This window comes from Rhinopithecus roxellana, chromosome 13 (genome assembly GCF_007565055.1).
Source record: "Rhinopithecus roxellana isolate Shanxi Qingling chromosome 13, ASM756505v1, whole genome shotgun sequence".
Taxonomy (NCBI): domain Eukaryota; kingdom Metazoa; phylum Chordata; class Mammalia; order Primates; family Cercopithecidae; genus Rhinopithecus; species Rhinopithecus roxellana.
This window is the reverse complement of record NC_044561.1, coordinates 67,896,396-68,040,574: the sequence shown is the minus strand read 5'-3', so window position 1 is coordinate 68,040,574 and position 144,179 is coordinate 67,896,396.

The following is a 144,179-nucleotide window of genomic DNA, read 5'->3' as shown; positions in this document are numbered from 1 at the left end:
CTATAATTGACAACTTCAAAGTCTTCATGGTATTTAAAAGGAGAAATTTTCTTTTCACCGGAGGTCTCCACTTCAGTTTGTCTGGGCTGGGCCCATTTAGGTGTCTGTTCTTCAGCTGGTCCTAGCTCTGGGCTAGATATTATGGTTTTCTGCTACACATCTATTTATTCTGGGGGCCAAGCTCAGAACAGAGGCCATCTGAGGCTGGTCTTCACATCTACTACAATTCCATTGACCGAAGCATGTTCTACAGCCAAACCTAGCATCAATGCGGTGGGCACCATGGTAGAATGAACATTTACTGAACACTTTGTCTTTTTTTTTTTTTTTTTTTGAGACAGAGTCTCGCTCTGTCGCCCAGGCTGGAGTGCAGTGGCGTGATATCGGCTCACTGCAAGCTCCGCCTCCCGGGTTTAGGCCATTCTCCTGCCCCAGCCTCCCAAGTAGCTGGGACAACAGGTGCCCGCCACCTCGCCCGGCTAATTTTTTTGTATTTTTTTTTTTTAGTAGAGACGGGGTTTCACCATGTTACCCAGGATGGTCTCGATCTCCTGACCTCGCGATCCGTCCATCTTGGCCTCCCAAAGTGCTGGGATTACAGACAAGAGCAAAGGCGCCTGGCCTGTCTTTTTTTTTTTTAAGAGTGTAGTTCAATGCTTTTATTTTGTATGTGTGTGTCTTTTTTATTTTACATTTGTATTTCTATTTTTTATATATTTAGGGGGTACAAGTAAAGTTTTGTTACACAGATATATAGTGGTGAAGTCTGGACTTTCAGTGGCGCCCTCACTGGAATAGTGTACATTGTACCCATTAAATTAAATTTCTCATCCCTCCTCCCACCACTCTCCCACCCTTCCAAGTCAACAGTGTTTATTATTCCACTTTCTATGTCCATGTGTATACTATCGTACTCTTGCTGACTTGTGTGTGGATATGATGGCTTGAATTCAGGGTGTCACCTTTGCCTATCTAGACTATGAGGTCATTGCTGAGAACAGGATGGCAGAATACCAAGACAGAAGGATGTATCTGCCCTGGAACATCTCCCTTCAGACATCTTTTACATAATACAAAGATGTATTCTATATTTTTTAAGCCACATGACTTAGCCTTTGCCACCTATCCCAGGTAAACCAAATCTTGACTGTCTCAGATCCTTTTAAAATTATGTGTGGAGGCATAAATTAAATATATCATTCTATTTTTTTCTAGTTCTTTTGCCCAGGCTGGAGAGCAGTGGGACAATTATAGCTCATTGCAGCCTTGATCTACTGGGCTCAAGCGATCCTCACATCTCACCCTCCTGAGCAGCTGGGACGACAGGCATGTACTGCTGCTCTATTTTCTTTCTTTCTTTTTTTTTTTTTAGAAATGGGGTCTCACTATGTTGCCCAGGCTGAAAGATGACCCTTTTTTGAAGTGAGGTTTAAGTTACACAATGTGCTATAAGATTTAGGTCACAGAAAGTACTTCTTTTGGAACAGGTATTTATTCCCGTATTTGCCTAGAGCATGGCAGCAGCATCTAGTGTCACAACAGAACTAGAGTGGTACAAAGCAGTGGCACAACAACGTTTAATTGGTCCATTAGGCAACTAATTGCCTAATAGTACTGGTGGAGGAGCAGCTCAACACATCTTCAAAGATGGTGCTGTTACCGTAAGTGGTGATGAGACTAGGCAATGGAATTACACACTGGTGGTAAAGAAAATGGAATACAAAAGACATCCAAAAATAGAATGTGTGTGAGATTCTCATTTGTGAACACAAAGAGATAAGAGGAAACATTGGGAGGTAGGATGGAATTGAGATCCTACAGTTTTGAAGGTGAGGATAGTAAGCTAATTAATTTTTTGTATTAATATTATATAACATAATGGTCATCTGGGCTGGGGAGTCCTGTGCTCTTTCCTATTATGTAGCAACTTTAGAAATTAGCACTAAACCTCTGAGGACACAGCCTGGGGAGAAAACGTGCATGCTACTGCTTTATCAGAGAACACAATCTCTTGGTTATCAGAGAGAGAAAAAGGGGTGAGGTTTTACATAAATAGTTCATTTTTTGAATTTCAATTTTATTAGCCCAACTATAAAAAGCAAATATTATTATAAAAAGAAGAGAGGGCCAGGCGTGGTGGCTCACAACTGTAATCCCAGCACTTTGGGAAGTTGAGGTGGGTGGATCACCAGGTCAAGAGTTCGAGACCAGCCTGGCCAATATAGTGAAACCCCTTCTCTACTAAGAATACAAAAATTAGCCAGGCATGGTGGTGGGGGCCTGTAGTACCAGCTACTCAGGAGGCTGAGGCAGGAGAATTGTCTGAACCTGGGAGGCAGAGGTTGCAGTGAGCCAAGATCACACCACTGCATTCTAGCCTGGGTGACAGAGCAAGGCTCTGTCTCAAAAAAAAAAAAAAAAAAAAAAAAAAAAGAGAAACAACACTAAAAGAACTAAAAGACCTATTTTAAAAGGAAAGCATTGTGTGGTAGATACAAAAGAAAAAAAAAAAAAACCTATGTTCCGTATTGTTTAATTTAGTTAAGTTAAGTTTGAGTTCGTTTGACCCTTGCAGGGAGTATAAAAAGATATTGTCTTTGTAGCAGGAGAAATGTTAGAGACTACTGCTAAATACAGCTAAAACCTTAGTTTACACAAACATAAAAGTAAAAGTAATTGATGTCATCTAAAGCACATAACTTTAAGCAAAATCTACAGAGACACAGAACTACAGATTAAAAATGTTAGATGAAACAAAGACACAGAACTAAGAATTAAAAATTTCAGGTGCTTATAAATTGTCTATATTTGGCATATCAAAATTTTGTAGTAATTTTATTTGACATAAAAACCCATCATGTATGGAAACAGAAGAGCCATTTAAAAAAAATAAACGTGTGAATATAAATAACATTCTTAATTATTTCTAGAAAAGACAGGGACAACGAATTCCAAGTATGACTGAAGTTGAATTTATCATTAGCTTGATAAACCTTGACTTGCTTAAAAGTCAAAAGATTAATTTGGGTTAGAGCTTTTTGTTTTTTTGAGACAGAGTCTTGCTCTGTCACCCAGGCTGGAATGCAGTGGTGTGATCTTGGCTCGCTGCAACCTCCGCTTCCCGGATTCAAGTGATTCTCCTGCTTCAGCCACCACGCCTGGCTAATTTTTGTATTTTTGGTAGAGACAGGGTTTCACCATGTTGGTCAGGTTGGTCTTGAACTCCTGACCTCATGATCCGCCCACCTTGGCCTCCCAAAGTGCTGGGATTACAGGTGTGAGCCACTATGCCTGGCCTGGATTTTTGTTTTAAGTAATATATCTCATAAGTTATAATTCAACTGTTTATCACCTGGATTTGCTAAGAAATTGGTGCAGGAATGAGTTACCTAATGGACCAATTAAATGCTGTGGTGTTGGCTTATTTTATCTTTCTCCATCACTCCTTCTTTCCTTACCTCCTTAATATTTCAAGTCAAAATTCATTAGATAAGGGCAAGAAAGGTAAATTTCTTAATTATCAGGAATTTATGTATATGTCTGTGGGGGGGATGCATCACCAGAATATAATCATGAGAACATATATGATAAGTGCACATTTAAAGACATTCTTTAAAATATATCAAATCAATTAAAAGCATATGCTGCCTGCCTTTAGTTACGAGCAGATGGATTAGCAGGTGTTACACCAAGTATAAAATAAATAACCTTAAGTCCATGCTGACATTAAAATCGTTGAATAAGTAGAGTCAGAATAAACAAATCCCCCATGTAAAAAGTTCTGAATAAGTTATGTAGATATTCTTCCTTGAAGAAAGTAGAGCTAACTCTCTATTTTTTAAATGTGCATCATGTCATGCCTTCTGAAGAGTGTGGTATGGAATAAGATAAAACAATTTGTTTTCAATCTGTTCTGATATTACTGTATCACAAACTACCACAGATCTTAAGATTCTTAAAAACAGAAATTATCATTTAGTTAACTTTTGGTCAATGCATTAGAAAAGTTTCATATATTTAAAGGCTGAAAATACTGATCCTGCACTCAATGGAGTGTGCCAATATCTCAATGGGAAAAGCTTGTGAGATGGAATATACATCAATATGGTTTTTGTTTTACAAATGACTTGATCATTTATATAAGAAATCCTAGACATTCTATTTTAGAAACCTACTAGCATAGTATCAAAATTAATAATCAATGTGCAAACATTGTATATCTACATATATCTACATATAGCAATGAACAATCAGAAATTGAAAAAAATGCATTTATAACTGCACCAACAATATAAAACACATACTGAGAGATTGTACATATGGTGTGAAAGAATCCCACACTACAAATAAAATGTTACAAACAAAAATTAAAGATTTAAGTATTAATAAATATGTTTATGGATAAGAATTCATAATATTATTAAGTGCTCTATTTGTCAAAATGTGATATATATTATAGCTTCAACACAATCCCAAGCAATAGCCCAGCAGACTTTTTTTGTAGAAATCGATGAACTAATTCTAAAATCAATATGAATAGAAAAAAAAATACAAAAACAGAAACAAACTAGTACTGTCAGAGACCTTTGAACCAGAGCAACAAATATCTTGAGTAAGGGTTGGGTAAAATGAGGTTGAAACTTTCTGGGCTGCAGTCTCAGATGATTAGGCATTCTAACTTACAGGATGAGATAGAAGGTCAGCACAAGATACAGGTCACAAAGACCTTGCTGATAAAACAGATTGCAGTAAAGAAGCCGGCTAAAACCCACCAAAATCGAGATGGCAATGAGAGTGTTCTCTGGTTGTCCTCACTGCTACACTTCCACCAGCACCATGACAGTTGCAGATGTCATGGCAATGTCAGGAAGTTACCCTATAAGGTCTAAAAAGGGAAGGCATGAATAATCCACCCCTTGTTTAGCATATAATCAAGAAATAACCACAAAAATGGGCAACCGGCAGCCTTCGGATCTACTCTGTCTATAGAATAGCCATTCTCTTATTCCTCTACTTTCTTAATAAATTTGCATTCACTCTACTCTATGGACTTGCCCTGAATTCTTTCTTGCTCATGATCCAAAAACTGTGGCTTGGGATCTGGATCAGGACCGTTTCCCCCTAACAATACAACCCAAACACACTGATTACAAGGCAGAGAAGAATCATGTTCCCATACTACCTATTTCTGTGTGTGTTTGCCTCTGTTCTTCCTAAAATATCCTGCGTATTCTTAAAGTTTGTCTGAACTGGCTCCTTTACATTCTCTCATTTACATTCAGTAAAGTCCTCCACTCAGAGTGGGTGAGTCATCTTCTCTTTAAGTGACTCCAAATCTACCATAAAATAACAGTGCTCACAAGAGGGATTCCTCCATGAATGTATGAGCTTGTTTATATCTTGAAATAAGTCAGTTATTAGTTTTCAATATTTAAACTTTTATTTATAAAAGAAGCAATTAATTAATTTAGAAAATCCATTGTTGACAAAAAAAGTCAAACTCTGTAAAATATTTAAAGAGATTTATCCTGAGCCACATATGAGTGATTTATGGCCCAGACCTCTCAAGTCCCAAGAGGTCTTGAGAACATGTGTTGGAGGTGGATGGGTTACAACTTGGTTTTACACATTTTTGAGAGAAAGGAGTTACAGGCAAAGACATAAATCAATATGTGTAAGTGATCCACTGGTTCAGCCTGGAATGGGCGGACGTCTCAAACTGAAAGGGGCTACAGGACACAAGCGGCTTTGAAGACTTTTGGATTGGCAATTGGTTCGATGAATTAAGCTTTGCCTCATTGAAGTCAGCAGAAAGAAACGTGATTAGATTAAGATTAGAGAGGTTGTGGAAGCCAAGGTTGTTGTTATGTAGATGAAGCCTCTAAGTAGCCGCTTCAGAGAAAATAAACGGTAAATTTCTCTTATTGGATCTTAAAAGGTGTTAAAGCCTTGGTTAAATCTCTCTTGGATTCAGAAAAGACCAAGAAAGGGAAGTAGAGTCTCTATAGAATGCAATTTCCCACACGAGGGATGCCTTTGAAGGGCAATTTCAACATATTTCAAAGAAATATATTTTGGGGTAAAATACTCTGATTTTGTTCATGGTCTTTTATCTGTCATGGGATGTTATACCAGAGTCAGATTGGAATTTGGTATCTTATTACTATAAATAATCCATTTTATCAGTGTCATCATCTCTCTTTTAATATTAATGCTCGTTAATTGTGCCTAAATTCCAAAAGGCAGGGGTTCCAATGAGGCATGTCTGATCTTCCTTTCTATCATGAACTAAACATGTTTTTCTTTCTTTCTTTTTTTTTTTTTTGAGACGGAGTCTCGCTCTGTTGCCCGGGCTGGAGTGCAGTGGCCGGATCTCAGCTCACTGCAAGCTCCGCCTCCCGGGTTTACGCCATTCTCCTGCCTCAGCCTCCCGAGTAGCTGGGACTACAGGCGCCCGCCACCTCGCCCGGCTAGTTTTTTGTATTTTTTAGTAGAGACGGGGTTTCACCGTGTTAGCCAGGATGGTCTCGATCTCCTGACCTCGTGATCCGCCCGTCTCGGCCTCCCAAAGTGCTGGGATTACAGGCTTGAGCCACCGCGCCCGGCCTAAACATGTTTTTCAAGTTTGAGATCACCTTGGCCAAGAGGCGGATCCACTGAGTCTGTTGGGGGCACAGAATTTTACTTTTGATGTACACCCTTCTTACAAAATGTCTGTCTCTGTGTACCTCAAATGCTTACATCCACTGGAAAATGTATGTCTCTTGAACTAATTTCGAAAGAAAACAATTTCTTTCTTGTATTTCCCCTAAAACACGAAAGGTATACAAATTCTAATTCTTAATTAGCCCTTCTTTCCCCTACATCTGTCATCTTTTCTTTAAAGCCTTGGTTGTTCTAGCATACCTCTGCTCAGCCCCAACCCCAAGCTGTGTGGAATTTGCTATCTGTAATCATCCTGCACTCAGAATGAATTTAGTCTTATAAAAGTAAACTCTTCGTCCCCTAATTGACATTTCTATTCTCTTACACCCAATTTTTATTCTATTGTTATAGTGAGGGAGGAGAGAGACCCTCTCACATTGTTTTATACTCAGAAAAGACAGAGAAAGGAAACTAAAGGCAAGTAGCCAGGTGCACAGGAACCAGACCGGAAACCAAGGAACCAGACCCAAAACCAGGCCTGGGCCTGCCTGACGTAGCCTGGTAGTTAAAATTCGAGCCCTGACCTAGCAACTGTTGTTATCTATAGATTCCAGACATTGTACGGAAGGACGTTGTGAAACCTCCCGTTCTGTTTCACCCTGACCACCGGTGCTCGCAGCCCCTGTCACGTACCCCCTGGCTTGCTCAATCGATCACGACCCTCTCACGCGGACCCCCTCAGAGTTGTGAGCCCTTAAAAGGGACAGAAGTTGAGCACCTGAGGAGCTCGGATTTTAGGATACTAGCCTGCCGATGTTCCCAACTGATTAAAGCCACTCCCTTCACTATCTTGGTGTCTGAGGGGTTTTGTCCGCGGCTCATTCGGCTACAATAGGAGTTGAGAAGAATGCCTCCAGGAGTTGGATTTTGAAGAAGTCAAGATTCTAAATCTTCTTTAGAAGGAAGAAGGCAGGGAAGAACTTGGGATAAATGCATTGCGTAAATGTATTCATACACACGTACTCACTCGGGTTGATAGCCTTAATCTGAAAAAAGTAATTGAAATGAGATTTAAAATGAAATAGAATATGTGCATCATATTATACAAAAGCATTCAAATACTTTATAAATGTGTAAAAAAATTATTATAATTTTGCTTTAAAGGAAATGACATCTAATAGGCCAGCTCTGCAGTCTACTCTTGAAAGAGACATTTTACAGGAAGAAAGTATTCATTTTTAGGTTACATCAAAAAAGAAACTACTGACCAATAAATAGTCACTGAATTCTTGACGGACAGCAGATAGAGCAGATTGTGGTATTACCACAAAAAAAGTTTAAATAGCTTTACAAATTTTAAGAACAATCTTAATGTATTTATCAGAAGGGTTAACTTCTTTCCAGATGGTGATTATGGATTAGATCACACCAGAAGTTTTGTGTTAGATTAGCTTGGGGGCCTTTTTTTTGAAACATTGATTGGATCATGAAATATAGAGTAGCCAAATACTCCAGGTAAAGTTAAAATGCAAAATGAGAATACATGGGGGGAAGACGGGGTTATGGAAAAAGAACAGTGAAAAAGCCAGCTGAATAGTGGAACTGCTCTGGGGTACTTGGTAACTCTTTAACTTTTGCGAAAATGGATTTGATTGTTCAGAACTAGGGATGATTGACAGTTATGTTGTTCCAGTGTCCCCTGATAGGTTAAATTTTTACTCCAAGTGCTGATAGCTAAGATAAAGCAGACTATGTATGGTGTGAATGTCCAGATTTTAGTATTCGATATTAAAATATAAAATAATCTCTTTCTTAAATTTCTTCCTATATTTTCTAAGAGAAGAAAGAAGAAACCCTATCCCTTTCTGATTCATGTAGACAGAACTAAAAAGTCAAACTAAAGCAATCCTCTCAAATGTTAATAGTGAATAAATAGAAAACAATTATCATATTTTAAATTTATTGATCATTGATATAATTTCAATGCAATATAATTTCTCCTGACTCTAAGAATTTTATCAGAACTGTTAACTTCTTTCCAGATGGTGATTATGGATTAGATTACATCAAAAGGTTTTGTGTTAGAGTAGCTTGGGGCAGTTTTCTTAAACATTGATTGAATTAAAAAAATATAGATTAGCCACCGGTCAAGGCTCCAAGCAAAGTTAATATATAAAATAACTATACATGGGGAAAGAAAAGAAATGGAAATATGGTAAGAGAAAAATTGAGGAGCCAACTGAATGTATTAAACAAAAAATATATCTTTGAAACAACTTGAAAGAAATAAAAAATAAAAACATTTTGTAATACACAATATACAGTCAGTAAACTTCCCCAGGAGGCAAATGACTACTTTTTCAGAGTTATAATATGAATATATAGCAATTGTTGAAATGCTGCTTTTTTTTTTTTTTTTGGTCTAAATCTGTTGAGATGTTGCTGCTAGGTGAGCTACCAAAAATAAAGACTAAAACCATGATGGTGAAGAAAACCAAAATGTTTTACCCCCAAATGCATTTTTTTGACATATTTTTAAAAGGCTGCTGAGAGCCACCAGACAGAGTGGCCTTGAAGAGGTATCTTTTGTGGGGAAATTTTGCATTGTAGAGAATCTCCATTAATGCAGCCAGGTCTTCCTTTTCAGGGCCTTTTCCACATCTAGGAGAGATTGACAGTCTGACACTTTCAAAAGTCTGAAAAGAACCATTTATCATCTATTCTCTTTTGGCTAGATTTGCTAGCCAAACCTCTTCTTTTCTCCCTCTTTTAAACTGCCTTACCACTAGAACCCGTTTTGGGTCATGCTCTGAGCCTGCATTCTTTCTATAACCTCCGGATGGTATATAAACTTCTGTACCTTGTTGAGGGTTTGGGTCTTCGTTCTGAAGGCTTCCGTGTGTACATGCCACATAGAATCTGTACGCATTTTCATGTATAAACCTGCCATTTGGGAATTGATTTTTTTTTTTTTTTAAGTAAATCTTCATAGGACTAAGGAGAAAGCTCTCCCTAGGCCCTCACGATGGATTTCCTCATTATGATCACAGAATACTTACTGGTGATTTCTCTCACTCTAAGTGTCAGTCTTCCTGGAAAAGTCAGGAGAGAAGGGTGAGCTAGTGGAAAAGTCATGGAGGACGTGAGATGGGAAGTTGATCTTGGGGATATGTCCAGCACATTATGTTTGCATTATTTGCAAATGTGTTTTATTTTTCTGTAAACAAGTCATGCGTATTGGCTAATTGGCTTTACTCCAGCAAAAAGTAAATTTTCTTCTATCTTTATGACAGAATGTCTTCTAGCCTTGCTCCAAGTTACACTGGAGTGATATGTGCCCACACTCCCGCAGGGACTAAGACTTAGGACTGCTTTTTCCTGATGATTACATTTCAAAGGGACAGGTCCCAGATCTAGACAAAGACATTCCTGGGTTTTAAAACTGGCAAAAGGTTTGTAAAAAGATTTACATCTCAAAAGAGCAAAAAAAAAAAAAAAAAAAAGTATAATTACAAGTTTTTTTTTTTATAAATCATTTAAGGAGTAAGAGGTCAGGGACCTAGGTGCAGGAGGAAGTCTGCCTAGAATTTGGTCTAGCTGGTGGAAATGTTAAAGCCCTCTTTTTCAAGCCCTAGGGTTGATCACCTGCATACTAAGTTTTCCATGCTTGCTTTATCTTTACTCTGCAAATATTAACATGACTATTTGCTCATAGTCTGTGAATAAATTGCAGGTACCATTGTAACCATCCACTGGGTTCACCTTGCCTTCTGCCTAGACAGAGCCGATTTATCAACATATGGAAATTGCATTAGAGAAAGACTAATTCATCCAGAACTGCGCAGGAGACTGGAGTTTTATTATTACTCATATCAGTCTCCCCAGTCATTTGAGGATCAGAGTTGTTAAGGATAATTTGGTGGGTGCGGGGAGCAGCCAGTGAGTCAGGAGTGCTGATTGGTTGAGTCGAAGATGAAATTATAGGGAATTATAGCTGTCTTGCACTTAAGTCAGTTCCTGGGTGGGGGACACAAGACCAGATGAGCCCATTTATCCATCCAAGTGGTGCCAGCTGATTCCTCAAATGCAGGGCCTGCAAAATATCTCAAGCACTGATTTTCACCTTTGCAATAGTGATGTTGCTGGGCGCGGTGGCTCATGCCTGTTAATCCCAGTACTTTGGGAGGCTGAGGCGGGCGGATCACGAGGTCAGGAGATCGAGACCATCCTGGCTAACATGGTGAAACCCTGTCTCTACAAAAAATAAAAATTAGCCGGGCGTGGTGGCAGGCGCCTGTAGTCCCAGCTACTGGGGAGGCTGAGGCGGGAGAATGACGTGAACCCAGGAGGCAGAGGTTGCAGTGAATCTAGACCACGCCACTGCACTCCAGCCTGGGTGACAGAGCGAGACTCCATCTCAAAAAAAAAAAAAAAAAAGTGATGTTATTACCAGGAACAATTTGGGGAGGTTCAGAATCTTGTAGCCTTCAGCTGCACGACTCCTAAATCCTAATTTCTATTTTTTTGGTTAATTTATTAGTCCTACAAAGGCAGTCTAGTCCCCAAACGAGAAGGAAGTTTGTTTTGGGAGAGGGCTGTTATTATCTTTGTTTTAACCTATACACTGTAAACTAAGTTCCTCCTAAAGTTAGTTCAGCTTAGGTCCAGCAATGAACAAGGACAGCTTGGAGGTTATAAGCAAGATGGCGTTGGTTAGGTCAGATCTCTGTCACTGTCTCAGTTCTAATTTTGCAAAGGCAGTTTCACTAAGACCCTTTATGTTTGTGTCAAAAAGTTCTGTAATATTCATATTTTCTTATCTATTCTCAAACCCAGGAAACTTCATTGCATTTATTCATACTTGTCATATATTGTCGTATTCCTTAATTTGGCAACATTGTCTCAGCAGTATTATTGAAGAATAATAGACGGTAGTTGAGTTTGTCTGATTCCTTTCCCATGATTCACTCTAGGCTATATATAACTACCAGGAGTAATTACTAGATGTAATTACTAGATTACCAGGAGTAATACTAGATGATTTTCTGTCACATTCGGTGACACACATTGTCAGTATAATTTATTATTTTATTTTATTTTACTGAGGCAGAGTCTTGCTCCCTGCTCTGTCACCCAGGATGGAGTTCAATGGTGTGATCTCGGCTCACTGCAACCTCAACCTCCCGGGTTCAAGCAATTCAATACCCACCTCAGCTTCCTGAGTAGCTGGGACTACAGCTACTGTGGTGTGTCACTATGCCCATATACTTTTTTTTTGTATTTGTATTTTTAGTAGAGATGGTGTCTCACCATATTGACCAGGCTGATCTCAAACTTCTGACCTCAGGTGATCCACCTGCCTCAGCCTCCCAAAGTGCTGGGATTACAGGAGTGAGCCACCACATGCAGCCAGTATAATTTATTACTGTATTATTATACTCTGGTCACTTGGATGAGATAATTTAAATTTCTCTGATATAATTGCTTTTCTTTTGTATTTAGGAAGTAATTTACATTTGGCACATTGACCTTGTATTCAACAAGTTGTGGGGTGAATATTCAACAAATATTCACCGAACTCTTTTAGCATCCATCTTCTTCCTATGACAGTGAATTTTATGTGATTAATTGGGATGTGTATTTATATGAGATTATCATTTTAGTGAGTAAACTTTGAGTAAAGCAGATTGCACTCCTTAATGTAGTTGGGCCTCATCAGATCAATTAAAGGCCTGACTAGAACAACAAAAAAATTGGTATCTCCCTAGTCATTCAATTTCTCAACACACTACCTTCAGACTTTGTCTGCACCATCTGCTGTTCTGGGTCTCCAAACTGCCAGCCTTTGGAACTGCATATTAGGTCTCCTGGGTTTGCCTGCTCACACTCCCGTGAGCAAGATTTTTTTATATTCTCTTTCTATATATACAGACATCCTATTAGTTCTGTTTCTCTGGAGAATCCTTGTTAATACAGATTTTGATATCATGAGGTATGTTTCTAGCACAGAGAGATGATAAATGTTTGAGATAGATATCCCAATTACCTTTATTTGATTATTACACATTGCATACTTGTATTAAAATATCCTATGCGCCTCATAAAACTATTCGGTATCCATAATTTTTTTTAAAGAAATAGAATTTAAAAAATAAATTCAATAGATTTAGGGGTATGAGTGGTTTTTGGTTACATGAATAAATTGTACAGTGATGAACTCTGGCCTTTTACTATAACCAGGACACAAATAGTGTACATTGTATCTACCTCCTGAGTTCAAGCATGATGGTAGTCCCAACTACTTGGGAGGCTGAGACAAGAAAATTGCTTGAACTCAGGAGGCAGAGGTTGCAGTAAGCTGAGATCATGCCACTTCACTCCAGCCTGGGCTACAGAGCGAGACTCTATCTTGACAAAAAAAAAAAAGAAAGAAAGAAGAAAAGAAATGGGATCTTAAAAGTTGGAATGGGGACATGTGGAAAGACAGTGATAAAGCAGGTGATATTTACCCCCTAAAATTTGTTTGGTCTTCTTTTTCCAATAGAAGCAGTCTCTTAACCTCCATGTCAGGGTATTAACTCTGCAATGCCTGAGAAAATGGTAATGACCTTTGTTGAGGCTATTACCTGGCAAGACATGCTATTCTCCTTGAGACTTAATTCAACATTCCTTTTGCACCTTCACCTACACCTAGACTCAGTTTCCAGCAGTTCCCTAAAGGTGAGGTACAAAGTATGATGTACGAAGAAGTATGTTACACTTCAAAAGAACTACCTGAGTTTTCTAATTGATACAGACAGAAATCTGGGATATAGGTGTGAAAGTGGATATTAAGAGTGTGGGATAATGGTGGGGGAAACCTACAGTTGGATCAGGCTGACCTTATTGCTATGGGCCCACTAACCAGAGATTCTGCATTTAATGTTGCGGCTCAAGAAATTACAAGAGGCTCCACCAGATTTTATTTTTGGGGGGGATGTCGATTAGATAAAACATAGATAAAAATGTAGCCCCCAGTAATTAACTGAGAAATGCCCAGATCTGCCTTGGTTTAACAGACAGGAGAGATTCAAGGACTTAACGAGATTGGAACATTAGAGTGAATTTGTCATTGAAGACCTGCCTTCCCACTTTGGTTATTTAAGACCCATTTGTCCATCATAACATACCTTTCATTACAATTGTAAAAAACAAATATTTGAGGGGTGTTCTAGCTCTACTGTAATGCTCTGTTGTTGTCCTTCTCTGTAGATCAGACCTTACGGTGGGACCTGCATTCACTGATTTGGGAATGTAAATGTAACTGGAGTAATTGGATACCAGTGTCACAAGAGCAAAGCTGTAGCTCTCAACTGCAAATGGCAGTTGTTGTTACCATAATGGAAAGCAGAGTCAAAACAACAATCAGAATAATCCGACTTGAGCAGTCCTAGAGCTTTGGTAAATTAATCATGGTGCCTCTAGAAATGAAAGAAATAGGAGGCTTACTACGATTCTTACTTGATCTGTATAGGCAGAAAATTTTTAGATCAAGTGAAAAATAGTCTAATCTGAATCATAAAATAGAGTCACAACAACCTGTCAATCAATTCCCAGACTTGAGCCAGCTTTCAGACCCAGATCCCTCTGAATGAACGGAAGAGCAAATTGTTTGTATGAATGACCTCAGTATACTGCCAAAAATTTGCACTATTTCTCCTATCTTTATCCAAAGGGATCTAAGACTTTTTGTGGGTTAATTGCACCTTTTGGAAAAGGAACTAATCAGAACTTTCAGGGCCCCCTAGACACTGGCTCTGAACTAACACAAATTTTAAGAGACCCAGAATGTTACTGTGGTCCACTAGTCAGAGATAACGTGTTTAAAGAGCTTGGGTGATCAATGGAGTTTTAGCTAAGGTCTGTCTCACAGTCGGTTTAATTGTCCTTGAGCCCATCTGTGGTTATTTCTCTGGTTCTAGAGCATATAATTGGAACAGATATGCTCAGCAACCGGCAGACTCCACCACTGGTTCCCTGATCTCTAAACTTTGAGTACCCATTTCCCTTCTTAATTTGGGTGGGCCTCATTTAGTTTAAGGTCTAAACAAAACACAAAGACTGGGGCTTCCCCAAGAAAGAGGGAATTTTCCAGCAGACTACCTGTGAACTTCATTTATACCATTGGATGTTCTAGGTCTCTAGCCTATCTGTGTAACACTGAAGATTTGGATTTCGCCTCCATAATTATGTAACTCAGTTTCTTAATACAAACACACAGACAAACACACACATGGACACACATCCTATTGTTTCTCCAGTCTCCACAGAACCCTGACTAATATTTTACAGAAATGAATTCTTATTTTATTTTCTATATTTTGTTATTGCAAATAATGTTGCATTTAATAATAGTGTGTATATTTGATATAAAATCCTATAACTTACATTTTGTGATCAGAGGATGCATGCATGTGTCATTTTGACAGACATTCTTAATTCCCCTGATTAAACAACCAGCCAAATATGAAACAATTTTGTTTTCTTTTAAGAATTTGGATGCTGAGTATGTGCGTGATTGGCTCCAAAACCTTTGGGACTTATTCTTTTTAATTAAATTACATATTATATGAAGATATAATGGATTAAAAATAACAGAAATTCTAATATGATTTAATTTTTTCTTATTCCAAAGGGATATTAATCAAAGAAACTTTCAAAGAAGATGTTGGTTTCTTTATCCCTATCATTCTAATGAAAACTTATAAATGGAGAAAAAATTTATTTATATTAGTATCCCCAAAATAAAATAGTTAAACATGAAGTCATATACATATTATATATTAAGTTATATACATATTAAAAGTTATATACATATTATAAATGTATACATTATATAAGTAACATATATGACACTTGTATATGTTATAGCATATATAACACATACATGTTACTTATATAATGTATAAGTGTTATATATGTTATTTATATAATGTATAAATTACTTTTATAATATGTTACAAAATATACTTTTATGCAGTTATAAAATATACTTTTATAATAAATGTTATATATGTTACTTATGTATAATAAAATACTTGTATAAGTATTTTACATAATTACATAATTAAGTATTATACATAATTACAAGTATTTTATGTATAAGTATTTTATATATATTACAAGTATTTTATGTATAAGTATACATAAGTAATATGTATAAGTATACATGTATAAGTATACTTGTACAATATTTGTACACAATTATTTGTACAATATTTATGTACAATTATACATATATACATATATGTATTTAAAATGTACATGTATACATATATGGTTATTAAGGCTGTTGTTTTAGCAGAAACATTGACAGCTTAAGCTAAAAGGAACAGAGAGAAGAAACAATGAAAAAAGGCTGTTGAACTCTCAAAGTTCTGTAGACAAGAAATAGGTAGGTAAAATTATTTAACTGTGAACACATACTATCTTCCATTAAAAAGGAACTATGACTCACAGGATGGAGTATATATATGTATAAGTATACCTAAGTAATTTGTAAAATGGACATCTTTATAATCATCCATTTTCTGCAACATGGGTAAACAAGACAACCCTTGACTCAATTTCTTTTAGAATAATTTTCACTTAATGGAATTAGTAATTTCAACTTCATAGAAATTTCTTAATAAAATTTATGGTAATTACTACTGATCTTATTAACTTTTGCTCTCTCTCATGGGTAGGTTGTAGGTTGGCCTTATAAATTAAAATGTACGCTGAGTGGGTAAGACCTGTCTTTACACTTGGGGTATAGGTGAGCAAATTTGAACTAATGCTTTAGCTAATATAGTCTTATGATTGACAGGTTTCATCACAACAATGAGGTATAAATAATTATACCTCATGTATTAGCGTAAGTTGTATTAGTGTCCTATTGCAGCTATAGCAAATTATAAACTCTTTATATTGAAACTAAACATATTAATATTTATCATCTTACAGTTCTGAAGTCAGAAGTTTAAAACGAGTAAGCAGTTTTATTCCTTCTACAATATGTAGGGAAGAATTAATGTACTTGCTTTTTCTAGATTTTAAAAGTCACTTGCATTCCTAGCCTCCTGTATTCTTTCTCTCATCATTCTGATCTCTGCTTCCATCTTCACATCTATTGATTGTCATCCTTCTGCCACCCTCTTTTGTTGACACTGGGTTTTCTATCATAGTGTGCAAACCCAGATAATCCAGGATAATCTTCCCATCTCAAGATACTTTCGTATTCATATCTGCAAAGTCCATTTTGCCATGTAAGTTAATGTATTTAAAAATGTCAATAATTACAACGGGGAGATCTTTTGGGGGGAAAAGGGGCACTTTTCTATCACACGTAGCCTTCTGACCCCCAAACAGTCACATTCATCCCACACAGAAACTATATTCACCTCTCCAAACATATTCAAAAGTCTCAACCTATTACAACATAAACTAAAGGTATAAAATTTCATCTAGATCTCACCCACTCAAAAGTTTCAAACTTCGTCATGTAAATTATCTAAATATGAAATATGTGAGACATTGGACATGTTCCATCTTGGAACAAAATTTCTCTTTTCTTGTGGATTTATAAAATTAGAAAACAAGTTGTCTTCCAAAATCCAATGCTTGGTCTAGCACAGGATACAGTTATAGACATTCTCTTTTCAAAAGAGAAGAAAATTGGGGGGAGGGGGAAGGAATCATAATTCTTACGCATTTTCAAAATCCAGCAGGGAAAGCTTCATTAGGTTTCAGGGTCTAGAAATAATCCTCTTTAAGTCTCAGCTTCTTCTCTGAGCCTTTGGGTCTGATGCTCCATCCTGTGAGTCATCCTTCCTTTTAAATGAAAGTTAAGTAATTTTACCTACCTATTTCCTGTCTACAGAACTTTGAGAGTTCAACAGCCTTCTTTCGTTGTTTCTTCTCTCTTTTCCTTCTAGCTTAAGCTGTCAATGTTTCTGCTAATACAACAGCCTTAAGAACCATTTGTTTTTCCAATAAGTGTTTTGGGGATTCACTCCACTGGATAGTAGCCTCCATTACAGATATTTCTGCCTAAGATCATCTCTGTTCTTGGTTTCTGCTTAGGTGGCTGAGGGATCTGTAAGTCACATGTCTAATTTCTTCAGAGAACCCGCTGTGTGATGGAATATTCTGGCCTTTTGATTCTTTCCACACATTAGCAAAAGGTTGTAGAGCCACACCCTGGCTTTCTCTTCACAGCCGACTTTCTTGACAGTGAGTTTTCTAATTACAGTGTCTTTTGCAATGTGAAAATTACCCAAATTATCAAACCTCTGTTTCTTGTTTTTCTTTTCAGTTCTTTCCTCAAACGACCTCTGTCCTTTCACATTCTCACAGAAGCAGCAAGAATAAACCAGTCTACACATTCAGCACTTTGCTTGGAAGTCTCTTTAGCTAAATATACAATTTCACTGTGAAACATTTCTCCTTTCCACATAGCTGTAAGACCCAATTCTCCAAAGTTTCTGCAACCGTATAGCAAAGATTTCCTTTCATCCAATTTCCAATACCATGATCGTCATTTCTTCTAGCCCTCACCAGTGGTTATTTTCATGTTCGTATTTCTACAGTCGTTTTATAAGCTACACACACACACACACACACACACACACACACACACCCTTATTTATTTATTTTCTTATGTATTTACCTTTACTATGCTTCTCACCTTGAGCACTTCAGAAGATTTGTGAACCATTTCTACAAATAATCTGTTTAAGGCAACCTAGGCTTTTACCATCATGTTTCTCAAGATTTTCTAGCCTCTGCCCACTGCCCAAGCCCACAATTATCTCCACATTTTTATTATATTTATTATAATATGCAAATCGTATACTAAGAATATATTTATTGTATCAGCACACCCCTTTCAGTATCAAAACCAGTTTCTTATTGCTAATTACCATAAATGCAGTGACTTAAAACAATAGAAATTCATTATCTCACTTTTTCAGGGATCAGAAGTTCTAAAATCAAGGCGTTGCTTATGCTGTGTTTCTTCTGGAAATGTTTGCCTTTGCAAAATGTTTGCCTTTTGCAGCTTCTATATATCATCATTTTGCCTTTGAGAAATTTTTTCCTTTTGCAGCGACTATATATCATCTGCATTTCTCACCATACTGCTCTTTCCTGGCCTTAATCTGACCTCTGCTTTCATCATCAGATCTCCTCTGACTCTGACACTCCTGCCTTCACTTCTTAATGATGCTTGTGGTTGCAAGGCCTGCTAGTATAATTCAGGATAATTTCCCTTAACTTAATTACACCTGCATACAATTTTTTTTTCCATATGAGGCCACATATTCATAACTTTTGTGAATTGGTATACAGACATCTCTGGGGAAAGCTATTCTATCACAGACATATCTATGTTACTATCATAACAGCCATTTCATATTGATATTTGAGATAGAAACTCCAAAGATAAATTTAAAGCACCTATGGATCATGGATAAAAAATTATCAGTAGATAAGTAGATCATCTAATACGGAGAAAAGAGTTAAACTGGGATATTTATGTAACAGTCTTCCTGAATAATATTTAAAACCATCGGGTCAGATTCTATATGAGAGAAAATGCTTGAAATAGTTAAAGAAACTGAAGAAGATTATAATTTAGAGAAACGAATATCTTGATGCATTTGGACTAAAATATGCATTGACACTGGAGTAAATTAATTTAGAAAATGTAAAATATAAGACAGGACTAATCGAAGTCTTGGACACAGAAAGAAGAAAATTTTAAGAACGTGATGTTTAACTTATAATCAGTGGTAAATGTAAATAAAGAAAGATAACAAATCATTACATTTTGATATTAAGTTTCCATTCATGAACTGAGCAAGACAGTTTCTAGAAAAAATGTATGAAGCAGAATTTATGATACCGTACACTGACAAATGAGAATATAGAGATGGTAGGACTGTATTAATATTTTATCATTTTTGCAATAAAGAGATTGGCTATAGTATAGTGAGGAGATAAATCAATAGAAAATAAGGAAGGATGCTGACCATATTGTAGACTAAGAAGTTTCAAATGGCAAGAGAGAATGAAGAAATTTTTTAAAAGAAAACAAAAATATAATAGAAAGTAACATTTCTTAGAAAGCAGCAATGGATGAAATCAAGAGCACAAAGGGAAGTCTTAAGAGAGAATAAATATAGTTCCTTTCCTCACTTTCTGTAATAAAAAGAAAAGGTAAAGATATATATAGAAATACAAATGGAAGAACAAATAATTTTTAGAACTTTCTGTGCTTGGGTTAAGGGAACAAGGAAATTAAGCCACACATGGTTTAAATAACTTGCCCTAGATCTTATATTACAACACCGAAGATGGGAGTTTTAATACAGGCTCATGTGATCCCAAAGTTTTTTAAGAAGTTTGCAACAATACCTGACATAGAAGACAAGATCATCTGCTGATTGGGAAGGCTTGAGGCACTATGGAGAGATTGTAAAGATTACTTTTAGGATTGTATCACATATTACAAAGAACTGAAAGAAAACACCTAAACAAAAGTAAATCAAATTTGCATACATTTAAACCATAACCAGTTAGATTGAAGCTCTGGTTTGCTTCTTCCCTTTCACCATACTTCATGTTCACAAAATCTGTAACCTCAGATTGAATAGTTAACTAATCTGCAGAATTAGGTATATTCCAAGAAAATGTGTGTTCATTTTCAGATGAAGACACTAGTCTCAATAACCTATTTATCATTTTTCTAATTTGGGTGAACAAACTGATATTTAAAAGATTCCTAGGCACTTTAATCATTGTCCCCCTCCACCCTTTCACCTGGGAGGCAAGATTAGAGCTGGGCAGGGCATTTGTTTCCACGCTTCTGGGATACCTGACAAAGAGTTGATAATTAAAGTTGATTATGCCAGTTCATTCTCATGAGATCTTAAACATACCAACATATCCCCCAAAAGCCAGAGTTAAGAACAGTGATTTCTTACCATAATCCTTCAAGCACACAGGTTTTGATTGCCTCATTCAATCTTATAGTTTGGCCACATGAAAGAAAGAACAACTCGAAAGGAGAAAACAACTTTTGTATAATGAAAATTTTAAAAATTCATATATACGTGTGTGTGTATATAGATAAATAGATAGATAGATAGATAGATAGATAGATAGATAGATAGATAGATATAGATGTATACACATATATGACTTGACCTCACTATATTTGAGGGAAGTATATAGTATTTGATATTCCATTAATTGAAATAATCAAACTAAACATTTTAAATGAGAAAAATACTCCAAACTAAAGAAATCTATCTTTGAATCTCCAGATCTTAGACCAGGGTCTGGACTGATACATAGTAGAAATTCAATATATATTTGCTAAATAAATAAGGCAATTAACTCACCTGAGATAATACTTGCTAGCAAGTGGTGAAATTAAAGTATGACAATAGTTGTACTGACTTCCTCTTTCTTAAAAAAAAAAAAAATCCATGTCTTTTCCTGGGAAATTGAATTATTTTTCCTTTTCTTTTTAAAGAAATAGTCTCACTCTGTCACCAAAGCTGGAGTGCAGTGGTGATCATAACTCACTGTAGCGTCAAACCCAAGCGATTCTCCCACTTCAGTGTCCCCAGTAGCTGGGACTACAAGTGCATGCACATGCCATTACATCCTGCTTATTTGTTTGTTTGTTTGCTTGTTTTTGGTAGAGATTGGGTCTCACTATGTGGTCCAGACTAGTCTTGAATTCCTGATCTCAAGTGATCCTCCCACCTCCACCTCCCAAAGTTCTGGGATTACAGGTGTGAGCCACCATGCCTGGTTTATTTTTCTATTTTACTCCTCTAGGAGGCAACTGTTAGTCTCCACACACACACTCAAAACAATCTCCTCTTTCTAAACTCGCTTTATAATTGGCTTGATCCTCTTTGCAATCAACTCGTTGATTTCAGTGATCTCAATCTTGCCAGGTTGTTAACTGTTATTGTTGTGATGATGATTTTAAATGTCCTTTTTCTCTTCAGATGATAATTTCGCACTTCAGTATGTGTATGTAAATTTGAAAGCATGGAGGAGTACAGAATGGAATTAGGACAAACTTCAGGTTGAAGAATCAATTACAAGCATACCCAGAAGATATTGCAGGTTCTGTTCCACACCACTGCAACAAAGTAAATACCGCAACAGAGTAACACAAATGTTTGGTTTCCCAGTGCATATTAAAGTTGTATTTACACTATACTATAATCTATCATGTGTGCAATAGCATTATGTCTGCAAAAATAATGGATATATCTTAAAGAAAAATAATGTATTACTAAAAAATGCTAACAATCATTTGACCCTTCAGTTAGTCTCAACGATTTGGCTGGTGGAGAGTCTTTCCTCAGTGAGGATGGCTGCTGACTGATAGGGATAATGGTTGCTGAACATTGGGGTAGTTTTAGAAATTTCTTAAAACAAGACAACAATTAAGTTTGCTGCTTTAATTGACACGTTCTTTTATAAAAAAATTCTCTGTAGCATGCAGTGCTTTTTTATAGTATTTTACCCAAAGTAAGAAATAACTCCTCATCTGTACAAGTTTTATCATGAGACTGTAGCAATTCAGTTACATCTTCATGCTCCACTTTGAATTCTCGTTGTTTTGCTGTTTTCACCAAATCTGCAGTTACTTCCTTCTTTGAAGTTGTGAACCCCACAAAGTCACGTGTGAATGTTGCAATCAAACTTGTTCCAACTCCTATTAATGTTGGTATTTTGACCTCTTTCCATGAATCACAAATGTTCTTAAAGGCATTTGGTATGATGAATTCCATTCAAAAGCTTCTTAATGTACTGTGCCAATGTATATCAGAGGAATCACTGCCTATGCCAGTTATAGCCTCATAAATGTATTTCTTAAATAATAAGACTTGAAATTTGAAATTAACCTTTGATCAATGGGCTACAAAATGGATGTTGTATTAGCAGACGTGAAAACAACCTTAAACTCCTGGTATCTCCTTAGTGAATAGGTGCATTGTGAATAAGCAGTAGTATTTTGAAAGCAATTGTTTATTTCTGAACAGCAAGTCTCAACAGTGGACTTAAAATACTCAGTAAACCATTGCTGTAAAGAGGAGTACTGTCACCCAGGCTTTGTTGTCCCATTTGTAGAGCACAGGCAGAGCAGATTTAGCATAACTCTTAAAGGCCCTAGGATTTTCAGAATGATAAATGAACATTGGCTTCAACTTAATTAGCTCCTAACTAGAAAGTTAGCCTGTCCTTTGAAGTTTAGAAGCCAGGCATTGACTTCACTCTAGCTATGACAGTACTAGATGGCATCTTCTTCCAATAGAAGAATGTTTCATTCACATTGAACATCTATTGTTAACTGTAGCCCCCTTCATCAACAGTCTTAGCTAGATCTTTTGGATAATGTGCTGAGCTTCTACATCAGCCCTTGCTACACTAGTTCACCTGGTACTTTTATGTTATGGAGATTGCATAAAGAATTTAGATTCTTTTCTTAAATCTATTAACCAATCTCATATAGCTACAAATTTTTCTGCTGAAGCTCCCTTCCATTTCTCAGCCTTCATCGAATTAAAGAGGGTTTATGGCCTTGCTCTGGGTTAGGCTTTGACATAAGGGAATGTTACGGTGGTTTGATCATCTATCCAGATCACTCAAACTTTCTCCGTATTAGCAACGAGGCTGATATTATTCACGTGTTTACTGCAGTAGTACTTTTAATTTCCTTCAATAACTTTTCCTTTACACTGACAACTTTGCTAACTAGCCAAAGAGGTCTAGCACACGTCGATCTTGACTTTCAATGTGTCGTCCTCATTACACGTAATCATTTGTAGCTTTTAATTTAAAGTGAGGGACATACCAGTCTTTTCTTTCACTTGATCACTTAGTGGCCATTGTAAGGTTGTTAACTGGTCTAGTTTCTTTCTTTTTTTTTTTTTGAGACGGAGTCTCACTCTGTTGCCCAGGCTGGAGTGCAGTGGCGTGATCTCGGCTCACTGCAACCTCCGCCTCCAGGGATCAAGTAATTCTACTGCCTCAGCTTCCTGAGTAGCTGGGACTATAGGCGCCTGCCACCACGCCCGGCTAATTTTTTTTTTATTTTTTATTTTTATTTTTAGTAGAGACAGGGTTTCACCATGTTGGTCAGGCTGGTCTCGAACCCCTGACCTCGTGATCCACCCGCCTTGGCCTCCTAAAGTGCTGGGATCACAGGCGTGAGCCACCGTGCCCGGCCTAATTGGTCTAGTTTCAATATTGTTGTGTCTCAGGGAACAGAGAGGCCCAATGAAAGAGAGAGAGATTGGGGAACGGCTGGTCAGTGGAGCAGTCAGAACGCACATAACATTTATAAATTATGTTTGCTGTTTTTTATAGGCACAGTTCATGGCGCCCCAAAGCAATTACAATTGTAGCATCAAAGATCACTGATCACCTGATCACAGATTACCAGAATAGATGCAATAATAATTAAAAAGGTTAAATTATTGTGAGAATTACCAAAAGTTCACGAGAGCCACCATGTGAACACATGCTATTGAAATAATTGGTACCCATAGACTTGTTTGACACAAAGTTGCCACAAACCTTCATTTTGTAAAAAAAACATGGTGTCTGTGAAGCACATCAAGCAAAGCACAATAAAGTAAGGTATGACTCTATCAGATTACTGAATGATCTAGTTTAAACAATGAGAAATTTAACTAAGGCAGTCACAGTTGATATGGAGAGACATGCAGTAATTTGTGACATATAATGAATCTACTAGAATGAATATTGAATATTAAACAGGAATATGACTGAATATGGGGGTTAAACATGAGAAGGATTTAGTATCGCGCTTAGGATTTAGCTTGGCTGAGTTGCTCTATGGCTTAAGATAATATTAACAAATTCACAGGGCACATATTAACTAAAGACCTTAATAACAATCAAGTAATATAATCTCAAGAAAGAAATGTTTATGTCCAGTACGTACATTAATGACTGGAGAACTTTTATGTAACAAAACAGATATTATGTAAAATACTAAATATTTGAACTACAGAAACAGTTTATCACTAAATGAGCCCATTATCTAAGCTGTTATAACAGTCCTCACTCGCATATAGATTCAGTTTTATAAAACAGCAGTAATTTCAAAAGCAAGATTGTTCATAGCCCATGTGACACGACACCTTAAATTATTTTATCTAAACTGGGATTTACTTTAAAAACAAATAGGCTTTTATTGTTGCTGTTGGTAGGTGATTGTTTTATTTGTATCACTCCTCAAGCTACCCAGGATGACTGTTTATCTAACTTAGAGATTTTTTTACATATGTAAAAAATGACGTATTTTTGGATCTTCTGCAGTATGCGTATAGGACAATAAATAATTAAGGTAGATTGCACCATTTAAGTATTCTCATGTAACACATGTAATAATAGACTTGAAATCATGAGCAAATTGTAATTCCAATATAAGGTAAATACATAGCAGTGTTTCACAATATATCGTGAGAGAAAACAAATTTTAATAATAGATTAGTTAAAATGTAATCTACATTTTTCCTAACAATTTCCAGTCAGTTCATTATGTTTTTTCTCTAACATACTACCATACACTTATAATATAATACTTTTTAATGTTATGATTTGAATGTAATTAAATGCATTTACAGTGATTATGCAGAAGGCAATATTGTACAAATGTGTAAATGCTAAAATTTTGAATCACAATAAATTCTAAAATGAAGTGACTGTAGAATTGAAAACACGTTTCTGAGTTTTATACCTTAATAAGAAATATAACTAAGACTTTATTAGATTGTGTTTTCCTGCTTGGTTTCTGACCTTAAAATAGAATGATTTCCATACCTGAAGAATTCTGTGAAAAATCAACTTAATTTGTTTGCAGTAATGAGAACACTCAGCCATTCATCCAACAATATTTATTGCTTATTCCTATTTGCCTGGCATTGCGTTAGTCATCTGAGTACAATGATGAGAGAAATCGACAGAGCGCTTTTTCATGGAGCCTGGGGTTTCTTCTAGAGAGAGACGGATAATGTCAGTGTGACATTTAGAAAAATTATTGCTATAAACTTAGAATAAAAACAAGAAAACTAGAATAAAAAAGAAGAAACTTTCCATGAATTTAGAACTATAATGCAGGTTTCTGTTATTTTAGTAAATTCTAAAAGGCTTCTTAGGTAAATGAATCCTTGATCACATTCATGAACCACGTCGGAGGATAACAATAACTGTCATTTCAGAAAAGTACAGCTCTCAAAGTGCCACATTTATGAATTATTCATAAAATAACATGATCAGATTAGGCTCTTGTTGGCCTGTATATATTTTTTAATTGTAGTAAAATATTTAGTTATTACTATTGAATTATCTATAAAGATATGAGTATTTTGTATGTTAGATTATCATGGTACATTAAAAGCAGAACAAAAATATAAGCACAAAATAAATGAAAATACAAAATAAATCAAATGGCTTCTAATACCTTCTGATGCCACATAAAATATTTTCTTTTAACTTTACATAGGAGAGCTTTTAAAAACTGTACATTAGTATTTTTAAGACTGTGCACTTAAAATTCTAATTTTAAGTTTTTATTTCAAAATAACTCAACTCACAGGAAATCTCAATTTATAAGATAAATTGTTACTTCTTTTAAAAGTTGACTATTCGTTTTATTGGGATAGAAGTTTCCAGAAAGCGATTAAGGAGAGGGTATTCGTTGCCCTGAAAATTGAGTATAAATGCCCTAAATGCATCTAGGACAAATAGTCCATGTCATGTGCTCTTAAGCAACAAGGTACACTTTAAAATTTTGAGAATTTTAGAGCTATTGTGTTCAAAATAATAATAATAAAATTATAGTCATGCTGTACTAATCACTTTTTGTATCTAACAACCACCCTCTGAAGTCCATAAAGCTAAAACTGCTTATGCTAAAAATTTGGGGCCGGGTGCGGTGACTTAAGCCTGTAATCCTAGCACGTTGGAAGGAGGAGGTGGGCAGATCACGAGGTCAAGAGATCGAGACCATCCTGGTCAAAACATGGCGAAACCCAGTCTCTACTAAAAATACAAAAATTAGCTGGGCGTGGTAGCGTGTGCCTGTAGTCTCAGCTACTCGGGAGGTTGAGGCAGGAGAATCACTTGAACCTGGGAGGCAGAAGTTGCAGTGAGCCGAGATTGCACCACTACACTCCAGTCTGGCTACAGAGAGAGACTCTGTTGAAAAGAAAAGAAAAGAAAAGAAAAGAAAAGAAAAGAAAAGAAAAGAAAAGAAAAGAAAAGAAAAGAAAAGAAAAAAGGAAGGGGAAGGGGAAGGGGAAGGGGAAGGAAAGAAAGAAAGGAATATACGGATGCCAACGAGGTCCTTTTATTACTTTTGACTAAAACGCTTAAGATATTAAGACCTATTGAAAGACAGGATAGGCTGAGTCCAGTGACTCACGCCTGTAATCCCAGCACTTTGGGAGGCTGAGGCGGGCAGATCTCGAGGTCAGAAGATAGAGACCATCCTGGCTAACACGGTGAAACCCCGTCTCTACTAAAAATACAAAAAATTAGCCGGGCGTGGTGGCGGCGCCTGTAGTCCCAGCTACTCGGGAGGCTGAGGCAGGAGAATGGCGTGAACCCGGGAGGCGGAGCTTGCAGTGAGCCGAGATCGCGCCACTGCACTCCAGCCTGGGCAACACAGCGAGACTCCGTCTCAAAAAAAAAAAAAAAGACAAGACATTATCAAGTTACTTTACTAATAAAATACACATGAAATTATCTAGGAATATGTTAAGCCTACTCTTTGCAAATTAGAGAAATGATCTATTTACATTTTTTTTCTAGCCGCCACTGTGGTCAAAGTAGTGAAAGAAACTCATCTTGTATTTAAAATTATACACATAAAATTATTAACAATGCAAAGAAAATTTTGAAATCTATTCCACTTAAGTAGTTAGAATCATAAAAAGGAGTGAACACACCCCTTTTCAAGAAAATTGTCACATTATAAGAAATGTAATGGAAGTTTTCAAGAAAGTATGTTTTGGAAATATATGGACGTCTTCAGATTTGGATTATTTTATTAAATAAGACAGTCTTTCCACAGTTTAAGTAGAAAAACATTATCTTTAAGCACTGTCATAAAAACCTTAATAGTTCATTTTTACAAATTATTAACAAGCACCAGCCACCTCTATAAGTGAGATTATAAAATTTTGTAAAATAAATTCATGTGACTTACATCACAGTTATATTACTTACCTCTATTAAATGTTTAAAAAGTGAATAATACTATTACTTGTGTTAATATTAGGCATGTTGTTTGAGATGACTAATTTTTTCATTATTATCTATGGATGTGCTAGAAAATAATCTAAAAATATATAGAAAAATTATTATAAAAGCAACTCCTGTATAAAGAAACTTTTTTTAACTTATTGTTTCTAATGTATTTCCTTCTTCTGGTGCCTTAGGTTCTTCCTTAGAGAATAAATATGCTATAAATGCTGTAAACACTGAAGAGATTGCACTAATTTAATGTATATCATCATTATAATAAAAAATAAATTTAATAATAAGAAGTTGCACAACATAGAAATTCTTGGGAAGCTTCTAATTAAGGTCTATGTTTTATGGAATTTTACAACATAAATAATTTTTGTATTTCACAAAGCACATGGTTGCCATGGTAACCTTATTTCAATATTGCACACAGTGCATTTTCTCATATTAAATATTAAGTCCAGCAAAATAATTGAATTATATTTTATGTATTTTATACATTATCATAGGAAAAAGAGTGTTTTTTTTTTTTTTTTTGCGTTGGAGAAGGTAATGCAAAATCTTAGGATTGCCATGCTTTTTGTCCCATAAGATTAAATAAAAATACTTAAAATTGTTTGAAGACTGTATTTTTTCTCTGCATATTTAAATTAGTGAATGCGCTTCCTGACAAGAATGCCAAAAAATTTGTTTGTGGATCCAACTGAATTGATTAAACTGAATTGAAATTACCACTATCTAACCAGTTATATGTTTTATTTGTTTATTATGTTTATTGTCTATTTCACTTAGTAGAGTATATCAACTGTAACTTAAGAAATTTTCAGGAAAATGAATATTTATGTTCATGACATATTAAGGGCCTATGACAGTACCTAATACTCAGAAGGTGTATCATAAATTTTGTCAAATAAAAAAATAAATAACGAAGTCATATTACTTTTTCAATTAGAAAATTACAAATGACTTTAAAATATTGAAATCAGAAAGCAGCATTTAACTCTTAAAAAGATGTACATAAAAAGTTGATATTTTGCTATTTCCTCTAATTCCTAAGGTGTAATTAGTTTCTTTTTCAGTTCTACATTACTAATAGCTACATTAGGCAGAAGAGAATAAGCTTTTTATAAACTGCCCTGTCAAGTTTCAGTTTTTAAACATTAACACTCCATTTTCTGGTCATCTGATTTTTTAACATGTATTGGGGTTAATAAGTGGCCATTGACATGATTTGGAATCACTTTTCCAACTCAATCTAGAGAGAAGTCGGATTTAAAATTCTTCCCTTTTTGTTCATGGCTATAATGGAATAGACTAAGTATCACTTGTCAAAATACATTGTTTGTGGTCTCTCATTAAATATATTTAGATTGAAGCCATGACAATGTTTCACTTAGAAAATAACAATGTTTAACATTATGTTATGTTCACATTATGAGACAGAAACTCAACATTATACAGTCTAAGATTTGTGATTTGTATATTCTAACATAGATTTATAATGATAGTTATAATGAAATGATTACATTTTTCTTTTAAATGTACTTTTGTAGGTCAAAATAGAGAAAGGTTATAAGTATTTCAATAAAAAAAAGAACAGAGCTATTGCACTACAATGAAGAAACAAACTCCATTAAACTTTTCATCTTTGGAAATTATACTGACTGCAGTAAACTTTCTGATTCAAATGCACCATTACCTCAGGTTCTTTTTTTATTATTTCTATAAAGTCAAGGGGTACAACTGTAATTTTGTGACATAGATATGTTTGTCTTTCAGTGTATCTATAATTAACATTGTATCCATTAAGTAATTTATCATTATCCACTTCCCTCTCACACTTCCACCCTTCTGAGTCTCCAGTGTCTATTATTCCAGACTCTATATCCATGTAAACATATTATTTAGCTCTCACTTATAAGTGAGAACGTGTAGTATTTGTTTTGCTGTTTCTGAGTTGTTTCACTTAATATGGTAAACTCCAGCTATATTCATGTTGCTGCAAAAAACACGATTCATTTTTTATGGTTGAATAATATTCACACACATATATACATATATGTATATATGCACATATGTATATATGCATATACATGCATATATGTGTATATACACACACAATTTTATTTATCTGTTCATCTGTTGACAGGCACTTAGGTTGATTCCATATACTGGTTACTGTGAATATTGCTGTAATTAATGTGGCAGTGCAGATATCTCCTCAACATATTGATTTCCGTTCGTTTGGATATATACCCAGTAGTTGGATTGTTACATCACATAGTAGTTCTATTTTTAGCTTTTGAGGCATCTCCATACTGATTTTCATACTATTGATAGTTGTACTAACTTACATTTCCATCAACAAGTATGTAAGAGTTCCCTTTTCTCTACATCTTTCCAGTTGTATTAGTCCGTTTTCATGCTGCTGATGAAGATATACCTGAGACTGGGCAATTTAAAAAGCAAAGAGGTTTAGTTGGACTTACAGTTCCATGTGGCTGGGGAAGCCTTACAATAGTGGTGGAAGGCAAGGAGGAGCAAGTCACATCTTACATGAATGGCAGCAGGCAAAGAGAGAGCATGAGAAAGACCCGCCCCCATGATTCAATTACCTCCCACCAGGTCCGTCTCACAGCATGTGGGATTTCAAGATGAGATTTGAGTGGCAACACAGCCAAACCATATCACCAGCATGTGTTATTTTTTGTCTTCTTTGTAATAGCTATTCTATTTGGTGTGAGATGATCTCTCATTGTGGTTTTGATTTGCATTTCCCTGATGGTTAATGATGTTGAATATTTTTTCATATACTTGTTGGTCATTTACGTGTCTTCTTTTGAGAAATGTCTATTCAGATCAAATGCCCATTTAAAAAAGTGGATTATTTGTTATTTTGCTGTTATTTGAGTTCCTTTCCAAAATTTGCTATGTTTTGTCTTTTTAAGAAGTATATCTTTGTTTGAAAACTGTGTATTCAGGTCCTTTGCCCACTTTTTAATGGTGTTATTTGTTTTCGTTGTTATTGTTTTTATTTTTGAACTGGTTGAGTTTCTTGTAAATTCTGGATATTAGTCCCCTGTCAAATGTGTTCTTTCAAATTATTTTTAGTACTTTTTTTCTTAAGCTCAAAATGTGAAAACAGAATGCTCCGTAATGAATAAACACGATACTTTTTTCCTCTAAGAGAAGTCTCAGGCAATTCATATTAGAATAGTATTTAAAAGGGGGAAGATTCCTAGCCAAACTTAAGATAAAGAATAAAATTATGGCATCTGATTTGTTTACATGCACACACAGACACTACATGCAAGACCAAAACTGGCTAGCATTTGTGAATCAATCAGTGATATTTTAAGTGCTCTGAACGACAGTGCTTGACACTGTACCCATTACAAATGCAAGCTAAGCAGTTTATTAATATTAAAATGTATATTAACAACCTTGTCTATGTAGCACAACAGCAAAGATATAGAAACTCGAAATAGCAATGATGTTCACTTTGGAACACTGTGTTAAAGAAGTCCCATAATTCTCCAACATAGCATCATAATATAGTCCTTCAAATTGCATCTTAATAGGCATAAGCATTGCCATCTAAACATTCCAATTTACACAAAAAAATGAAAAACATGAATGGTTCTCATGTTAGCCTTTTAAACAAAATTGATATTTATTTCAGTATTGTCCACTTTTTGTTATACATGTGAGAAAGGAAAAATATTCACTTTCTTTGTGAATCAAAGTTTTTTGAAAAAATAGTCCCTTTTTACAATATATATTCTAGAATTGATTCTTACCCATTATTATTGAAACAATGACCTCCCAAAAGATATTCACATACTAATTTCTAGGACCTCTGAATGTTACTTTATATGGAAAAAATGATTTTACAGATGTTACTAAATTAAGGATTTTGAGATGGGGGAGATTATCCTTGATTATGAAGGTAGGTCCTAAGTACAATCACATTTACACTAATAAAATGAATGCAGAGGAAGATTTGATATAGACAGAGGAGGAGAAGACAACATGACCACAGGGATAGATACCAGAGTAGTATAATGCCTGTACTCACTACAAGCCAAAAAGAGCAAGAAATCGCAAGATCTGATGGTTTTAAAAATGGGAATTTCTCTGCACAAGCTCTCTCTTTACCTGCTGCCATCCATGTAAGATGTGAGTTACTCCTCCTTGCCTTCCTCCATGATTGTGAGGCCTCCCCAGCCATGTGTAACTGTAAGTCCATTAAACCTCCTTCTTTTGTTTAAAAAAAAAAAAAAGCAATAAGTGGGTCTACCCCTAGATCCTCTAGAGGCAGTATGGCCCAGCTGACATTTTGGTTTTGGTCCGGTGATACTGATTTCAGACTTCTAGTCTCCATGGCTAGAGAGAATAAATTTCTGTTCTATTAAGTCCCCAGTTTGTGGTAATTAGTTACAGCAGCCATAGAAAACTAACGCATTGCCTCTCATCAAAAACTCAATTATAATGATGAATTATTATCTATAATTGACTTTAGTTAAAAATGTATCTCTCCTTTCAATCACAGAAGGGGGTCTTTTTTCTGAAGATCAAAGGGAGAGTTACATTCTTTTTTGTTTGTTTTAATTTATTCAGAGTTACTTGGGTTTCTTCTCTGTATGTTTTCTATCAGCACTGCCTTATTTCTGTGATACAAGGAAATTCTTTTTTACTGATCTCTGTTTTAATTGAATTGATATTTAATGATTTTCTTCTGGCACACGCTAATTTCTGCATTTAAAAATAACAAATGGAACTTCTAATTTTAAGCTATAATTATACAGTAAGAAAAGATATTTGCATTGGCATTGTTAATCAGTTAATTCCAGGTTTTCAGAACTGAAAGTGAGACACAGTCATACATAAAAACTAATCTAGCAATAAAGACAAGACCATAATATATTCTAAGTATACATGTTTAATGAATACATATGTGTTTTCCCTCCACTTCTTTTCTTCAGTGGTATAATTAAAATACATATACATTTTAATGCATGTGTATATACTATATATACATGCACATATACACACTATACATACACACATTTTTTGTGATTATATGTGTGTATGCATGTATGTGTATCCATGCGTATATCTTTTGTAATATAGATATATTAACAAAAAATGTATGTCTTTCTTAGAGACATTCAAAACATCGAGTTTAAAATAATGTAAAAACAGCCTGGGCAAAAAAGCAAGGCCATGTCTCTGTCAAAACAATTTAAAAAAAAAGATTTAACTGGGCATGGTAGTGGATGCCGGTAGTTTCATCTACTCAAGAGGCTCAAGTGGGAGGATTGCTTGAACCCAGGAAGTCGAGGCTGCAGTGAGCCCTGATCATGCCACTGCACTTAGCCAGGGCAACAGAGTGAGACCCTATCTCATTGAAATAAAATAAAATAAAATAAAATGACACAAAGAAAATCTATACAGCCAAATTTTGTTTTGATTCTTTCACATTAAAAATGAGTCATTTAAAATATTTTAAATAATATTTTACAAATATTGATTTATCTCAAACAACATAGGACATATGGAAGTATGGTTTTCCCAGGAAGCAAACTCTCAGAGCTGTTAAATAACAGTGGATTTAGGGGAGCCTCACCAACAAAAATTCTAGATTAAAATCCAGCTTTGTAGAATTGAGAAGAGAGCTGTGGTAGGTTCATACTTCCAGATTTGCACTTGATTTGCTGTCTCTTCCAATTTTGCTTAAAAAGGGGCATTGGATGAGGGGCTATAAGGCAGAAAAAAATACAGTGTAGCCCATCTTGGGGGCATTTAGTTGAATCAACTGTAAACTGAAAAACCCAAAACTTCAACTCACTTACAATTCAAATATTTCAAACCAAAAGGTTCTGGTGCCACTGGAGGTGAAGAGTTGGAATAAGAACCAAAGCACAAAACCTACTAATGCTCAAATTGACTTACAGAAGGAATGTGAATCACCAATCACTCTTACCCTATCAGACAGAGAAAGGTGTATGCACACTTTAGGAAATAAGCAAACCACATTACATAAATAGAAAGAAAAAAACAACAACTTGAGCAATACACTAAAAGAATGACATATTTAAAATTTTGAAACGAAACAAATTAGTGGAAAAAATACACAAAAATAACATATCCTGTAAACTAAGATTTTTATATCTCAAAAAGATGTCCTTCAAAAAGGAAGGGGAGAATGTGGGATTTCTGGAATGGCTGTGTGAAGAGGATGACAGGCCCTCTCCTTAGCAAAACAATCATTTACTTGTAAGAATTATATTTTTAAAAAAATCTAACCAGGCTGATTGCAGTGGCTCAAGCTTGTAATCCCAGTGCTTAAGGAGGCTGAGGTTGAGGTGGGTGGATGCCTGAGGTCAGGCATTCAAGACCCACCTGGCCAACATAATGAAATCCGTCTTGACTAAAAATATAAAAAATAGCTAAATGTGATGGTGTGCACCTGTAATCCAAGCTACTTGGGAGGCTGAGGCAAGAGAATCTTTTGAACCCGGAGGTGGAGGTTGCAGTGAGCCAAGATCGCACCATCTCACTGCCTTCCACCTCCATGTTTTGGAGGCTCTGCTCTGCATAGGTGTAACCGAGGACACCCTAGAGCCCCCTCCCTCTAGTTACTACTCTAGAACTAAACCAAGACAAAATACCTCACATCACTAATTATCAGGGATACTCTAATTAAATCCAAAAAGTGATATCACTACACACCCACTGGAATGACTAAAATTACAATCTCTATCTCAAATCTGTTGCAGATAAATGGGATTTGGAGCTGTCATACACAGCTAATGGGAGTATATGATGTTTAAACAATTTGGAAAAATTGTCCAGTTACCTAGTTGCTGACTCAACCATTCTATTTCTAATAATTTCCTTCAGATAAATAAAAAAGAATACCCAGATAATCACTGGTAGAGAAATGTTTACAGCAGCTTTATTCATAAGAGACGCCTCAAAATTAATTTTATTTAATTTTATTTTTTATTTTTATTTTTGAGACAAGGTCTCCCTCTGTCACACAGGCTGCGGTGCACAGGTCACTGCTCACTGCAGCCTTCACATCCTAGGTTCAAGTGATCCTCCCACCTCAGCCTCCAAAGTAGCTGGGACCACAGGCATGTGTCACCAAACCTGGCTAATTTTTGTATTTTTTGCAGAAACGAGGTTTTGCCATGTTTCTCAGGCTGGTCTCAAACTGCTGAGTTCAAGCAATCCATCCACCTTGGCCTCCCAAAGTGCTGGGATTATACGTGTGAGCCACTACGCCCAACTCCAAAATTATTTTTTAAAAAACAAGGAAACTACACAAAAGTTTAAGAAAAAATAGATAAAATTTATATTATATTTGTACAATGGATACTACTCAGTAGTATAAAAAATTACAATACATACTGATAATTGAAATAACACAAATCTCAAAAACATTTTATTGAGGAAACCAAGCCAAGCTCAATAACATACACATTGTATGACTTATTTTTTATAAAGTTCAAAAATAGACAAAACCATTTCATGGTGATACGAATTGGGACAGATTTTTCTTTTGGAATGCAGGATTGACTGGAAGGAAGTGGTAGTCTATTGGAAGTATTTTATATCTTATTTGAATATGGATTACAAAGGTATACACATTTATTTAGATTTATTACATTGTACAATTAAACTATATGCATTTCATTTTATGTAAATTTTACTACATAAACCAATATGCAAAAGTATGAAATACGATGTTCTGAGATAAATACCATGCATGAAAATGACATCAATAATATGATGTCATTGTTATTATTATTTATTATTATTATTATTTGAGACAGTCTTGCTCAGTCACCCAGGCTGGAGTGCATTGGTTCGGTCATGGCTTATTGCAGCCTGGAACTCCTGGGCTCAAGCAGTCCTCCCACCTCCAACCTCAAGTAGCTGGGACTATGCCTCATCATGCCTGGCTAATATTTTAGTTTTTGTAGAGATGGGGTTTCGCCATGTTGCCCAGGCTGGTGTCAAACTCCTGGGCTCAAGCTATCGGCCTGCTTTGGCCTCCCAAAGTGCTGGGATTACAGGCATAAGCCATCATGCTTGGCCCCAAAATTATAATTTTTTAAATAGATATTTTGGAGTTAAAATTCAGAAAGCCTTCAAAATGGGACAAAAATCGTTCAATAAGAGTAGATAAAAATGAAGATATAAAATCCTTAGATGATTACTCAAGAAAATCAAACTTCCAGCTAATAAAATTACTAAAAGACAGGATGAACGAAACTGAGGAGAAAATGTCAAGATAATAATGAAAGAAAATTTCCCAGAAATGACAGTCATATGCTACTGGATTTCCAGAACAATTTCAAGCTAGTCTTCCAGGTACAATGCTCAAAAGCATGAAGAACAATTGGCCATCTGGACTCTGTTGGGGTCGCCACTGCCTCACCGAACATTAGACGTGATGCAGCCATGGCCACAATCTCTGCTGTTGAAGCTTTTGTGCCAGGAGGTCATCTTTGCAACAGGGCTGTTCTTGAAGTCAGGACCCAAAGGTTACTTTTATTGTGTTGGAATTTCACTTCTTGAGTAGCTTACATCCCAATCAAAAACTCATGTAAATTATACTGAGTGGCAGAAATTTGGCTCATTACATATTTGTTGTGTATAGGTTGTTAATCCTATAGACTGTATGTTTTGAAGCATGTGAATTAAGGAAGACATTAAGCTGACGATTTAGGTTTCTAAATGCCATTAGCTGATTTTTTATTTAATCAGTTATCTTTAAAATAAATAAAAAAAACCTTCCAAGCAGAAAGATTATATAAAATATAGAGTATTGGACTAAAATACATGTAAGTTGTGTTAGTTTAGGCAAGATCAATTACATATCTAAAAACCTATCATGAATTGATTGAGATGGATATTTAAGACATAATACAAAAGATGAAAGTACATCTTTTTGCTTGTTTCTAATAGAAAGAACATCTTTTAACTTTCTTGATTAATTTGTTCATGCTGCCAGTTTAATTTCTCTGTATATATTTAGAATTATTATGTAAATTGATGTTACATTATGAAGTATGAAGTTTATATAAATTTGTTTATTGAAATTTTATTAAAAATATATGTAGATGAGAATTCCACAGCAAAAATTAAATCAATCCATGTACTTTTCTTGTAGTGTCTAACAAGGACAGATTTTAGACAAAAAATAGGAACACGACTGATTCTCTTTTTTATAAGACATTTATAAAAGAGAAACAAAATTAAATGTCAAGACTGAACTATTTTCAGTGCAGAGACATAAACCTTTAAAAGCAATTAAACTGGGGAGTACACTCACAACAGGCGTTTATGTAAGTGTAACTTTAACATGTATCACATACTAGGAAATTGCACTGATATACGCTAATTTTCCTTTGCATATTTAAAACAGTTTAATTTCCAGAGTTATTTTGTAAGAGATCATTTTATGATCTCTACCTATACTAAACACAACATTATACACAAAACTAAACCTTTTCCATGTTGCAAACAAACAGCTGATATTAAAAGATAAATAAATTTACTTAAAATTTTAAGTATTTTTCTCAATATAATAAAAACATTCATTTCCTCGTGGTATTTATAAATATTCCGAAGCATTCATGATCATTAGTCCCCCCTATAGTAAAGTAATATAGAAATTTTGGTCATAAACGATGATGAAGATATTTCTGTCCCTGGCTCCAAATCTGGTTCTCTCTCTCTCTCTGGGGCTTCTCAGATCTTATTACTGACATGTGTGGCAGGTTGGTTAATTCCTCTGCGTGTGAACTAGAGCACAATGAGGGAGAAATGAACACTCCTCTGGGAACAACTGAGCAGAGGTTTTTTCTGGTAAACATCTAATTCATGATCACTGCTATAGTTTAGCTGTTGAAATGAAATCTCCCTAGACAAAGGCAAGGCTATAAAATAATGGATCGATAAACTTTAAGATGCTTAAGTTATGGTGTTTAGTCATATATTTGAATTCTAAGGTGTAAATTATGTTGATTGTGTCAGAGGTCAATTGTTTTTGAACGTATTATTTAATAACATAAAAGGCTATAAACATTTATTGCATTAATCATAGAGATTAAGAGATTCTACACATATTTACCATCTTTGAATTTAACAATAAAGTTTTTTTAACAAATCAAAAAATAATTTTCCTGTTTGTCAATTTAAGATTGGCTGTCAATATTGAATTATTGTAAATACATTTTTTAAAGCATATACACGCAGTGTGGAGGAATTCTAACTTGAATTTCAATATGTTTTAACAACAGCCTAATTTTTTTGTTCAGTTGGTGTGTAAAAGATTGCATTTATATAACATGTAAAGACAATGTATTTGTGTAACATATTGTACCTATATCACTGACTTATCTTTATTTTAAAATGGAAAATAGTGGGTAACTGTTTTAATAACTCATTTATTATAAAACTATTATTTTGATCTAGGTATTAAAAATGGATTACTCGGTATACTGTGTGTGGGTCAATTAAGTAAGCTATGTTTCTTTTGATTTTCAAACTCTTATTTTTGCTTAGCAGATTGAAAACCAGAAACTTCATTTTACATATCCATTTCTTTCATTCTTTCATTCAATGAGTTATAATTTAAAGCCTACTGTGTGTAAAGTACTGGTATGGAAGCGGTATCTGTATTAGTGAACAAGGAAAACATTGCCTTTGTGTTTTAGAGTTATAGACTAGTGGGAATAAAATGTGCAAAATCAATAATTCCTTAAATATGTATCAGATGCTTATCTTGTGTTTTCTAAATTATTTGGTCTCCAGAATAATTTACTGTCTTTTTATCTTGCCCTATTCATACATATTACATAATAATACATACATATTACTTGAAATAAAGTACAATGCCAAATATCTTAGGGAGAGTTAACTAGCCCAAGGCCTCAGACAAGTCTTTTCTAAGGGTATGACATTAAAATAATTATTTGTAATGTAACTGGATGAATGGGAGTCATTCAAATGGAGAAAATGACAGGCGTTTCTACTTTAAGGTAGCAGTATTCAGAATCCTGAGGCAGCAATGAGCACAACACATTCAAGAGTTGTAATGATCTATAAGGCTATGGCCTAGCAAACATGAGGGGATAATGGATATATACACAATTATTTAGGACCCTGTAAATTATATTAAGGATTTTTTAAGTTTGGAATAAGTGAAAAATATTAAAAATATTCAGAAAAGGAAATGCTATTCCTATTGTTTACATGTTTGAAAGTCTCTTATTTATTTATTTTTTATATTTTATCATAAACTTCCACACACAAAAGGTTTGATTCAGTTGGCATTTTCTGTTACTAATAAACTGATAACAAAGTAAATAAGAAATAATTTCTTTATAAAATAATTCTGTTATTAGAGTAGCTATATATAAATGGATTATTTCTTTTTCACGGATTATTTTTAGCTCCAGATACTAGTCCATTTTCATAAATAATCAATTTACTCTAAAGTCACTTTCTAAAGCACAATAGGCAGGTTACTTATGAATCTTAGCCACAAATTAGGCTAGAAGTCTCTTTTTTGACGTGTATAGATAATGAAAAATTACTTAATATGACTTTGGTGATTGGATACAGGCCACAAAACTGGTGATAGAAAATAAAAATAAAAAATAAAACATTAGAATTCAAAAATCTAGTCTTAACCATACCAAAATTTATAATAAAAAGAACTGATGTGAGTAAATCTAAAGTGTCACTTAACATAAACTGTGTTTGGAAGAATTAGATTTACTAATTCTACCTGTTTGTAGTAGAAATGCTGCCTTGATCACACATGCCTACACAGGGTTGGAGTGGGAGGCTTAATCTAACTTAAAAATCGCCATAAACTTTTATGGTAACACAGTACTCAGAATCTGACCAATAGTATTTACATAAACTATAAAATATTTTTAAAATATCTGCCAGGATAGCAAAGAAATAAATACAATGTATTTTAAAATTTTAAGGAAAAAATTTATTTCAAGTAAATGGTAGAACATTGTTCCTTTCTAATATGGTTTCATTACTTACATGGAATTATGAAAAATGATACTTATTGGAGAAAACCTAACAATATTAAATTAAAACTGTTTTCACATGTAAAAAAAAAAAAAGTTTTTTTTTTGAGACAGAGTCTCGATCTGTCACCCAGGCTGGAGTGCAATGGCCCCATCATGGCTTACTGCAGCCTCAGCTTCCTGGGCTAAAGTGATCCTCCTGCCTCAGCCTCCCTAGTAACTGGGACTACAGTTGTGCTCTATCACACTGGGCTATTATTTTTCCTAATTGTCAGTAGAGACGGTGTTTCACTATCTTGCCCAGGCTGGTCAAATACTCCTGGGCCCAAGGGACCTTCTGCCTTGGACTCCCAAAGTAATAGGATTACATGCGTGAGCCACTGCATCTGGCCCTAAAATATTTTTAAATGAAAAAATTTGGAAAAAAACTAAATGATTTTAGTTAACCTGAACAAAAAAGGATAATTTTCCATGATGGCAGCAACTTAACTAATTCTGAGCACTGTATTCTATAAAAAGAAGGATGTTACACTGTCTTACTAAATATCCAAGTGTAAACAGTCTGCTGCAGGATCAAGCTCCTTTCTCACGTAAGGTGTAGGATTCAGAACTGTCCACATGGGCTACTTGAGGAATTTTCATGAGGTGACCCCAGGCCTATATACCAAGTCGTTCCATGAAATCATCTCAATATTGAAATCCAGAGTTATAGTGAGAGGGTAAAGGGGCCAAGGTCCCAAAGTTCCCTAGCGAACAATCACCAAAATGTGTACTGTTTGGATATCTAATGATGAGTGTGTGTGACAGCTCCCTGATGTATTTCAACCTTCTGGTCTTCCCCCAGAAACCTAGGCCCACACAATGCGCTCTGCTTCTCAAAGTTAGAGTTGAAGGACACTGTAAAAGTCACCATACTTTATCCAACTTTCTTCCAAATACTCGTTTACCTAATTTAACACATGGAAGGTGTTTTATTTGTTTTGTATCACTGTGTTTTAGTCACTTACACATGTGGCAAATCAAACAAACAGGCGGCTGAAATATTCTTCCAAATATACAATGTATGTCAAGACTTGCACCTTAAGAGCTTAAACAATAAAAAGAGAAATATATTTCAGAAAACATTTATATTTTACTATGTTGAAGTCAAAACAAAATATTGCAATACATCTCTAAATTTAATATTTTACTTCAAAGAAAGAATTGCAATTTGGGATATACACAAACCAGGTGGTCTTTGGTATGTCTGAAGAGCAAAAGGAAGGTTGGAGGCTTTATTAAAAGGAGAAATGTCTATAATCCCAGCACTTTGGGAGGCCGAGGTGAGTGGATCACCTGAGGTCAAGAGTTGGAGACCAGCCTGACCAACATGGTGAAACCCAGTCTCTACCAAAAATACAAAATTAGATGGGCGTGGTGGCAGATGCCTGTAATCCCAGCTACTGAGGAGGCTGAGGTAGAAGAACTGCTTCAACCTAGGAGGTGGAAGTTGCAGTGAGTTGAGATTGCACCATTGCACTCCAGCTTGGGCAACAGAGCAACATTCTGTCTCAAAAACAAACAAACAAAAAACCAAGAAACAAATAAACAAAAAACCAAGAAACAAACAAACAAAAAAGAAAAAGAAAGAAATGTTATGTATTGTTTTGAAAGAAAGTTGATCATCACCAGTAATGTACTGGGGAAATGGCAAGCTCTGATTTGTGAGTGACAGCAGTGGGTAAAACTAGCCTTAGAGTCACAACATGTTGGTTCAGTTGCTATTAGATAAAATTCAAGTTCTGACAGGTAGTTTCAGCAGCTGGACTTGGAGAAAATTTAATTCTTGAAACAGGTGCTGTGTGTCCAGAGTGCTTTTTCCACTGGCCAGTTGATTGATTTAGTTTAGTATGACAAAAATGACTCAATTTATATAATTGAGTCAACAAATTTTTGACTGGATTCCTTGAGTTTTGAACATAGTTTTTAGTTTTTGTTATTATTTTTGTTATTTCTTTTCATTTTAGCAATAAAATTAAATGACTGGCTTATTATTTTATATGATAAAATACATGTAATTATAAACTACAAATATAATACTAAACAATTTTGAAAAATAAAAAAAGACAGTCAACCATACTTATCAATGCAGTAAAAATACAGACTTCATTTTACTGATTATTTAGTACAAACTGACTGTCACAAATGAAACATGTTTTCCTGGCTCACAAAATTTCCTTTACGTATGATAACTCTAGCTTACTTTAATCCCAATTTAAAAAAATAAAATAAATATGGCACACATTCAAGAAACGTGCCCGTTGTTCTGACAGCAGCCAACTCAAATGAGGATATTGCTTAATCCCTCTTTAAAATAACCCATCAAAATGCAAAGCTTTTTATTTTATTTTATTTTCTTGTATAAGAACATGAGATATACACTCTTAAATTTCTGATTGTATATTACAATATTGTAGACTATAGATAGAATGTTGTACAACAGATCTCTAGAATTTCTCGTCTTCATTAATTGAACATTATATCCATTGATTAATATCTCCTCTTTTTCCCCATCCCCCAGTCCCTGGCAACCATCATTTCAGTCTTTGATTCTATAAATTTGACTATTTCAGATTTATAGAATCATGAATTGAAATCATGCAGTATTTGTCTTTTTACGACTGACTTATTTCACTTAGTGTAACGTCCTCAAAGTTTATCCATGTTGGTGAATATGTGAGAATTTTAAGTTGTTTCTACATCTTGGCTCTTGTGAGTAGTGCTGCAAAGAACTTTGAGACACTGCTTTCAATTGTTTCAGATAAATAGACAGAAATGGGACTGCTGTATCATATTGTAGTTATATTTTTCATCTTTTGAGGAACCTCCATATTGTTTTCCACAAAAGCTGCACCATTTTGCATTTCTACCAACAGTGTGTAAGGTCTCCAATATCTCCACATTCTTGCCAACACTTTTTTTATAATAGCAATCTTGACATAAATGAGGAGATACCTCATTGTAGTTTTGCTTTCATTTCCTGATGATTAGTGACGTTGGGCATCATTTCATACACTTGTTGGACATTTGTATGTTTTTGGAGAAATGTAGATTCAACTGCTTTGCTCAATTTTGGGTCAAGTTGTTTGACTTTTGCAATTGATTTGTAGTAGTTCTTTTATTCCTGGTGTGTGGAAATCGTTACTAAGATCAGTGCTGAGAAGTTTTTTCCATAGGACTTATTTTAGGAGTTTTACTGTGTCAGATCTTATGTCTAAGTATTTATCCATTTTGAGTTGATTTTTATGCATGGTATAAGATAAGGATCCAATTTCTTTTTTAAATTATTTTCTTTTTTGCATGTGGATATCTAGTTTGATTTGACTATTTATGGTCTGTTGTGGTTCCATAAAAGTTCTAGAATTATTGTCTATATTTCTGAAAAAAAGTTATTGGTACATTGGTAGCCTAACAGAGATTACAATGAATCTGTAGATTGCTATTAAGTTCAGAAGAAGTAGAACACATGAATATACCTACAATTAGTATAAAAATTGAATCAGTTATCAAAAAGTTCTAAAAAAAAAAAAAGTCCAGGACTGCATGAATTCACTGATAAATTCTACCAACTATTTAAAGAATTGATGGCAATCCTTCTCAAACTCTTAAAAATTAAAGAGGAAAAAATACTTCCAAACTTATTTTATGAGGTCAGCATTTCCTTGATTCTAAAGCCCAAGGTACCGCAAGAAAAGGAAACCATTGGCCAATAACCCTGATATATATAGATGTGAACATCCTCAACAAAATCTTAGAAAACAAAATCCAACAGCACATTAAAAGGATCACATACCACAGCCATTTATTTACCCATGGGATTCATTCCTGTAATGCAAGGATGGTTCAACATGCAAACATCAATTAATGTGATATAACATATTAGTAGAATTAAGAACAAAACTACATGATTGTCTCAATAGATGCTGAAAAAGTGTGTGATAAAATTCAACATAGCCAGAGTGATATACTGATTAGAGGACTCAGGTAAGACCTATGCAAGGTTTTCACCCATGGATGCTATGATATAAAAATAAAACAAATTAACATATACACAAAATAACAAATAAACAAAATACATGTGTATTGTTATAAGCCATGAAGTTTGTGGAAATTTGTTACACAGCAATAGAAACGAAATCTCTTATACTCAGGCTGATAAATATTCCATTCTTTTGTAGTAGCATCACCTGGAATACATGCATTTTTTAATTGTGAAGGTCAGAAAAAAACTGTTTAAGAAATGGGTGCTGATTACTCTAGGCTTCCCAAATTAACATATATCACTTGAACCCTTAACTATTCACTTGGCCTTCTAAGTGGAAAAGGGCTGAGTAATGTGAAAAAACAGATGATATATTTGCAGGGTACCGGTTTCTAAGCTGTAATCCACCTTTCCTGTTGTATTAGTCAGGGTTCTCTAGAGGGATAGAACTAATAGGGTAGATGGGAGAGATAGATAGAAAGAAAGGCAATATATTAATAAGTACTGACTCACATGATAACAAGGTGAAGTCCCACAACAGGCCATCTGCAAGCTGAGGAGCAAGGAAGTCAGTCCAAGACCCCAAACCTCAAAAGTAGGGAAGCAGACAGCGCAGCCTTAAGTCTGTGGCCAAAGGTCTGAGAGCCCCTGGCAAATCACTGGTGTAGGTCCAAGAGTTCAAAAGCTGAAGAGCTTGGAGTCCAATGTTGAGGTCAGGAAGCATCCAGCACAGGAGAAAGATGAAGACCAGAAGACTCAGGCCAGTTTAGTCTTTCCACATTTTGTGCATGCTTTTATCCTATCCACACTGGCAGCTGGTTAGATGGTGTCCACCCAGATTGAGGTTGGGTCTGCGTCTCCTAGTCCACTGACTCAAATGTTAATTGCCTTTGGCAACACCCTCACACACACACCCAGAACAATGCTTTGCATAGTTCAATCCAATCAAATTGACATTCAATATTAATCGTCACACCTGTTGGTGGGGGGGGGCAGAAATTTCCTTCTTTCTTTCTCCATGTAGGCTACATTAACCTTGTCCCATGAGAGATAACACAAAGTTTAAATTATGCTTGGTCTTGAAATTAAAATCCAGAGAGTCTGGATAGTATGTAGTAGTATCCACAAAAGGCTGATAAGTAAGGTTAGATCATACAAAACCAATGTTTTTGGCCTACTCATATCCAATGTGCAATGATGGGACAGGGAAAGGCCAACGTAATTAATGTTCTCACTTGAATGTTCTTTGTTTATACTGATTATCTCTTCAAGGAGTTATCTTTTTCACTATTCTCTATGATACATACCCCTAAATGTTTACTTTCATTGTTTTATTATCTTGCTTAGTTATATATGAAGTGTTTGAAAATATTATCCATTAAGGATAAGTAGCGTAATACATATCTTGCCCAAAGCTCTTTGAAGGTTCAAGGTCACCTGAAATATAAACCTGTAACAGAAAGAGGCAGTGAAATTGTGGTTATATAGGAGAATGTCCTGATTTGTTCCAGGGAATGATCAGACATTATGTTGGACAGGTACACTCAAATGGTTCAAAAAGATAAGTTATTTATACCACCCTTGAAATTACTGTGTAATTTGGGAAATATATTGAAATTAACAAAGATAAGGAAGAGGAGCAAGAGGAAGAAAAGGAGAGCTACACAGAAAACAATCAAGAAAGGCTGAACATGAATAGCCATATCTTTGAAGTGAACTTTCTGGAATTTTCAATTTGCAGAAAAGGGCCCAGACATGAAAAAGAAAATGATATGAGTGTCTTTCTGTACTGAAGAGAAAGTTGACTAAAATAATGCAATTTCAGAGGGAAGAGACATCACAAGTGCTGTGAGACCCAAATTGTGAATGAAATTTACCTTTAATGCATTTGCTGACCTTTGAAATTGTCCATTATAGGATGGAACTTTGGTAAACCAAACAAAAAGTAACAACATTCTGTTCCCAGACCCTTTTCAATGATACGACAACTGGTAAAAGTTATTAAAAATTAAAAACATTCAGGCCGGGCGCAGTGGCTCATGCCTGTAATCCCAGCACTTTGGGAGGCCGAGGTGGGCGGATCACGAGGTTAGGAGATCGAGACCATCCTGGCTAACACGGAGAAACCCCATCTCTACTAAAACTACAAAAAATTAGCCGGGCGTGGTGGCGGCGCCTCTGGACCCAGCTACTTGGGAGGCTGAGGCAGGAGAATGGCGTGAACCTGGGAGGCGGAGCTTGCAGTGAGCCAAGATCGTGCCACTGCACTCCAGCCTGGGCGACAAAGCCAGACTCCGTCTCAAAAAAAAAAAAAAAAAAAAAAAAACATTCAAAGTCTATGAAAACTGTCCTAAAGACATATAGAAAATGAAGAAAAAATTATTCAAGGGAATCTGCTGTATTTAAGACACATTTAACAGAATTGCAAAACTTGCACACTGAAAACTAAAAACAAATTTTTAAATAAATTAAAGGTGACCTAAATAAATGGAAAAAATTTCCATATTCATGGAATGGAGATTTAATATAGTTAAATTGATAATATTCCTCTGCTTGATTACTGATTCAATTTAATCTCTATCAAAACCTCAGATGCCTTCATAGAAACTTATTTTTAATTTCATACAGAGGCCAGGTGTGGTGGCTCACCCCTGTAATCCCAGCACTTTGGAAGGCCAAGGCGGGCAGATTACTTGAGGCCAGGAGTTCCACACCAGCCTGGCCAACATGGCAAAAACCCATCCCTACTAAAAATTCAAAAATTAGCCAGACATGGTGGTACTCGCCTGTAATCCCAGCTGCTTTGGAGGCTGAGGCACAAGAATCGCTTGAACCTGGGAGATGGAGGTTACAGTGAGTGGACATTGCCCCACTGTACTCCAGCCTGAGCGACAGAGAGAGCCTGTCTCAAAGAAAAAAGAAAAACAATCCTGCAATACTAGAAAAACCTGCAAGACTCACATTTCACAATTTGAAAACTTATAAAAAAAAATCTACAATAACCAAGACTGTGTGGTATTAGCATATGAGTGACATATAGATTCGTGCAATAAAATGGAGACCCCAGAAATATAGCCTGATGTTTATGCTCTACTTTACTTTTTATCCATAGTGGAAACAGAATATCTTTTTTTAAACTTTCATACCTTTGTATGTGTATTAGTTTACGCTCTATATTAGTAAAATGCAAAAGTAGACAATATCCATAATTAAGAAACACAGAAATATCTCAGATAGAGATCATTTACAAGAAAAAATATGTCTCTTTGGTAGAATATTCACAATAGCAGGATGTAGAATTAATATAATCTCTTATATTCTTTAGATTTTGTTATCAGAGAAACCTTACGTGATTATGTTTCTTTAATGTCACATTATCTGGTATGTTAAAAAAAAATAGAACAAGATGAGCAAACAAATTTATATTATTCCCACACTATTGCCAGAAATAGGGAACAGAGCACAGAGCGGGTCTGGATACTCAGTTCTGAAACACAAAAGGCGGGAGCATTTGTAAATGCTGAGCTGAGCTAGTGGAAAAGTATTGGAGGACCTTTGGCGGGAGGTTGATCAATGAGATGTATCCAGCACATTAAGTTATTCCTGAGTTTGCAAATGTGTTTTCTCTATGTTTATTAATTGGTTTTTACCCAAAGGAAAATTACACAAGGGAATAATACTATTCAACCTTTAAAAAGAAGCAGATCTAATCATTTGTGACAACATGGATGAACTTGGAGGACATTATGCTAAGTATATAAACAAAAACCAGACACAAATAGACAAATGCCACACCATCTCTCTCATAAGTAGAATCTAGAAAGTTGATCTCATAAAAGTAGAGAATATAATGGTGGTTACCAGGGACTTGGGGGTTGGTGCTGGAGTGAGGAGATACTGGTTATAGGATACAAAATTTCAGTTAGACAAGAAGAATAATTTCAAGAACTCCACTCTACAACACAGTGACTATAGTTATATATATTTATATAGAGTTATTATATAATTACAGTGTATCATATTTTTGAAAATTGATAGAAGAGTAGATTACAAGTGCAATTGTGATGCATTTTCTCACCACAAAAATGATGTTTGTGAGATAATGCATACGTTAATCTGTATGCTAACATAACATAGCTCAATTTAGTCATTCACAGTGTATACATATTTTAAAAACTTCAAATTGTACATGATACATACATGTAATTTTTATTTTTTAATTTAAAATTAATTAATTAATTAAAAACCAGAAAAGTAAAATTTCTCCTAACTTCTTGAATGGAGGTGGTTAAGCTCCAAGTTAGGCTGACTGTCGGCTCCTACCCTCCCACAGAGCCAGGGAGATAGGATGCTATTTTCCCTGATGATGACTTTCAAAGGAATAGCTCCCAGGTCCTTGAGAAAGACAGTCCTGGGTTGTAAAACTGGCAAGAGGTTTTCAAAAGATTTACATTTCAAAGGGATGCAGAAAGAATTTAACATTACACGTTTCCTAAACTAAGTGCTCTAAGAAAAAGGAAATGCGATAGACAAGAAGTAATGCAACAGTTAATGTTATGTAAACACCAGCAACTTTATATGTTAGGAAACATTAGTATTGTCTGCTTGAAGCAGAGAAAGAAAGTTTTATTTTGGCGAAAGTTATTTAAAATTTGTGTTTAATATGCAAAGTCCAGCACGTCCATCATTCTGAGTTTCTTAAGTCCTCCCAAATGTGTGACTGTTCACCAAATTATACAATATCAGCTTTTGATGATGAATTAACTATTATATGTTACATTTTGTTATTTTGATGAGGAGTTATTTTATGCACAAGAATAGTATCATTGATTCAATGGTTTATTTCCTGTTAATTGTTAAATTATTGTAGAAATCTAGCTTGTCGATCCCTAATAATACATATTACCTCTTCACCTGGCTGATGTTTCCAAGATTGTAGATCTAGTATTTAGGAAGAAATGGCAGGACTAGCTGTGCAGAGTCAAATGTTGAGTAAGTATGGACAGGAATCTCACAGAAACTAACAAAATTGCCTGTGAGTCTAAATGGAGAGCAAACACGTCATTCCAAGTGGAAGGCCGAAAAACTGACTGTGCCGAGCCTCCCTAGAAAAACAGGGCCTGGTTGACACACACACAAAATTCATGTTTCATGTCCAAGGAATCTAAAGATCATTGGCATACTCACATTTTTTTTTTTTTTTTTAAATAATATACCTTATGTGTTAGTCTGTTCTCACACTGCTACAAAGAACTATCTGAGACTGGGTAATTTTTAAAGAAAAGAGGTTTAAATGGCTCAGTTTCACAGGCTGTATAAGATATAAGAAGCAGGACTGGGTAGTCTTAAGAAACATATAATCATGGCAGAAGGTCAAAGGGAAAGCAAGCACATTTCACATGGTGGTAGGAGAGACAGTGAGAACAAAGGGGGAAGTGCTACACACTTTTAAAGCAACCAGATCTCGTGAGAACTCACTCATGATCATGAGAACAGCAAGGGGGAAATCCACCCCCATGATCCAATCACCTCCCACCAGGCTCCTCCTCCAACACTGAAGATCATAATTGAACATGAGATTTGGGAGGAGACACAGAGCCAAGTCACATCACCTTAGGATATTTCGAATTCAGTGCAACCATGAGTAAAACCCATCTCCTATGTACACGTTCAGTTGTACTCAGTGGATGACATTCTCAATAACAACAAATACACATATGTGTTTTAAAATCTAGAGTTATAATTTTGCTGCATGGGTTCTTGTAAACAAACATTTCTGGCACCATAGGTTAACTTTATTTTATTTTATTTTTAAATATCATCATTCCTCTTCCTTTCAGCCTTACCCACAACTCTCCACTCTAATCCTATTACCCTGTTCAAGTCCTTCGCATCTCAGTGTTGGATGGCTGTAGTAGACTCCCAGCAGTTTGCTGCCCAAAGTGTGGTTCAAGAGCAGCAACATGAGGGTCACCTAGGAGCTCCTTAAAAATATGGAATCTTAGACCCCACCCAAGTTATCCCGAATCAGAGTATAGACTTTAGCAAGGTTCCCACATGATCTCTATGCACCTTAAATTTTGAAAAACCTTCTCCTAGCTTGCCTCTCTCTATTCTATTCTCTTATTAGTTTCTCCAATTCTTAATATAATGCTGACTTTATGTAGAGTAGCCAAAATTGCAATGACATTACATAAGCATTGGTAATGGCCACATTATTTTTATTTTTATTTATTTATTTATTTTTATTTTATTTTATTTTATTTTTTTGAGACGGAGTCTCGCTCTGTCACCCAGGCTGGAGTGCAGTGGCCGGATCTCAGCTCACTGCAAGCTCCGCCTCCCGGGTTTACGCCATTCTCCTGCCTCAGCCTCCTGAGTAGCTGGGACTACAGACGCCCGCCACCTCGCCCGGCTAGTTTTTTGTATTTTTTTTTAGTAGAGACGGGGTTTCACCGTGTTAGCCAGGATGGTCTCGATCTCCTGACCTCGTGATCCCCCCGTCTCGGCCTCCCAAAGTGCTGGGATTACAGGCTTGAGCCACCGCGCCCGGCCCACATTATTTTTAATAACAATAGTTTGATTAAGAATTCTAGTTCTGGGTAACCAGGTACAAATGTCTTTTTTATTTTATTTTTCCTCTTCTGTAAAAATACAATGTCCCTGTTCCTGTTCCTGGCCAGGCGTGGTGGCTCACGTCTGCAATCCCAGCACTTTGGGAGGCCTCGAGGGATCACGAGGTCAGGAGTTTGAGATTAGCCTGGTCAACATGGTGAAACCTTGTCTCTACTAAAGATGCAAAAAATTAGCCAGGCGTGGTGGCATGCACCTGTAATCTCAGCTACTCAGGAGGCTGAGGCATGAGAATCACTTGAACCTGGGAGGCCGAGGTTGCAGTGAGCTGAGATCGCACCACTGCACTTCAGCCTGGGCGACAGAGCAAGACTTCATCTCAAAAGAAAAAAAAAAATGTGATGTCCTTCTGAGCCCCCTTACATTTCAGAAAAGAGCTATCCTTTCTTCTTGCTTGTTCTGCAACTTCGAGCTCCTGTCTTCTATGCTCACATCAGCACACATATATGTGAGCTTCTTCACATTCTACAAACTAGTTTTTAAAATCTAGTGGTTGAAGAAATCATCATGTAATATCACATAGTGGGTAACCTCTAATTCAATCTATAACATAAACTAAAACGCTGATAAATAAATTCCTAATATACCAGTCTCAGAAAGTCAACCCCAGGTGTCCTTCAAGAATTGTAGAATTTTACAGGGAAGAAACAGACAAACAATCCTTATTTTAGAAATGTCAAAATCAATGCTAGGAAAAGATTCAAAGTTAGAAAGTGGCAGATCTATGATTAAAATTCAGATATTTCAATCCTTTAGTTTCTATCCTTCCATGATTGTTAGTTTAAAACTGTTTTACTTCGTTTTGAATTTTGTCCTTATTTCTCCAGCCTCATGTAGTAGTTAAGAACATGAACATTGAAATTAAGCAATCTTGAGGTTGAATCCACAGTCCATTCTTTCATTTAAGTAAGACTCTGTACCAGTAGTTTAACTTCTTTAAGCTGTGCCATGCTGTTATTAAACTGTGAACAAAACACTGAGTATCTTGTAGGTTTACTACGGGTATTAAGTGCAATGATGCATATGAAGCAATTAGCATACTGATTGTTCCAAATAAATGTCAACTATTATGTAATTACCACTATCATAATGTATTCAAACTTATTTAACCAATATTATTATCATATTACTTCATATCTGATGAAGCAGACTAGTATCTTCTTTCACATGTATATCCTTATATAGCCCCTTCCATGCATATGTAGATATTGTTTCTAAGATTTATTAGGCAATCTATCAAATGCCAGTCTTTTAGAAAGCTGATTAGATTTCAGTCATTCAAAAAACAAAATATTATAAGTGTAGGTTCATTTGAGGTAAAGTTTTTTCTGTTTTCTTTTTGTCTTAAACTCATATTACATTTAGCTCATTGGACCTTTATGCTGTTTTTCTTCCCTAGAAAATACTCCCTTTCCCTTCATCTGATTAAAAAGTTCTTACATTTTCATTTGCAAATTCTACCTTTTCTAGAGAGTCCACATACTCCCCTTGTTTTCTGAGTTTTTATTAAGTTTATCACTAAAACAATGTAGGGGTGAAAAGGTGTAATACCTTTTCCTGATCCATTTTAAGGTACAGAGCTAACACCCTTGTAACAGAAGACATTAACAAGAGAACAGCATAACACATTTATTTATTTTTTAATTTTTAAAAACTTTTCAATTTTTTTTTTTTTTGAGATAGGATCTTGCTTGTTGCCCAGCCTGGAGTACAGTGGTGCAATCTCAGCTCACTGCAACTTCCACCTCCTGGGTTCAAGCAATCCTCCAACCTCAGCCTCTCGAGTAGCTGGGACTACAGGTGTGTGCCCCCACACTGGCTAATTTTTGTATATTTTTGTAGACATGGGGTTTCACCATGTTGCCCAGGCTGGTCTCCCTGAGCTCAAGTGATCCATTCGTGTTGGTTTTCCAAAGTGTTGGGATTACAGGTGTGAGAAACTGCATCCGGCCTACATTTATTTAACAAAAGTTTTATGTGACATGGGAGCTTTCAGACATTGTATTTTTATGTATAGGTTTGATGAAGAATAGAGAGCCATGTAGAAATGTGATTGAACAAAAAGGCTATGCTCTAAGGGAAATAGACTAGGGAAGACTTACCAAGGCCTGTTTGTTGGAATTCTTCTTGGCCTCTTTGTGTAGCATTTCTTCCCCCCAGGCATGGAGCAGGCCATGACTGGAATGAGGGTCTTATGGCCCATTTTCAGGGGAGGCAGATCAGAAAGTGTCCTCTCTAGCCTTTATGGCTTGCTTTGGGGAAGAGGAGTTCTAGTTTCTATGACCAGCTTAAGGAAGCAACGGGGGAAGAAGAAAGCAGGATGAGAAAAGATCAGAGATAACCTCTTGCATCTGAAGCCCTTCCAGTCAGTCTCCTTTAGTTGAAAGCACTAAGTGTGCCAAAGCACCATACTTTGCGGTTTCATTTTATGAGCTCAACACCACATTGTTGTACATTCATTTCTTTTTTCTTCACTAAAAACGTTTTAGTTTCTTTGGTTGCAAGCTACTAAAAACCGGGAGAGAAATAAGTATTTTATTTTGTTTTTTTTTTCCCTGATTCATAGCAAATTTTTTGAAGCAAAATAAATACACAATTATATACTAGTGTCATACTTAAATTTGATAGATTGAAAGAGGTCAGGTTAAGCCAGTGTAATTTGAAGTTAGCTTATGTGAATGGAAAAAATAACCAGTAAGAATCACACATTGCCTACTTTGAATTAGATTCTTAACCATGTAGTGACATTGCAAAATTAATAAGCAATTTTTATTTATATAAGAGGTGGCTAGACAGCCTTGTTTAAAATTTGAAAGAGAGTTTGGAGAGAAATGTTTCACATCAAGTCCCTTTTTATAAAAAATAAAAAAAACTAAATATATGACCAAAATATTCATTCACTTTATATATGCACTTCTAATTTTTCTGCTATTGAAATTATTTCTGTACTGGATTCAGGGCATCTGCTATGCCATTGGATTGTAATCTGTTCATTACAATATAAAGATCTCATTGGTGTATCTCTATAATTATTCAAGAAGTAAATAAGGAAATAGTTAATAAGATATGATGAGTAGACAGCTATCCCTGTTAATATTAATTGTGGAAGCTCTGGACAAACTAACATTTGACCTTCTTAACTGAGCAGCTTGCCTTCAACACTCATAACCAATGTACATACATGATCACTTGGCTATCAATACGCATAACCATCTGTTATGATGGCAACGTGCCTGCTCTTAAAATACTGTGACAGTGTAGTCTGCAGGTGCCAGCTAAATTGATTGGCAGCCTGAAATTTTGAAAGCACTTTCTCTTTCTCTGCAGAAAGCAAAGACACATTAACACCCACATGGCTTCTTACCATCACAACACCTGTTCAATTTTTTTAGGCCAAAATGTTTATGGCAGGGGCAATAGAGAATACTTGAGAAAAATTGGTGAGGATCTATTATGAAAGAACTATATTATGTTACATCTTGATGTGATTTAAGAATTGATCTTATATATTTAAGAGCATAACACAACTGTGCTTATGAAAAGTCATAACAAGATTTTAAGAAAATAAAATTAATACGATTGATACCATTTTTGGAGGGGTCAGGGTGAATCTGTATATATAAAACCACCAACTCATACAGCACATAGTTCAGAGGAAGTTTCTATGCTAAATATACTCTTGCTTTAGAATCCCGAAGCAAGGCACAGGAGAGGGCTGGAGAAGAAGAAAGCTACTTAATTGTAATTCTAAGATTCTACCATTAGCAGTCTTTATGATGAATGACATATGATTACATTTCCCCAATATTCTCTTCTATTTCATTCTCTCTGTTCATACACAATATGCCAGATAAATATTATTAATATCCTGAAGTTTTTGCCCTCCCACTATGCTCACCGTTGGAATCTGAAATGTTAATGTTCCTAGTTTCGTCATAGAGGGAGGGCAAAAAATTACCCTTCACAAATGTTTCATACATTCTCTACTCTGTTCAAACTGCATTCTTCCAGGAAACAAACAGTTCCTCTTTCGGATTTACAAAGCTGGTAAGCAGCAGTAGATTCTGCATCAGAAACAGTCCTGTACTTTGCGTCTGGTCTGTGATTGGATTTACAAAGCTGAGAGAATCCTGTGCTTTGCGTCTGGTCTGTGAGCGTAGACACGCTGACACGTTTGGAACAGTGATGGATCCCAGAAGCAGCGGGAGGAATTGAGCAGCGCACCTTCACCAGGTGCCTGCCCGTGGTTTTCCAAGTGGGAGCCGCAACACCATCACTAAAAACAACACAAGATTCATCAAGAGGATTACTGACGGGGTTTTGACAGTGAGCTTGAATTCTACCCACTGGGTAAAGTAGGAATTCCCCGCTTAGCTTCCAACCTGATGCTGCTGAAGACTACACAGAGGAGTACAGAGTCTCTCCAAAAACTGAAAACAAAAGAGGTCGGGCGTGGTGGCTCACGCCTGTAATCCTAGCACTTTGGGAGGCTGAGGCTGGCAGGTCACGAGGTCAGGAGATCGAGACCATCTCGGCTAACACGGAGAAACCCAGTCTCTACTAAAAATACAAAAAATTAGCCGGGCATGGTGGTGGCACCTGTAGTCCCAGCTACTCGGGAGGCTGAGGCAGGAGAATGGCGGGAACCCGGGAGGTGGAGCTTGCAGTGAGCCGAGATTGCGCCACTGCACTCCAGCCTGGGCGACAGAGCGAGACTCTGTCTCAAAACAACAACAACAACAACAAAACAAAAAACAACAACAAAAAAACTGAAAAAAAGTTTTAGTTTTTCATGAAAAGCTCAAATGTCACTGGACCTACGCTTTCCATGTTCTTGGATATACCATTCTCATTTGACAAGTGAGAGATGTTAAACGTGTCCCACTCTTTTATTCATCAAATTGGAGTTCACCTGCTCCGAGATGGGACTAGCAGGCCAGAGTTACAGAATCTTGTTGGTCTGAGAGAATTTGTTGCTAGCAGATATACCCTAAAATAAATAGTAAAAGAAGTTCTTTAAGTGACCATAGATGGTAATTCCAATTCATACCAGACAAGCAAGTAATAGTCATAGCAACTATATAACTACAAAACACTATACAGATAGTATTTATCACACTTTCTTCTCTCAACTGATTTAAAAATCAGTGGTATAAAACAATATGTATATAACTGTATTGCTGGGCCCATAACATATTAAAAGGTAATATATTTGGCAATAACAGCACAACTAAGACAGGCCGGAGCAAAGTTACATTTGAGTTAAGAAAATGACTTCCCATGACTGTTTAAATCCACAGAAACAAATGAGGAGAAAGAAAATAAACAAGAAGATGACGATAACAAACACTATGCATATGTTCTTGTTCTCTTATTTCTTAACTTCTTTAGCAGATATAAAATTATAAAGTAATAATTATAGTAATATATTTTGGGCTTATAACACATAAATGCAATATGTGTAAAAGGAATAGCACAAAAAGACAGTAGAAGGGATAGGGCGATAGAGAAACACCTTTTCTATGTCTCACAAGAATAAAGTTAGTGTAAAACTGAAGTAGTTTATCTTAAATTAAGAAGTATATTGTAGGCCAGGCACAGTGGCTCACGCCTGTAATCCCAGCACTTTGGAAGGCAGAGGCGGGTGGATCACGAGGTCAAGAGATCGAGACCATCTCGGCTAACATGGTGAAACCCCGTCTCTACTGAAAAATATATAAAAAATTAGCTGGGCGTGGTGGCGGGCACCTGTAGTCCCAGCTACTTGGGAGGCTGAGGAAGGAGAATAGGGTGAACCCAGGAGGCGGAGCTTGCAGTGAGCCGAGATTGCACCACTGCACTCCAGCCTGGGCGACAGAATGAGACTCCATCTCAAAAAAAGTATATTGTAAGTTATAGTGTAACCACTAAGAAGTTAACTCAAGAATATAGTGAAAAAATTGTTGAAATAATTAACATGTAACATTAGCAGCTATTCTCTTAATAGAAAAAAGAAAGCTTTAAAGAGGAATAGACAGGCAAAAAAAGATATGGAAAATATGGAAAGGCTGTAAAATGCAAAGGCAAATCCAACTATATCTATAATAATATTAGATGAAAACGAATTAAACAATCTCATCAAAATGTAGAAATTGTCAGACTAGAGGATTAAAAAGCTCCAACTATATTCTGTCTATATGATGCAAAATTTATATTCAAATAAAGAAATAAATTGAAAGTAGCAGGATGGAAAATGATTTGTCATGCAAACAGCAACCTTAAAACATTTGGAGTCACTTTACAAATTTCATATAAAATAGACTTTAGAGAAAAGCATGATACTAGAGATAAAGAAGAACATTTTATAAAGATTTAAAAATCACCACAATTGAAGGTATAGCAATGAGAAACACATATGCACCTCAGAGAGCCCCTGAATGCATAAAACACCTAACAAACTGAAGGGAAGAATAGACAAGTCGACAATAATATAGCTGGACACTTTAACAGCACACTGTCAATTACGAACAGAGCAATTTTGCAGAAGCTTTTAATGTCAGGACCAAAGATATCACAAGAAAAAAACCTACAGACCAATATTACTTATAAATATAAACAAACAAAATATACTTAAAACAATACTAGCAATCTAGTAATAAATAAAAAGGATTTTATACCACAACCAAGTTGAATTTCTTCCAAGAATGCAAGGGTGGTTTAGTATCTGAAAATCATTTAATATAATTCATTATATCAATAGAATAAAGAGTACAATATAAAGGATCATGTAAGACAAATAAAAAATATTTGACAACTTTTGACATCCTTTGGTGATTTAAAAAACTATTTAAGTAAACTAGAAATAGAAGTAAACTTTTTGAGGCTGGTAAGAGACCATCTAAAAAGGCATTCAGATTGGAAAAGATGTAAAACTATTTCTATTGTAGATGGTATAATCTTGCATATAGAAAATTCTAAGTGGTTAATTTAAGAATGTACTAGATAGAACCAATAAACAAATTTAACAAGGTTGCAGGATACCAAATCAATGTACAAAAACCGATTGTGCTTTTTTATACAATACCAATAAAAATGCAATTAAAACAATTTAATTGTAATAGTGAAAAAAGCATTAAACACTTAGGAATAAATTTAACAAAGGAAGTATTAAACTTATATTATGAAAACTATGTGGTAGAAAAAATATTAAAGATGACTTAAGTGATTTCAAAAATATTCCATGCTCATAGATCAGAAGACTCAGCATTGTTAAAATAGAAATAATCTCTAAATTGGAAAATATACATGAAAATTCCAGTCATCTTAGTTGCAAAAATTAAAACTAATCCTAAAATTTATATGGAAATTCAATCTACTCAGAATAACCAAAGCTATTTCGAAAAAGAACAATATTAGATAACTCACAATTCCTCATTTTGAAGCTTGAGACAAAGCTACTTTAAGCGAGACAGTATTTCACTGACAGACAGTAAACCTAGAGATGAATGGAACAGAACTGAGATTTCTGAAATAAATTGTCACATTTTCAGTCATCTGATTTTAAACAAGGGTTCTAAGACAAATCAATAAGGGAAAGAATAATATTCTGGACATCCATACATAAAAGAACAAAGTTGGGCATGTTTCATAGAGCATATATAAAATTTTGTTCAAAAGGAATAAAAATTATTAATATATGTGCTTAATCTATAAAATTATTAGCAGAAAATATAGGGTGAAATATTTATGAATTTTTAGATTATAGATTTGAAGATATGACATCTAAAGTAACAGTAACAAAAAATAAAATAGGTTGGATATCATCAGAGGCCATTATCAGGAAAGTGAAAAGATACCCCACAAAATGGGAGAAAATGTTTGCAAGTCATGTATCTACCTGATAAGAAGCTTCTTTCCACATTGTATAAAAATACTTCTGTAACTCAATAATAAAAAGACAACCTCAAGAGATTGAGACCATCCTGGCCAACATGGTGAAACCCTGTCTCCACTAAAAAAAAAAAAAAAAAAAAAAAAAAAAAAAAAAAAAAAAAAAAATACAAAAATTTGCAGGGCGTGGTGGTGCGCTCCTATAGTCCTAGCTACTCAGGAGGCTGAGGCAGGAGAATTGCTTGAACCCGGGAGGCAGAGGTTGCAGTGAGCCAAGATTGCGCCACTGTACTCCAGCCTGGCAACAGAGTAAGACTCCGTCTCAAAAAAAAAAAAAAAAAAAAAAGAAAAAACCATCCGATATTTTTAAATGGGCAAAGGGTCTAAATACACATTTTTCCACGAACAATATATAAGCATTTACGGCCAAAACATTAAAAGAGGCTCAATCCCAGACACACGAGGAAATGTAAATTAAAATTACAATGAGAGTCCATCTCACACCCACGAGGGAGCCTATGATTTTTTTTTTTTTTTTTTTTTAAAGAGCAACAAGGTAATTAAAAGTATTGGTGAATGTGTTGATATAGTTTGAATGTATGTCCCTGCCTAAATCTCATGTTGAAATGTAATCCCCAATCTTAGAGGCAGGGCCTGGTGGGAGATGTTTGGATCAGGGGGACAGATTCCTCATGAATGGCTTGGGCCATCTCCTTGGTGATAAGTGAACTCTTGCACTGAGTTCATACAAGATCTGTGCCTTTGGTCTGGCACTGTGGCTCACACCTGTAATCCCAGCACTCTGGGAGGCCAAGGTGGGCAGATCATTTGAGGTCAGGAGTTCGAGACCAGCCCAGCCAACATGGTGAAACCCCATCTCCGCTGAAAACACAAAAATTGGTCAGGCGTGGTGGTGGGTGCCTGTAATCCCAGCTACTCAGGAGGCTGAGGCAAGAGAATCGCTTGAATGCAGGGGTGGGGAGGGTGAGGGAGGTTACCACTATACTCCAGCCTGAGCGATAGAGTGAGACTCCATATCAAAAAAAACAAACAAACAAAAACAAAAAACAAACAAAAAAACAGATCTGTTGGTTTAAAAGTGTGTGGTAGTGCTGGACGCGGTGGCTCACACCTGTAATCCCAGCACTTTGGGAGGCCGAGGCAGGCGGATCACCTGAGGTCAGAGTTCGAGACCAGCCTGCCCAACAGGGAGACACCCCGTCTCTACTAAAAATACAAAATTAGCTGGGTGTGGTGGCATACACCTGTAAAGCCAGCTAATCAGGAGGCTGAGGCAGGAGAATCGCTTGAACCCAGGAGGCAGAGGTTGAAGTGAGCAGAGATGGCGCCGTTGCACTTTAGCCTGGAAAAGAGGGAAACTGTCTCAAAAAAAAAAAGTGTGTGGTAGTTTCCACCCCCCGTGTTGCTCTCTCTTGATCCTGCTTTTGTCACATGACATGCCTGTTCCCGATTCACCTTCTGCCGTGAGTAGAAGCTCCCTGAGGCCTCCTCAGAAGTCAAGGAGATGCCAACACTACACTTCCTGTAAAGCCTGCAGAATTGTGAGCCAATTAAACCTTTTTTCTTTATAAATTACCCAGCCTCAGGAATTTAGAGCAATGCAAGAATGGCCTAACACAGATACGGAGATATTGGAAATCTCCACTTCTGGTATGAACATTGAATGGTGCAGAACTGTAAGAAGTACATTTCTGTTGTTTATAAGTCTCTTTGCTTATGGTGTTTTGTTATAGCAGCCTCATAGGACTAAGACAGTGCTAAAATAGATCTTGACAATGATTACAAAACTCTGTGAATATATTTTTAAAAATAATAACTTTTGTACTTTAGATGGGCTTATTGTATACTGTGTGAATTATGTCTTAATAAAGCTATTTTAAAAATTATCCAGCTTTGATCTATAAATTCCTCTCTTCCTGAGCACATATTCACCCACAGTTTAATGCCCCAGTAAAATGTCAAGAGGTTTTCTGCGAGAGAAATCACAAAAAGGTGAAATGAGAAGAGGGGCTAGATGCCAACTCAAAGTTTGTGAGGGATACGAACACAATATGAGAAGAGACAAACACAGATCTATTTCAGGAAAAACAATAACAAACAAGTTTTTAGCTAGAAATTGTGTCAGTGATGACTAGTTTATTTTGTAGGTAAGGATGCTATAGAACTACCCATTTAAGCGGCTTGGTCACGATTACATGACTGGTGAGGTTCAAAGTCAATTCTAACAGCTGATTCTACCGACTTTCTGACAAGTGCTTCCTTAGCTTCTTTAGAATGAATCCACTATTAATCATGAGAAGATAAGAATAAAATTAAAAACTTTTCTATTAATTCACCTCCCAATGCTATCTAGTGTATATAGCAAAAGGAGTCATTATCTCTTGTCTACTGTATATACTTAAGCAATTTTCATCATCTACTCTCCATGCATTACTTGTATTTGTCAACTATCATTTCTTCAAATAGAAGCTGACATTTCAAATATCAATCTAAGTTTCCATTCTAGAAACTGGTATTTTAACTGCAGTCAGTCATGATTAGTTGGGAACTCTGTTCAGTGAAGCAATGAATATTGCTAATTATAATTGAGAGGAAATGGCTACTGTTATAGATGTCAGGTTGGTGAGTGTACCCTGCAGTCAAAGGCATGCTGCTAGTTTATTTCCGCCTTCATCTTAAGAATAAGAATGTTTCACCCTGATGTAGTTTCATAATCACTTACAGAAGTGAGAGTGCTGAGTTTATATGCATAGCAGATTTCCAAAATGTACACAGAAATTTATCAATAATGATTGTATCTGTGAAGGACTGAAGTGATTGCCATGACTTTTTACTGTAGCCTTTTTTTTTTTTTTTTTTTTTTTTTGAGACGGAGTCTCACTCTGTCACCCAGGCTGGAGTGCAGTGGTGCAATCTCAACTCACTACAGACTCCACCTCCCGGGTTCATGCCATTCTCCTGCCTCAGCCCCCTAGTAGCAGCTGTGACTGCAGGCGCCTGCCACCATGCCTGGCCAAGTTTTTGTATTTTTAGTAGAGACAGGGTTTCACCGTGTTAGCCAGGATGGTCTCGATCTCTTGACCTCATTGATCCGCCCGTCCTTGGCCTCCCAGAGTGCTGGGTTCACAGGCATGAACCACCGCGCCTGGCTTGTATCCTTCTTTTTACATGTACATATATTTATATTTGCAAATAAATTAAATTAAATTAAATTAAATTGTAAGTTGATGGAATGAACCCTGGCATACATCTCTGCTAAAATAATCAGCATGTTATCTATTTGTTTTCTAGATCCATGTCTCTCAGATTACGGTCCCCCAGAAAAATTGCATTTAAAATATCTAAGCTGCTTTTACAAATTTTGTGACAGGACTACGGACACTCTTATTTAAAATTTCTAAGGATGTGAGATCACGAATTTAAATTTTTACCAGAAGCACCTATTAGATTCTTTTGGTATACTGAATCTTAGCAGCTACTTTACTGGATTATCTATTAAACCTCTAGGAAATTAGTTAATCAAAAAGGTATCTGGTCTAAAGATATCATCTCAGCGTCTTGATGCAAAGCCTTCAGTCAGCTAATAGCAAGGAGGAACATCTACTCTAAATTAATTTTTGTGCACTCCTTTTCAGACAGTTAATGAAATGTGATGTCTTTTTAAATCTTCAAAATAAAAAGTAAGCATATAATCTCACATTTAGGTCTCTGATAATTTTACACTAATTCTACATTGTTTTTACTTTGAAATGTTTATGATAACTGTGCTTCTCTACCTGACTTTGATAACACAAGCCAGTCCAAATAATTTTAGAAGTTTTGCATGTGGAAAGACTTGAATTTCAGATGTATTTTCTAAATGTAGCAAATATGCACAGTTTGCTTTTATGTATGTAATTTCTTATTAAATACATATATACCTATGGTTAGACTTTATATAGAACACACTTTGAATTTTCAAGATCTATATTATTTGCTATACTGTCACATATAAAGCAGCATAAAATATCTTTTAATTTGCAAGTAATATTAAGCAAATTAAACCAAAAAAGATTATCTTGACTCTCATAATGTTACAAATAGAGGTTAGCTTCAAGTAAGTCTCTGCCCCATGATTCAGTACTATTGCACTAGATCTAATTTCTGATAGTTAGTCTCTACAATTGGCTTCACCTTAAGAGTGGCTTTCCTTTTGATGGAAAAATCATGACAAGCAGATCTCAGGTTATACGCATTCACCTTTATATCATGCAAGAAAGACTGTCATTTATAGCATTGCTAACAAAAACCCTGAGAGGCACTACATTTGGATTAATTTTATGAATCAGGATATAGCCAGAAGGATGAAATATGGTGATTAGGCTTAGTAAACTACATACTCAAAGCTGGTGTGTGATGGATGGTTATCAATATTCCAGACTTACATGGACCTCAAAAAGAATCTGGAGATCTGGGAGAAGGTAAAAGGGTGCTCTAACAATTGGAAAGGCATCCTCAAATATCCACTGAGTATTGTAATTCCGTAACAAAGTTATTAAATAAAACGAGTTTGTTTATTTATTTATTTATTTATTTATTTATTTATTTATTTATTTTGTTGTGGTGGTTGTTGTTTGCGACATCATTTCATTCTGTCACACAGACTGGGGTGCAGTGGCAAGATCTGGGCTTACTGCAACCTCTGCCTCCTGGGCTCAAGCCATCTTCCCAACTCAGCCTCTCTCCTGAATGTCTGGTACACAAGCATGCACCACCTCACTAGGCTAATTTTTGTATTTTTTGTAGAGATGGGTTTTGCCATGTTGCCCAGGCTGATGTCAAAGTCCTGAATGCAAGCAATCTGTTCACCTCGGCTTCCCAAAGTGCTGGGATTGCAGGTGTGAGCCACCATGCCCAGCATAAAATATTGTCTCAAATTTCATTTGTTATAAGAAATACCAAGGTTTTGTTTTATTTTGTTTTAAAATAATCCAACTATTCAGGTTCTCAAGAAAAATATTTTTATACAAAATATCGCAACAAAATAGTTATAGTATTTTCAACTTATTACTTAACTACCCCCTCAAAAAATCTCATATTATGATTGGAAACATATGCATATTTATTTGGCATTTAAGTAAAATATGCTTTTAGCATGACACATATAGTAATGGAATATATTGGCTTAAAAACATCTATGATCCCAAATGTTTGTCACAATATTAGTGGAAAAGTTATTTTCTTTGAAAATATTTCATAATAGTCTTACTTATATTTATTTACTTATGATTACAAAATGTATTAGGCCATTCTTGCATTGAAATAAATAAACATTTGAGACTGGGTAATTTATAAGAAGTTATATTAGCTCATGGTTTTGAAGGTTGTACAGGAAGCATAGCGGTGTCTGCTTCTGAGGAGGCCTCAGGAAGCTTCCAATCTTGGTGGAAGGCAAAGAGAGAACAGGTATGATGCATGGTGAAAACAGGAGCAAGAGAGAGAGAGCAAAATGTTACACATGTTTAAATAGCCAGATCTCATGAAAGTCACTCACTAGCATTAGGACAGCACCAAGAGAATGGTGCTAAACCATTCATAAGGAACCCACCTCCATGATTCAATCATCTCCCCAGGCACCACCTTCAATTCTGTGGATTACGATTCAACATGAAATTTAGGGGTGGACACTATCCAAACTATATCACAAAATTAATAAAGGGGCATAGAATAATAATGATCATAATATAATTGAAGTTATGAGAGAAAGGTCATCAAATCAGAACTCTCAAAACAGTGAGTTGTACTGATAAATTTAGGAGTCATATTCTCCTGACCAATTGATCTCCTTCAACTATCATGCCCTTTTTACAGTCAGTCTAATTTAAGAAAGAAGAATAATGGTCACATTTGTTTTGCATGTGTGAAATGTTATATAACAACAAATATATACTGGAAATAAAAGCAATAGAATAAGAAAGATGATGAGCATGGGCCAGAGACGATTACCTTCTAAAACATTTTGGAGGTCTGCTATGTGGGCATATGCCTTCCCTGAATTCCTTGAATAGAATATAAATTTAGACTTGACCTAACAAACAGAAAAGACAGTTCAGAGCCATGGTACAATCATCAGAATAATTCATAAAACTGTGATGCCTGTACCAGCAGCATCAGAATCACTTAATGACTTGTTAGAAATTTCAGTCCCACCTACAGAAAAGAAACTCTGGAATTAAGTCTTAACAATCTATGTTTTAACCATTTCTTCAGATGATTCGGGTACACATTCAGTTCAAGAACTAATGACTTACAATTTTCAAATTGTCAAGTTTTTTTTTTTTCAGAAAAATATTTGGAGTTTATTTTAAAAATGTATTTGGGTATTGACAGAGTCCATGGGGAGTTTTCAGCCATTAGAGCTCTGTATAAATAAATCAGTGCAAGGCTACAGTTCAGCAGGAGATCATATGCAAGAATTGTGAACTTGTGATTTGGCTTCTACTTTTGATTCTGGAAATAGCTGCATGCTTTGAAACTATTTCTTCTTATCACTATACAGCTGTATGTCAAGAGCTGTGTTGAGCATTATGCAGACAGCATCTTTAAAACCCACAATTTTGTACTATCCAATGAGATATTAATTTATGATTTTATAGCTGAAGAGCATTACTGATCACATACCTGAGAAAGCAAGATTCCTACTTTGGGCCGCAAGTATCACAGAGTTTCATATTTATAAGTGTCTTCTTGTAAACAATTGAAGGTCCTTTTTGGTACCTGACAGAGTTGGAGATCAGGGTATTTTGTGGGTAAAGAGTCCTGAGCCCAGCCTGACTCCTATTTGGGCCCAGTCTCCAGTCTCCATGTCTCTCCTTCGAAGGCACTCTGACTCCTGCACATCCTCTCTCAACTCATTTCAGATGCTCTCATAAACTTTGAGATTCATGCCTCTAGGGGTATCCCAGGGCCTGATGACTGGTCCCTGATTTCAGGAGGGCAGCCTGGCAAACTGATCACTATCAATGACCACTATGCCACTTTATGCATAGAACAGTGCGAGACCGGGCGGCCACAATGTGGTAGCCATGCTGGGTTTGAAGCACTCAGACTACTTATCTAAACAGGGTTTCTGAAAACAAACAAACAAAAAAGGAATGCCTGTCATCTCTACACTCAGGTGCAGGTAGAGTATAGAGTGCCCCAGGTTCAAAGAATTCAGGTGATTGCTTAAGCTCACATAGCTAGGAGGTGGTAAAGTCAGGATTCCAAACACATTTTAAGTCTTTTTCCTTATACATTATTTCACATATATTTACAAATGTTTCTGGTTTTGAGCATGTACGTTTGAAAAGGGCATTAAACCTTAACTAACAGAGTAATATTAGTAAACAATCCATAACCTGCACGTGGCTTCAGGAATCATATATTTAATAAACGTACCTTTACCGAAATTGAAAATCAATGGTATATTACTGGAATGTATGTAAGTTTGTGTAGTAACGGGTATATGTTTATAACAGTAACTATAATAATGACCATGCTAGAAACTGGAACAGCAAATATGTAAGGGTACATATTAGGCAAAGGCAAAGGCAAAAAGTAAAACTGGCTTTATACGATCTATCTCATTTATTCTTCCTAATTATATTACCATTATTCCGACAAAGCTGCAGAAGTAAAGCAGCTTGCCCATGTTCATACAGCTGTTTAGTGATGGAGTCAAGATTAAAATCCTTGCTTGTTTTTAGAGGCTCATTCTCGTTCTTGTATTAAGGCCTTGCCAGTTTGGAGTGGCTGGGAGAGAGACAGCAACCACTACTTGTGTAAATGGATTTGCTAAATGTACAAACCTGTAATTTTTTTTTTTTTTTTAGACGGAGTCTTGCTGTCTCCCAGGCTGGAGTGCTGTGGCGTGATCTCAGCTCACTGCAAGCTCCGCCTCCCGGGTTCACGCCATTCTCCTGCCTCAGCCTCCCGAGTAGCTGGGACTACAGGCGCCCGCCACCACGCCCGGCTAATTTCTTGTATTTTTAGTAGAGACGGGGTTTCACCGTGTTAGCCAGGATGGTCTCGATTTCCTGACCTCATGATCCGCCCATCTCGGTCTCCCAAAGTGCTGGGATTACAGGCGTGAGCCACCGAACCCAGCCACAAACTTGTAATTTTATGCAAGTTTGCTAACTTTTTATTATATATTTTAGATAGTTATTCTCATTTTCTAAGGATAATTCAGTATTCATTGTTGTTTCAAACTTTTTAAAAACTTCAGGTGTGATCCAGTTAAACTGTATATTACTTATATACTTCAGAATTGTTTTAAAATTTAATTTAATTCTATTTTAAGTTCCAGGATACATGTGCAGGACTTTCAGGTTTGTTACATAATTATACATGTGCCGTGGTGGTTTACCACACCTATCAACCCATCACTTAGTTATTAAGCATGCATTAGCTATTTATTCTGTTGTTCTCCCTCCCTCTGTCTACCTGACAAGTCCCAGCGTGTGTACTTCACCTCCTTGTCTTCTCATTCTTCAGCTCCCACTTATAAGTGAGAACATGCAGTGTTTGGTTTCCTGTTCCTATGTTAACTTGCTGAGGATATTGGCTTCCAGCTCTATCCATGTCCCTGCAAAGGATATGATCATGTTCCTTTTTTATGGCAGCACAGAATATTTCATATTAAATTAAAATGTATACTTAATTACAATAAACTCATGCCTTAAATAATGCAATTCTTAATTTTTTAAAAGTGTACTTCAAAGCTGCTATGTGTTTTGTGCATAATTAACATGAATTCAACCTCCAATAAAGCTCTGTGACAAATTTTACTTTAAGTATTATCTAGACAATAGCCTCTTATTGGAAATTACTAGCAAACTCATAACAAAATGACCTTTGGTATAAAGAAGAGAGTTTGGAAATATGATGTCAATTTATTACGGTCTTCAACATTTACTGAAAGTGATATACTGAAGAAGGAAGTAAAAAGAAATAAGGCAATTCATCACTTCATTACGAAAAGGACCTATGATCTTGATGTTCATTCATACTGTTACATTCTGCCAGAATTCAATGAGAGATGTTACTGAGATAAAATTTAGGAAGTATTAAGCCACAAATATGTCAATACTGAAGTCAGTTCTTGGATTCTAAAAGTACACAGTGTAATACTATTTTTGTTTTCCACTGAAGAACTTTTATTTAAACTTTTGTGTTTCTGATATCTGGTTATACACTCATTGAATTGTATTTATCTTGTGAGTTGGAAAAAATACTTAGTAATGCTATTCTTTTATATGTATAAGAATAGAGTTGCTTTCTTTCTTAAATTTTAAGGGCACTGAAACAATAATCACATTTTATCCTTCCTGTTGTATTAAGAGTTGAAACGATTGAAAAAGGAAGTAGGAATAACATAGTGAGAAACAGAATTCTCACTATTAATGTTCAGAAATGTACCTCTATGACACATATTAAAATGAATTTCAACTGTTTACCTGACTATTTTTCATAGTTGGACTATGGGATTCTTTCTTTTTCATAGTACTAAAGACTACAAGAAGTAGCCAGCCCACATCAACATTCACAGTTCTCTACTGTAGTTCCTTAAGTCTTGTTTACCTGTGACTCCCAAAGCCCAGAAAGTAGCAGTTTAATTAGTGGCTTATCTTCAGCACAAAAAGGATTTTCAACAATTCTTGATAAAGAAAGGCTGTCCATCTTACTTCTTATGTTGAATCAACTATGTTCATGTTTATAGGGTCTGTCACTTGAAAAAGCCTATGTCAAGTATCACCATCCATGAACAATTTCACTGTTTGAATTGAAAATTATAAATTTTTGTAGTTTTGTTTATATCTGTTTTAATTTGTTTTCTGCTGCCATAACAGAATACCATAGACTAGGTGATTTATAAAGAGAATAAATTTATTTCTCATAGTTTTGGAGGATAGAAAGTCTAATATCAAAGTGTTGGAGTCTCGAAAGGGCCTTCATGCTGTGGCTTCTCATAGCAGAAGGCAAGCAAATGCAGTCTATCCTTTCAAAAGTAACTCACTCCTGACATAACTAATCCACTTTGGTGATATCACATTAATCCATTTATAGGGCAGAGCCTTCATGACTTAATCATCTCTTAAAAGTACCACCTGTCAACACTGTTATGATGTCAATTAAGTTTTAATATGAATTTTGAAGGGGACTTGAGAACCATGGCCTTTTCCCCTAGCCCTCTGCCTCATGCCTTTCATCAGGAACCCACTCCCCCATGACAGCATTAATCCATTTATGAGGGCAGAGCCTTATCACTAAAAGAGCTCTTAAAGATCATGCTTCTCAACACTGTTACAATGACAATTAAGGTTTAACATGACTTTTGGAGAAGACATTCAAACCATAGCAAAATCATTTGCAAAGCAAACAGTAAAATCTAATATAGATGATGTTAAATGCTATCAGGCTATTAAACGTTTCAGGTGTAAATATAAAATAATAATAAATAACAATACAATTCTAATGTAACAAATATATAAATTAGTTTCAGAAACGATTAGATACAGAGCCTTGGCAATATTGTCAGAGTTTTTAATCTTCATTTTTTTTCTCACATCCAACAGCCTCTCCTTGTCCCTTTTTCTCATGTTCATCTACTGCAAAAAGCTAGTTCCATATGATAAGCAGAGGCTCATAAAACTTACCAATAAGAGTTGATTGTTAATAGTGAGGATTCTGATTGGTTCAATTATCCATCAATGAATCCAAACCTGGATCATTTGTCCTACAGGTTGGCGTGGACAAATCAACACCTTTCAAAGCCTTTGCAACAGAGGAGAGGTTTTAAGGGAATTTTGACCATAAGATAAATTTAACACAAATAATAAGTATGAGATTTGAGATCATAAGGTTTATTTTACATTTGCTTATCAATGAGTTATTTCAATATTACATAAAGTGAGAAGATAATGGCATGATTATTTTATATTGAGAATAATGAGAGGTCATGCCACAAATATAGCTCGAAAATTGTCATATTCTCTCCACTCCACAGATATTTTGTTCTGACCTCAAGCCAAAAAGAATCAGAATTAAAATCTTAATGTTTTCATTAAGTAACTATAATTTAAATATGAATAAGAGCATTTTTTTCATAATTACAGAAAAGATTAATTATTAATTAAGGTCTGGTTTAACTTTTACTACAACAGACCCTTTGATAAAGATGATGAACTTTTAAACCTAAACAATTAAATAGAGTAATTTCATCATGAAAAGAAGACTATTCTAGTAATTTACTGCCACTTTATCTTGAGGAAACATAATGGTTAATTTTACTAAAATTAAAATGCTAGTGACTAGCAGTTATTGTTGCTCAAATTAAAATGATAAAAAGAAATGCAGCTGAATTTTATATGTTATATTCTCTAAAAGGGTATGTGGGAGGCTAAAAAGCCAATCTGAAAGCCAATATGAAGGCAATGTAATTTATTCACTCTCCTTCTTTTAGAAAAGGGATTTATTTCCCTCTGTGTTAGCATTTTCTTAAAATGCCTTGGCTTACTCTTTTCAATTCATTTCAGCGTTTCAATTTCCTGTGAGTGCTTTCGATTTGTCACTACTTACTAAAAAAGATAGTGATAATAAAAATGGCTTAAACATAATTGTAATTTTCATGATGACACTAGAGTATTTTAAAGAATGAAAGGGAGACAATCCAGTTAAATTGCTATTTTCGATCCCAATTGGAATTTTTAGATATAAATGGTTTTACATAAACGGCAGAACTGTCTTGGAGGTAAGGTCATTTAAGCAGTTGATTTCAGTAGAAATAATTTTATAACAGACCAACTTGTCATGCAGTAAGGCACATAATTGATGCTATGATCAGTAGCCTTCGTCAAGATATTTCTCCTCGCTCAGATTTTATAAAAAATGTAAAGGAGAATATTTAATTATAAGACACTATGTTTAATGTCTAGGCAGTGGATCATTAGTGTATACATATTTTGTTCAAAGTTATTTGTTTTAAAGGGTGAGGAGGATGCTTGGTGGGTGCCTGTAATAAATAAATTATACTGTTTTTATTGGTTGGCTTAACAGGAATGTGTTTGTGGCAGAACAAAGTAGATAAGAAATGAGACACAAATGTAAAGCAGTGACATTATTGTTTGTGCTCTACTCCCAGTTGGTTTCAATGGGAAGCATTTAACCATAGTATGGATTGGGAGTTTGATTTGCATCAGTCTTCACAAGGGGTACAAGTAAGAAAATTGCCCATGCTACCTGCGTGGTGTGTATGAAGCAATATAACATATATAATGTTTAGTAGAGAATTAAAAAAAGACATGAATAATTATTCCAAACTTGGTTTATACATATGTTGAGCATAACTAAAGCTTCTTACAGACTGAGAGAAGTGAAATAGAGTGAAGCAAAAATGCTTTAATGATAGGCACAGCAACCTTAAATATCATTTTTACATATTTGGAGTATGGAACTGGTATATGGTATCATGACAGCACAATGTTTTAGTACGAATAGCAAGTAATTGCTTTTATTTTAAGAGGCTTAGATAATTTTTCTACTTTAAATGATGTGATAATGATCCTTGTCAAGGTGACTAAATTACCTGAAAAATTTGCTTCCTTTAACAATAATAACTTTTGCAAATGTAATTTCAAATTTCCATGTTTTTAAAGGTAAGCATTTTATAATTAGTATTAATAGAATGTTTTTTAAAAGGTCTTTTAGTTCTTCTAGAATTATGAATATATTCCAGTTTTATTACAAACTTTCTCAAGCAAAATTACATTTTATGCATTAGGATTTGTAGTAAAAAAAAAAAAAAAACCCACAAGTATTTAGAAGATAATTAAATTATTTGACTGCAGATACAAACAGAACATACACCAAGTCACATTTAAATGGTACTAATTAACAATCAGACATTTAATGGCAGAACAAAGTTGATTTTGGAATCATTATTTCTGCTTATTTTTAAGAAAAAATTTGAAATTATATAAGTACTTCCATTGATGACTATAATAGTGAGCTTAAGGCATTGTTTAGAAAAAGTAGATGTTTTAAGAGTATTCTTCACTAACTATTCTTTATGAAGAGAATTAATGTTTTTATGCAGTAAGTTTCCACATAAGAATTGAAATTAAAATCAATTTGGGACACGAAAACAGCCACAAACTCGTGTCTCACAGGATGCAGTAGTTGAGTGTCTCTAAACAATTTTAAATGTCTTCCACCTATTCAATACAATGATGAATTTCAAAGATCCCTGTTTAACTCATGACTAATTACTTGTCTGTGTATTTGGGTCCTATGTATGCATTAAAATACTGAACAGTTAAAGATAAAATATTTTCCAAATGCCTGTTTCTCCTAGGATATTTTAACACTATTCATCTTCAGTGATAAACAGTCCTGTCTGTCTCAGGAAATCTTAGCTTTCGTTCTCAGTTTATCTCCAAACTTCTGCCATATTGGATAACTTTTTTTGACCCTGGTTTCAGGTTTTTCTCACATATTCATCTACAGTAGTCAAATATATAAAAAAAAAAAAAATAGTTCTATTGGCCATGAACTTAAAGTCTGAATAAAAAGGGATGATATTTTATATTTTTAAAAATAGTTTTGCTTAAAAATGTAGGATTCACTCTTAGAAGTGTTATCTTGCAGTGTTTGATTAAAATGAAGAGCTGAGGGAAAATTATACTATTAAAAGTTTTAAAGTAGATATCCTTTTTAAAAGAAATGTAAAAAGAGAAAAGAAGAAAGCTTACATCACAGTTTGTGGAAAACCAGTAATGTTTAGATAATTCAAAATGCTGATATAAGAAAAGAAAAAAAACAGAAAAGTATTGAGATGGCAGAATTGCTTATAAGGATGATTATTGAAATGTAAGGGAGAAAAGTATCAAGGTTGGTTCATAGTGATAGAATATTTAAAGCTAATAAATTCAGGAGAAATATTGGAAATCATCAAGATCCTGTGGAAAACAATAAAGAGAATGTGGAATTGGGTAAAAAAAAGGAAGTTTGTATTTTAGTATATATTTGAAAATATAAATGAAATATAAAAAACACATAAATATATAGGTATTATGTATTACTTTTGTATATAAAATTATGTATTTGCATACATGTGCGCTTGTGTGTGTGTATAATGTAGGTGTATATAAATGATACATAATATTTATTTCATTAGTGAACACATTTCAATTACGTAGAGCTGGATTCAAATCATCCTACCTGGTAGTTTCTGAGGATGGAGTATCCTGGTATTACCCCTCTGACTTTGGCTGGATTCCTTATAGATAATACTGTAGTCAATTGTCTATATTATCTAGTTTTTTATGCATTATTGTATTAGTTTTCTCGGGCTTTCTTAACAAAGCATCACTGATTAAGTAGCTTAAACAACAGAAGTTTATTTGTTCACAGTTTTGTAGGCTAGAAGCCTAAGACCAAGGTGTCAGCAAGGTTGATTTCCACTGAGACCTCCCTTCTTGGCTGTAAGATGGCTGTCTCCTTCTTTTCTTCATATGATCATCTCTCTGTATCAGTCTGTGTCCTATTTTTCTCTTCTTATAAGGACACCAGTCCTATTTAATTAAGGCTTATACTAATAACCTCATTTTAACTTAGTTACCTAATTAAAGACCCTATCTCCAAATATAGTCACATTCCAAGGTCCTAAGGGTTAGGACTAACATATGAATTTGGAAGGTGGGAATAATTCATCACACAGCAGTTGGCATTACAGCCTGGGAAGCACTTTGTGTTGGGAATATCTGGAAATTTTTATCCTGGAGACTCACTTTAGTTGTTTGCACCCAACCTTTATGTTTTTCTCTGGGTCCCTTACTATGCTTGGGTTTGGCTTATTTAGAAGGAATATTAGGAGTAAAAACAATAACTCAATGCAGGTTATTATTTTGTTATGTAGAATTTTTTGTAGGATAAAATAATTTTATAATTTCTGAATTTTTAATTTAACATGAATTAATATTTGTGAATTAACATGAATTACAACATTTGTAATTTGTATTTAGGAAATCTGTTGAGTATCCTTACTTTATATATCTTTGTTATAAGATTTAGAGAGTTAAATTGAATGATACAATGTGTTCAGCAAGTGCTAAGATAAAATTTATATCTATTCAAATAATTTAAAAGTACTTATTTTCAGATTGTTGTAACAAATGTGAGAACATATCACTCATTTTCAAAAATGAGGAAAAAATAAAACAAATAAATTGAAATGGATAATTACAAATATAACCTTCATTTTGAATGCTTATAGGCCTATTTAAAATTTAAAAACGTAATTTAGTTGGAAAATATTCATCTAACTTATTACTTTTATAGTGAATATTACCATTTAAATGTCACAATGAACAGAATAATTGTGTTCATTGAGTGTCATTCCCATTTAATTAAGTTTAAATTACTTTAAACTACTTACAAATGCTGTCTTAATATTTACTATTTAGTGTTTGGCATTTTGTATCAATGTAATGCAATTAATTAGGGAAATGAAGCATAATTTCTCTCCTAATAGTATACTCAAGATTATAATATAGTCTATTGTATATCTGAGATATTTTGGGGTTATTGAAATTTGTTGTAAGCATCTTGCTTTAACATCTTGCTTATTTTTACTCAGCATTTACATATTTAAAATGCTCTAATCAAGGCAAATGCCTAACCCTAGTGTGTTCATTGCTAAAAAAGAAAATAAGAAATTCTAATAAAAAGAAACCAAATTGGATTCCTGGGATGGTTAAAGTTAAATGCATCCTTAAGTTAAAAAAAATTTAATTCAACTTTTTAGTTTTAGGTGCAATAATTTCTCAAGAAACAGGACATTCTTGCAGAATTATACCATAAAATAGTTAATAGTTACTTCTGCATTTAATTATTACACTTTTATATAGCTCTTTCAATTAAAAATATTTTAAGATGTCTAATTCATTACAAAACAGAAAATTTAGTTAGTCCAGACTTTTAAAAAATAAATTAAGATTTGGTGCCTATGTAGAATGAAATTTATATAACTTATAAATATTACTTACTCACAAAATTATTGAATATTTTGTTAATAACAATTATCTGTAAATCAACTTTGATTGCCTTATTCATAAGTCATCCTTCTTATTTAACTAGTTTGTGTATACTGTGATTGAGTGTTGGATTCAACCAAATTATTTAACTTGAATCACACCCTTATTTTATACTTAAATTAACTTAAACAATGAAAATAATGGATCAAATGAGAAACAATACCTTTATCAAAATTAGGAAAGTATTTTAAACTCACATTGTTAATACTGAAAATATGTAGCAGTTATAATTTGAATTAAGTCAAAGAGAAAACACAGAATCACAGGGTTAAATGCTTTTGAAAGAAAGAAAGAAGAGCATAATTGTAAAGGGTTCTGCTCATATCTTCTTACTTGAAAAAGTATCTGGAAGATAATAGGGTAAGTAGGGCATCATGTACTTGGAACCATTTCCAATACAACTTTTCTGCAGCAGCCACGAAGCTGTAATCAATAACTCACTGCTAAGCGTTGGCATTTGTCCTTCTTATTATAATCTTCCCATGTCCCTCAAGCTTTCTTCTCCTTCTCTTCGATGGTTAATTTTATGTGTCAACTTGATTGGGTTGAGGGATGCCCAGATAGCTAATAAAATACTATTTCTGCATGTGTCTGTGAGAGTGCTTCCAGAAGAGATTAGCTTTTGAATCAATACGCTGAGTAAGAAAGATATGCCCTCACCAATTAACTCAGACATCATCCAATTTATGAAGGGTTCAAGTAGAACCAAAGAAGTGGAGGAAGGCAAGTTCTTAATCTCTCTGTCTCCTTGAGCTGGAGCATCCATCTTCTCCTGCCTTTGGACATCAGCACCCCTGGTACTTGGGCTTTAGTACTTTAGGACTTACACCAGTGACACTCCTCACTTCCCTATTTTTCAGGCCTTTGGCCTCAGATTGTGATTTTTCTTTGTTGGCTTCCCTGGTTCTCAGGTATTCAGAACCAGACTCAATTATACCACCAGCTTTCCTGATACTCTAGCTTGCAGATGTCGTTTCATGGAACTTTACAGCTTCCATAATTATGTGAGTCAATTTCCACCATAAAAATCTTCTTATATACATCCGTATATATCCTATTGGTTCTGGTTCTCTGAAGAATCCTGAAGAATACATCCTTTCCTCACTCTTGCCGCTCATTTTCTTTTTTTTTTTTTTTTGAAATCCCTGTATTGACTAATAAGCTACATGGGGACACATGGGGACATACATGTTCTGAAAGAGAATGATATTAAAATTAAAAAGGGATAAATGTTCAGTGAAAAAATATATGCCATTTACCAAATAACCTATGAGATAAGATATTAATATCCAGATCTCCGAACCAAAGTGATGGCTTACTCCAGCAAAACAAAACAAACCTCATGGCATTTCGAATGTCAAAGGAGAATAAAATGAATAATTTAGCAAATTAATATGAAGTAATGGATCACACATACACAATTAACATAGTTTGATTACCATCTTGCTCTTTTCAAAGTAAATATTAGATTATGCCAAGATTTTGTGAGCCATAGTAGTGTGAGGTTTGCTTTCTAAATTCTGGCATTTATCTATTCATAATTCAAGCCAATAGTAAATAAGGAATCTGTGATTAGCTAAAGGGAGCTATATGAAACACACAAGCAGAAACTCTAATATCAGTTAGTTTGAAATTATGATGGTACCTCTTGCCATCTAAACTAAATGGAACAGAGCCTGGACAATGGGGCCACCTTATTTCTCAATTATAGGGAGAGAATCTGGAAAGGCTCCCTTCTTCCCAGTCTCACCCCTATGAAGAAATTCTCATAGGAAAAGAAAACCTGGAACTTTCTTATAAACACATGTATTAATCCATTCTCATATTGAAATGAAGAAATGTCCAAGACTGGGTAATTTATAAAGAAAAAGAGGTTTAGTGGACTCACCATTCCATGTGGCTGGGGAGGTCTCATAATCATGGTGGAAGGCAAAGGAGATGCAAAGGCTCATCTTACATGGTGGCAGGCAAGAGAGTGTGTGCAGGGGAACTGCCCTTTATAAAACCATCAGATCTTATGAGACTTATTCTCTATCATGAAAACAGCATGGGAATAACCCTCCACCATGATTCAATTACCTCACACCAAGTCCCTCCCATGACACTTGGGGATTATGGGAGCTACAATTCAAGATGAGATTTGGGTGGGGACACAGCCAAGCCATATCAACACACAAGGCAGGCAGTCAAAAAGGCCATAAGCTCCTGCTGGATTGAGATATCGATGTTCTACATCCATGAGTCAGGTATACCCTGATCAGATCACTTACGCTTGCCTTAGCAAATAGATAGGAAGAGGTAGAGAGGGAAAAATTCACTCTTAGAAGTTCTCTGAGGATATAAAGGTAGAATTTTTTTTTTTTTGCTATAAATTAATGTTCCATTTCACTGTTCAAAATTGTATTATCTTAGTCTATTGAATTTCCAAACCAAGGCTATAATCAGTCAAGGAAAAAGAAAAACCAGTAGCATATGAAGGCATTCCGTATCTACCTTCATAAAGCCTTTCAGCCAGTACCTGCCTCAACTTCTCGAGTGTTCTGAGACCAGTTAGGTGAAATTCAATTTTGCGTGAGGTCACTTCTTAATTTGTCAACCACTTCCCAACTGAAGAAGCTGACGATGATAAAGTTTTATTTTACAAGCCAGCAAGTTCTGCATTACAAAATTGTCTTCTACATTCTGCTTGAAAATGTAAAAAGTTCAGTTTATCTTTATCTCCACCAATTAATAGAAGAAACCAATTGGCATTTTTCATATCTTACTTGAAGTTCTCTTCATATATAAGTTCATGTAATACATTTCCCATCTTCTGCGCTACTGTAGGTGACGATGTCATGTGACATGTGTGTCCTTTTCTCCCAGTTATCCCAGTGTCAAATAGCAATTTCTTTTCTCCTGCTCCACCCTCCACCAACAATTAATTTACTATTACTCTAGTTTTCAATCACAGCTTCCTGATCGTCTTTAATGTTCTTACTTATTAGCACTTCCAAAAGCCAGTGCCAAATATTGCAGGTTTTGCTACAACCGCCCGCTACTTGTGGCACTAATTTCTGATTATTTGTTTATAGTGACTGATGGTTTATTGTGACATGACAAATCAACACAAACATAGTTTCTTGAAACAAGGTTTATTATTTTTCATGCTTCTGAGGACTGGCTGGGCAGATACAGTGTTGACTGTGATGACTGTGGGACTGCCTTCATCTGGGAGTTCAGCTGGGCTGAAATGTCCCAGGAGCTCTTTCTCACATTTAGGGGGCTTTAGTATCGGCTGTTGACTGGACAGCTTCAGCTCTCTTCCATGTAGACTTTCTCATTGCTTATGGTCTCTCATCATCCAATAATTCAGCCCATCTTTCTGCAAAAAGTTGATGGCTTTGAAGATAGAGTTGTTTTAAAATGTACCTGAGGATTTACTTTATTTAGGTATGGTGAGGCCAACAGATCAGAAGATGACTGTAATTTAAAAAGGAAATTTGTGGCCAGGCATGGTGGCTCATGCCTATAATCCCAGCACTTTGGGAGGCCGAGGCGGGTGGACACCTGAGGTCTGGAGTAGAGATCAGCCTGGCCAACATGGTGCAATCCCATCTCTACTAAAATATATATATATGTATGTATATACGCACACACAAATTAGCCGGGTGTGGTCGTGGGCACCTGTAATTCCAGCTACTTGGGAGGCTGAGGCAGGAGAATTGCTTGAACCTGGGGGACGAAGGAGGTTGCAGTGAGCTGAGATCATGCCATTGCATTCCAGCCTGGACAATGAGAGCGAAACTCCTGCACCCCCCCCAAAATAAAAATAAAATAAAATAAAATAAAAAATAAAAAAAGGCAGTTTGTAACTCACAGTTTCCAAAAGAATGGGGGATGCCACACCATGTAGGCCACATGGAGAGGCACGAGGGTCAGTTAGGAGTCTGAACAAGCAAATGAAGAGCATGGCTGAAAACTTGTATTGTGGTTATTATGGGAAAGAAAGGGTGATGAATGGTAAGTAGGTTTAGAATTGGATAATTTGAATAATTTTGATGGGCTCTGGGTTATAAGGGTGGTGGTCCCTCATTGCCTAGTATTGGTGCTGGACTGATTTAGGGCAGGGAGATAGTGTCACTGGATGGCAAGAGCCTGATAAAGCAGATGATGGAGTTTATGAACTCAGATTTTGTTGCTTTGCATATCAAAGGCATAATCGCAGGTAAGTGGTTTGCTATGTCCAGGAACAAGCTAATTCTGGGAGAGGCAGCCTTTCCCCAGGTCTACAAGGCCCCAACATGCTAAAGAATCATAAAATACAGGAACTTTAAAAACAATAATAAATAAAAGAGTGTTCTGAAAGATTTAAAAGGAGGCAAACAGATTTTAAAGCCTAGCCTGAGAAGTCATACAGTATGGTAGGCATAGGAATACATCATCCATATTCTTCTTCAAAAAACATGTTGCCTTGTGGTTGGAAATCCTGTTAACAAAAAGTTTTTCCATGTGAGCGCTTTCAAAAATTGTGTCAGTTACAGATATTTACTGCACCTGTGGTAACCTACCATCAAGGACACCCACAGTCAGTAAATGATGGTGGCCAGGCATAAAGAAAGACTTGGTCATATTAACTAAATGAAGGATGACCCTGAAGGACATTTTAGTTCCAGTGCTCCATAGCAGGTCAGCTGAAGATATAGTAAGTTGTTTGCAGGTCAACTTCTTCCTCTGTTAAACATTGCTTTCTTCCCCTTGTCTATATAGATGTTAATACAAAGCGCATCCCCTAATAAACATTATGCACACTAACCTCCATTTCAGACTCTGTTTCTTGGAGAATTCAAACTATGAGAAACAGCACTATTTCTAACACATTTATTGGTTTATGCAATCCACAAAGCCATCCCAATTTCACATGGGTGGAAAAATGAACTCCACTTTTTTTAAAGGAAGAGCATCAACAGAAATTTTCAGCCAAAGTTTACAACCTTCCCCAGATGCCAAGATTCTAGAGCAAGGTTGTATCTTCTGACATAGAAAACTAATTGCCAATTAATAATAGTTTCTGAAATGTAACTGGAGCCTAGTAGAATCAGAGAGGCTAAGAGTAGATTAAGTAACTGAGCTTGGTTACCATGACGTATGGTATTGTCAGATCCATAAAATAATTAGGTAAGCAGGGATACTAGTAATTAGAACATGAAGGAAATGATATATTTTGTGTAATTCAAACAGCACTAGAGAATTCAGTAAACTATTCAAAGAGCTGACTCAAACTCCCATCTCATCTACCTCTTTTTTTTTTTTTTTTTTTTTTTTTTGAGACAGAGTTTCACTCTTGTTGTCCAGGCTGTAATGTAATGGCATGACCTCAGCTCACCGACCTCCACCTCTTGGGTTCAAGCAATTCTCCTGCCTTAGCCTCCCAAGTAGCTGGGAATACAGGGATGCACCATCATGCTCAGCTAATTTTTTTTTTTTTGTATTTTTAGTAGAGGCGGGTTTTCTCCATATTGGTCAGACTGGTCTTGAACTCCCGACCTTAGGTGATCCACCTGCCTTGACCTCCCAAAGTGCTGGGATTACAGGTGTGAGCCACTGTGCCAGGCCCCCTCATCTACCTCTTTTGACCTATTTTCTCTCCTCAGTCTACATCTTTCTTACATGTATGATTTCCATTCATTTAATAGAGTGAATTAAAAGTTCTGAGTAAGTCATAAAAATTGTGACCCAATATATTAATTACAACAACAGTAACAACAACAACAACAACAAAACACTGACACATTATTGCTTTACTTAACAGTGACTCTAACAAACATCAATGGTAGAAAAACTTCATAATAAGCTGTATTATTGATATTCAATTCTGTATATATGCGTATATGACCTGATGAGAATAGATGTATGGACTCCCAGACAGTGGTGAATGGCTTAGCTCATAAGTCAGGGGATTAGAAAGGACGAGACTAAATGTTGGAGTCAAAACAGTCTGGAAAGGATTAGCATTGGACCAATTAGAGTAGAAAAAAAAGGTATGTAGGTCTTTGAATCATGTATCAATGCCCATGGAAAAGGATCATCTGAAATGAGTTATTTCGCAAATAAGAGGTGGACATCGGCTACTCTCTCTTCTTTGTCACATGAAATTTGTATGATGGATCCATGAACAGAGTTTCCAAGATTTCAAAGATGAGTGTGATGTATGGACACTGCAGTGTGGCCTTCCTCTCACCCAGAGGACATGCTACATGCTAGTTTTGAGTTCTTAATTTATCAACCACGGAAACCTCTACTGCTCTCTATTTCCCAGCATCTCTTAAGGAGGCCAGCTAACCACTTGGTGTCAAGTCCATTTCAGTAAAATCATTTACTTTTGAGAAATTATAAATGTATTATTATGGATACTCCCACCTATATCTGATATGGGTTTTCCTTTCTTGTAAATGATATCTCTGCCATCACCAGTATAAGAGCTCCTGATTTAATTACAGGAGATTTTGTGTTACATACCTCAGACCAAGGGAGGCATTTAATAGGAAAGGAGTTGCAATATGGATGAATGATCATGGGCTCCCCTAGTCCCACCAAATAGCACACCCCTCATCAACATCTGACGGTGAGAATATCAGGATAGACTGTCAAAGTATAAGATAAGAATTCAGCTTGAGGACAATACTTAGCAAATCTCGTTTACTGTTTTCCAGGGACTGTTATGTCATCGAACTAGTGGCAGAATATGGCATTGGATCTTAAATAGCTAGAATACATGAGTTCACAAAGCAAAAGATGAAAGTAAGATCGACCCTTCTCACTATTTCCAGTGACTCACTTGGAGAATTGCGCTTCCTGTCATGGTAAAGTTAAGGTCTGTTGCACTAGAGCTCTTATTCCTAGGCAGGGATGGTTTTACCATGTGAAAGTAGGGTTTCCATGAAATGAGAAGCTAAGACTGCCTCATGGTCAACTTTGGAATTCTCATGACCACAGAATAACAGGCAAAAGCAAAAAAAAAAAAAAAAAAAAAAAAAGTTAATCAGAGGAGTTATACTTCCTGCTACAAAATGAAATATGTCTACAGCACAGGGATTTTATTGTTGATTCTCTGCCAAGTTATAACAATAAATTAGCAATTGCAATAATGAAAACCTCAATAGGGCAAGAAAATTAGTGCCTCATCTCCCTCAGGGTTGAGCTTTTCTTGATTACCCCATCAACCAAGCAACCTCATCACCTGAGGTGCTGTAATGGGTGGTGAAGGAAAGATATAATGATCAGTTAGTTACGGGCTCTGGTGAAAATATATTTCAATTATTCTTCTGTATTTCATAATTTTTTTTATTTTTTAAATTGTACCTTGACAAATAAACAACAGAGAGGACTTTAAGGATCACAGAAAGCTTTTGAAGTTAAGGTATACTTATTGTTTTGATCATAATCATAGTGCCATTAGTGTATACAGATATCAGAATTATTACACTGAACAATTTAAAGGTGTTCATTTTACTGTCATCAATAATAACTCAGTGCATCTGTTTATGCTTGAATATGTCATGTACATATGTAGTGAATTTTATATATACATAGGTGTGTTCAATATATTGAATTTTGTTCATCATTACATGTTGTAGATAAGATATTGTGGCATAAGAATAACTCACTTGACTTTATTATATCATGCCACATATCTAGAGACCTGGCATTGTTGTGTAGGCTCCTTTACTGAAGCTCATAAATAAAAATCAGTGACAATGCCACTGAAAGAATTGGTTCATGAGACTTTATTTTGGCTTTATGGTATTCAAACACATAAATATATTGTGCTTCAGATTTGTTTCTTGATAAGAGATGAAGATAAATTGAATCAAATAAACTTCAAAATCAGTAACATTCCAAAAGTAATCAATCACTCTCTCATGATTCAAAGAGCAAATTATGCCACAGAAGATTTAAATGGGTTTCAGTAATTAAACAACAGGACTTAAGATGTTCTATCAACTGATCTTTCACTATTTCATATAGATAATATTATTTGTATGACTTACAACAGTGCAACTATATAAAACTAAACAGTTTTTCATTCTACCGAATGGAGAGAGAAGAGAACGTTTGATGTATATTTTGAAGACGGAGAGGCTAACCAAAGTATTCAGAGATGAGTGCTTTTGCCTGTCATCGAGAAAGGTAAGCCTCATTTGTTTTCTTCTGTATTACTCTCCGATGTAAGTTAATATCCTTGGGTATTAACAATTGTAGAAAAGAATTTAGCTAGGATTTTGCTGAAATAAATGGAATTACATGCATAACTATAAGAAATTAAGAAATATGTTTTTAAATGTGATTCCAGACCTGGGACATTTCTACATGCTTTTAATAGAAGAAGCTCAGTTAAATGGTAGATTTTAATTAGAATACTACTGAGCAAAAGATAATTGCATGCACAGCACCTTAAGATATCACTCGAGATGTGGCAGGTAGACAAGAAACACTGCAGCATGACAGTGAGAAGCAACATTCTACTGAACACAAAGGCATAGACCGTGCAAGTGAATGAAGACACGTGTAAGGACAGCATGAGTGTAGAAGCTTCAGTTTTGTTAATTAGGCTACATTCATGCTTCAGTGGTGCTATGATTTACCACTTTATCCTCCTGTAGCCAGTTATACAAAGGCTCTCATGCTCCTTGTCACGGTAAATGATGTGTAATATGTGCCGCCTACTAGGATATCATTATAGCACATCATTATAGCATTACAATAGTGTCTGTTTAACAGTATGTTTAAAAAAATGTGTAAAATCTTTCCCTTATTAGTGAATTCATCAGTGTTTCTTTAAAAGTGAATATAATTTTTAAGTAATTTATAATACCTGCCACTAAGACTTACGCTACTGAAATTGTCTTGTTTTATTGTCTAGGTATACTGCTTAGTTATCTTAAAATTATACACAATTTCCACTTAGAGCACCTTTTTGCAACTTAAAGGCTGCAGGCTATCTCAACATTTGTATATGGATATTTGTTTAAAAGAAGCACAATACTCCAAAAATTTAGAAACATCAGATATGATTTAAGAGCACAGTACGACTAAAATTTGGTGACTGCACTGTTTATGACAGAGTATATGCCCAAAGTTATTTTTTCTGTCTATATTTTCTGTTAACATTCTGATAATAAGCACTTGACATATTTTTAAATATACTTTAAATTCTGGGATACATGAGCAGAACGTACAGGTTTGTAACATAGGTATACATGTGCCATGGTGGTTTGCTGCACCCATCAACCTGTTATCTATGTTAGGTATTTGTCCTAATGCTCTCCCTCCCATTAGCCCCCACCCCCCAACAGGCCCCAGTGTGTGATGTTCCCCTCCCTGTGTCCATGTGTTCTCATTGTTCAACTCCCACTTATGAGTGAGAATTTGAAGTATTTGGTTTTCTGTTCCTGTGCTAGTTTGCTGAGAATGATGGTTTCCAGCTTCATCCATCCATGTCCCTGCAAAGGACATGAACTCATCCTTTTTTATGGCTGTATAGTATTCCATGCTGTATATGTGCCACATTTTCTTTATCCAATCTATGATTAATGGGCATTTGGGTTGGTTCCAAGTCTTTGCTATTGTAAATAATGCTGCAATAAACATACATATGCATGTGTCTTTATAGTAGAATGATTTATAATCTTTGGGTATATACCCAGTAATGGCATTACTGGGTTAAATGGTGTTTCTGGTTCCAGATCCTTGAGGAATTGCCACACTGTCTTTCACAATGGTTGAACTAATTTATACTCCCAGCAAAAGTATAAAAGCATTCCTGTTTCTCCACATCCTCTCCAGCATCTGTTGTTTTCTGACTTTTTATTGATCGCCATTCTAACTGGCATGAGATGGCATCTCATCATGGTTTTGATTTGCATTTCTCTAATGACCAGTGATGATGAACGTTTTTTCTTATGTCTATTGGCTGTATGAATGTCTTCTTTTGAGATGTGTCTGTTTATATCCTTTGCCCACTTTTTGATGGGGTTATTTTATTCTTGTAAATTTGTTTAAGTTCCTTGTAGATTCTGGATATTAGCCCTTTGTCAGTTGGGTAGATTGCAAACATTGTTTCCCATTCTCTAGGTTGCCTGTTCACTCTGATGATAGTTTCTTTTGCTGTGCAGAAACTCTTTAGTTTAATTAGATCTCATTTGTCAATTTTGGCTTTAGTTGTCATTGCTTTTTGTGTTTTAGACATGAAGTCTTTGCCCATGCCTATGTCCTGAATGGTATTGCCTAGGTTTTCTTCTAGGGTATTTATGATTTTAGGTCTTACATTTAAGTCTTTAATCCATCTTGAGTTAATTTTTGTATAAGGTGTAAGGAAGGAGTCCAGCTTTAGGTTTTTGCATATGGCTAGCCAGTTTTCCCAACACCATTTATTAAATAGGGAATCCTTTCCCAATTGTTCGTTTGTGCCAGGTTTGTCAAATATCAGATGGTTATATATGTGTGGTGTTATTTCTGAGGTGTCTGTTCTGTTCCATTGGTCTATATATCTGTTTTGGTACCAGGACCATGCAATTTTGGTTAATGTAGACTTGTAGTATAGTTTAAAGTCAGGTAGCGTAATGCCTCCAACTTTGTTATTTTGCTTAGGATTGTCTTGGCTATACAGGCTCTTTTTTGGTTCCGTATAAAACTTAAAGTAGTTTTTTCTAATTCTGTGAAGAAAGTCAATAGTAGCTTCAGGTGAATAGCACTGAATCTATAAATTACTTTGGACAGTACGGCCATTTTCACAATATTGATTCTTCCTATCCATGAGCATGGAATGTTTTTCCATTTGTTTGTGTCCTCTCTTATTTCCTTGAGCAGTGGTTTGTAGTTCTCCTTGAAGAGGTCCTCACATTCCTTGTAAGTTGTATTCCTAGGTATTTTATTCCTTTTGTAGCAATTGTGAATGAGAGTTCACTCATGACTTGGCTCTCTGTTTATCTGTTATTGGTGTATAAGAATGCTTGTGATTTTTGCACATTGATTTTGTATCCGGAAACTTTGCTTAAGATGCTTATTAGCTTAAGGAGTTTTCAGATGATGTTGTTTTCTAAATATACAATCATGTCATCTGCAAACAGAGACAATTTGACTTCCTCTTTTCCTATTTGAATATCCTTTATTTCTTTCTCTTTCCTGATTGCCCTGGCCAGAACTTCCAACACAGTGTTGAATAGGAGTAGTGAGAGAAGCCATACTTGTCTGGTGCCAGTTTTCTAAAGAAATGCTTCTAGCTTTTGTGCATTCAGTATGATATTGGCTGTGTGTCTGTCATAAATAGCTCTTATTGTTTTGAGATACATCCCTTCAATACCTAGTTTATTGAGTTTGTTTAGCATGAAGGAGTGTTGAATTTTATCGAAAGCCTTTTCTGCATCTATTGTGATAATCATGTTGTTTTTCTCATTGATTCTGTTTATGTGATGGATTATGTTTACTGATTTTCATACGTCGAACCAGCCTTGCATCACAGGTATGAAACCAACTTGATCGTGGTGGATAAGCTTTGTGCTACTGGATTTGTTTTGCCAATATTTTATTGAGGATTTTCACATCAATGTCCATCATGGATATTGGCCTGAAATTTTCTTTTTTGTGTGTGTCTCTGTCAGGTTTTGGTCTCAGGATTGTGCTGGCCTCACAAAATGAGTTAGGAAGGAGTCCCTCTTTTTCTATTGTTTGAAAAATTTCGAAAGGAATGATACAGGCTCCTCTTTGTACCTCTGGGAGAATTCAGCTCTGAATCTGTCTGGTCCTGGTCTTTTTTTCATTGGTAGGCTATTAATTTCTGCCTCTATTTCAGAACTTGTTACTGGTCTATTCAGGGATTTGACTTCTTCCTGGTTTAGTTTTGGGAGGGTGTATGTGTCCAGGAATTTGTCCATTTCTTCTAGGTTTTCCAGGGGGTGAATGGTTCTGTATCATTGGCATTCCAGGTGCCACTGAGATACAAAAAAAAAAAAAAGAAACTCCTGCAGCTAGCACAGTGTCTGTCCAAATAGCTGCCCAGTTTTGCACCTGAAGCCCAGGGCCCTGGTGGTGTAGGCACTCAAGGGAATCTCCTGGTCTGTGGGTTGCAGAAACCATTGGAAAAGTGTAGTATCTGGGCCAGATAGCACTGTCTCTCAAGGCACATTGCCTCATGGCTTCCCCTGGCTTGGGGAGGGAGTTTCCCAATTCCTTACACATCCTGGGTGAGGTGACACCACACCCTGCTTATGCTTGCCCTCCATGGGCTGCACCCACTCTCTAGTCAGTCCCAGTGAGATGAAATGGGTACCTCAGTGCCAAATGCAGAGATCACCGGCCTTCTGCATTGGCCTGGCTGGGAGCTGTGGACTGGAGCTGTTCCTATTCGGCCATCTTGTCAGATCTCTCAGCACATATTGATACAGACCAATACAATGACACTAGACAAATGCCATGTTGGCTAAAATTTCAAGCAAATGTTTGCAAACATGCTTAGTGTAAATTGTCATCATGGCATTATTATCACTTTGGGGAAAAATGACCCTGTGATACTTTGCATTAAGGTAATTAAATGAGAAATTGTATGTTCAGATAGCACAGGACCCAACTCACAGCAAAAGCTCAGTTAAAAAAAGTGAACTTTTCTTATTACTAAATTTGTGGTTAGTTTTGTGCTTGCCCTAAGTTGCTCCTGATTTATATTAATGGAAAGAAATATGAATTTATTAGATATATTTAGTTATTCAAGTTAAACATACAAATTTTCTATTACTCATCCTCAAACATCTGAAACAGTTTAATTAAAAATTATTCTCAGACTAGACACACAATAAAAGATAATGTCCTCGTTTAGTTGTGTGTCATGTGTGCTCTTTAAGGCTGTAAAAGTTGAGATTCATGGAAAAAAAGAAACTGACAAGTCATTAACTGTAAGCCCTTTTTTCAGAATATAGTAGCTTGCAAAATACCTCAAAGGTGTGTACTAACTTGGGAGAGGGTGATTAAAATGTTCTTGGGGCTTTGCCAATGGTTTCAGCAGATGTTAAACTACTTTGGGGGAATGTTTGGTCAAATATGGGTTTCAGAAGAAAGAATTATTTTGGGCTTTAACAGCTATTTGTTTGGGTAATATAGTTTTAACAAGAAGGTTGGGTTAGAGGTTAAGATTATGCAAATATCAGAGTGAGAGGACGAGCTGTATGGACCAAAGTCAAGAGGAAGCAGGTAGGTGGCCAAGTGGTAATTTTTCAGTCTTCCAGAGTTTCCTACAATAACTCCTTTTGATCAGAGAAGGGATTGAATCTTATCATTTGACAAATATTGTTAATTCCTTCAAATCTGTACCACTAGGGTCAATTGAACTTTCAGATTTATTGGTGATAGCTGCCATCACACTTCACATGACTTGTACTCATTGTAGTTGAATTTCCATAAGTTATCACAAGAGTTATTATATGGAATACTTTAAGATGCTGGAGAAAGTGAATTTTAAAAAGTCCTATGAATACAACAAGAATGAAAATTAGAATTATTAGAAAGTTTTGAATAATGTCTTTAAGCCAAGATTTTTTCCAACCTGAAATCATCAAAGAGAACATATTCGATCCCGATAAAAAGTCTGTCAGAAAAAGAGCTTTGATATTAGTAGGTCTATTTAATACAGCATATCCCCCTGATATACAAAGTAACAAGTTTAAGGGTAAAGCTCTTAAGAGTATCAATGTAACCCTCAAAAACATTAAATGAATAGAAAGATGGAAAAATGAACATAGAAAAGAGGATAAAGAAACAAAGGAGAATCTAATTATCAGTAAATACCCACATTTTCTGCTTCTATCTGAAGATTTTGGGCAGAAAGTGTTCATTTCTAATAATCTCCTACTTTCTGGGTTACTTGGAAGAGGTTTTTCCCTAGTTATGACTTGTACTTCTGGGAATACCTGAAGAAATCTGCATTTTAGATCTACCATCAGCAGGGAAATCTTGGAAGTAAATAGGTGAAGTTTTAATTGGGAAACATAAATTTAGTGGAGTTTTCTGAGTGTTTGTAGTTAACAGTAAGGTCCCTCCAATGAGCCTCAAGAGCATCCTTACATGGCTGTTGTTTCTAGTAAACTGGATCTCTGGGCTGAAAATCATGCAGAATGTTTTTAGTTTTATATTTGAAAAAGGCCACAGAACCTATTGTTAATAAACGTAGGCATAGAGCAACACACTTCTATATTATTTTGCTTTATCAGACTATTTAAAGAGCAGAGTCAAGGTTAGGGAGTGAGAAGTCCAGATGCAGAGTATACTTAGTAATGCAATCTTACGGGAATGTTTGTTTCTGTTGGAGTGGACATAATGGCCATGAGAACTCAAAGCAAAGCCTTTGACCTTGAAAACCAGTGTTTCTCAAATAGGTTTGCAAGTATCATTTCAAATGTGCTATCCATCCCTTGATATTTCCTGAGTACTGAGTGTTGCAGGTACAGTGAGACTTCTTGGTAACACGTAGAATTTTAAAGAACATTTTTTTTTAATGGAGTGTTTCTCTGTCATCCAGGCTGTAGTTCAATGGAGTGATCTTGGCTCACTGCAACATCCCCCTTCCAGGTTCAAGCGATTCTCTCGCCTCAGCCTCCCAAGTAGCTGGCACTACAGGCGCCCGCCACCATGATTGGCTAATTTTTAAAAAATTTTTATTAGAGAGAGGTTCCACCATGTTGACCAGGCCAGTCTCAAACTCCTGACCACAGGTAATCCGCCCATCTCGGCCTCCCAAGGTGCTGGGATTACAGGCGTGAGCCACCATGTCCAGCCAGAATTTTAAAGAATTTCTGAATTACTTTTTCAATGAAATACAGACTCTATTGTGGTAAGCTGAATAATTCCTTCCTCTCCAAAAAATATCCATGTCCTAATCATGTTCAGATAAAAGTACACATTTTAATCTTTAAAAAGTTCTATGACAGATAAGTATATGTTGCTATGAAATAAGTATATTAGAATTGGGCATCGCGGCGCACATCTGTAATCCCAGCATGGGAGGTTGAAGTGGGACAATTGCTTGAGCCCAAAAATTGGAGACCAGCCTGGGCAACAAAGTGAGACCCTGTCTCGATATTTAAAAAAAAAAAAAATGCAGGTATTGTGGTTCACGCTTGTAGTCCTAGCTCTCTGGAATCTGAAGAAGAATTGCTGGAGCCCAGGTGGTCGAGGCTGCAGTGAGCCAAGATTGCACCATTGCACTCCAGCTTGGGTGACACAGCCAGACCCTGTCTCAAAAAAAAAAAAAAAAAAAAAGTGTGTTTGAGATTATTCTTGTTTTTTTATTTTTGTGTTTTTTAACTATTGTTTAAACAATTTTCTAAAATAAATACTCCAATGACTCCAATGCTTAAAATAACAATCATGTCTTGTGCTTATGATTCTCAGATTGGGTAACGCTTGTTAGAAATAAACTTATTGCTTCTCAATATAATGTTAGCAGGAAGATCCCAGCTGGGATTGGAGTGTTTTCCAATATTGCTCCCTTGCATCCCTAACCGGTAAGGCTGTTTTTTAATTGTAAGCTCAACGAGGCTTTTGATCAGAATATTTTTTTTCCTCTTCATGTGAGCTTCTTCCTGAGGTTTCATATGCTCCTTTAGACTATAGTAAGTGGATCCATAGAGCACATTAAAAGACCAGGTAGGAATCTGTAAGACTTCTTATTATCTCACCTCAAGGGCCATGCAGTGTCACTTCTATTATATTCAGTTAGCAAAATCAACTATCAAACCACAGCTCTAAGGCAGTGGACAATACAGGTGAACTGTTGCTGAGAAGAGTATCTCACTGGGGCTACTTCAGTTTCTGCTAAGGAAATTGATTAAGTTGATGCTTTAAAAATGAGCATAAGTTAGATGGGCAAAGTATGCCAAGGAGAGTTTTCTCATTGAATAAATAATGTGTAAATGTCTTCAAAGAGGAATTGTTATTTCATTAAAGGAACTTGAAGTCTAGTGTGATTAAAGTGTTTTAGATGAAATAGAAAGTAACATCCTTGCAGCAAGCTGGTAGCAAATGATGTGGTTTAGTTGTGTCTCCACCCAAATCTCATCTTGAATTGTAGCTCTCATAATCCCCACGTGTTTTGGGAGGGACCTGGTGGGAGGTAACCCAATCATGGGGATGGTTTTGTCTCTGTGCTGTTCTCCTGATAGTGCATAAGTCTCAGGAGAACCGATGGTTCTATAAAGAGCACTTCCCCTGCACACGTCCTCCATGCCTGCCACCGTGTAAGACGTCCCTTTGCTCCTCCTTTGCCTTCTGCCATCATTGTGAGGCCTCCCCAGACATGTGGAACTGTGAGTCCATTAAACTTCTTTCCTTTATAAATTACCCATTGTCAGGTATGTCTTAATTAGCAATGTGAGAGCAGACTAATACAGCAGGTAAAATATTTAGGAAGCTATTCCAGTATTTCAGGTAAGTGATGATACTATGATGATGTTGGCTAGGATAGTGGAAATAAAGATAGTGAGGAGGTAACATTGGAAACAACATTTAGTGATAGTTCGGATGTGAGGATTAAGAAAGAAGGAGGAATGAAACATAATGTTCTGATTTTTGTTTAGAGCACCCAAATAAATAGTGATATCATATAATGAGATTGGAAAGACTGAGTGAGAACACGGAGAAAGATGAAGAGCTCAGTATTTGACTTTCAGTTTGTAGATAGATAGCATAATGGTTAATTAGAAGTGTCAACTTGGCTGTATTGAGGGATATCCAGAGTTGATAAAGCATTTTTTCCAAGTCTGTACATGAAGGTGTTACCATGGGAGACTGGAATTTGAATCAGTGTGCTGAATAAGCAAGATGGGCCTTCAGGCGATGTGAGTGAGCACCATTCAATCAACTGAAGGCCCAGAAATAATAAAAAGGCAGAGAAAAAGCCAATTCTCTCTCTCTCTTCTGGAGCTGGGACACCTTTCTTCTCCCGACTTTGGACGTCCGATCTCCAGGTTCTCTGAACTTTGGACTCTGGGACATGGACCAGCAACCCCTCACCCCCAAGTTTGTCAGGCTTTTGGCCTCAAAATAAGAGCTACTCTATTGTCTTTCATGGTTCTGAGAACTTCAGGCTTGGACTGAGCCACACCAACTTCTCTGGTTCTCCAGCTTGCAGACAACCAATTGTGGGACTTTGTAGCCTCCATAACCATCTGATATAATTTCCATAATAAATCTCCTGGCCGGGCGCGATGGCTCACGCCTGTAATCCCAGTACTTTGGGAGACAGAGGTGGCGGGTCACGAGGTCAGGAGATGGAGACCATCCTGGCAAACACGGTGAAACCCCATCTCTACTAAAAGTACAAAAAATTAGCCGGACGTGGTGCAGGCGCCTGTAGTCCCAGCTACTCGAGAGGCTGAGGCAGGAGAATGGCGGGAACCGGGAGGCGGAGCTTGCAGTGAGCCGAGATCGCGCCACCGCACTCCAGCCTGGGCGACAGAGCGAGACTACGTCTTAAAAAAATGAAAATGAAAATAAAATAAATAAATAAAAAATCTCGTGTGTATTTATAAATATGTCTATATCTAATTTGTTCCGTCTCTGGAAAACCTTGACAAATTAGATGAATAGATAGATAGACAGACAGACAGATAGATAGAGAGTTGGTATAGAATGAGTTATGTATAACACTCAGAAGAAACACATTAGCAGAACATCTATTCTTAGACGGATCTAGTCACCGGCGAGGAGGAAATCTCCTCGGGAAACTGTTTGGACCTTGAAGTAAAGTAGATCCCAAGAACACACAGGAACTTTCAATTTGAGATGCCAGGTATGCAAGAACAAATCAGTAACGTACACTGAAATAGTCCAATTCCATCTGTATGAGTAAAACCAAGAGAGTGCAATTTCTTGTAGGTTAAGTGCAGAGAGTATCGTGGTTTTAGGCTGGATGGTCAAGTGTGTTTAATACTGCATAGGGCTAAAAGACTGATGAGGAACAAAAATAAGTACATACTGAATTTGGGCATACATCCAAATTTCTTTTGTGGGTAGCGGGGAGGAAGGTTGTTATTTAGAAGTATGGATGGAGCAGAGCGTGATTGAAACCAGATAGGACTTTAAACATTCTTCTCTATAAGGTGTGTGTTTGTGTTTTCACATAGAATAAAACATCTAAGAAACTTCCAACAAATGCAGTTGGTGCTAGTTTCATGCTACCTTTTGAAAACTATTCTTCGTGAATAGTATCATATTTCTGCCTGGTCCAGGCTTTCTGAGCATAGAACACTGAAAATCTTGGTTCACAATTATTGAATGACAAAACAAAACAAAACGTGAGTCACCATCACTATGACCTCCACTGATATCAAGGTCATTGGGAAGGGAGATTTCTATAATCTATGAAATTCTGACAATTGCTGGTCACATGAATCTTTTAAGGGCAAATGATTTCAAGGCTCATTCTTTATCAATATGGTGCACCCAACAACACAGGGTTGGTTGTTTATCTTTAAGAGATATTATCCCTGTCAAATTAACCTATAAAATCTGGCTGCCTAGGTGTTGCAATCTTTACTTTGTGATCCTATCAGACTGAATCCAATATACCAATTGATTAAATTATCTTGAAATATTCTTTCATGGCAATGCTGTGTTTGGTGATTATTTTTCCAGAGTTCATTAGTCGTTTTACTAATTTTCTTTACTTTTTTGACAAGATATGGTAATATTTATAAGACACTTGACATTCTGCCAAATACGTCGTTTGTCATTTTTTGGAAAGCCCAGAAAATATTTCTTGATCATTCTTCTAATCTTCCTTCCATAGTTAATTCAAATTAAAAAGAAAGTCATATTTAAATGTGATATTTTAAAATAGTAAGGGTTTAATGTATTTGGCTTTCAGTTTCAGCAGTCACCATTTCCAAATCATTCTTTACATATATTTTGTCTTTGGCTTCTTTCTCATCATATCTTAGTTTACTATTGTTTTAATACTTCAAATTATTTACTAACTTCAAATAACCTTACGTTTTCTGTTTATATCTGAGAATACTATAAGAATAGGCTAATAACAAAATACTAATATCTAGATTAAAATTTTTTGGCAAGTAAATTTTCCAATGTGTATGTGTTTGTATGTCTCTATGTGTATGTTTAATGTGCAATTTCATATCACACAATAAAAATGCCTTTATAAATAGACAGGGTATCTAAGTAATGTAAACATATACCTAGAGCTTATTGAATGTTACACTAAAATTAAATTATATCTTATAGATGTCGTTGTGATTTCCTGACATGACATTATAAACATATTTTATAAATGGCTGGTTACATAAATGTTAAACTTTATATACCTAATAAGCTAAATTTGTCATGCCTTTATTTCTTTTTCAAAACTCAATTAAAAGTAAATATTATGAAAAAATGCTTTTGCTTCTCTGGAACTTCATACACCTTTCCTTTGTGTTCGTTTGGTGGCACGGTGCACATTTGCCTGCAGTTGCTTATAACACATGGGATTTTAATGTTTGCTCCTTCACTAAAAAGTAATTTTTACTTTAACTCCTTATTGACATTAATCGACTGACACAAGAATGGATGCAAGATGAAGCATCAACAAATATTTACGCCATGGATGGGTGAATAAACAAAGGAAGATGACCTGAAAATCAAGGCTAGGCATAAAAAATGTGGTCAGTGGTTTTCCTTGTTTGCAGATTTAGCTATAGGCTGCTCACAGCAACAACAAAAATGATGATCTGATAGAGTAGATTTAGAATATATCTTTTTGTGTTGTTGGTGGTTCTTGATCCCTTGCCTTCTCGTGTGCATTACTCATGTCATCAATCTACTGTATTTGCACCTGTCAGTCCTTTGACACTTTAGGCATATTTCTATAACCAGGAAAATCGTTCTTTTTTGTTGTTGTTATTTGTTATACTGATATAGTTAGGCTTTGTGCACCCACCCAAATCTCGTCTTAAACTATAATCTCCATAATCCCCACAGGTCAAGGGTAGGACTAGGTAATTGATCATGGAGCAGTTTCCACCATGCTGTTCTCGTGATGATGAGTGAGTTTCAGGAGATCTGATGGTTTTATAAGTGTCTGGCATTGCCCCTGCTTGCACTCATTCTCTCTCCTGCTGCCCTGTGAAGGGATGCCTTCTGCCGTAATTGTAAGTTTCCTGAGGCTTCCCCAGCCATGCGGAACTGTGAGTCAATTAAGCATCTTTTCTTTATAAATTACCCAGTCTCCGGCATTTCTTCACAGCAATGTGAGAATGGACTAATACATATACTTTGTTTTGTTTTAACTCATGTTTATTCCCTTTGGATTTCCTCATATATATATTTATATATCTTTTTCTCTTTCACTGTTCAGATTTCTGCCTTTCTGATAATTCATCCTTTCGATGACTGTCCATGATTCTGAACTATGTATATGGCATTGCAGTGTACATATCAAAGTTATATTTTTTCATCATCATACAGATTGATACACACAAATCTTCATTTATTTTGGATTTTTTCTCAACTCTCTGTTTTCATTATGTATCAAATATGATAAGAGAATTATCTTCTTTGTTAAGTTAATCAGCTTGGGTTGTTGTAAGCCGTAGATTGAATGATTTATAAGCAACAAGAATTTACTTCCCACAGTTCTAGAGAGTGAAAATCTAAATCAAGAGTGCCAAATAGTGGAGCTCTGATGAGGACTCACTTTTTGGTTTTCAAATGTCTGCCTTTTTATTAGGTACTCTCAAAGCAGAAAGCAAATGAGAGAGCTCTCTGGGGTTCCTTCTGTAAGGATACCAATGTTGTATAAGAGGACTCAGCCGTCATGATCTAATTACCTCTGAAAGCCCTCCCTCCTAATACATCATATTGGGAGCTAAGATTTCAACATATGACTTTTGGAGGATACAAATATTCAGCCCATAACAAGTTCTAATAACTAAATAGTGTGGAAAACATTACACATACATATGAACATCCCTTTACTCTATAATTTTACTCCCTCTTCCAGTTCACTCTATAATATGCTAACTCAAAATAAATCTGTCATAATAAAATTTTTTATATTTCATCAGAAACACCTTAGTGTGCCTGGAAACTAATACAGTTTATAAACATCTATTTGCTTTTTAGAGTATATATATTCTAAGACTAAGAAAACTTCATCCAAAAAATATTTCAATATAATTTTCAAGAAATGTTTTATTCTCAAATATTAACTTACAGACTTTTAACTGGGCTCAACAATTCTATCTTTTTCACTGATTCTTGTAATGTATGAGCTATGTCCTTTTTGTTTTGATAGGCAGTTTCATGAGAGTGTTGATAGATAGATACCATACATATGTAGAGTAATATTGAATTTCACATCAAAAATATTTTTTACTATTTATTTATTCTGCTGTTTCTTCCTTAAAATATTTCTCAAATGTTTAAATTCACTCTACAACTATTTTCAGGGTCATTACTAAAGTTTAGCTTTGTTGTAATGCATAAAATACATTTTTCATTGGCTTTGGATATAAAAACATTCAGGAAAAGCCACTAAGAAATTAAACAACCACCTTTAAACCGGGATTGTATGAAAACTACTACACATGATTTGAATGACATTAGAAAGAACATAGGTTTGGAAATATCCAGAGGTTATTTCTTAAATCAATCAAAACAATAATTTATTCAACTTGAAAGTATACCCAAGGTGTTCCAAAGTATGACATTAATGTGAATTCAACTTTTTACATTCATTAAAGAGTTCATGTGTTCTTTTTATCTTTATCTAAAAGCAAAATATAACTCACTAAGGACCTACATGTTTTCTTTTTCAAATTTTGGCTTGCAGTGAATTTCTGCATCATTTCAGGTTGGAATTCTGCTGTTGATGTCGATACAGCCTTTCCCCATGGAAATTAAATCCACATCTTAAATAACTTCAATGTGAAGCATTTGTTTTGTCAAGAAGATTCCTCTTGTGGTTGTATTCCCTTCTTTGCTGGGAAGTGGCATGTAGTTCAGCATCCACACTCAGGCTTCTTGCTGCCATTATAAATGTGTATGAAGCCAACTCCGTGCAGAAAAATATTACTGACATATTACAAGTAATATAAGAAGCTAGTGTTCAAGGAACTACCACAACAATGAAATATTTCTTCCTCAGTCACCACTTCTCCAAATAAGAATGAAAAGAAACAGAAACAGATGCAATGTAGCTTAGCAGGAATCAATTCAACTTTAAAATGTACAGTTTTGTAAATAGTATGTTTAACTGTATCTGCATACCTTACAGAAAATTTAATGCAATTTTTTTATCATAAAATATAGTTGACAAGAACTTTAACAAAAACTACATAAATATATCTATTCATTCCAGAGCAGAGTCCAGAATAAAAGGGAGCATCAAGATTGGGGCAGGGCCAGGATAAAAATAATGGAGCTTCTGGAGCATTAGAATACAGATTATCTCCTGCCTCAGTAAACCCGGGAGGCGGAGCTTGCAGTGAGCTGAGATCCGGCCACTGTACTCCAGCCTGGGCGACAGAGCGAGACTCCGTCTCAAACAAACAAACAGAATACAGATTATCTAGATATGTCTAACTTTACGTAGGCACTTGTTTACCATGTCACAGATCTTGCCATGGTTGCTTTCTTGTTTTCTGCTCAGAATAAGAAAAGAGATAGACAGGCCACAGTGGCTTAAGCCTATAGTCGCAGCACTTTGGGAGGATGAAGGCAGCAGATGGCTGGAGCTCAGGAGTGAAAGACCAACCTAGGCAACATGACGCAACTCCGTCTCTACAAAAACAAAAACAGGAAAATTAGCCAGGCATGGTGGCGCATGTCTGTAGTTTCGGGTACTCGGAAGGCTGGGGCAGGAGAATTGCTTGAGCCTGGGATGTCGAGGCTGCAGTGAGCCATAATCACACCACTGCACTCCAGCCTGGGTGACAAAGTAGGACTCTGTCTCAGAAACAGAAAGAAAGAAACGAAAACAGATACTATTTTAAAAAATACATTGAAAGCTGTGAGCTGTGTGTGGTAGTTTACAGAATGCTCTTTACATCTTGACCAATGCCGTCATTAAATCAATAATGATCTAACAATATATAATATTTCAGATGTTATTCTTTGGAATAATGTAGCTGTGCATGGAGGCAGGAATTTGAAGCTCAGCATTTAGAAAACTAAAATTCTTTTTTATTTTTTTCCCAAAAATGTGCCATGAGACAGAGTGCTTATTCTTCATAAATACCTAAAAGAGAATAGAATGTTGATCCATGTTTTAACTTTATATATATAGTTTGTGTGACAATCTAGCTGAAGTTATTTTAATTAATTTATCTATTTATTTGGCTGTTGTTTCAAACAAAATGTATTAAGTAAGCACATGACCAAACACAGCATAAACCAACTCTTACCTTTCCTTTCTCTAAAAAGAGACCCAAAATGCACACACACACACAAATACACACAGACACACACACACACACCCCAGTAGGCTTAAAATGTCTATCATTGACTACTATTACTTTTATTTGACTGAAATTACACTAGGTTATTGGAAAAAGAAGAATGAGAGCTGTGTATATTGAAATATTTGACAGATCTAGTACTCTCCTTAGAATCTCCAGATGTCTTCTGGTCTTAGCCTTGGAAAGGTAAACAGTAAGTGAAGGAAAAACTAGGCACTAATAATGTATAATTGAAGAAAAGCCTTTTAATTACTGTTTTCCATTTTATGCCCACATTATTTCATTAAAATGTCATTTTAACCAAGTTCAAAAAAAGTCAAAGAACAATTGCTTGACAAATACGAATGAGCTTGCTTTGATCAGAGAGGTTAAATAGATGAAAGAATGCTATACAATTTGCAGTTAATGTTTCATTTTCATATTTTGAATATTTAATTATGTAAATTCTATATTTTTTGTGTATGACAATTACTTTGGTTATTACTTAGGCAAATGATTGAATAAATTTTAATAAAAACATTTTGTAACCTTTAGTAGGGTTAACAATAATTTTGAAGATGGTATTTATAACAACCTAGTTAATTTCATCTAAACATGTTTCTTTTTGTAATGCATGAAGCTTTGCACATTTATTTCCAGTTAATTTCAGCTAATATTTTCAGGATGTGGTATCAGTTCCAGAAATTAGTACATTATATTTTATTTATACATTGTTTATAAGATTATCTTGACAAGCAAAATTAGAAAAAATGTTATGTGTTAATTTATGTAACGGGTTTTGTTAGATTTTGAAACGTTTTATCTGGATCCAAGAAAATACAAATTGTGAGACATAACAAATGGAAATGGAATCCTTTATTAGTTTTTATTTTTATGCAAGCTGAAGAGCTTATTGACAATAAAGAAGCCTTTGAAACTTTCTGTCTAAAAATATTAAAATTCAAGACTTTCCTAGAACTCAGTGGATAACCAAATTTGATCACTATAAACTTGAGAAACACTGTCACCTGTAGCAGTAAAAGAAACATACTGTGTTTTATGTTTAAGCAAATATATTGTTTTCAATCAAAAACTTAAATTTATTAAAAAAAAGTGTCTAATTAAAATTCTGCAACTAAAAATAGAAATTAACAAGTATCACATACCCAGGTCTACCCATTCCAGTAATATCACACTTGTCAGAACAGCTTTGTATTTGACTACCATTTGGGTATGTGTCCTGTAGTTCACTGCAATCTGTCATCATGTATTTGATTTTTATATGACGAAGCAAGTGACTTAAATGAGAACACAGTAGAAACTGTGCCTCTGCAACTTTTTACGTTTTTAAAAATGGCACTGATCTCTCCTATTATATCTGGAAGGCAATATTGCTCTTATGAAGTCTCTTGGCTGCGGTTTAAAGAACTTTTTCAGTCTTTTCCCTGACCTTTCCTATGACAATTATTATTCATTCACATTGCAAGGAGCTAGAGTGAGTCTCCTGCCAGTTACTATGTATGTACATCTAAATTATGAATTCAGGAAGTAAAGTTTTATTGTGCATATATGGACTCATTGGATCCACTGTGAAATGAATTTGTGGTTAAACTAGATGTATTACCTGATTTTCATATGTACCTACTCTTGAAGGGAGGCTATGGTAAAAGTTGACTTTCCTTCAATTCACAACACTATACAAAAAATGTGGGTGCTCCCTTTTCCATATGTACCTATGGCTATAGATTCTTTGAGTAGAGGAAGAAAATTATCTTTACAGTATATATTTGCTCTGGCATCAGGTCATTTCTCTGAAAAACACAGCTTCTGCTTTAATCGTTGGACTCTCAGTCTGAAAGTTGGCTCAGGCTTGGAAAGTAGATGAGTGATTGAAATTTCCACTGGAGTGGCTGATACTGACCTTCTGCTTCTCCACATTAGCTGCTTTCTGAATATATATGTACATGTACAAAAATCCTTATTGGCAACCTTTCTATAGTTTCCCTAAAAACTGTGATGATAGCTTATCCATTGTCTTAGATTTCTACATAATAGAGTTCCTTTATTGTTGAGTTGCTGATAACTGGCATGGAAATTATGTTGGTCCTTATCTCTCTGTACTGATTACATGCTACAATCTTTCCTTTGCTCCTCTAGAATTGTATATCATCTTCAACATTTGTTTCATAACAGCATTATTTGCTAATCCTTCTTGGCCTATAGGCAACAGCCACTAGTTAAGCCTGTAAAAAGTGCAATCTTTATAAACTTAGTGAAACTAATGTTATTGGGAATCGCGAAGTGCACAGTCATTCCAGCTTGTACAGTGCCTCAGCCTTTATATTGGTTCTACAACACTCTCTCAGGGCAGGTCTGGAAACTTGACACTATGTAATGTGATCCGTAGTGCTTCTAAGAGCCATGCCTAAGGCATACTGGGACTGATGTCAGATGCTCTTGAAATCCACTGAGTTTGGTGTTCCTTTTAAACCCTAATACTTCATATCATCAAAGTCTCTCTCATCCAGCTTTATACTCTGGTCTAGTAATTGCAAGATGTGGCCACCAGGACTGCTTTTTCTGTTTCCTTTTGGCACACATTAACCAGGTCTGGTGACTCCAACCATGAATGATCTCTTTTCTCATGTATAAGGTCCAGAAGTTCTAAAGCCCACAGAAATGAACTTAACCATATCTTCTGGTTAAGTTGCCAAGAGGGAATGTGGGAGAAGATCTCATGGAGGGAAGTTTTCTTCTGCAAAATATCTGCCTCAGGGGAGTCCAGTGGAAATTCTCCAGGGGTCTGTTACAGTCTAAAAAAGAGAAGTGAACCACTTTTTTAGGCTTAGAGGGCTCGAGGAGATCTGGTTGCTTAATGTTCCTGAATCACTTATCTCAGGATCCAGGACAGTCTCTGGGTCCTGTCCTTTCTCTTTATGACCCTGATTTTGACTTGCTGAGAAAACAGTTCAATTTGAAATTCTGCTCCTCTTATAATCAGATCTTGGGCCAGATCATCAGCATCAATTACATTCCACTTCCAGGAAATTACGGTCTCTTTAAATAATTCCATGGATGTATTGTAACTTTCCTACCATGCATTCAATTAACAATTGGCTGATTTGAGTCTATCAGTTTCTCTGTTAAGGCATTAGTGATTATAGCAACAACCAATAAATTCCATCGCCCTTGTATTAGGTTAGTGCAGAAGCAATCGCGATTTTTGCCATTAAAAGTAATTTACTTTTTTTTGCCAATATGTTTAATGGCAACAAATAAACTATATAGAGGCCTGAAATGTCCAGCGTAATTTGACCCTGCATTAGTTTTCTTACTTATATCCTACTATTCTCTCTCTTGCTTCTCTTTTGAAGCCATAATGGAAAGATATGACCTCAGCCCTGAAACTTTGCACTTTCTTTTTTACATACTTTCAACATTCTTGCCCTAGAACACAACATTACTATCGTTTTTCTTTGTTTTTTGATTAAATATTATCTTCTTAGTAGATATTCTCTTATAACCCTACTTAATATTAAACTCTGCAACTTCTGGAAACTTTTTCTCCTTCCCTGCCTTGGTTCTGAAGTATTTCAAAACTTAAAAGTAGTTAGAATATTTACTTGGTTTAATATTTGTCCATTATCACTAAAAATAGAAGTTCTAAGAACAATTGCGTATTTGCCTCACTGCTAGAATCAGAGTCCAGAGCAATGCTGACACATAGGAAGCACCAAGTCACTATTTGTTGAATAAATGACAGAATGAGTGAAAGGAATAAAAGATGATAAAAAAACTTTGTATTTTAGCACAAATTATGATCCAGTAATTATACAATTATTAGTGGATTCTCTGATAAATATCTGAGTGATTTAAATAGCATAACTCACTAATGAAATCACTCGGATATTTATCAGTGAATCCATTAAGTGAAACTACTTGTGTCTGAATAATGCCACACCATTATCAATAACAAGGAGTGCAATGCATACATGAAAATCAACAAATACAGAGCAAGTAAACTTTGGACTTTATGTTTTAGATACATTTTATTATGGATTATATTGTTATTTACCTCGAGTCTCTATGCAATCAAAATTTTGAAAAATAGTTATGCTAGGAAAAACTTGCTTATTATAACACGAGCAATGTAAGATCACTTTGGAATGATTTAATTTAATTGGTTTATGGGTTAAAAGTTATCAGGTTAGGTTAAATGTGTATAGAAAGTATATTTATGCATGCTTAAGTCCATAATCAGTTGTTCTGATAAATTGTCAAAGAGTGAAGTTTCTCACATATCACTCTTACCTGAATAATTTTTAAGGTGGCATCTTTCTTTAGGAGCTTAGGAAGGAACTATTTTTGTTCCAGCTGAAAATATTCTATTTGATGAATTAAATAAGGTTTTTATATAAAATTGTATGCATTGCAAGCCAGTTATTTTTCAAATTTATTTCTTTCAAAAAAAAAAAAAAAAAACCACAATGCGTCAGTAGAAATCTGTGATTTTTCTCCATTATTTAAATACAAAGGGAGCACTGGAATGTGTTAAATGCATAGAGTTGAAGCATGATCTATAGATTTATAGGAAAATCTGCAGATAATGCTATCTCAATATGATGCTACCTCATCCTTGTCTTCATTTTAAAACATATTTCATATTTTAAAGAAAAGCAGCATATTCTAACTTGTAATGGAGTGACAACTTTATATTTCATATAAAATATTGTTCCAATCAATACCACCGGCAAAAATTTATGTATTAATTGATCTTCTTTTCCAGAGTACTCGTCCTACAGAAAATATTGCATAAGCTTCTAACTGATATAAGAGGAAAAAGAAATGTAATATCAAAACTTAATTCCACAAAATATCCCTTTTCATCCATAACAAACAAAGACAAACTCATAGTGATTTGAAAAGATCAGCAAATATATACTTAGGAAGAATTCTGGTATATTTATTTCAATTATTTTGTTTTCGGTATGGTCTCTGATCCAACAGGATCCCAGTATCTCTTTCATTATCACACTCCTATCTGCCTATTTTTTTTCCCAGACTTTCAGCTAAAGCAACATAAGCATCTCAGAAAATATAAGGTAAGTTGCCTCAAAAATAGTTATTATGTAATCTAATTTTAAATGAAGAGAAATTCAATCAGATGCTAAATTTATTTTCAATTGTTACAACTGGGACCTACTCTGTTGGTAAGAGTCGAGGATTTTGAGGCATGTTGTCAGACTGTACCATGTAGTGTGATGTAGGACGTTAACCTGAATGAAAGATAGGATGATATTCAAATGTGAGAGAAAACTTAGAGTATACCAAACTGACTTTTCTCTAACACTCTCAACTTCACATTAAAATTCTGACATTTTTAAGCCTCTTTTTGAAGTGACTTTATATATCTATTTGCATATGCAGTGGAACAACCAACGTTGACGCATTTCTTAAGAAAGGCATCACAGAGAAAAATATTATAAATTCTGATATTCTAGTATCCACAAAATGAAAAACACAGACCTTACGCTACTTTTACTTGCTTTATTTTTGAAATATCTTCACATTAGACTTCAATAATGTGCACCTGCACACACGTACACACACATTCACACACACGCACACACACACAGACCCAAAACTTTTATAAATTTAGAGTAAAATTATAACACATTGAATTGTGAACATTCAGGATAAAAATAGCATTACAAAATTAGCCGAAATATATAAAAATGTTACTACCACAGGTAATTATTTCTGATACTTAAGGAATTAACATTTTTATGTACACCAAAAATTCAGAACTGTACTTCTAGAACACTGGAATTGGTTCTCTTTTTCATGATTCTAAAGGAAGACTGTGGAAAATCTACTCTTCTTGACAATGAAATGCATATTTGGTCCTCAGCCCAGCGTGTTGGCTCATGCCTGTAATCCGACCACATTGGGAGGCTGAGATGGGTGGATTGCTTGAGCCCAGGAATTAGAGGCCAGCCTGGGAAACATGGGAAAACCCATCTCTACAGAAAAATAGAAAAGTCAGCTGGTCATAGTGTTGCACACCTGTAGTCCCAGCTACCTGAGGTGCCAAGGCAGAAGGATTGCTTCAGTTTGGGAGGTTGAGGCTGCAGTGTGCTGTGTTCACAGTCTGGGTGACAGAGTGAAACCCTACCTCAAAAAAAAAAAAAATGTGTGTGTATATATATATGTATAATCTTATTGAACAGAAAAGAGAATTAGTGAATTAGTGTCCATCTTTATTTTGCTGTTTAATCAGTTAAAGCAGATGCCAAATTTATTTTCAACTTTTACTACTGGGACCTACTTCATTGGTAAGAGTTGAGGATCTTGAGGCTTGTTGTCAGGCTCTACCAGTCCAAAGTCTGGAAGGCTCGGATTAAGGAAGAGTCGATACGATTAGGCAAGAGGAATTCTCTGTTACCCAGTGGAGGATCAGCCTTTTTATTTTATTCAAGCATTCAACTAATTTGATGAGGTGCAGCCACATTAGGGAGTGCAATCTGCTTCACTCAGTCTATCAATTTAAATGTCAGTCTCATCCAAACACCCTCACAGAAACACCTAGAATAATGTTTCACAAAGTGTCTGTGCACTCCATAGTCCAGTCAAGTTGACACAAGAAATTATCCATCACAATATCCTTCTGATTTCCTTTACTGTATACATTTTAGAAGTTGCCTTTGTGATTACCATGGGGATTGCACTAAACATTACATTTATAAGTTTCAATAACATAAAAAAACTCTAACTCTACACAGTTCTGTCTCCTTACCCTTTATGTTGTTATCAGAAATTACATGTTAATATTTTCGCTCAATAATATATATTTATAATTACTTTTATATATTTAATTTTGAAATTATGTAGGACATAAAAACGTGGAATAACAAAACAAAAATTTTATAATACTGATTTTTATGTTTGCCGATGCAATTACCTTTACTGGAGATTTTTATTTCTTCAAATGACTTCAAGTTACTGTCAAGGGTTCTTTCATTGGAACTTCATATTAACTCCCTTTAATATTTCTTATAGGCAGGTCTAGTAGTTATAAACCTTTTTGTCTTTTGTTTATCTGATAAGGGTCTTTCTCATTTACTTAATGTTTTTTTCTTTAAATACTTTAAATATGCCCCTACTACTTCTTCTACTCCCATAGTTTCTGAAGAGAAACTCTTTGTTCTGTTGAGATTCCCTTGTAAAGGGTGAGTCACTTCTTTATTGCTCTTTTCAAGATTTTTCTTTCATCTTTGTCATTCAACGGAGTGATTATAATAAGTCTCAGTATGTGTCTATGTGAGTTATTTCCTACTTGGAGTTTATTGAATTTCTTAGATTTGTAAGTTTATGTCTTTCAACAAATTTTGGAGGCTTTTGTCATTGTTTCTTTAAATATTCTTCTTTCTTTTTTTCTCTTGATTTATTTTCAGGAACTCTGGTAATGTGTGTTTTGTTCTACTAGGTAGTGTTTCACAGTTCCTTAGGTTCTGTTCAATTTTATTCTTTTTTTTCTACTCTCAAAATTTAAATGTTTTTATATGCAATCAACCGAAGATTAAATTGAAGATTTGTGTTTGTTCAAATCTGCTTTTGCACCCCTCTAATAAAATTTCATTTAAGTAATTATATTTTATTATCAGAATTTTTGTTTTGTTCCTTTTTGTGATTTCTATGTCTTTGGTATAGTCACTGTGTTTATACCACACTTCCCTTATTTCTTTTAGTCCTTTGACCATGCTTTATATAACTCTTTGAACACATTTTAAAGTTATTGTAATATATTTCCTATAGTTAAAATGCATTTTCACCTCCAAAATTTATGTTGAAACCACCTCCAAGGTGACATTATTGGCAGATGTGACCATTTAAAGTTGATTGAGTCTAGAGGTTCTGTCCTTATAAAAGGGAGTAGGGACCTTTATAACAAGTGTGAAGGAAGTTGACGGGGAGGAATTTATTCTTCTTTACTCTTCTTTTGCCCTTCCACCTTCTGCCATGTGAAGACACAGTGCTCTTCCCATCCATGGATGCAGCATTCAAGGTGCAATCTTGGAAGCTGAGAGTGAACACTCACCAAACAAGAATCCTGCCAGAGCCTTCGTATTGGACATCCCAACTGCCAGATTGTGATAAATAAATTTCTGTTTTTCATAAATTATCCAGTGTCAGGTATTTTGATATAGCAGTATAAAATTGACTAAGAAAAAATTGATACCAGAGAAGTGAGGTGCTGCTATAACAAATACCTAAAAGTATTAAAGCAGCTTTTGAACTGGGTAACAAGTAGAGCTTAGAAAAGTTTTGAAGTGAATTCTTGAGAAGCTTGTTTTGCCATAAATGGAAAATGAAAGGTGATTCTGATGAGGGCACAGAAAAGAGAAAACTTCACATAGAGACTGAATCATTCTTAGATATTGTTTAAGTAGTTGTAAACAGAATCTTGTGGGAAATATGGACAGTAAAGGCCATTCTGATGTGGTCTTATATGGAAATGAAGAATATATCATTAGAAGCTGGATGAAAGACCATCCTTGTTACAAAATGGCAAAGTACTTTGCTGAATTATATCCATATCCTAGGACTTTGTGGAAAGCAGAACTTAGGGACAGTGAACTAGGATATTGACCAGAAGAAATCTCTAAACTGCAAAGTATTTAGAATGCTTCTCTTATGTGGCTTCTCTTAACTGCTTATAGAAAAATTTGAGAAGAGAGAAATGATTTAAAGATAACCTTTGTAATGAAAAGGGATGCTTAACATATAGATTCGGAAAATTCTCAGCCAGGCTATGTAAAGAATATAAAAGCATGTTTCAGAGGGAAAAGAAAGGGGGCGGCCAAGTGCCTGTTTGGTAAGGAGATTAATGTGGATAGAAGGAAGCTACTTGCTACTTATCAAGACATTAGGAGAATGATCTGAACACATCTTGAAGATCTTTAAGGATACTCTTCCTATCACGTCCATGGCCATCTCGAATCTCTGCTCCCCACATTCCTACACATTGCTCCTTAACTATCCTAGCTATGTCTCAGGTAGGCCCGAGTGAGTCAAGAGCTGCACCTTTAGAAGGTAGAGCCATTAACATTGGCAGAGTTCATATGGTGCTAATTTTGCTGGAATGCAGAGTACAGGAGCTGTGGAGGCAGGCTGCCTCAACGTACATTTCAAAGTATGCCTCAGAGAGCCTTGAGGTTCAGGAATAGACCTGCTACAGGGGCAGAGCCACTGCAGGAAGTGTCCACTAAACCTATATCTAGTAGAGTCTTGGTGGATGGGATGTCCCTAGTATGCAGTGACTATGGAGCCACCAGCATGCAATGCCACTCATAAAGAGCCACAGGCACCCAACTCCAGTACACAAGAGCCGCGCTGTGGGCTATGCCTAACAAAGTCATGAAGGTTGTATGCTTTTGGACCTTGGAGACTCAATTTGTAGCCCAGTGTGTTGAGGAGGTAAGCCATGGAGTCAAACATTATTCACAAACCTAAAGATTTAATTTTGATTGCCCTGTTGGGTTTTTGGCTTACTTGAGATCTATTGTCCCTTTCTTCTTTTCTGATTTTCCATTTTATAATGGGAAAATCTATTCTATGCCTGTTCCACCATTGAATTTTAGAGGCATATAATTTATTTTCACAGGCTTCTCAGTTGTAAAGGGAATTTGCCTCAAGATAAATCTTATAAAATCTTATAAAATAAGTCTTATCAATATCTGATTTACATGAGATTCTATATTTTAGACTTTTATGTTGGTACAAAAATGAGTTAACATTTGGGATGAAAAGAATACATTTTTTATTTGAGAAGGACCTGAATTTGGGGGGCCTAGGGACAGAGCGCTATGGTTTGAATGTTTTTGTCACTTCCAAAATTAGTGTTGAAAGATAATCCTCCATCCAACAGTATTGGGAGGTATGGCCTTGAGAGATGATTGAGTCGAGAGAGCTCCACCTTCATGAATGGGATTAGGTACCCTTATGTATTTATTTTTATTGTTATTTATTTATTTTTTGAAACGGGGTCTCACTCTAGTGTCAGGCTGGAGTGCAGCGATGCCATCTCGGCTCACTGCAACCTCCACCTCCCGGATTCAAGCGATTCTCCTCCCTCAGCCTCCCGAGTAGCTGGGACTACAGGTGCCCACAACCACGCCCAGCTAATTTTTGTGAGATGGGGTTTCACCTTGTTGGTCAGGCTGGTCTCGATCTCTTGACCTCGTGATCCACCTGCCTCAGCCTCCCCAAGCGCTGGGATTACAGGTGTGAGCCACCGCACCCAGCCCTAGGTGCCCTTATATAATGAGGGAATTCAGTCTTCTGTCTTCTGCCACACGAAGACACAGCATTCCTCTCCTTTAGAAGATGAAACATTACAGGTGCCATCTTGGAAGCAAGAACGGGACCCTCATCAGATAATTAACCAGCCCGTGACTTGATCTTAGACTTCCTAGCCTCCATAACTTTGAAAAACACATTTCTAGAGTTTATAAATTACTCAGTCTCAGGTATTCTGTTACAGCAGCACAAAATGGACCAAGACAATCTCTGTCTATTTAATCTAATGTCTATTTAATCTCTATCTATTTAATCTAATGCTTGTGTTGATTTACTTTATTCCATTAAATGACACATAGTTGTGTGTTTCTTTGTATTCCCTGTGGTTATTTGTTGAAAACAGCACATTTGAATATTAAAATGTGGTAATTCTAGAAATCAGGTTCTTTGCTTTTCCCAGGGTGTGTTTTTTGTTTGTTTTTATTTTGAAGGCTTTCATAATCTATTTGTCTAGTAACTTTTCCCATCTGTTTTGCAGAGATTGTATTCATTGCTGTGTGTTGGTTACTGAAGCCTTTGTTCTGTAGCTGTATTCATGTAGTGTTTCAATATACATTTCTTTGAACACTAGGAGCTAGAAAACAAACTAACAAAACTTGTGTCTCTTACTTTTTGCCAGTGGATTTCATCCTGCAGCTCTCCTTCGACACTTTTCGCCAGATTTGCACTGAGTCTAGAGACTGGCCAAATGTGAGAGCCCCTGATCTTTGCAAAACCTTTTGATCATGCATCTTGTCCTCATCATGTGTATAGCTTTCTAAGGTCCCCCATCTACACAGGTGACTTTGAACACCTTCATTTCCCAAAGAATTGTCTAGCAGGTTTTCCTCTATGGTTTTAGGAATTCTCTTGTATATGTATCTCAGCCATGATTTTTTTGCCCCAGATATCTGTGGTTTGTTATTCACCAGTGTTTTCAAAAAAATGCCTATTACTTTTCTGGCCTTTAGTGAGTCCAGTGAAACAGAGATGAGCACATTTTCTTAGTCCTTCAGCTTGTCTCCAGGTAGGTAAGAACAGATTTACACGATAATTTACGAATAAGGCATGCTTTTTTTTTTTTTTTTTTTTTTTTTTTTTCTGAATCCAAGGACCACGATGGCACACTAGCAACATGGACAATTGTTTTCAGGACTAGGACTGCCACCAAACTGGGGAAGAGATGTGACAAGAGCAAGTAACAATGCCACATATCCTCTCTCTCATTTTAAAGTTGCCTTCTTGATGATTCAGGGTTCACTGGGTTGCTGTAAATCTTTGGCTGTTTTCAAGAGTTCTGACAAAGTTGGTTGTGACGGTTTTTCATTGTTTTTTAAATGTTTTAGTTGTGAGAAAAGAAGCTTTGAGCCGCCTACTCCACCATTTTTTTTTTTTTTTTTTTTTTGAAATCACTTCTATGCCTGTCATATTTTTTCCTCACTTAGAAATATTTCAAAATGCTACACAGGGGGAAAAAAGCAATCTCTCTTCAAAATCTCTGCTTTTCAGATGTTCAACAGGCCTGAGAATACGTGTGACCTTCACTGTGACAGGAATAAGTCTGTCTTTCTAAGAAAATTGTTGGGTTTCTCTACATTTCCATGTTGGTACATAGTTCCCATATATAAGGTACAGGCAGAACTCACAAAAAGTCATTACAATTGTCACAAAAATGTTATTTTGCTATTGAAAACATTGGAATTAGGGAAATATCATAATTGTACCTGTTTTAAATATATTATATTAAATACAAACCACCCTCTAAGAAAAAAAAAGGACAGAAAAAAAATCTTTAAATTTAAAGTTACTGATTATTTTTAAAGAATTGGGGGCTCAGATAAAGCCTAATTGACGTTGTTGGTTTAAAACATTTATTTTTAAAGAAAGAGGAAAGCCTAATGTGAGAGAAATGTTTTTTGAGACCATATGGTCTAGTGAACTCTAATGTTTTAATGTACATGCAAGATTATTTACTGAAAACAATTCATCTTTTAAATCTTATCTTTAAGACTCTAATGAATATCTTTGTAAATGGTGAATGATTTAGGCATATTATTTTAATCATCTTAATATGTAATTATGTCTGGCTATCTTTCATTTTTCTTTTAGATTTTTTTTTTTTTTTCCTTAGACATGGTCTCACTTTGTTGCCCAGTCTGGAGTGCAGTAGTGTCATCATGGCTAACTGCAGCTTTGACCTGCCAGGTGCAAACAATTCTCCCACCTCAGCCTCCCAAGTAGCTGGGACTAAAGGTACATGCCATCACACCCAGCTAATTTTTGTATTTTTTGTGGAGACAGGATCTTGCTATATTGAACAGGCTGACCTTAAACCCCTGGGCTCAAGCAATCTTCCCGCTTGGGCCTCTTAAAGTGTTGGGATTACAGGCGTGAGCCACTACACCTAGCCTTATCTTTAATTTTATAGGAGGCAATAAAATGAGTAGGGAAATGGATGACACCATTCTTTCTTTCTTTCTTTTTTTTCTTAGATGGAGTCTCACTCTGTCACCCAGGCTGGAGTGCAGTGGCACAATCTCGGCGCACTGCAAGCTCTGCCTCCAGGGTTCATGCCATTCTCCTGCCTCAGCCTCCCGAGTAGCTGGGACTACAGGCTCCTGCCACCATGCCCAGCCAATTTTTTGTATTTTTAGTAGAGACGGAGTTTCACCATGTTAGCCAGGATGGTCTAGATCTCCTGACCTCGTGATCCACCCACCTCGGCCTCACAGAGTGCTGGGATTACAGGTGTGAGCCACCACGCCCGGCCCAACGGATGATACCATTCTTATTGTTAAATGTAATTTTTCTTTTATTTCTTTCTCTAATTAACAATCAGAACTTCATAAATTTATTATCAGCCACTTCGTTAGAAAAATAATATTTGTATTTGCTCTTTCCTAATTAGGTAAATAGATAACAAGGAAGATAGAGAATAATCTTTAAATTAAAATTCTATAAGTTGACTGCATTTGAGGGTTTATGTATTTAGCATAATTGAAATATTATGTGAATACCCTAATGAGGCAGGTTCTTTCTCCACTAAAGATAGTCCCAGGGAGCTATTTAGGAATCTTGGGAACTTAGGTTTCGATTATCAGGCTCAGTTGCACCGTTTAGTTTTAGTTTTCTGAAGCATGGTTTAGTTAAATTGTTTCTTGAGGGTCTGATACATTTTAAAAAATGTCTTATAACTTTCTATAGTGTCAAAAATATCTTTAGAGAGAATCTTAAACACAAAAATTACCTAAAATATGGTAAACTGGTTTTGCATTTTCAAATTATGATATCCTCCTCAAAGTCTTTGTTTTCTTTTTGAGAGAACTGGTTACCATTTTGAGCATAATCATACTTTATATTTAAATCAAATTTCAGAATTTGATTATTTTTAAATGAATAATCCTAATTGTCCTAAAAAGCACTCTCAGTCCATTTTTCTCCATACATTAACGATCCTGAAGATTTCCTTGAACCTATTACAAAATGTCACAATTTTACTTTTTTTCTAGCGCTTAGAAGATTTCCATTGCCTTATTAAAATGTGCTCTATGGTATTTATAAAATGATGCATCACAATAAATGAATGTTTGGCAGATGAATCACTAAATGAAGAGGAATATAGAGTAGGAATATAGTATAGAAGAGGAATGTAGAGTAAGACAGTGAGGATTTGAATCTAACCTCTGCCATTTACAAGCATTATGACTTGTTAATTAGCCAATTTATATCTCAGTTTTGTCAACTACAAATATGAGTATTGATATGGTTTGGCTGTGTCCCCACCCAAATCATATCTTAATTTGTAGCTCCCATAATTCCCACTTGTGGGAGGGACCCAGTGGGAGGTAATTCAGTCATGGGGGGTCGGTTTTTCCCCATGCTGTTCTCATGATAGTGAATAAGTATCACAAGATATTATGATTTTATAAAGGGGAATGTGCTCTCTTTGCCTTCCACCATCTAACACGTGACTTAGCTCCTCATTCGCGTTTCACCATGGTTATGAGGCCTCCCCAGCCATGTGAAACTGTGAGTCAATTATACCTCTTTCCTTTATAAATTACCCAGTCTTGGGTATGTCTTTATTAGCAGTGTGAGAACGGACTTATATACCAGTAGGCAACACATCCATGTAACCAACTGCAAATATACCCCCTTACATCTATACAAATAAAAAAAATTCTGTGGTTGAAAACCCCAATAGGAAAAAGGTCACAAAAGTCTGAAAGGATTACACTGTTGAAAATTCCATTACTGTTATAGAAACAGCCTTGAAAGTAATCAAGCCTGAAACAATAAACTCCTGCTAGAGAAAACTGTGTTCACATGTTGTGCATGACTTCACAGAATTTATAAAAAGCCAATCAAGGAAATCATAAAAAATGTGAATATGGCAAAAATAATGGGATTTGGTGAATAATTTCATGATATGGGTCATGTAGAAATAAAAGATCTAATAGTTACTACACCAGAGGAATTAACCGAAGATGACTTGATGGAGATGAGCACTTCTGAACCACTGCCAGATAATGAGAAAGAAGACATAGAAACAGCCAGAAAATAAATGGATCTTAGGGAATTTGGCAGTAGAGTTCCAATTACTCAAGATTGCTTTTGACTCCTTCTATGAAATGGTAGGCACTGAAACTAAAGAAAATGATAGAAGGATTAGTATCATATAGGAATATTTTCATGAAAAAAAAAGCAAAAAGTCAAGCAAAAATCACAATATATTTCCATAAATTTAACACCCAGTGTGCCTGCCTACTCTGCCTCTCCTTCCACCTCCTCCACCTCTTCTCTCTACCCTGAGAAAGCCAGATTGAGGCCTCCTCTTCCTCTTTTTCCTCAACCTACTCAACATGAAGAGGATGAAGACCTTTATTTTGATCCACTTTGACCTAATGACCAGTAAATATATTTTCTCTTTCTTATGTTTTCTTAATAACATTTTCTTTTCTCTAGCTTACTTTAATGTAAAAACACAGTATATGTTAATATAACATAAAAAATACGTGTTAATTTATTGTTTATGCTATCAGTAAGCATTTCAGTCAACAGTAGATTTTAGTAGTTAAATTTTTTGGGAATGAAAGTTATACATGGATTTTTGACTGTGCAGGGGGGCTGTGCCACAACCTCCTTGAATTGCTCAAGAGTCAAATACACACACACACATACACACACACACACACACACACACATACATAGTTCTCTTTTTCCCATTATGTGAATGATTTTCATATTTATTATCATGTGTGTTTGGCTGTATTAAAATGTTGTATATCATTGAAAACAATACACACATATTTGAACTATGTGAAAATAACTGAGTTTTAAAAGTATTATATAAAACGTTAAAGACATTTACATCTAAATCTAAAAATTTTGAGAGTAAATTAACACACTTTAACAATGTTGGACCTACTCTGTGAAATATAATTGGGAAAAATTTGAAATAGAAAAGAGGATATTTAAGATAATTTACAGATAATATCAGATAATATGTGGGATGAAAACCACATTCCATATCTTATGTTCCTTTAAATATATATATGATTTTAAGATAATGAAAAAGGATTAATATCTAAAAGGATTAATATCTCAATAACTATACATGTGCAAAATGTCAATATATATTTCTTAGACAGTTTGGTCTGCTATTCCTGACGTCAAAGATGGTGGAGGAAGGGCTAGGAGATAGATTAACTTGAATTACAGAAGGTTGTCAGAATGTATAAGTGATGTTTAAAAGAGAGATTTCCAAAAGTATTACAACTTTTATTAAATATGTCTAGGATTCGACTATATTAATTTGCTAGGGGGATCACAGAGTACCACAGATTGAGTGGCTTAAACAGTAGAAATGTATTTTGTCACAGTTATGTAAGTTGAAATTTTGTAGTCATGTCAGCAGAGTTGTTTGCTCCTGGGGACTCTGTCCTTGACTCGTAGATGGTGATCTTTGTTTATATCCTCATCTTGTCATCCCTCCATTTGTGTCTTTGTCCTAATCGCCTCTTCTCACATAGAAAACACAGTCGTAATAGATTAGGGCTTCACATATACAACCTCATTTTATTTTTTAATTTGTTTTTTATTTTTAATTTTTTATGGGTAAATAGTGGGTACATACATTTATCGGGTATGTGAGATATTTTGAAACAGGCATGAAATGTATAATAATCACACAAGGATAAATGTGATATCCATTCCCTTAAGCATTTATTCTTTCTTTGTGTTAAACCAATCCAATTATACTTTTATAGTTTGAGGTCTTAGATTTAAGTCCTTATCCATTTTAATTTGATTTTCGTATATGGCAAGAGATATGGGTTCAGTTTCGTTCTTCTCCATATAGATAGATATTCTGTTTTCTCAGCACCATTTATTCTTCAATGTCCTTTCCACAATGTAGGTTCTTGGCACCATTGTCAAAAATGTGTTAGCTGTAGATTTATGGATTTGTTTCTTGATATTCTGTTCTACTGGTATATATATATCTGTTTTTTATGTGAGTACCATGTTGTTTTGGTTACTACAGGTTTGTAAAATAACTTGAAGTTAGGTAATTTGTTTCCGGTTTTGTTATTTTTGTTCATGATAACTTTGGCTATTCTAGGTCTTCTTTGGTTCAATATGAATCTTAGGATCTTTTTTCTACTTATATGAAGAATGTTATTAGTCTTCAGATAGGAATTGCTTTGAATCTGTAGATTGCTTAGGGTAGTGATATGGTTTGTTGTGTCCCTACCCAAATCTCATCTTGAATTGTAACTCCCACAATTCCCATGTGTTGTGGGAGGAACCTGGTAGGGGGTGATTGATTTATGGGGGTAGTCTTTCCTGCACTGTTCTCATGATGATGAATGAGTCTCATGAGATCTGACGGTTTTAAAAATGGTAGTTTCCCAGCACAAGAGCTCTCTTTGCCTGCAGCCATCCATGTAAGATGTTACTTGCCCTTCCTTTCCTTCTGCCATGATTGTGAGGCCTCCCCAGCCATGTGGAATTGCAAGTCCATTAAACCTCTTTTTCTTCCCACCCTCAAGTATGTCTTTATCAGCAGCATGAAAATAGGCTAATACAAGTAGTATGACCTTTTTAAAAATGTTGATTCTTCCAATCCATGTACATGAAATGTATTTACATTATTGTGTGTCCTCTTTAATTTCTTTCATAAATGTTTTATTTTCATTGTAGATATTTTTCACTTTGGGTAATTCCTAGGTATTTTATTTGTACTTATTAAAAATTGGATTATTTTCTTGATTTCTTTTTCAGTTTGTTGCTGGCATATATAAATTCTACAGATTTTATATGTTAATTTTGTGTCCTGAAACATTATTGAGCTTGTTTATGAGTTTTAATAGTTTTTTATATTTTTGGTGGAGCTGTTATGTTTTTCCAAAGGTAAGACCATGTCTACTGCAATGAAAGATAATTTGATTTCTTTCTTTTCAGTTTGGATGCCCTTTATATCTTTCTCTTGTCTGATTGCTCTAGCTAGTATGTCCAGTACTATGGTGAATAATTGTGGTGATAGTGGGCATCCTTGCCATGTTCCAGATCTTAGAGGAGAGGGTTAATTTTTTTTCATTCAGTGTGATATCAAATGAGAGCCTGTATCATATGGCTTTTATTGTGTGGAAGTATGTTGGCATATGGTTGCTCACATAAACCTCTAATGATCCTTTAAATTTCCTTGGTACAAATTGTAATGTCTGCTTTTTCATCTCTGATTTTGTTTATTTAGACCTTCTCTTTTTTATTCTCAGTTTGGCTAATATTTTGTCAATTTTGTTTATCTTTCAAAAAGCAACGTTTTGTTTCATTGATCTTTTGTGTTATTTTCTTAATTTCAATTTTATTTATTTTTTCTGATCTTTATTTTTCTTCTATTAATTTTGCATTTGGTTTAATCTTGCTTTTCTAGCTCTTTGAGGTAAATTGTTAGATTGCTTATTTGAAGATTTTCTACTTTTTGATGTAGACACTTAGAGCTGTAAACTTACCTCTTAGTACTGCTTTTGCAGCATCCCGTAGGTTTTGGTGTGTTGTGTTTCCATTATTATTTGTTTCAAGAATTAAAAAAAAATTATTCTTAATAGGTCATTCAGGAGCATATTGCCTAATTTCCATATGTTTGTATAGTTTCCCAAATCTTTTCTATTATTGATTTATAGTTTTATACCATTGTGGTAAGAGAAGATAATTGATATATTTTCAATTTTTTAAATATTTTAAGACTTGCTGTGGTGCTTAATATATGGTCTATATGAAAATAATCCATGCGGTGAGGGGAAGAATGTGTATTCTGCAGTCATTGAATGAAATGTTCTATAAATATCAATTATGTTCATTTGGTATATAGCAGAGATGAAGTTAAATGTTTCTTTGTGATCTGTCTGATGCTAAAAGAAGAGTGTTAAAATCTCCAGTTATTATTGTATTTGGGTCTGTCTCTTCCTTTAGCTCTAATAATATTTGCTTTATGTATCTGTGTGCTCCAGTGTTGGATGCATAAATGTTTATAACTGGTATATCCTGTTGTTGAATTGAATAATTTGTATTATGTAATAACCTTCTTTGTTTCTTTTTTAAATATTTTGTCTTGAAATTGCCTTTGTTTGACAAAAGTATGGCTACTCCTGTTCCTTTTTGGTTTCTATTTGCATGGAAAATCTTTTTCCATCCCTTTATTTTCACTCCACATGTCTTTATAGGTGAAGTGTACTTCTTGTAGGTAACAGATCGTTGGGTCTTTCTTTATTTATCTATTCAGCCACTCTATGTCTTTTAATTTGAGAGTGTAGTCTGTTTATATTCTATGCTATTATTGATAAATAAGGACTTACACCTGTCATTTTGTTATTTGTTTTCCTGTCTGCTATTTTTTCTTTCCCTTCTTTCTGTCTTCCTTTTAGTGAAGGTCATTTTCTCTGGTTGTATGTTTTAATTTCTTGCTTTTGAATTTTTTAATCTATTGTGTTTTTTTATTTGAATTTACCATGAGTCACTGAAATACTATCTTATTGCCAATTATTTTAAACTGATAACAACTTACCATTCATTGTATATACAACAAACAAACACACATGCAAAAAGAACACTAGTAAAAATTCTACAATGTAACTCTTCCCCCCACTTTTAAATTTTTTGTTATTTCTCTTTATTTCTTATTTTACTACATCTTGAAAAGTTGTTGTAGTTATTATTTTTTATTGGTTCATCATTTAGACTTTCTACTTAAGACAAGAGTAGTTTACATATCACCATTACAGTGTTACGCTATTCTATGTTTTTCTGTATGCTTACTATACCAGTGAGTTTTGTACCTTCGGATGATTTCCCCTTGCTCATTAACATCCTTTGCTTTCAGATTGAATAACTCCCTTTAACATTTCTGGTGGTACAGGTCTCGCGTTGACGAAATCTCTCAGCTGTGGTTTGTCTAGGAAGGTCTTTATTTCTTCTTCATGCTTAAAGGATACTTTCTCCAGATATACTATTCTAGGGTAAAGGTATTGTTCCTTCAGCATTTTAATTATGTCATGCCATTCTCTCCTGGCCTGTAAGGTTTCCACTGAAAAGTCTGCTGTCAGGCATATTGGAATTCTATGCATGCTATTTGTTTCTTTCCTCTTACTGCTTTGAGAATCCTTTTTAAATCCTTGACCTTTAGGAGTTTGATTATTAAAGGTCTTAAGATAGTCTTTTGGGGATTAAATTTGCTTGATGTTCTATAACTTTCTTATACCTCAATATTGATACGTTTCTCTAGGTTTGGGATGCTCTCTGTTCCTCTCTCTTTGAAAATACTTTCTATGCCTGCCTCTCTGTTTAGCTCCTCTTTAAGGCCAATAACTCATAGGTTTGCCCTTTTGAAGCTATTTTCTAGATCTTGTAATTACTTCATTCATGTTTAGTCTTTCTTACTTTGTCTTCTCTGTGTATTTTCAAATAGCTTGTCTTCAAGTTCATTGCTTCTTTCTTCTGCTTGATTGATTCTGCTTTTGGGAGACTCTGATGCATTTTTTAGTATGTCAGTCAAATTTTTTAACTCTAGAATGTCTTCTTGATTTTTTAAAATTATTTCAATCTCTTTGTTAAATTTAACTGATGGATTATGATTTGCTTGTTTGTGTTATCTTGACTTTCCTTAAGTTTCCTCAAAACAGATATGTTGAATTCTCTGTCTGAAAGGTCATACATCTCTGTCTCTCCAGGAATGGTCTCTGGTGCTTTATTTGGTTTATTAGGTGAGGTTATGTTTTCCTGGATGGTTGTGATGCTTGTAGATGTTCATCAGTATCTGGGCATTGAACAGATAGATATTAATTGTAGTCTTTACTGTCTGGGCCTGGTTTCTACCCATCCTTCTTAGGAAGGCTTTCCAGATATTTGAGACAACTTGGGTTTTGTAATCTATGTTTTGGTTCACTGCAGCCATTTTTGCATTAGGGAGCACCCCTAGCCCAGTAATGCTGTGGCAATTTAGAGTTGTAGAGGAACTGCCTTGGTGGTCCTGGATAAGATCCAGAAGAATCTGTAGATTATCCCGCACTGACTTTTGTTGCCTTCCCTTAATTTCTCCCAAACAAGCAGAATTTCTCTCTCTCTCTCTCTCTCTCTTTCTCCCACCCTGTCTCTCTCTCTCTTTCTGTGCTGAACTGCCTAGAGATTGGGGTAAGGTGATGCAAGCACCCCTATAGCCACCACCACTGGGACTGCACTGAGTCAGACCTAAAACAAGCATGGCACTAGATGTCACCTAAGGCCTGCAGTAACCACTGCCTGGCTGCCAACTACATTCATTCAATGTCCTAGGGCTCTGTAATTGGCAGATAGCAAAGCCAGCAAGGCTTGTGTCCTTCCTTTAAGGGCAGCAAGTTCCCCCATCCCCAGGTGGGTGCAGAGATGCAGTCTGGGAACTAGGGTCTGGAGTCAAAAAACTTACAAATCTACTTGGTGCTGTATTCCACTGTGGCTGAGCTGGCACTTAAGTGAGAAGACAAAGTCCTTCCAACTCTTCCTTCCCCTTTCACAAGCAGAGGAATTTCTTCTTGTAGCCACTACCATGCCAGGTCTGTTGTGAGTATTTCCTGGGTACCCCCAATGTTCAATCAAGGACCAAAGACTCCTCAGTTAGCATGTGGTGAATGCTGTGAGACATGAGACTCTCACTACAGGTCAGTGGGCTCCCTTTTGGCCCAGGGCAAGTCCAGAAATGTTGCTAACGAGCCAAGGCCTGGAGTCAGGACCCCAAGAATCTGCTTTAGTGCTCTGCTGCACTGTGGCTGAGCTGCTACCTAAGGTACCTGACAAAGTTCAGTTTACTCTTCTCTCTGCTTTTCTCAAGCAGATTGAATCTCTCCCTTTAGCCACCACAGGTGAGAATGTGCTAGGTCTCGCCTGAAACCAGCACATCTCTGAGTCTCACCCAAGGCCCATGGCAAGTGCTGCCTGGCTATCACTGTTGACTATTTAGGGTCCAGGGGCCTCTTTAGGGAGCAGGGGCTGAATCCTGTCAGGACTGGGTCCTTTTCAAGGAGGTGGTTTTGCATGTGGCCCAAGCTGTTTCTAGAAATGTCCATGAGCTGGGGTCTAGAATGGAGGCCTGCTGGATGCCCTGTTTTACTGTGGCTGAGCTAGTATCCAAGTTGCAAGACCAAGTCCTCTTTACTTTTCCCTGTCCTGTCTCAAGCCAAAAGAAGTAGTGTCTCCCAGAGCTGTGAGCTGCATTGCCTGGGGCTGGGGAGAGTTGCCATAAGCATTCTTTTGGCTGCCCCAGGTCACAGGCCCCACAAATCCACTGGCTCCAAGCCCAGCACAGCACCAGAACTTGACCAGGAATTGCAGTCCTTGTGGCCTAGACTGTCTTTCAAGTTTATTTAGGATCCCAGAGGCCTTTATCTCATAGTGGCAAGACTCAGGTTCTGACCACTGGGATGGACGATTACCCTCTTGCTAGGGTTACTCTAAATGCCCCTTCTCTGGGCACTGACTGAGTTCTGACTGGTGTTGCTTTCTGCTTTGACAGGGCAGCACTGAGGTTTAATGGAAGGTCCCACAATTACTGTGTTGCCTCTTCCCCAAGCACACAGAATTTGTCTCCATGTCATGGGGCCACTGCTGGGAGATCAGAGAGGGGTGGCATCAGCTCTTCAAGACTGTCATTCCTACCCTTCTCAGTGCTTCCTCCAGTGATAGAAAGTGAAAACAGTTAAAATCGGGTGATCACTCCTGGGGTCATAGAGACTGCATCTCCACAGAAAATTTTAAAAGTAGCTGGGCATGGTGGAGCAGGCCTGTAATTCCAGCTACTTGGGAAGCTGAAGAGAGAGGATCTCCCCAGCCCAGGAGATCGAGGCTGTAGTAAGCCATGATTGTGCCACTGCACTCCAGCAAGGGTGACAGAGCAAGACCCTATCTCAATAAGAAACAACAAACAAAACAAACAAAAAACAAAAACTCAAGAATGGGCTAAAAACCACCTAGTATATGCTATTCTGTTGTCACTGCCTAAATGGACTGAGACAGCATGTTTGAAAGCTGACTTGTGTAATTCCCTAACATTCACTCTTGTTAACCACCAATATTGATTAGTTCCAAGGCATACTTGGGCCCAGTTGTGCATCCTCCTGTTGTGGTTCTGTCACCTCTCCAGCTACCATGGAGCAGGCTTGGCTCAATGTATAAAAAATGGCAACTTGATCTCTCAACTTCTTGCCATTCCCTTTTCCCCATATTATAATCTCCTACTCAGGGTTTAGAAATCAAAAGTCAGAAAAACAAGTGTGTGCAGAAAACTCCTATAGTCCTGTAATACCCACCTATCTTGGCACAACAGAGCATGGAGTTGGCTTTGTCTGCGTTTTCTGCAATGGTGTCCATAGGGAATCTTGACAAAGTTAACTTGGTGAATGCTCCCTGACAAGTTTGACACTCTGAAAATGGATTAAAAAGTATACTGTTAATCTGTCAGCTGTTTATCTATGAGACAATGAGAGTAATCTGGGGATTAGAGGCCTTTTGATATGGAGCGTCTCATTTTGATGTTTATTTTTTCAGCATTCGTGTACTATTATCCTATTTACTAAAGAGCAAATGACCATTCTCTGGCATTGGTGTTAAGTGCTAAAAGCACAACCAGAAAGTGAATGAGTATAGCAATTAAAGGCCAGAAAGAAACAAATGCCATAGGCGTCCCAGTTACTTCTTTGGTTTTTGACTAAATGGTAGGTTTCTGTGCAGATTATGATGTGCATCTGGACAGCTACAGACCTTACTGATCTAAGGTAGACCTGCCAGCATGGAGAAAAATGAGGACTTTCAAAAGTGGAAATAATAAAGCACCCTTCCCATTCATCTTCAACTGTGATAGAAAGGGAGGCTGCTAAAATTGCAAGCAACAACAGTAATGTGAAAAATACTTATCCTCTACATAATCTGTCTGTAATTCACTCAGACTCCATTCTCCCTCCCTCATTCCCAAACATGCATCTTCCTTAATATTCACTCGGAAAATTTCTCTCCTCTCTTCTATTTACCTACATGCTCATGGGAACTATATTTGGAAAATAACTCCCATTTATTTTTTAAATACTTAAAATTTTTATCGCTATTTTATTATTTCCTAATTGCAAAGCACATTATACTATGTATGAACAGTGGGATACAAATATAAAATTTTATTTCCAATACAAAATGTAAAGAATTTTATGAACACAAAACAAGTGCCAATTTGGGGGTATCCCAATTAAAAGATAAATCTAATTTAATTTCTCATTTCTTCAATTGCTTCCTCTCAAAAAAAAAAAGAAAAAAAAACAAGAGTTTGACCTCCATTGTTCATTGTTTTCTACTTTTGAGTAATGTACTTGTTTGATTACACACACACACAAACACACGTATGTGTATAATTATACATGTATTCAAAACCATATCAGTCAAATGCAATAAACTGGGTCACATAATAACATCCATAGGAACAAAAGAAATCAGTGGGTGGATGGGGATGGAGTGAAAGAGTTAGGAAAGTCGCTAAACCTTATGGATTTTTGAACCAGAATGCTAGTTAGGAACAAAACCCTGTTATCAAACAGGACATACCCCATCAATGTAGCTTAGCTCCAGGTGCTTTTATTGTTTTGGCATCTAATCAATCCTGTCACCATACTTTGGTTCCTGTCTCAAGGCAAATCATTTGATAAGCTTATTTAATAGCCATCACCTCTATTCAAGCAGCGCCTCCTACAATCACATTTAGAAGTTTCCAAGATTACTCTGAAATTCTTCAAAATTCCATCTTAGAATTTCTAGTGATATTCATTTATCCTTTAAATTATAGATTAATCCCATGAAAGTCTCTTTTCTTAAAGTTTGCAAATTACTTAATAAATGTTTAGTTCAATCCAAATACGACCTCTTAAAAATATGCAAACAAGCTGGCAAAAATAGTGTATTTTTAAAGAATTAGAAAAGCCAAGAGTGACAGGGTAAATAATTCATCAACTGAATATCCAAATTTAGAGAAGCAAAAAAAAAAAAAAAAAAATTTAAATACAAGTGGACACAAGTTTTTATTTCTGAAAATGTTTATGGGGCATGACTGCTCTTCACCCCTTCCTTTTAACACTGACTTTCCAGGTGCCCTAGTTTGTACTCAAGAGCTAGCTGCCGTTCTTTGCCTGGTGATCCAAACTAAAGCTTTTTTCCAGTCATGAGAGTTCTTGAAATTTGTCTATCAGCATGTACCATTTAGCTAATTCATTTAATGACTGAAGTATTTTACATGCATTATCTCATTTTTACCTCAAAATATCCCAATAAGGTAAATACTAGTTGCACAAAAATCTTGGAAATATTTACACATACAATTTTCATGTAACAACTATTCTCGTTTTTCATAGGTGATATGGTTTGGCTGTGTTCCCACCCAAATCTCATCTTGAATTGTAACTCCCACAATTCCCATGTGTCATGAGAGGCACCCAGTGGGAGGTAATTGAATCATGGGGGTGGGTCTTTCTCATGCTGTCCTCATGATAGTGAATAAGTCTCACAAGTCTGATGGTTTTATAAAGAAGAGATCCTCTGCACAAGTTCCCTGTTTTTGCCTGCAGCCATCCATGTAAGATGTGACTTTGCTCCTCTTTGCCTTCTGCCATGATTTTGAGACCTCCCCAGCCATGTGGAACTGTGGACCAATTAAACCTCTTTTCTTTCTAAATTATCCATTCTTCGGTATGTCTTTATCAACAGTGTGAAAACAGACTAATACAATAGGTATGTTCCTATTCATATGGTGATGCAACATATATTGATAAACAAGTTTTCTCTTTAAATATTATCATTAAATAATTTTAAAAATGTAATGTTAAATAATTTTAATGTAAGTTCGTTTTAATTTCATGTGAAGCACCAATGCCTTACTTTCTTGGAAATAAGAAGTAATTAATTTTACTTTAAATTCATATTGTGATCTAAAATTATGTTAGAAAAATAACCCATCAAATCTGAATACATTAATTAACAACATCATAATGTCTAACATAATCAGCTGAGGATAAGTCATAGAAGTTATGGGGTAAGTTGATTGATTAAATTGATCTGAAATTATCTGTTCATTACCACACTACATCTTTGACAGTTTAACATGTAAACCTTCATAATGATAATGAAGCATATAACACCACACTATACATAAAGATGTGGTTTAACAAAATTTGAGGTGTTTACTCATACGATACTAAAGCTTGACTATGCTTTTGAATATAGTTTAGAAAACTGTATTCAACTGCATGTTTATCAGTAATTGAAGCTGTGTTTTTTAACTAATCTAAAATGTGAGTATTCCTTTAAGAGCATGTATATTTATGATTTTCTAATATTTTATATATGCATACATTTGAATATTTAAATAATTATTTAAATATAATTTGATAATACTGCACAATGTCTGTCTGTGAGTAATTAAATACCGAAAAAATCTTTTAAAATAATTTTATGGAAAATATTGCAAGTATAATCACAGTGAGAAAGAGCTATTATTATAACTTCTTGGGTTTTAAAAATGTTTCAAGTATTTGAAACACTTGAATGTATTTCATCCCTGCAGTAAATCAGTGTGATTAAAAATTTAAGAACAAAATTTATTTTGAAAACATTAGTAAATTTTTATTTACTTTTGAAGCCCTAGGATTTCTGAAGAAGCCATGTGAATCTTGTTGTAAGTAAAAAGCATTTAATTTAATAAAGAGTCCAGTAGGCTTTGTTGGAAATGACATGTCTGAGACATACCATGGAACCTTTGTCTCAATTCATTGCTGTACATTGGTGTTTATTTGTAATGTGTTGGTGGATGGTTAGGGAGGCATTAGAATGTGAAACAACATAAGTAAGTATCTTAAATATTTCTCACTGTTCTTCTTTAAGAATGAAAATATGTCTTTCTTAGCCTGGTGTGGTAGCAGGCACCTGTAATCCCAGCTACTAGGGTGGCTGAGGCAGGAGAATCTCTTGAACCCGGGAGGTGGAGGTTGTAGTGGGTGGAGATCGCGCCACTGCACTCCAGCATGGGTGACAGAGTGAGACTCCATCTCAAAAAAAAAAGAAAGAAAGAAAAAGAAAAAAGAAAATAAGACTGGGCGCAGTGGCTCACGCCTTTAATCCCAGCACTTTAGGAGACCGAGGTGGGAGGATCACGAGGTCAGAAGATTTAGACCATCCTGGTAACACTATGAAGCCACGTCTCTACTAAAAATACAAAAAATTAGCCAGGCGTGGTTGCGGCGCCTGTAGTCCCAGCTGCTGGGGAGGCTGAGACAGGAGAATGGCGTGAACCCAGGAGGTGGAACTTGCAGTGAGCCCAGATTGCGCCATTGCACTTCAGCCTGGATCACAGTGCAAGACCCTGTCTCAAAAAAAAAAAAAAAAAAAGAGAGAAAATAGGTCTTTCCAAAGATTTAAACCTTCTGAGAAGTCATTTTGTGTCCATGCTCCTACTGCCAAAATAAATACTGAATTTTAAAAAATCAAGAGAAACGTAAAATATACAAAAGTCCCAGGATATGTATTTTCTTTATGGAAGTGTGCAAGTTCATAGAATTGATAATGTCTATAATCAGATGATTGTAAGGAGACATGAGGTAAGAAACTCTTTTAGGTTTATAAAAGTAGATACTCACTAATGCAACAGCATTTCCTTAAATTAGGCATGCAATGTTAATGAATTTTGTGGCCATAACTGAAAGAAACTAGAAGAGATTAAAAGTGAATCACTTCTCAAAATACACTTGGGTGTACTGAAATTGCCTAATGAAAACATGAACATTAAAATAAAGAATTAGCCAGCACAGTGGCTCACGCTTGCAATCCCAACACTTTGGGAGGCCGAGGAGGGTGGATGGCTTGAGCTTCTCGGTTGAAGGCCACACTGGACAACATGGTAAAACACTATCTCTACCCAAAAAGATACAAAAACTAGCTAGGCATGCTGGTGTGGGTCTGTGGTCCCAGTTACTCCAGAGGTGGAGGTAGGAGGATCTCTTGAGCCCAGAAGGCATAGGATGAAGTGAGCCCAGATCGCCCCACAGCACTCCAGCCTGTGGGACAAGAGAATTTGTCTTTAAAAAAAAAAAAAAAAAAAAAAAAAACGATGAAGTAAAAATACATAAATTATAAACATAATTTATAAGAAACAAATTTATATAGGCCTACAACATAAGGACCTCTATAGTTGCTCCCAAATAGAATAACAATTTCTAATTTCCTGAGTATCTTTTTAATACATCAAATTATTTTTAATTGTCTAAACATGAAAATGGCGAATTTTTCCCACAGTGTTTTGTGTGAGGCTGTGTTTCAACAGACTATCATAAGAAGTTGCTTTATTCAAAATGTTTTCAAATAATTGATATGCATTTTCAAAGAATTGTTCTAGCAAAGTATAAACTTTTGATACTGATAGTGAAACCTATGTATTTTTCAATAACAAAATACAAAATAAAAAAATACCAAGTACAGAAGCAATGTATCTATTTCTAAATCTTTCCAACGTTTAATGAAAGTGATCAGGCCTCTTCTGTATAAGGTAAAATAGAAAAAAAAAAACAGCTAGTTATAGAGATTTTTTAAGAATATAGGAGAGAAATTTGTCTTTTATCTACTTCATGCTTGTATCTACCACCATAACTCAAAATACTATGACAGGAGGGAATAGTAATTATCATATGGCTCCCAAATGATTCTAATAAGGAAGTACATGTAATTGGTGCTGTTGGCACCAATCCTATAATTAATAAGATACAAGATTTATGATGTAACCGATATTGTGGATGAGAAAAGACCTTGATGCCTGAGGTTATAATGGAGCCTATGGATCAATCAACCTGCAGATACTTGTTAAAATCATACATTTTCATTGAAATGTGAAAGGTCATAATTGATTTAAAAGAACAGATATGTTCTTTGAACACTTACAATACTTATGTTGATTATGCCACTGAAAATGATGTGACTGATTTTAAACTGTTCTAGATTTAAAGAAAGAATTAGTGATGTTGAACATTTTTCATATTTCTGGTCTGCCATTTGTGTGTTTTCTTTTAAGAAATATCTATTTGGGGAGGCCAAGGCGGGCGGATCATGAGGTAAGGAGATCGAGACCATCCTGGCTAACACAGTGAAATCCCGTCTCTACTAAAAATGCAAAAAATTAGCAGGTGTGGTGGCGGCGCCTGTAGTCCCAGCTACTCGGGAGGCTGAAGCAGGAGAATGGCGTGAACCCGGGAAGCGGAGCTTGCAGTGAGCCGAGATCGCACCGCTGCACTCCAGCCTGGGCGACAGAGCGAGACTCCATCTGAAAAAAAAAAAAAAAAAAAAAAAGAAATATCTATTTGGGTACCTTGCCCACTTTTAATCCAAAATTTGTTTGGATTAAAACAAACCATTATTTATTTGTTTTCTTTGTTTAGAAAAAAATTGTTTTCCTTCTGTGGAATTGTTTGACTTTGATAGAATTTGTTTCCTTTCTGTAGAATTGTTTGAGTTCCTTACATATTTTGGATATTAATCCCTTATCAGATGTATGTCTTGCAAATATTTTCTCCCTATCTGTAGGTTTTCTCTTTATTCTGCTGTTTCCTTTGTTGTACAGAAGCTTTTTATTTCTATGTAATTCCATTTGTCTGTTTTTGCTTCTGTTGTTTGCACTTTTGAGGTCAAATCTAAAATACCATTGCCCAGATTAATGTCATGTAATTTTTTTTCCCTTGTGTTTTCTTATAGTACTTTTACAGTTTGAGGTCTAATGTTTAAGTCTGTATTTCATTTTGAGTTGATTTTTCTGTATGATGTGAGATAAGGGTCCTTTTTTTAGCTGTCTGTATATTTTCAATTTACATTTAACAATTAAAAAATAAATGTACTGATACATGGTACAAAAAGGATGAAAACATACTAATTCAAAACCCCACTTACAAAGGACCATATATTGTATGATTTATAAGAAATGTCCAGGATAGGCAAATCTATAAAGACAGAAACCAGATTAGTGGTCTCTTTAGGCTGGGTTGTATAGAAAGGTTTGGAAGGAAGTAATGAACTGCTCTAAATTCGATTGTGGTGATGCATGGCCAGCTCAGAATATACTAAAAGCCATTGAATTGTACACTCTAAATGAGGGAATTATATGGTATAGGGATTATATCTCAAAGCTGGCAAACATTTTTTAAAGTAAAGAATAAGTAATGAAGAAAACTTTCTAGAAGGTTTTACTTTCTGAAATTAATTAACAGTCTTGTAATCATTTTGGGGTCACTGCCATGACTAACTCAATCAATGAGTCTAAATCTTCCCTATAGAACTAAGAAACAACAAAAGAGAAAACTGGATCAAAGTCCGTATAAATATAGAAGTCATTTAAATTAGTTTTCTCTCTTTTATGTTAAAATATTAATATTACATTAAACTCTAGAAAATAGAAATTTTGGATACATGTGCAGAAGTAAAAATAAAAATAAATAATTAAAATGCACCGAAAAAAATATAAATTTGAGAATTTTGTGCTAAATTATGTTAAATGCAGAGTAGTTCTGGGTACTGTTGACACAAAACTCCTCATAATCAATTCTCTGTGGTTCCAGTGGATTTAGTATTCAAACAAAATCTGTTTGTGCAGCCTCCCCTGTTGAAAAGCTTTTATTGGTTCTTTTTACGTGGCACCAAGACTACCCATACTTGGACCCATTTTAGACTTGTTTTATAGATTACCCACCCATGAAATATATAACTTTGTCCAGAATTTCACAAATCTTTTTGGCCAGATAATATTATTTATTTTAAGTTATATAATGACACAGTATCTGTGTACAAAATATATACACTTATCTTTAATAGTTTATGTACAGTGTATTTCATTTTACTTTTATAAAGTAGTAGCAAAGATGATTGAAACTCACGTTAATGTTGTGTCAAGTGTTTTGTGTTATTTTACCCTATAAAAGAACACAAGAAATAAGTATTAATTAATATCTATTACAAACTGCTTAACAAATCTTCTTCTCTTTTTACTTTGCTTTTCCTATCTCTTCTCTTAGATCAATTTCAATGGTACCCAGGGCTTATGTTTTTTACACCTAAGTTTGCTTTAATCTCCAGTCTAGTTCCTTGCTTGAGATAGGTTGTGGAGATTCAAGATATAATCACAAGATACGTAAAGACTGTCACACCCAAAATTGTTGTTAGGGGAAAACCCACATTTTCTAAACATATTCTTTTATTTGAATGTAATTATTTTAGAAATACTAGGAACCTAGGGCCTTTAGGGAGTGTGGTGGGAGGAAAAGCATCAGGATAAATGCACGTGGGGCTTAATACCCAGGTGATGGGTTGACAGGTGCAGCAAACCACCATAGCACACTTTTCCCTATGTAACAAACCTGCGCTTCCTGCACATATATCCTGGAACTTAAAATTAAATTAAATTGAATGAATAAAAAAGAAATATTAGGAAATATTCTTTCCCTTTGCCCTCCTTTCACTCTTTCCTCAGGAGAAAAGGCAGAATTTGCGTGCTTCTCTTTGGTTTCTTGAAGATAATATTAAATTCTCTTCTTGAGACTCAGCATCTTCACCCGATTCTGAGGTTTTGGCAAGATCAATTCCCTGCTTTGTGGTCAGGGTCTGCATGCATGGGAGGAGCTTGCTATTATCCAGATTTGCCAGTGAACATTTGGAAATGATTTTTTCAAACTCAGGGGTAAAATATTAATTGTCCTAGTAAACACATATTTTGTAGTCAATACCAACAGCCAATATATCCCTATCATATTTTTTGGTTAGTTACAAATAAGTTCTGTAGTGATGTGATCATGGTGAGGAACTGAGGCCCCTCCCATCAACCAGCATTAACTTGCAATCGTTTGAGTGAGTTACCTTCAAAGTGTACCATCCATTCCTGTTCAAGGATTGAGTGAAGTCCTGGACAACGTCTTAACCGCAATATCATAAAAAACTTAGAGGCAGAACCACCTAGTTAAGCCACTGAAATTCTTGGCTCTAATAAATTGTGTGAGACAAATATGTTTATTGTTTAAAGACATTATTTTTGTGGTTAATTTTTTACATACCAATAGATACCTAATACAGGTGTGTTATTAATTGAAATGAGTATTTATTTTTGAGATACAAGTATTCAGGATAATTTGTTATATAGCAATGGGTATCTACATGGGGGTGTTACTAATTGCCCTTCTCCAAAGTCCAAATTCAGCACCCCCAACTTTCATAAAGGAAAAACCAATCTACCTTTCTCATCTCCATAAGTATAGTCATCAAAGATGTTCCTCAAATGTATCTGAGACTTCCTTTTGTTCTTCTACTGTATGTACATGATCAGTTATCATTTGTGTTGTTTCTTATAATTTTTAATCAAAGTAAACAGAATAAAGTGCACAGCAGCTAAGAATCTAACAGATGCATAATTTTGATAATTATTGCACACTTCATTTAACCATAACACAATCACATATCAGCCTGGTCTTTTCTAAAAATATTTGAATATGAAAATATTTTGCTTTGAGCAGCGTGTTTTACCACTAGGTGGTAGTATCTCCTTTAGTCTTCATTGAAATTGCATTCAGCATCTGAAGATTACAATTTCTGTTTGTAGATTTAAATAGTGATGAATCAAAGAAACCACATTGTTTCCAGTGAAATTTTGCTTCTTAATCCTCAATATTCTGTAAGACATTGGCCTTCTTTTATTTCATGTTTCCAGGAGTCTTGTAAAGATATATGAGCTAAACGTATTTACACTGGTTATTGGTCAGGTTTGTTATTATTAAAAGAATAGGAATGTCATTGAGTTTCTTAATATCTTGAGAGTGGTCTAGACAATATGTATTGCCCCAGAATGAAACAACATCACTCTGTACAGCTGGATTATTTCGATACTTAGGTTGTAATTTACAGACTTTCTATCTCGCCACCCCTACAAAAATAATTGCTCTTCTATAAATACTCTACTTGGTGAGAAGGATCAACATTTCAGTATTTTCAAAAGAGCAGAAAACACAATGTGATATAATTTTTTTTTAGTTAAGTATAACAAAACATTTTATGGGGATATTAGTGAGCTATTTCTTTTCCCTGCTCTTTTCTTTTAAACGGTGTTTATATTGGTTCTAAAGAAGTCCTGGAAATACCTATGACATTGTTATTTTCAATACTTACCACCATACATTTTATGCAATGTTTTTGGGAATGTGATCTATTTCTACAGATTGACTTATTATGACAAATTAAACATTCTTAATATGAAATACTGGTAAATTTTTAGACATTGATGCTTCTCAAATACAAATGATATATATGTAAACCAGGATAAACAATATGGAGGACAACTGGGCAATATGTTTGTATTTTGAAGAGATAAATTGGTACTGAATATATATTTCCAAAGAAATATTCAGAAAGTGTGAGCAAATTGACCATAAAGATGTCTAGTATATACTATTTATATCAGTAAAACATTTGACACAATCTCAACATTCAGTAATAAGAACTTGTTAATTTTTCATGATGCATCATACAGTGGGAAATAAATGTGAAAATACTATTAGATAAGAATATTTATCAACATGAAAAATTTATGGTTAAAAATCAAAGCAATTTTTTAAAACATTAAGAAAATTACTTTTGTGAAAATATATGATGTGTTTAACCTATGTGTGTATCTAAAAACATATCTATAATATCATGCCTCCAAATATATTTTTGGGTTTGGCATATCTGGAAAACAACATTGGCCTTCAGATTAGCTACAATAATAAAATACTTAACTAAATACAGACATTTCGGAAATTTATTTTTAGAAAATCAACATCAATTAGATTTTCAGAATACTCTTAAGATATCGTTTGAACGTGAAATGAGAAAGCACATATTATATCTTCCATATTATATCATATATAACATGATATATGATGTATCATATATAACATGATATATGATGTATCATATATAACATGATATATGATGTATCATATATAACATGATATATGATGTATCATATATAACATGATATATGATGTATCATATATAACATGATATATGATGTATCATATATAACATGATATATGATGTATCATATCATCCATAGAATAAATGATTAAAAATTTAACAGTGGATAGTTAATATAGTAACTGTGAAGTGCAAATCCAATATGCAATAAATCAGGTAATCTCAATCTAAAAGTTGATTTTTACATGCATATTAGTCCACTTGTCTTTCTTTTGGTACTATGACTAGCAAACACTTCCTAAGCTCCTCTTAGGTGGAGAACACTGGACATGATGAAAATCTATTACGCATTTTGCAATACAAGAATCTCAAATAATAAAGTTTACTTAAGCATCCCTAGTAGACACGAAAGGGGCTGCGAGCAGGGGCCGAACTTCATTTGACAATTTTCAGGGTAGGAAGGAAATGAAATGAAATATCAAGGCTACAGGAAAATAATTATTCTTGCAACTTCCAGAAAAATATTGTTTGTAAACTAGTTCAACCATTATGGAAAACAGTATGGCGATTCCTCAAGGATCTAGAACTAGATGTACCATATGACCCAGCCATCCCACTACTGGGTATATACCCAAAGGATTATAAATTATTCTACTACAAAGACACATGCACACGTATGTTTATTGCAGCACTATTCACAATAGCAAAGACTTGGAATCAACCCAAATGTCCGTCTGTGACAGACTGGATTAAGAAAATGCGGCACATATACACCATGGAATATTATGCAGCCATAAAAAAGGATGAGTTTGCGTCCTTTGTAGGGACATGGATGCAGCTGGAAACCATCATTCTTAGCAAACTATCACAAGAAGAGAAAACCAAACACCGCATGTTCTCACTCATAGGTGGGAACTGAACAATGAGATCACTTGGACTCGGGAAGGGGAACATCACACACTGGGGCCTATCATGGGGAGGGGGGAGGAGGGAGGGATTGCATTGGGGAGTTATACGTGATATAAATGATGAATTGATGGGTGCTGACGAGTTGATGGGTGCAGCACACCAACATGGCATAAGTATACATATGTAACAAACCTGCACGTTATGCACATGTACCCTAGAACTTAAAGTATAATAATAAAAAAAAAATTGTTTGTTCTTATCAATTCTTATTTTTAATTACGTATGAAGTGTATACACAAACTAATGTTTACCAAAGAAAACCCCTGAGTATAAGGCCACTTTCATGTTTTTTTTGTTAATTATTTTTTGATAACCTAATTAATCTACTCTCGTGAGTGCTCCCTTAAAAATCAGGATATCTCATCCCACCCTTTTTATATTCATGTTCTTTTCGTAAAGTGATGCTAGGTGATTTCTACTTCATTTCACAGCAACAGTCTTAGTTTCAGTTTTCAAAGTTTTTTTTTTTTTTTTTTTTAATTTGGTACCATTAATCCTCATAGCATCTGCTTTTTTAATTTTTTTTTTTTTAGACGTAATCTCACTCTGTCACCAGGCGGGACTGCAGTGGCTCAATCTTGGCTCACTGCAATCTCTGCCTCCTGGGTTCAAGCGATTCTCTTGCCTCGGCCTCCCGGGTAGCTGGGATCACAGGCATGCACCACCATGCCCAGCTAATTTTTCTATTTTTAGTAGAGACAGTGTTTCACCATGTTGGCCAGGCTGGTCTCAATCTCCTGACCTCGTGATCTGCCTGCCTTGGTCTCCCAAAGTGCTGGGATTACAGGCATGAGCCACTGCACCTGGCCCACAAGCATTCACTTTCATGACACATAATCTGAACATTTAGAAGTCAGTCATGATATTAAAGACTTTCCATTATCTCACAATCTATACTTTACATTATCTATTTCTGTTTTGTTAAAATAATTAGAATGTTGTTGCCTATTTTAAAGGCATGGTATGATTTTTTTTCATAAAATTTTGTAACCTCTTTAAACCACATTTTAGTTGACAAATTAGGGAGCACAGGCTCTGAGTGAATAGAAAATATCAATCAACAAAAGTTGTAACTCATTTGTTATCCTTATATTTCAATTAAGCAATTATACTTCATTGAATTACTGTCTATTCACTTAGAATACAACTAAATGATATAGGTGCCACATTTTGAACCAAATTCTCGTTCAAATGGTATTGAAGTTTTATTTTTGAGACAGGAGTTTCTGTTTAAATAAAAATACACTTTGTGTAGTTCAAGCATCTATGTCTTATTCAAATCTCTTATAGTTAACAGGTATCCATTTCTAAACAATATTTTTACAAAATAAATGCTCTTCAGGTGACACCATTTCATTTCAGGATCTTCGCTAATGAATTTGTCAGTTGTTGTTTGTAATTATTTATGAGCCATTAGCTCAATGTTGTTATTACATCCTGGCAATATTGTCATTTTAAAGAGGTTTAGTTAATAAAATACACTTCTTATGTACAATGCAATGTATTCTCCATTATCTTTATAACAACATGTCTCTAGAAACCAGAATTTCCAATGTCTCCCAATACAATCATTTCCCATGAAGCAGTGGTTCTTTCTCAAAGTGTTGTGCCCCAACCAGTAGCACCAGCATAACCTGGGAAATTGCTAAAAATTAAACATTATCAGACCCCCCTTTTACTGAATTAATCAAAAGAACTGGCAATGGAGCTCAGCAATCCATATTTTAATACTTTGTCCAGGTGACTATGATGCCTATGGCAATTTAATAGCTATTGTTATATATTTAAAAGAGAGGTGAATAGTGTTTAATTATTATGTTATAAATGTAAGCTTTATGAGATACTCAAGGTTTTCACTTTAAATTACAAAGGATCTATTGAGTCTATGAATAATTAACCTGTAGGTTCAACTGTCCAGTATTAGCCCAAATGCTCAATTCTAGAGAATAATAGTGCAGGGGGTGTCACTATACTGCTTCTTCCAGAAACACAGCACATAGTTGATGCATGTAATAGAGACATATATTTGAATTTCAGTTTTTTATTAAATGAGAAACATTCTAAGGTTTTCTAGAAAACCATTCAGAGTAGATTAATTTTTTTTTTTTCCCAAGACAGCTCTGCCTGAAGACATTCTTAAGTAAAAGCAATAACCTTCTGATAATGATTTACCAGGTTCTCCTTGGCAGGGCAGTCTGTTGGCCACATTTCAATGAGGACTTGGTGGTACCGTCACAATGTATCTTTACGGAGATCACTGACTTACAGAAATAAATGTCACCTGTAGCCTTACCAGTCCTCACTTCCAAACATCCTCAATTCTTACTATCTAAGTAAGATAGTCTGCCTTCCATCAATGGCATTCTAACAACCTTCATTCTTTTCAGGGGTGCCCAATCTTTTGGCTTCCCTGGGCCACCTTGGAAGAATTGTCTTGGGCTACACATAAAATGCACTAACACTAATGATAGGTCATAAGCAAAAGAAAAATGCAAACTATTTTCATAATGTTTTAAGAACGTTTACGAATTTGTGTTGGGCTGCATTCAAAGCCCTCATGAGCTGCATGTGGTCTGTGGGTCACGGGTTGGACAAGCTTGTTTTAAATCTTCCTCAAGCTGTTTACTTGGTGTTTTCAAAGGTACTTGATTGTCCTTCAAAGAATGCATTACTTCTCTATATGTTCATATTTCTAAAGTTGTTAAGGCCCCTTAGTGGTTCATGATCACATATCCAGGGAAAAAAGATGACAACATGTTTTGTTTTAGTATTAAAAACCTGTTGTATCTTGAGCCCTCTTAGTGTAAAAGAAAAAAAGTTTCCACAGCGTGAAAGGGCACCTGAACATGTTGCTGCTGCCTGGGGTGGCCAGCTTTTATTCCTTTATTTGTCCCTGCCCACATCTTACTGATTGGTCCATTTTACAGAGTGCTGATTGGTGCATTTGCAATCCTTTAGCTAGACACAGAAAAGTTCTCCAAGTCCCCACTCGACCCAGGAAGTCCAGCTGGCTTTACCTCTCATTAGGATTTATAGAACACTGGAATCTAAATAATTATATATGTTTAAAATGGAAGTTAGAGACTTAGAAATCTAGTTATTGACCATATGATGATTTTGTAACAGTTTACAGAACAATATTTAACTTTTATCAGTAGAAAGATTTCTACCTGTAAAATTAGAGTACTCACAATAGTTTCTACTGAAGAGCAGGCTATCCCATGGGGAAAATTTCTGTATATCTGGAGACAGTTCTGTCAAAACTACTGCAAGTGATTCTCTTCTTTCTCTTCCTCTCTCAGAATAACAGTCAACAAATAACTGAGCCATAAATCAGATCGCTCTATTTGTTAAATCAGCTGAAGCAGGCTGGGTGACTGCTTTGTGAACCATTTATTTTAGTTGAATTCTACTCAGTTCTTCACATGCCCTAAATTTCACATGTGTAATGGGTTAGGGGAGTTTTTGGAGTGTTCTGACAAGAGATCTAAATATATATGTTTGTTAAAATTCAAAGATGCGTGCTAATATGTAAAATATTTTGATGACCTTACTGCTTAGAAAAAAAAACTTATTTGCTCATAATTTATTTAACAACCAGTCAGTATTATCATATGGCATAAATAGTTGTTCTTTACAATGCACTGTGGTACAAGAGCCTTAAAGATAAGGTATACAAAATCCTTTCTTTCCATGCGTTTAAGTAGAGGCATAAACATGATAATACCACGTGAGAGATGACAAGAACCTTAAGAAATTAGAGTGAGCAAAGAACTGGAAAATATCTATAAACATGCAGAGGTAAAATACGTAGAGGTTAAAATATTGTAGAAGTTTTCTTCTACAATATTCTGCTAGAGGCTGGAGTCTAGAACTTGTAACACTGCTGAAACACTGAAAGTATTCTGAACTACATTGCAATTCACATGTCTTTCCTGAAGTTGTTCCATTTCCAGAGTAGCCATGAGGTACTACAAATAACACAATTTGAAGTGATATCTAAGGTAGAGTTGCTGGATATACATTTCTTACACCGTGTTGTATTACTGAGGTAGGGAGGGGCACAGATATTCATAAACATAATGAGCAGGGCATTTTTTTTTTTTTTTTTGGTCACAAAAAATAGTCTGATTTTCTTTGAAGTGAAATAGAAGTAGGAAGTAGGATGAGATCTGTGAAAAATATACCTAATAACTATTTGGAAATAAGGGAAGAAATGTTCATAGGAATAGGAATCTAGTCTCCAAGTAGTTGAGGAAATGTTTACAGTTACCTCTTTAGATATCAAACCTTATTTTACTCATAAAATTAAATTGTGGTAATAGGGAGAAGGCATAGGTGAATGGAACAATATTCAGTATAACCACTTTTCTTTTCATCCTAGCTTGAAGGTCTTACTAAAAATACCTCAAGTCTGTGAGTATGGAGAAAAATAATATGTCACAAGCATGCAGAATAAAATTTATGGCCGGACACGGTGGCTCACACCTGTAATTCCAGCACTTTGGCAGGCCAAGGCAGGAGGATCATGAGCTCAGGAGATCAAGACCATCCTGGCTAACATGGTAAAACCCCGTCTCTACTAAAAAATAAAGAAATTAGCCAGGCGTGGTGGCGGGCACCTGTAATCCCAACTACTGGGGAGGTTGAGGCAGGAGAATGGCCTGAACCCGGGGGACGGAGTTTGCAGTGAGCCGAGATGGCACCACTGCACTTCAGCCTGGGCGGCAGAGTGAGACTCCATCTCAAAAAAACATAAATAAATAAAATAAAATTTATGTATCAATGAGAAAGCAGCACTGCCAGGATGAAGAAGAAAAGATAGTTCAGAATAAAATGACGTATTAAGTAGACAAATTTAATCTCAGCAAGATGTCTATCTTGGGTTTCACAGCTTTTACTATCCTAATTAGGTGATAGAGTTGAAAGGATTAGGTAGAAACTCAATATAAACTTTAAAAACTCAACTCTACTAGCAGAATAATGACTCTCCAATGATGTTCACATCCAAATCCTCAGAACTGCTGAATATGTTACCCTATATGGCAAAAGGACTATAAATATGTGATTCGGTTAAGGAAATTGGGATACAGAGACTTTTCTGGATTTTCTGTGTAGGCCTGATGTGATCCAAAGAGTGCTTTTAAGAGGACTTAGCCAAGAGCCCAGTCAGGAAACAACTCCCATTCACGATGCCACAAAAAGAATAAAATATCTAGGAATACAGCTAATTAGGGAAGTGAAAGATCTCTATGAAAAGAAACACAAAACAATACTCAAAGAAATCAGAGATGACACAAACAAATGGAAAACCATTCCATGCTTATGGATAGGAAGAATCAACATCATTAAAATGACCATACTGCCCAGTGCAACTTATGGATTCAATGCTATTCCTATTAAAATACTGTTGAGATTCTTCATGGCACTAGAAAGAACTGTTTTAAAATTCATATGGAAGCAAAAAGAGCCTGAATAGATGAGGCAATCTTAAGCAAAAAGAACAGAGCTGGAGATATCATGTTACCTGACTTTAAACTATGCTACAGGGATACAATAATCAAAACAACATGATACTGGTATAAGAACAGACACATAGACCAGTGCAACAGAATAGAGAACCCAGAAATAAGACCACACACCAACAACTATCTGATCTTTGACAACCTTGACAAAAAACAAGCAATGGGGAAAGGATTCACTATTTAATAAATGGTGTTGGAATAACTGGCTAGCCACATGAGAGAAATTGAAACTGGACCTCTTCCTTACACCACATACAAAAATTAACTCAAGATGGATTAAAGACTTAAATGTAAAACCCAAAGTATAAAAACCCTGGAAGACAACCTAGGCAATACCATTCAAGACATAACCGTGGACAAAAATATTATAACACAAATGCCGGAAGCAATTGCAGCAAAAGCAAAAATTGACAATTGGGATCTAATTAAACTAAAGAGCTTCTGCACAGCAAAATAAACTATCAAAAGAAGAAACAGACAACCTACAGAATGGGACAATTTTTTTGCAAACTATGCATCTAACAAAGATCTAATATTCAGCATCTATAAGAAACTGAAACAAATTTACAAGAAAGAAAATCAACTTGATTTAAAAGTGGGTAAAGGATATGAACAGACACTTTTTTTTTTTTTTTTTTTTGAGATGGGGTCTCGCTCTGTCCCCCAGGCTGGAGTGCAGTGGCACGATCTCAGCTCACTGCAAGCTCCGCCTTCTGGGTTCACGTCATTCTCCTGCCTCAGTCTCCTGAGTAGCTGGGACTACAGGCACCCACCACCAAGCCCCGCTAATTTCTGGTATTTTTAGTAGAGACAGGGTTTCACCGTGGTCTCGATTTCCTGACATTGTGATCCACCCGCCTCCGCCTCCCAAAGTTCTGGGATTACAGGCGTGAACCACCGCGCCCGGCCGAGTAGACACTTTTTAAAAGAAGATATTCATGTAGCCCAAAAAACATATGAAAAAAAGCTCAACATCACTGATCATTAAAGAAATGCAAATGAAAATCACAATGAGATACCATCTCACACCAGTCAGAATGGCTACTAATAAAAGGTCAAAAAATAACAGATGCTGGTGAGGTTGTGGAGAAAAAGGAACACTTACACATTGTTGGTGGGGGTGTAAATTAGTTCAACCATTCTGGAAGACAGTATGGCAATTCTTCAAAGACCTAAAGACAGAAATACCCTGGAACTGGAGGCCATTATCCTTAGCAAAATAATGTGGTAATAGAAAACCAAACACCACATATTTTCACTTAAAAGTGGGAAGTGAATGATGAGAACACATGAATACATATAAGGGAGCAACACATATTGGGGCATACTGGAGGGTTAAGGACGGGAAAAGGGAGAGGATTATGACAAAGAACTAATGGGTACTATGTTTAATATCTTGGTTATGAAAATCTGTACAACAAACCCTCATGACTCAAGTTTATCTATGTAACAAACTTGTGCACATACCCCTGAACAAAAAAAAATAAGAATTAATAAACAAGAATAAAACAGGAAAAAAAGAGTGAGGCAGGAGACAGAGTTAGAGAAGGAGATGAGACCACGGAAAAGTGGTCAGAATGATGGCACTGCTGGAACGGGGCCACAAGCCAAGGAGTATGAACAATCTTTAGAAGCTGGAAAAGACACTAGAATCTTTCTTAAAAAAAAAAAAAAAAGTTCTGCAGACATCTTTATTTTAACCCTGTAAAGCCCAATTTTGAATTCTGACCAAAAAGTACTATAATAAATTTGCATTGTTTTAAGGCCCTAAGTGTTTGGCAATTTGTTACAGCATCAGGAATCTAACATATCTGCTTCAAAATAAGTGTAATAAAAATCTCCATAGAATTTTAGAAGGAATCAAAACCTCATAACAATATACTGAGGATAAAAACCAAATTAATCTGGCATATAAAGAACCAGGAAAATGTCAACTTGCATGGTAGAAGAAATCAATAAGATATAAAGCCTAGACGGACGCGTGGCTGACACCTGTAATCCCAGCACTTTGGGGGCCCAAGGCAGGCAGATGACGAGGTCAGGAGATCAAGACCAACCTGGCTAACATGGTGAAACTCTGTCTCTACTAAAAATACAAAAAAAGCAGCTGGGCGTGGTGGCGGGCGCCTGTAGTCCCAGCTACTTGGGAGGCTGAAGCAGGAGAATGGTGTGAACCCAGGAGGTGGAGCTTGCAGTGAGCTGAGGTGGCGCCACTGGACTCCAGCCTGGGTGACAGAGACAAACAAACAAACAAACAACAACAACAACAAAATGATATAAAGCCCAGATGTAACAAATACTAGACTTATCAGAAATTAGTTTAAAACCTATTACTCAAATGTTCCAAGGAATAAGGGCAGTTCTTCTTGAAATAAATGAACACCTAGAAAGACTGAGGGAAGAAATATAAGTTATTAAGACAAAACAACCAAAAAAAAAAAAAAAAAGACAACTGTAAAATGTAACAAAAATTAGAAATTCAAATGGTATGCATAGCAGAATAAAGAGAAGTCACTGAATTTGAAGATACATTTAAACAAACAAACTACAACTATCAATTTAAATAATAGAGGACAAAAGATTGGAAAAATATTGGCAAAACATCAAGAACCTGTGCGACAATTACAACATATCTAATATCCGTGTCATCAGAATCATAGAAATAGAGAGGAAAGTGTGAGATGCATAAATATTACTTGAATAAATAGTGGATGAAAATTCCTAAATGTATTGAAATATATGTAACTAAAGAATCAGGAAACTCCATTATCCCCAAACAATATAAGCACACACACACAAAATCTATTCTCAGACACTGAAAAACCAAACTTAAAAGGAAAAAGTCTTGAAAACAGCCAGAACACGAAGATTCATTGCTTTGGGGGGGCAGTAATTTTAAATACTGAGCATATCTCATAAGGAACTATGGAAGCAAGCAAGAAATGGAACATTGTTTAAATATTGAAAGAACTGTCAACCCAGAAATTGATATTCACCAACAATATATTTTAGGAATGAATGTAGAATATAGACATTCTATGGTAAAAAAAAAAAAAAAAAAAAAAAAAAGCTAAGATAATTTTTCTCCAGCATTTCTGCTCTAAAAAATTCTATAGAAACTTCTCCTGACAGGAAGGGAATGATATCAGAAGGAAACAAAGAGCATCAGAATTAAGAAAAAAAAATCATAAGTAATAGTTACCTGAAAAAATATAACTGACCATTCTTCCTCTCGTAAGTTCTTTAAGATATGCTTTATAGTTGATAATAGAATCATAAACCTGTCTGATGGGGTTTTCAATATATGTAGAGTCAATGTATAAATAGGCAACTACATCATGAACATCATGAAAAAGAGAAGTAGGCATGCCAGTATGGTGATAAACTTTCTATGTTACCTAAATAAAGTGATAAAACATTGATTCTAATCAGACTGCAAACCTTAGCTGTGTATATTTTAATTTTCAGAAAAGCCACTAAAAATAAAACTAAAATATAGGTAAAATAAAAAGAAACAAAATAGACAAAATAAAATGGAGATAATAAAATATGTACAAATAATCTCAAAATAGGATATATTGAGAATTAAAAAGCAGAGAAAACTGACAGCATAACACATAATAAGATGGTAGACATGAATTCAAACATATATACAATTGCATTACATTTAAATAGTTTTGATACTACTAAGAAGATATTGAGATTGACAGAACTGACAAAAAAGACACAATTATATACTGTCTACCAGAAATTCATTTAAAAAATAAAATAATTAAAATTAAAGAAATGGAGATACATGATATAAAACCTAGTTTTAAAAAATGTCTATAATGGTGATACTAATATCAAAGTAGAATTCAGAGCAAAGAAAAGTACTAGGAATAAAGAGAAACATTAGATAATTATAATATTGTCTATTTACAAAGGTTACCTAGTAATCCCAAATAGATAGTAGGGTGTGTTAAGTTACATGAAGCAAAAACGTTAAAACTGAAAATAGGCATGAAAAATCCAGAATTTTAGAAATAACTAGTGAACAAAAAAGTCAGTGAGAAGACGAGAAAATTGAACAACTTGGTCAAAATAAATCCAATATATAGAACACTTTTTAAAACAACAATAGTAGATACAAATTATTTTCAGATACACATAAAACATTAACCAAAAATGGACCCTACCATTAATTATAAGGAAGCAGAAATATGGATGCATAAATACATACCATACATAGATATACCACACATAAATATATACATGAATATATAAACAAGCAAGAAAACAAATAAACATTTTTAATAAGTCTTAAATTTAAAATACTTAAAGCATGTAAAATATGTACTCTGGCCATTCAACTAGAAATTAATACAAGAAAGATTACAGAAAAATCTACAAGCACTTGGAAATTAAACATTATAATTCTAAATAATCTATGAAAGTATTAAAAGAAAATATGGTCTTGAGGGAAATTATAAATTATTTTTAACTGACCACAAAATACAATGAAGTGCATTAAGTCTCTGTGACACAACTAAAGCAGTTCTTGAAGGGGAATTTATGCTGCTGAATCTGTATCTTAGGAAAGAAGTCTTAAATCATTCACCTAAACTTCAATTTGAAGAAACTAAAAAAGACCCCCATACACAAAGAAGAAAATAGCACAACATATGCAGAGGAAAATAAATAAATACAGAAGGAGAAATTAATGAAATGTGAAACTGAAAATCAACAGAAAGTCAATGATACTAAAACTGGTTCCTTGAAAAGATTGAGAAAATTGGTAAACTCTAGCAATAATGACAGAGATAAAAAGGGACACATGCAGTGACAATATCAGGAAAGAAACAAAAGATATTAAGACAAATCCAACCAGCAATAAAATGGTAACAAGCCAAGGCTACAACTGAGCACCTAAATAAGACAACTTAGATGGAATGGACCAATTCCTAGAAAACCACGTTGTCAAACCAGTGTCAAAATTTAACCAAAATGAAAAAGTTACCTTGTGTATACCTGCACTTTAAAAGCTTCAATTTGTAGTTGAAAATTTTCTAATGATTAAATAGTCTAGTCTCAGCTCGTTTTATGATAAGTTATATCAACCTTTTAAAGCACAAATGACACAAATAAACACAGGTGGGGTGCGGTGGCTCACACCTGTAATCTTAGCACTTTGGGAGGCCTAGGCGAGTGGATCACTTGAGGTCAGGAGTTCAAGACCAGCCTGGCCAATATGGTGAAACCCCATCTCTGCTAAAAATACAAAAATTAGCCCAGCATAGTGGCACACACCTGTAATCCCAGCTATTCAAGAGGCTGAGGTAGGAGAATCACTTGAACCCAGAAGGTGGAGGTTGCAGTGAGCCAAGATTGTGCCACTGCACTCCAGCCTGGGTGACAGTGTGAGACTCTGTCAGAAAGAAAAATAAAAGAAAAAGAGAAAGGAAGGAAGGAAGGAAAGAAGGAAGGAAGGAAGGAAGGAAGGAAGGAAGGAAGGAAGGAAGGAAGGAAGGAAGGAAGGAAGGAAGGAAGGAAATAAGGAAGAAAAAGAGAAAGGAAGGAAGGAAGGAAGGAAATAAGGAAGAAAAAGAGGAAGGAAGGAAGGAAGGAAGGAAGGAAGGAAGGAAATAAGGAAGAAAAAGAGAAAGGAAGGA